At 41.1% G+C, this 137,024-nt stretch overlaps 10 protein-coding genes and 2 long non-coding RNA genes across 18 annotated transcripts; 5 read left to right on the top strand and 7 right to left on the bottom strand.

Moving 5' to 3' along the window:
• Nucleotides 1-26,355: 26,355 nt before the first annotated feature.
• LOC4344940 (aspartic proteinase CDR1) lies at nt 26,356-32,007 on the top strand. The gene is made up of 4 exons (XM_015794914.3): nt 26,356-26,486; nt 26,576-26,648; nt 26,737-26,856; nt 30,332-32,007. Exon 4 carries the CDS (start codon nt 30,360-30,362, stop codon nt 31,707-31,709), a length of 1,350 nt encoding a protein of 449 aa, XP_015650400.1. The 5' UTR covers nt 26,356-26,486; nt 26,576-26,648; nt 26,737-26,856; nt 30,332-30,359; the 3' UTR covers nt 31,710-32,007.
• A 178-nt stretch (nt 32,008-32,185) lies between these two features.
• Nucleotides 32,186-40,889, bottom strand: LOC4344938 (GTP-binding protein ERG). Its single transcript, NM_001422502.1, has 9 exons — nt 40,309-40,889; nt 38,975-39,064; nt 38,359-38,504; nt 38,069-38,227; nt 37,921-37,987; nt 37,705-37,812; nt 33,121-33,260; nt 32,818-32,924; nt 32,186-32,605 (listed from the first exon to the last, which is right to left on the bottom strand). Exons 1-8 carry the CDS (start codon nt 40,810-40,812, stop codon nt 32,825-32,827), a joined length of 1,314 nt encoding a protein of 437 aa, NP_001409431.1. The 5' UTR covers nt 40,813-40,889; the 3' UTR covers nt 32,186-32,605; nt 32,818-32,824.
• Nucleotides 36,430-36,785, top strand: LOC136351410 (uncharacterized). The gene is made up of 2 exons (XR_010734487.1): nt 36,430-36,548; nt 36,649-36,785. It is a non-coding gene; the product is annotated as an uncharacterized lncRNA (long non-coding RNA).
• A 1,308-nt stretch (nt 40,890-42,197) lies between the features above and the next one.
• Nucleotides 42,198-45,280, bottom strand: LOC4344937 (zinc transporter 4-like). The gene is made up of 3 exons (NM_001422501.1): nt 44,512-45,280; nt 43,836-43,985; nt 42,198-43,001 (listed from the first exon to the last, which is right to left on the bottom strand). Exons 1-3 carry the CDS (start codon nt 45,244-45,246, stop codon nt 42,696-42,698), a joined length of 1,191 nt encoding a protein of 396 aa, NP_001409430.1. The 5' UTR covers nt 45,247-45,280; the 3' UTR covers nt 42,198-42,695.
• Nucleotides 45,281-55,587: 10,307 nt separating this feature from the next.
• LOC107281877 (uncharacterized) lies at nt 55,588-57,269 on the bottom strand. Of its 2 annotated transcripts, none has more exons than XR_003243725.2 (4): nt 56,888-57,269; nt 56,734-56,773; nt 56,488-56,616; nt 55,588-56,081 (listed from the first exon to the last, which is right to left on the bottom strand). It is a non-coding gene; the product is annotated as an uncharacterized lncRNA (long non-coding RNA). The 2 variants fall into 2 exon arrangements; XR_001548105.3 differs by having other exon boundaries at nt 55,745-56,081; nt 56,488-56,640.
• Nucleotides 57,270-65,965: 8,696 nt separating this feature from the next.
• On the top strand, nt 65,966-69,014 carry LOC4344935 (small ribosomal subunit protein uS17). The gene is made up of 6 exons (XM_015794919.3): nt 65,966-66,071; nt 66,940-66,980; nt 67,063-67,163; nt 67,748-67,892; nt 67,979-68,068; nt 68,688-69,014. Exons 1-6 carry the CDS (start codon nt 66,060-66,062, stop codon nt 68,776-68,778), a joined length of 480 nt encoding a protein of 159 aa, XP_015650405.1. The 5' UTR covers nt 65,966-66,059; the 3' UTR covers nt 68,779-69,014.
• Nucleotides 69,015-69,247: 233 nt separating this feature from the next.
• LOC107275991 (probable pectinesterase 8) lies at nt 69,248-71,318 on the top strand. Its single transcript, XM_015794918.3, has 5 exons — nt 69,248-69,767; nt 69,872-70,043; nt 70,134-70,340; nt 70,423-70,682; nt 70,773-71,318. The coding sequence occupies exons 1-5, from the start codon at nt 69,394-69,396 to the stop codon at nt 70,942-70,944; spliced, it is 1,185 nt and encodes a 394-aa protein (XP_015650404.1). The 5' UTR covers nt 69,248-69,393; the 3' UTR covers nt 70,945-71,318.
• On the bottom strand, nt 71,008-75,620 carry LOC4344934 (UDP-N-acetylglucosamine diphosphorylase 1). Its single transcript, XM_015794916.3, has 15 exons — nt 75,371-75,620; nt 74,807-74,861; nt 74,567-74,718; nt 74,426-74,465; nt 73,964-74,053; nt 73,773-73,876; nt 73,578-73,652; nt 73,356-73,395; nt 73,184-73,266; nt 72,997-73,074; nt 72,750-72,893; nt 72,601-72,668; nt 71,816-71,930; nt 71,560-71,716; nt 71,008-71,450 (listed from the first exon to the last, which is right to left on the bottom strand). Exons 1-15 carry the CDS (start codon nt 75,539-75,541, stop codon nt 71,353-71,355), a joined length of 1,470 nt encoding a protein of 489 aa, XP_015650402.1. The 5' UTR covers nt 75,542-75,620; the 3' UTR covers nt 71,008-71,352.
• A 3,346-nt stretch (nt 75,621-78,966) lies between these two features.
• LOC4344932 (uncharacterized) lies at nt 78,967-86,831 on the bottom strand. 2 transcript variants are annotated; one of them, XM_015794800.3, is made up of 8 exons: nt 86,469-86,831; nt 84,518-85,289; nt 84,324-84,422; nt 84,145-84,240; nt 83,913-84,011; nt 83,734-83,832; nt 82,107-82,253; nt 78,967-81,588 (listed from the first exon to the last, which is right to left on the bottom strand). In XM_015794800.3, exons 2-8 carry the CDS (start codon nt 85,214-85,216, stop codon nt 79,432-79,434), a joined length of 3,396 nt encoding a protein of 1,131 aa, XP_015650286.1. In that variant the 5' UTR covers nt 85,217-85,289; nt 86,469-86,831; the 3' UTR covers nt 78,967-79,431. The 2 variants fall into 2 exon arrangements, with proteins under 2 accessions (XP_015650286.1, XP_025883303.2); XM_026027518.2 differs by having other exon boundaries at nt 82,164-82,253.
• A 2,233-nt stretch (nt 86,832-89,064) lies between these two features.
• Nucleotides 89,065-94,418, bottom strand: LOC4344931 (uncharacterized). Of its 2 annotated transcripts, none has more exons than XM_015795442.3 (12): nt 94,245-94,418; nt 93,986-94,100; nt 92,655-92,733; nt 92,167-92,263; nt 91,899-92,001; nt 91,658-91,788; nt 91,299-91,476; nt 91,046-91,203; nt 90,607-90,816; nt 90,183-90,530; nt 89,975-90,101; nt 89,065-89,457 (listed from the first exon to the last, which is right to left on the bottom strand). In XM_015795442.3, the coding sequence occupies exons 1-12, from the start codon at nt 94,350-94,352 to the stop codon at nt 89,306-89,308; spliced, it is 1,806 nt and encodes a 601-aa protein (XP_015650928.1). In that variant the 5' UTR covers nt 94,353-94,418; the 3' UTR covers nt 89,065-89,305. The 2 variants fall into 2 exon arrangements, with proteins under 2 accessions (XP_015650928.1, XP_015650929.1); XM_015795443.2 differs by having other exon boundaries at nt 92,655-92,730.
• Nucleotides 94,419-98,350: 3,932 nt separating this feature from the next.
• Nucleotides 98,351-101,281, top strand: LOC112936059 (nuclear transcription factor Y subunit C-4-like). The gene is made up of 2 exons (XM_015793971.3): nt 98,351-98,477; nt 100,245-101,281. The coding sequence occupies exon 2, from the start codon at nt 100,281-100,283 to the stop codon at nt 101,028-101,030; it is 750 nt and encodes a 249-aa protein (XP_015649457.1). The 5' UTR covers nt 98,351-98,477; nt 100,245-100,280; the 3' UTR covers nt 101,031-101,281.
• A 304-nt stretch (nt 101,282-101,585) lies between these two features.
• Nucleotides 101,586-107,064, bottom strand: LOC9270408 (putative potassium transporter 12). 4 transcript variants are annotated; one of them, XM_066312895.1, is made up of 10 exons: nt 105,970-106,075; nt 105,657-105,882; nt 105,216-105,259; nt 105,014-105,130; nt 104,893-104,943; nt 104,270-104,530; nt 104,122-104,174; nt 103,942-104,056; nt 103,522-103,776; nt 101,586-102,988 (listed from the first exon to the last, which is right to left on the bottom strand). In XM_066312895.1, the coding sequence occupies exons 5-10, from the start codon at nt 104,900-104,902 to the stop codon at nt 101,934-101,936; spliced, it is 1,749 nt and encodes a 582-aa protein (XP_066168992.1). In that variant the 5' UTR covers nt 104,903-104,943; nt 105,014-105,130; nt 105,216-105,259; nt 105,657-105,882; nt 105,970-106,075; the 3' UTR covers nt 101,586-101,933. The 4 variants fall into 4 exon arrangements, 3 of the variants coding, with proteins under 3 accessions (XP_066168992.1, XP_015650351.1, NP_001411439.1); NR_188765.1 differs by lacking the exon at nt 105,970-106,075 and adding an exon at nt 106,291-107,064 and having other exon boundaries at nt 101,686-102,988; XM_015794865.3 differs by having other exon boundaries at nt 105,014-105,259; nt 105,970-106,080.
• Nucleotides 107,065-137,024: the final 29,960 nt, after the last annotated feature.

Genomic DNA, 137,024 nt, shown 5'->3' with positions numbered 1-137,024 from the left:
TTGTGCGACCAGGTGCTTGGTCAATTCGTGGAGAGTGCTTAGGAGCAAATCAGCCGATGCATGCATTAGTTAGTTTGATCACACGTTGGCTTGGAGTTATGGCCAAGTCAAGCGAATGAGTCATGGCGAGAAGAGTGGATCAGATAGCTCATGCATGTAGTGATTGGTGGTGATCTGCATGTAGAGATAGGTGCTTTGAGTGTAGAAAAGTGAATAGTGGCCACGGGAGAATTTGGCCGAGTCGTGCAGCCAAACGTGGCAAAACCTGTGCGTGTGTGTTTATTATTTAAACGATGTAATCAGAGGTGGGATTAAGGAGTGTGGTGAAGAGGTGGGATTAAAGAGTGTGGTGAATAGAAGTGCAGCAGTGTGCGTGTGTACATTTGCTGCTGGTGTGCAGTGCCGAGACAAATACTTCCATTGTGTGTGTGTGATCTTGTGTTCGAGCTAACATAGGAGACTGCATTGTATCCTCAAACCCGTGGGATGCCGTAGGTTTGGTGTTAGATCTCGTTTTTGCCCCAGAGTCTCACGTTGAACTGTGGATCATCAATAGGGCGACGTCGAGAGGTACAGGCAGGGTTTGATCTATCGGAAAGAGGAAAATTTTAAGGGTCAGCGAAATTACGAAATTTCTAAAATTTTGGATTTTTTTTCCGGAAATTTCATACGAAATTTCAAACAAAATTTGAATTTGCACATAAAAAAAATTGGGGAAAATTGACCTACACCTCAATGGAGTAGCAGAGCGATAAAGGGAACATAGGAGAATGAAACAGCGAGATGCATGATGCGAGGTCCCGCCCAGCTTGGACTGCCGTTATCATCGATGCAATGCGCCGGAGAGTGCATCCGCCGCTGTTCAAGCCAACGGGCGGTAGAGTGCTGTTGTTGCACGTTGCCAGATCGAGAGCCGCTGCTGTCTTCGAGCCGGAGCAAGCCTGCTAATGGTCTTGAATCCACTCCATATCCAAACCTAACCATTCGAATCACAGCTGCTTCCCCAGACCAAACCAATCCACCCACCGTGTTCTGAAACCCAAACCAATTCAACCAAAATAACATTTCCCCCAAACCGAACCAACCCATTTTATATTTTTGGCTGAAACCATTTCCAAAAACCAATCCAACTATCGGAGGCGCTGCCGTCGGCGCTCGCTCATCCTATTGATGTTGATCATCAGACAAAGAAAGGAATGAAAATTGATGAATTGAGTTACATGTATGAGTTGTTTCCGGACGGCCTGAAACTCGTCGTTCCTTGATGAGCAGAGCATGGTTGAGCAACTCCTTTGCTCGCATATCATCCATCATATTATCTTTGTCTTGCTCTAGCTTCTTCTCCACATTGTCTTGGTCGAGCTGCTTCGACGTCGCGCCAAGCTCCGGCATCTTCTAAGTGGCAGCGATGGCCGAGCTCCGGCATCTTCTCGGCGGCGGTGATGGCAGCCTTGGCAGGGATGCGGCTCCTGCTCATTGGGTAGTACCAGCGGCAACGACGGCAAACTGTGTTGAGTTGTAATCCAAATTCATTTGCACTTAATAAAGACCAGCTTCTGCCGTAGTGGAGCGGAGGCCCGTCGCCGGGAGGCTTGGGCCGGAGCAAAACGGATCGTCATCCCTTTTAGGGTTCCACCATATATATACCTCTTGTAAGCCGCCGTGCGGCGTGGTAACCTCACCCCAGATATAGTGAAGATATTTTGCTGGCTGGCGTCCGTGGTTTTTTCTCTCCTACTTTGGGAGGGTTTTCCACGTTAAATCTCGTGTCTTCTGTGATTGATCTATTGTTTTCTTTATCGTTTGTTCGCTTATCGTTTCCTAACAAGTGGTATCAGAGCTTGTTCCCACATTAGGGTTTCACGATGGCATCGATGAAGTATGATCTACCGCTGCTAGACTACAAGACGAGATTCTCGCTGTGGCAAGTCAAGATGCGGGCTGTTCTGGCGCAAACTTCGGATCTTGATGAGGCGCTGGAAAGTTTCGGGAAGAAGAAATCGACTGAATGGACCGCTGAGGAGAAGCGGAAAGATCGTAAGGCTCTGTCGCTGATCCAACTTCATCTATCTAATGATATTTTGCAAGAAGTGTTGCAGGAAAAGACTGCTGCAGAACTTTGGCTCAAACTGGAATCGATCTGCATGTCTAAAGATCTAACCAGTAAGATGCATATCAAGATGAAGTTGTTCTCGCACAAGTTGCAGGAGAGTGGTTCTGTGTTGAACCACATATCGGTCTTTAAGGAGATCGTTGCCGACCTACCGTCGATGGAGGTACAGTTTGATGATGAAGATTTAGGTCTTTTACTGTTATGCTCACTGCCTAGTTCATATGCAAATTTTCGTAACACCATACTTTTAAGCCGTAATGAACTAACCCTAGCGGAAGTTGATGAGGCACTCCAAAACAGGGAGAAGATGAAAGGTATGGTTCAGTCTGATGTGTCGTCCTCTAAGGGCGAAGCATTGCAGGTCAGAGGCATATCTGAGCAGAGAACCTACAACGATAGCAATAATCATGACAAGAGCCAGAGTAGAGGCCGTTCCAAGTCCAGAGGTAAAAAGTTCTGTAAGTATTGCAAAAAGAAAAATCATTTCATTGAAGAATGTTGGAAGCTGCAGAATAAGGAGAAAAGGAAATCTGATGGTAAGGCTTCTGTTGTTACCAGTGCTGAAAACTCTGATTCAGGATATTGTCTTATCGTTTTTGCTGGTTGTGTTGCTAGTCATGATGAATGGATTCTTGATACTGCATGTTCGTTTCATATCTGCATTAACAGAGATTGGTTTAATTCTTACAAGTCTGTGCAGAATGGAGATGTTGTGCGCATGGGAGATGATAACCCACGTGAGATTGTGGGTATTGGCTCCGTACAGATCAAGACACATGATGGCATGACACGCACGCTGAAAGATGTGAGACACATACCAGGGATGGCGAGAAATCTCATCTCTCTCAGCACACTTGATGCTGGAGGATACAAATACTCCGGTTCAGGTGGAGTTGTAAAGGTATCTAAAGGTTCTCTCGTTTATATGATTGGTGATATAAATTCTGCAAACTTATATGTCCTTAGAGGAAGTACATTACATAGTTCTGTTACCGCTGCTGTTGTTTCTAAATATGAACCTAGTAAGACTAACCTGTGGCATATGCGTCTTGGACATATGAGTGAACTTGGTATGGCAGAATTGATGAAGAGGAACCTGTTGGATGGCTGCACTCAGGGTAACATGAAGTTTTGTGAGCACTGTGTTTTTAGTAAGCACAAGAGGGTAAAGTTCAATACCTCAGTTCATCGCACCAAAGGTATACTTGATTATGTACATGCTGATTTGTGGGGGCCTTCTCGTAAGCCCTCTCTTGGTGGTGCTCGTTATATGCTTACCATTATTGATGATTACTCTAGAAAAGTGTAGCCTTATTTCCTGAAACATAAAGATGATACATTTGCTGCTTTTAAAGAGTGGAAAGTCATGATAGAAAGGCAAACTGAAAAGGAGGTAAAAGTACTTCGCACTGACAATGGTGGTGAATTTTGTTCGGATGCTTTTGATGATTACTGCAAGAAGGAAGGCATCGTTAGGCATCACACCATCCCGTACACTCCACAGCAGAATAGTGTGGCTGAGCGCATGAACAGAACCATCATCTCCAAGGCTCGTTGTATGCTGTCCAATGCTCGCATGAACAAGCGATTTTGGGCAGAGGCTGCTAACACCGCCTGCTACTTGATTAACAGGTCGCCTTCTATCCCACTTAATAAGAAAACTCCCATTGAGGTATGGTCTGGTATGCCTGCTGATTATTCACAGTTGAGAGTTTTTGGATGCACTGCTTATGCTCATGTTGATAATGGAAAATTAGAGCCTAGAGCTATTAAGTGTCTGTTTCTTGGTTATGGTTCAGGAGTAAAAGGTTATAAGTTATGGAATCCTGAAACTAATAAGACATTCATGAGCAGGAGTGTTGTTTTCAATGAATCTGTTATGTTTAATGACAGCTTGCCCACAGATATCATACCAGGTGGTTCTGATAAGGAGCAGCAATATGTTAGCGTGCAGGTGGAACACGTGGATGATCAGGAAACTGAAATTGTTGGTAATGATGTTAATGATACTGTTTAGCACTCACCTCCTGTTTTGCAGCCACAAGATGAACCTATTGCACATCGCAGAACAAAGAGGAGTTGTGGAGCTCCAGTCCGCCTTATTGAGGAATGTGATATGGTTTATTATGCTTTTAGTTGTGCTGAACAGGTGGAGAATACTCTTGAGCCAGCCACATACACTGAAGCTGTTGTTTCTGGAGACCGTGAGAAGTGGATCTCAGCTATGCAGGAGGAGATGCAATCTCTTGAGAAGAATGGCACATGGGAGCTTGTGCACTTGCCAAAACAGAAGAAGCCTGTTCGTTGTAAATGGATCTTCAAGAGAAAGGAGGGTTTATCTCCTAGCGAACCTCCGAGGTTTAAGGCAAGGTTAGTAGCAAAAGGTTTCAGTCAAATTGCTGGTGTTGATTATAATGATGTGTTCTCTCTAGTTGTAAAGCATAGTTCAATTCGCACATTCTTCAGTATTGTTGCTATGCATGATCTTGAGCTTGAGCAGTTAGATGTGAAGACAGCATTTTTACATGTAGAGCTTGAGGAGGAGATATACATGGACCAGCCAGAAGGGTTCATAGTACCTGGTAAGGAGGATTATGTTTGCAAGTTGAAAAGATCTTTGTATGGGTTGAAACAATCTCCTCGTCAATGGTATAAAAGGTTTGATTCATTTATGTTGTCACATGGCTTTAAGAGGTCTGAATTTGATAGTTGTGTGTATATTAAATTTGTTAATGGATCACCTATATACTTGTTGTTATATGTTGATGATATGCTGATTGCTGCCAAGAGCAAGGAACAAATCGCTACATTGAAGAAACAGTTGAGTAGTGAGTTTGATATGAAGGATCTTGGTGCTGCTAAGAAAATTCTAGGTATGGAAATCACTAGAGACAAAAATACTGGTTTGCTATTTCTTAGTCAGCAAAGCTACATTAAGAAGGTTCTTCAGCGTTTTAACATGCATGATGCAAAGCCTGTTAGTACTCCTATTGCACCTCATTTTAAATTATCAGCTTTACAATATGCTAGTACTGATGAGGATGTAGAATACATGTCTAGAGTTCCATATTCTAGTGCTGTTGGTTCTTTGATGTATGCCATGGTTTGCTCCCGTCCAGATTTATCTCATGCTATGAGTTTGGTTAGTAAATACATGGCTAATCCTGGTAAAGAACACTAGAAAGCTGTTCAGTGGATTTTTAGGTACCTCAAAGGCACAGCCGATGCTTGCTTGAAGTTTGGCAGGACTGATAAGGGGCTTGTTGGATATGTGGATTCAGATTTTGCTGCAGATTTGGATAAGAGAAGGTCACTCATAGGTTATGTGTTTACTATTGGTAGTTGTGCTATGAGTTGGAAGGCAACGTTGCAGCCTGTTGTTGCCTAGTCTACCACTGAAGCAGAATACATGGCTATTGCTGAAGCATGTAAAGAATCAGTTTGGTTGAAAGGATTGTTCGCTGAGCTTTGTGGAGTTGATTCTTGCATTAACTTGTTTTGTGACAGTCAAAGTGCTATATGTCTCACTAAAGATCAGATGTTTCATGAGAGGACAAAGCATATTGATATCAAGTACCATTATATTCGTGATGTAGTCGCGCAAGGTAAGCTAAAGGTATGCAAGATAAGTACTCATGATAATCCTGCTGATATGATGACAAAGCCTATTCTTGTTGCTAAGTTTGAGCTTTGCTCAAGCTTAGTTGGTATAGTGGTTTAACCCAAGAGGCTATTCGGCGCCGAAAGTGTTTTTGTCTTTGTTGTATTCAGGGTGAAGGATTGTTTCATGCTACAAGAAGGAATTCGTCTCAAAGTGGAGTTTGTTGAGTTGTGATCCAAATTCATTTGCACTTAATAAAGGCCAACTTCTGCCGTAGTGGAGCGGAGGCCCGTCGCCGGGAGGCTTGGGCCGAAGCGAAACGGATCGTCATCCCTTTTAGGATTCCACCATATATATACCTCTTGTAAGCCGCCGTGCGGTGTCGACCCCCGTTTTTATAACAGGAATCAATCGTGTAAACAGTACCATTTCCCTGGATCAAGTAGTTTGGTACACACGAATTCATAGCTGGAATATCAAGTGCACATACACGAGTGTCTAATACGAATTATTACATCATAGGCCCGCAGGCATAGTCTTAAATCATCGGACCGAGAGGTCCGGAATACATCCAAAAGCAGAAATAGATAAGGCAGCGGAATTCAGGCAGCGGCATGCCATTGCCACAGGCAACGACCGTACTAAGACCTACTGGACGCCATCGTCTTCATCTCCCTCCTGATAGTAGGCATAGGGATCCTCCGAGGCTTCATCTCCCGCTTCTGATAAATTTTATATTTGCAAGGATGAGTACCAACCGTACTCAGCAAGCCACCACAACAATGATGCACATGACAGAGGAATTCAAAGGATGGCTATGGTTCTCTTGCGCAAAGCAAATTTTGTAATTCTTTTCACAGGCATAAGACCTAGCATAGACTGATCAAGTTTTAATACCAGTGTTCATATTAAACAATGACGGTTCTGTCCACTATCCATTGTGATCCCAAGGATAGCTTCCCGCCATTGAATCGTTATGGTTTTCTGAGGATGTCCACCTTCCCACCTCTTGGGAAGTGGCTCCCACAGCATAAAATTCATCATGCAATATTCCATCCCACACAAGTTAAAGAATTTAGAGTCTAGCCAAGTGTAATACATGTCTCGGTGCTCAATAACCGCGAGCACGGCTATTCGAATAGATTTGGTTCACTCACACTGCAGTGGATGTACACTTTACCCGCACTCCGCGACTGCCCAACACATAAGCCTCGTCCCAACACACGAGACGCGTCACGGCAAAGCTTTTCGATAACCCCGCATTGGCAGTACCCGCTCCATGAACTTAAATCCTCATGCACTCTAGGCGTCCATGTTTCTAGCAGTGAGAGGAGTTCTGGCGCTCCCGGGAAAGAGAAGTCTCACACACATATTAAATTATGGTTCAAGTTAAGTTCTCTCTCTCACGCACTCATGGCAGTCCTACCAATGGCAACACCGATGTAGGGCACGCCTCTCGGCCCTACCTCAACGGCTGTCCCACCATAGCGCACCTGCCTCACTCAGGGGTGAACCATCTATGCAGGGATACTGCCTCCGCTCGGCTATCTAATCCGCTAGGTCTATACCCATTCGAGAAGTACGGTTGTACGGGGGGGTCGTTTTATGCTTAACTTCATGGCTCGGTCCTTAATTGACCGGGGACGGTACTAGCCTTTCCCAGATACCACCCAAATCCTCCGTCCGCCCCAGTCGAAAACAATTGTTTAATTTTATTTATCCTTTCACAAATCATGTCATCAACGTCATGGCAATGTGGCGCTCATGTCTCCACATGCCGTATTTCAATTACCTTCCCAAAGGTAATTGCCCAAGCATATAGCATTTGATAAATATGAGTATGCATGATTCTAGAATAGCATTTCTAAGCAATTGTCATAGTTGACTAGGGACTCATGCGTAAACATGGTTACAAAGATTTAAGGGTAAACAATAATCAAGGCATGGCTTAATCACAAGTAGGATGTTCATCATTGCATGCAATTTTATTTGTAAACAAAACAATTTCGCAATTAGGATCAACATGTTCAAGGAATAGTGATGACTTGCCTTGCTCGAGGTTTTGCGGGTCTTGGCCTTCACCTGGATCCGCGGCTCCCTCGGTCTCTATAGTTACGTGCGAGAATTGATCTGAATTCGGTTAGAATTCAAATAAAAATCCAAGTAAATCCAAATGGAAGTCGAACGCGAAAGTCATTTCCTTTTTATTAATTTTACTATCCGCGAACTATGGCAAACCCCAATTTTGGTTTAAATTATTTTGCGGTTACAATATTTTGTTGTCGTATGTTTTTAATTTAATCTACCCTAGCATTATATCCATATATTAGGTTAGAAATTTCTTATCGCGAGCTAAATGTCGGACGGAATCCTAAAATTATCTTATAATATTATACGACTTAATTTAGTCTATGATTAAATATAATACACGGCTAACACCCTAGTAATTAAATCCGAATCGCTACCGTTGATCGATTATTTATAGAGATTACCCAGAAATAATCCACAATAATTTACGAGAATTCATACATTTGTTTAATTATTAATTACATCTAAATTAATACCGCGAATTGATTTCTTATGGAGAGTACTAAAAGTTATCTATAATCTATAGGAATTTATCCAATTATAATTTCCTTAATCCTACATTTAAATGCTAGTATTTTAGGTATCTAATTAGTAAGAGTTTATCTAACCATATTTTCATTAATCCTACAATTAAATTCTAGTATTTGTAAATATTTTAAATTCCCCCCTAAATTCTTCCCCTTTTCTTTTTCTCTTTTTCTCTCCCTCTATTTTATTTTCTCTCTCCCTCTATTTTCTTTTCTTTCCTCTCTTTTCTCTCTTTTCCTTTTCTTTTCTTTCTCTTCTTTTTCTCTCTCCCTCTCTTTCTTTTTCTTTTCTCCTTCTCTCTCCCTCTCTTTCTTTTTCTTTTCTCCTTCTCTCTCCCTCCCGGTTCCTCTCCTCCTCCCTTCTCTTTTCCCTCCCTCGGTTCTCCCTCTCTCTCTCGGCTCTCCCTCCTACCCGAGCGGCGCGGCGACAAAAGAAAGAGGGGGGGGGGGAAACAGCGGCTCACCGACGGCGGCGGCGGCGACGACGGCGGCGGCGACGACGGCGCACGGCGGCACGAGAACGGCGGCGCGGGGGCACGGGAATGGCGGCGCGGCGGCACGGAAACGGCGGCGCGGCGGCACTACGGCGGCGGCACGGGAACGGCGGCGCGGCGGCACTACGGCGGCGGCGCGGCGAAAAGGGAGGAGATGGAGGGGAATGGGTATGGGGGAGAAGAGATGGGTTGGGGGTTTTATAGGGTGTGAGAGGGGGAGAAAGAGGGGGCGGTGAGGGGAGGCGACGGCGGCGCGGCAGCGCGCGGGGCACGAGGCGGCGGGCACGCGGCGCGAGGTGACGAGACGGCGCGCGGCGCCGCAGCGGCGACGGGACGCGTGCGACGACGGGGCGCGGCGATGGGACAGCGGCGCGGCGCGGGGTGCGGGGCGCGGGGCGGCGACGGCGACGGCTCGGCAGCGGCGACGCGACTGCGGGCGGCAGCAGCGGCGATGGGACGGCGCGACGGGATGGCGGCGAGCGATGCGCGACGGCACGGGCGCGGGGCGCGAGGCGGCGGCATGGGGCTTCGGGATGACGTGATAGGCGGCAGCGGCGACGCGACGGCGGGCGGCACGAGGCGCGGGACGACGGCGATGGGGAACGGCTCGGCAGCGGCGGCGCGCGGCTCGGGGCGGGACGCGACGGTAGCGCGGCGCGACGGCGACAGGGCGAGTCGACGGGCGAGCGGCGATGGGACGGGCGGCTCGGGGCGCGAGGCGGCGATGGGACGCACGAGCGGCGACGGCGACAGCGGCGACGCGACGGGCGGCGACGGTGCGCGGCGGCGGCAGGGAGGAGGCGGAGCGGCGCGCGGCGCGCGGGGCGCGAGGCGGCGTGGCAGAGGAGGGGCTAGCGCTAGGGAACCACGTCGAACACCTGGCGGCCGATGAACAGTGACTTTTCCTATTTATCCCGATTTTAGTGTATTTTCCATATAAATTTGATTTCACAATTCCTAATTTTACATATATGCATTTTACTCAATATTCATGTTATCTTAACTAATGAATTCACCCTAGATTAATATTACTCATATTTTATTTTTATATAATTTTCTTGAATTTAATTAGAGTTAATTCTTATTCCTACACTTTTCGATTTAATTGATACAATTATAGTCCTAATAATATTTTACTCATTTCTATCCTCTCTAAATATTATTTTAAATTGCTCTTTAATTATTTACTTAGTCAATTTACTTTTTAGGGTTTACTCCTAACTAATTTTCCATTATTCGCGATTTATAAACTCCGAGATCAAAATTCATTAAAATAATCGAACAAAATCGGCATGATGCAACTTTATTTAAAAAGTTTTTGAAGGTCCGTATTTTTAGAGTTTAGATTTCGTCGTCGAATTTTTAGGGTGTTACATGCGGCGTGGTAACCTCACCCCAGATATAGTGAAGATATTTTGCTGGCTGGCGCCCGTGGTTTTTTCTCTCCTACTTTAGGAGGGTTTTCCACGTTAAATCTCGTGTCTTCTGTGATTGATCTATTGTTTTCTTTATCGTTTGTTAGCTTATCGTTTCCTAACAAACTGAAGAGGTCCGGCCTCTGCACCTAGATGAGCCTCTGCCAGTAAGCACCGAAAAAGCAGGCAGCATGGCCGGAACGCCTATTGGCCATTTCTGTCGTCACCTTCTCCGCGACATACTAGAGGAGGGTGGCCCAGTCGACCCGGTGAGCCGAGCCGTGCCTCACGCTTTCCGCGGCGCGGTCCACCTCCTCGATGATGGACACAGGAAGAGGAGGCGGCTCCGGCGATAGGTGCAGGGTGAGGAAGCGGCGCCGACGATGAACACGGGGTGAGGAGGTGGCGCCGGCGACGGGCGCGGGGCGAGGAGGTGGCGCCGGCGACGGGCGCGGGGCGAGGGAGCGCCGGAGCGGCGTTGGCGACGGGCGCAGGGCGTGGCCGTGATGGACGATGGCGGCGGCGGCGGCTGAAGGAGTCTCGTCCTGCTCGCCTGCTCGGTGGGGAATTTGGTGAATGGCCGAATGGGCCTTCACTGGAGTCTAACCATTTTGGACCCAATACTGTATTTTTTAACCAAAACCAGATCGGTCCGAACCAATTTGTCTAAGAAATAAGTCCACTTTGATTCCCTTAAAAGTGACCCGAATCTAATCCATGACTCTAAACCACAAAATTGGATATCTCAACCCCCGAATTATCGAAACCGGTGCAATTTGACTCCTTTATGGCTTTGGAGGGCGGTTTCGGTGACGTGGCGCTGATGTGGCAGTGTAGACCTAGTCTATAGGGTTGACGTGGCGCTTAGGTGTCATTTGAATTAAAAACGAATATGTGGGACTCGTTTGTCATTCACACATAAAAAATGTGGGGGCCCACTGACATGTGGGACCCGTTCTTCTTCCTCCCCTCTTCCTCCCTTCTCTCTTTCTTTCTCTTTCTCTCCCCTTTGGTCGGCCGAGCCGCAGAGAGAGCACGGGCTGGAGCGGCGGCGGGTGGGGGCCAAAGCGGCGGAAGCTGGAGCGGCGGTGGCGGTGGGAGCGGCGGCGGATGGCGCTCGCCCTGTAGGCCGACTGCTTCACCAGCGACCTGAGCCAGCTCATCATCGCTGACGTGATGTCCGGGTCAGTGCCGCTCGACGCAAGCACGAGTATCAGGCCCCCCCTCCCCGCCCCCCCAACCCCCCCCCCCCCCGTGTCTGCCTACTCATCCTATTCTTCAGTGGATGGTGAACGACCTGCTAACAATCAATTTTATGTCTGGTTAGTTGCTAAATGAATCAATTTTATTTCTGGATTTTGTGATGCTTGTGGCCTTAGCAGCACCAGTTGAAGGAGATGCAATGCGGGATGAGTTGGTGGTGATGATGGGGCTGGCGCGGGAGTTGACGGCCATGCAGCGAGCTCGAGCAATGACTTGATGACATCATCGTTGCAATGCTTAATAGCGTAGCTCAATGGCGGCCCTCGCTCGCCTAATATCACGCCCAGAAATTCACGAGTAATTTTCGAACTAATTTGTACATTAAATCCTTGTCCAGGAATCAGCCCAGGTACACAAACTGACAATTTAATATACAGATTCATCAAAATAACTAAAACGATAAATACTTACATAAAAGGCACTTAGTCCTCATCACGAAGAAAACTGCAACGGAAAACAAAATCTAGCGAAGCTTCAGCTCCACTCCCACAGGCAGCTCAACTGGGATCTAAGCCAAAGGTCTTCTCCTTCTGGATCCTTTTTCTTCAACTGAGATTTGATGATTATTGCAAGGTGAGTAAATGACATACTCCGCAAGCCACACAGCAAGTATGCAAGTGCATAGGAATACCAAAGGATGGCATAATATAGGGTTCATTTGCGAAAGCAGCATTTAGCAAAGATTTAAGAGTAGTAAAACTGTAGAATAATTAATCATCAATATTAATCAATCACTGAACAGCACACCCAATGCTGCACAGGCCCAACCAAACCTGAACAACCAACTCCGGTCGTACAGATCAAACCTCCAAACCAGGAATTAGCCATTCCAAACCAGGAGCCAAATTAACTTTCACATTATTATCATTGATGAGTAGTGTGGGACTAATCACGAAAAATATTGTTAGACCCGCCCATAACCACGGGCACGGCTATTCGAATAGTTTTACTCTGGCCAGAGGTGTACCACTGTACCCACAAGACATAACCTCAACATCATGTCTACCATGCGTCGCCATACTGGAAAGTACCCGAATAGAGGCTGTGACAATACTCCACACAACACAACTCACCACAGTGCACCGTTCCTGTATCATAATCACCCCCTCAATAACCAGAGGCATGGACTCCCCAGCGACCCCCACGGACTTTTCGCCGCTTCTCAGTCTGGCACCCCGTAATGAACCATGCTATACAAAAGGTAAAGCCGTTGCCCATGCTGACTTATGGTTGGCATGGTAAATGTTTCACAATAGTAGCTTGCGAACCAGTCCTTAATTGCCATGAGCACGACCATCAAAACCATGTGCTCACAACCCACCATTAAGTAGGTTTTAATTATCAATTAATTATCTTAACACGATTAACCATCGTGAGCTACCATTAAATATAACCATAAATAAATATAGTATGATTCATCCCATTAATGATCTAATGTTTCTAAGCATGGCTAAGCAATTATATATATAGCATTTAGCTGAACCAAACCAATATATAAGGTTCTAACTAATAAAATTATTACCCATAGGAAAAAAAAGTCATCTTCGGCCATAATTAAATGGGAAAGGCTCACCACCCGGTGACATTCGAAAATAATGCATAAGTTGAGATAAAACATTAGCTTTAAACGGGTTCAACATGTTCAAAGGGTTGTTTGGGATCTGTGTGACTTGCCTTGCAAACAAGCGTCTTCAATACATCTTCAGGAACTTCTCCACCGAACAAACGCTGCTTCGAAACGACAAAAACTAAACCTAAAACGCAAAACGAGAAAAAACACTAATAAAAACCAAATAAACAGTACAATTAAAGTTCATAAATGGGTAGAGCTTGAATTTAGATGAATTATGAGACTTGAACAACCTTAATCCGAGTTCGTATGAATTAGTTATGAATTAATGAAGTTTTAATCAATTAAAACCTATAAAAGAAAACAACCTAAACAATTTATGACATCATATTTAATTAATGTTGCACTGAAAAGGGTAGAAGACGACATCAGCCCTAGGATTAGAGAAAAAGAGCTGGTGATACTGATAAACGGGACCCACCTGTCATAGAGACAGGAGGTAGCTTGATCCACCATAGACTCAGTTCACAGAGAGTTCCATAAGATGGATGACTAGGATTAGATTAACCAGAGTTGACCATGATCCAACGGACGAGATCAAATCCGATCTAGGGTTTAGGATAGCGGCCACATGGCAACACGTGGCGCTGACGTGGACGCCACAAGGACAGCCACGTCGACACGGCGCCGGCGAGCACTGGATGGCGACGACCACGGCAAACAGCGGCACGACGGTGGACACTGAGGACACCAACGCGAAGAGAAGATCAGCACGGTCCTTACCGGCACTTACACGATGACGGGCGATGAAAACAGCGGCCGGCGACGAGATGGGGAGGATGGTGGCGGCGACTTTACGGCGAATACCGGCAGAGAAGGGGTGGACGGCCTTCGGCTTGGCGCTGCGATGCCCACGGAGGAAACGGCGAGGTTCGGCGACCACAGGAGAAGCGGCAAAGCTTCGCCGGAGATCAAAACATGGCGACGATTCGGCCTTCGCGGTGACGGCGACTTCCAGCGGGGTTTGGCGCAAAGGAACGGGTGGCCGGGGTAGCTCTCACCCTTGCGAAGCCGATGGAGGTGGCGGCGCAAGTCGGCGATGACCAGAGAAGTGACAGACGACGGCTGGAGCGATGGTCTGCGGCGGAGAGAGAAGCCGAACGTGGGGAGGTGGCTTGGGCTAGGGAAAAATTCGGGAAAAAGGGAAAAACGGAAGAGGAGGCCGAGGGGCTGCTATTTATAGCCGGAAGAGGAAGAGATCGACTCGGGAACAGTGGCAGAGCCAGCTGTTAAAACCTGTGGGGTCAAACTGGTAAAATTGTTTAAGTTTTCTAATATTGCAACGCAAATATCAATAATTTTTGGGCTGTTTTGTAAAAACCTGTGGGGTCAGCTGACCCCCCAGATTACACTTACCTCCGCCACTGCTCGGGAACGGATGGAATCGGCGACGGATTAGTTAGGGTTCGCCGGAAAAACGGAGCTCGAAACGGCGTCGAATTCACGCGATATATAACGGGATTCAAAGGGGTTTCTTAGGGATAAGGTAGAGGAGATCGAGGGGAATCTGTTTTTGCAACCAATTTTGAGAGGGGAGCAACGGATGCGACGGATTTTGCGGAGGAAGCGGCGGCGCACGCACACGGCTCGGGCTCTGAACAGGCTCGGCTTGGGGAGCAACAATAGACTTTCCTTTCTTTCATGGGCTGGTAGGAGGAGGGATCCAAATCGGACTTCAGCCAAGAGAAAGAGGGAGAGTGGGCTGCTGCGGGCTAAGGAAAGGAGAGAGGAGAGGGAATGGGCTGAATTCGGTCCAGACAAAGGAGAGGATTTAAATTACTTTTTAATTTAAATAAATACTGAAATGATCTCTCATTTATTAAAAATACTTTCAATGCTCAAATAAATCCAAGAAAAATACTGAAAATACTTGGACACACAAAGTACTTAATGAAATTTTATCTAGCTCAAGTTAATGTTCAAATTTTTCATAGATTTTATTCACACACTTACTTTAATCATTAAATAATTTCTAAAAATTCCATTTTAACAACGATTTATAATTTTGCGATTTTCAGGGTGTGACACCTAACCAGCTTGACAGGCTCGATGTCGGCCGTGTCGTGAGCCTGTCGCATACACCGGATGCCCGAATCTTATTGTTGCAATCGGCGGAGAGGCCAGAGCGCCGGATCTTGTTATCACGGATGGAGGGAGGCGGCGGAGGGAGCAGGGAGCTCGTTCCCCGGTGAGGGCGCGGTGCCTGTGGAGGTGAGGACTGTGGTTAGGGCGCTTAGGTGTCGTGCCGTCGACCGCCGTTCCCCCGCTCGATCTCGTCGGCGTCGGCGTCGGCGCTGCCGTCCTCTCCCGCCTCCTTGCCGGCCATTGAGCTGCCCGTTGCCGCTCTGGAACCCGCCGTCAGCTCTAGCCCGCCGCCGCGCCACTTCAGCCGTACTCCCCGCGGGCGGCCGAAGGAGAGAGAAAGAGAAAGAAAGAGAGAAGGGAGGAAGAAGAAAGAGAGAGAGGAGGACATGTGGGGCGACATGTCAGTGGGCCCCATATTTTTTATGTGTGTGAGTGACAAATGGGTCCCACGTATATGTTTTTAATTCAAATGTCACGCAAGCGCCACGTCAACCCCATAGACTAGGTCAACACCGCCATGGCAGCGCCACGTCACCAAAACCGCCCTTCAAAACCACCAAGGGAGTCAAATTGCACCGGTTTTAATAGTTCGGGGGTCGAGATATCCGGTTTTGCGGTTTAAAGTCATGGATTAGATTGGGTTCACTTTTAAGGGAGTGAAAGTGAACTTATTCCTTTGTCTAAACACCAAACCGCACCGAAATGGGCGAATTTCGGAAAAATTCCAGGGTTCTGGGATTCAATTACAGAAAAATTTCGGGCCTCACCGAAATGGGCGAATTTCGGAAATTTCGGACAAAATTTAACCGAATTTGTTGCAAAATTTAAACAAACATTTGTAAATTTGAGGCAATTTGTTAACAAACATCAGCAAATATAGGTAAAATGTTTAGGCAATCATATAAGCATCAGCACACAAGGAGAATTACAGCATTGGCACATCCCAAGCACTAGCGAAGAATACACGCGTTGCAGCTCCGGTCGGAGCATAGCATCAGCAATGCTAGGCAGTTGCATTACCCCTATTACTCACTGACGCAGTTGCCTTCACCGCCGGCGCCTGTGTTGCGCACACGGCCGCCGCCGATTTGGCCACATGAGAGCATCACCAAGAATGAGTATTGTGGACCAGGGGAGAAGATGGTGGAGGGGGGAGATAGATGCCTAGGATTCAGGTGTTGCGGAATGGAGGAGGAGGACGGCGACGCACTGCTCCGACGCTGGTGGCGGCTTGCATCTCGCAGCTCCATCTAACAGCTGCCGCCAAGGGAGGGGACAAGGAGTCAAGGAGGAGAAAAGTGAATGAATTCTAGAGTGGACTTTGAACTTTTATACCCAGGAACGATATTTGTTGGCTTGTTTGGTGTTTGGGCTGGCCTGAAAATTTAAATTAGGCCGAAATAATTTGGCCGGTTTAGTATTGTCTCGGGCTGCACCGATATGGACGAAATTCACCGAATTTCGGCCCACTCGGTCCGAATCCCAGAACCTACCAACAACCCATTTCTCCCCATCCAGACCAGCTCCATTTAAAGAACCAAACCATTTGGCACATCATCATCATCATCATCATCATCATCATCATCATCATCATCATCATTATTATTATTATTATTATCAGTAGAGTAAATTTCACAAAACTACAAGTATTTTGTATAATCTATCACAAAACAACATATTTAGAAACTTGTTTCACAGAACTATAGATTTAATATATTAGTTTATCACAGAACTACACATTTAGTGTCTTCATTTATCACAAAACTATAAATTTAGTGTCTCCATTATCACAAAACTACAGGTTTTAATAATGCTGAAACCTGTAGTTTTATGATAAAACCTATAGTTCTATGATAATGGAGACTCTAAACATGTACTTTTGTGATAAATGAAGATATTAAATATGTAGTTCTGTGAAACAAGTTCTTAAATCTATAGTTTTGTGATATATTGTGCAAAGTACCTATAGTTTTGTGATAAACGAAGATATTGAATCTGTAGTTTTATGAAATAAGTTCTTAAATCTGTAGTTTTGTGATAGATCATGCAAAGTATATGTAGTTTTATGAAATTTACTCTTATTATTATTATTATTATTATTATTATTATTATTATTATTATTATTATTATTATTATTATTATTATTATTATTATTATTATTATTATTATTATTATTATTATTATTATTATTATTATTAATGAATAGTGTGGAGCTAATCAGGAAAAACATTGTTAGTCTTGTTCATAACCGCGCACACGGCTATTAGAATATTTTTAGTCTAGCGAGAGGTGTACAAATTTACCCACAAGATTTAGCCTCAACATCATATTGACCATGCATAGCGATACTGGAAAAGTACCCGAATGGAGACTGTGACAAGACACTTCGCATAACACAATTCAAAGCATTGCACCTTCCCGAATCATAGTCGCCCCACTTTAAACCAATGTATAGACTCCCAGCGACCCCGTGGGCTTATCTCCGTCACTTCTCAGTCTAGCAGTCCACAATGAACCATGCTATACAATGCATCCGGTTGTTGTCCACGCTAGCTCATAGTTATTATGGTTAACGTTTCAGAACAGTAGCTCGTGAACCGGTTCTTAATTGTCATGAGCACGACTATCAAAACCATGTGCTCATAACCCACCATAATCAAGTTTTAGTTGGCAAATTTATTATTTAAGCAAACATGACTGACCATCGTGAGCTCCTATTAATTAGATGACAATAAGTGATAGTGAAGCATAAGTTATCCCCTTAATGAGCTAATGTTTCTAAGCATGACTAAGCATCATGATAGCTTTAGCTAAAATCATATAATGTTCTAGCTAATCATATTATTAACCTATTTACAAAGGACAAGTAATCAATGTCAAAGGGGCATAACAAAGCATATAGGTCAACCCTCCGGTGACACTCGAAAATAATTCAACAGTTGAATAGAAACAATAGCTTTAAACAAGTTCAACATGCTGAAAGGGGTGTTTTAGAATCTGTGACTTTCCTTGCTGTTCTTCATAGGCTTCCAAACCTTCTTCATCATAAACGGTCTCTTCGGAACGTCGGAAGCTAAAGCAAATGAACAAAATCAACAAAACAGTACCAAGCATAAACAATACATATGGATATTTTTAACAAATAGATCTTGATTTTATATGAATTTAGAGACTGAACCACCTAAATCCATGTTACGGTGAATTAGTTATGAATTTTCTAAGTTTAATAGGATTTAATCCATTAACAGACAATGTTTAAGATTTATGAAGAATTATTTTTAAAAAGGAAAAGGGAATTATTGTGTCATCATGGATCGGGTCCACATTAGACCGGGTGCACAGAAGCGGTCCACGAACAGCTCAGATTAGATCGGCTTGCCACGCAAGCAGACGATGAGGTGAACTGGTTGGGCGACGTGGCGCTGACATCATCGATGACATCATCGCCTGCGGCGACTACTCGGGACCCTGTGGTCACCGGCAATCTAGGGCACGGCGTTGAAAACGGAAGGCGCCGACATGACAAGCGTGACGGGGAACCCACCGGTGTGCGGCGCGACGGCAAATGGCGACAGACAGCGACGGCGACAAGGTTGGAGCGACGGCTTGGCTCGGATCATCGGTGGCGGCGGCGTTCCAGCGGTAGTCAATGGCGTCGGGCCGGTGTATGGGGTGCGTCTCCTCCTTGCAATCCCAAAGAAGGCAACGGGAAGCGGAGGCGGCGGCGCGGTGACGGCGGCGCTAGGGTTTGCAGTGGCGGCGGCGCTAGGAGCGACGGCGACGGACGGGGCTTGGGAGGATCGGTAGAGTGCGATTAGGGCTACCTATTTATAGGCACAGAGGGAGAGATTGAGCCCAACACGATCGCGGTGGCGCCGGGAAAACCTAGGGTTCGGTTTGGAGAGATAAGGTTGAATCCGAGCTCGATTCCACGTCGGATTCAAAGGGATAAGAGCCGATTCTTGGGGTAAACGGGAGAGGAGGATAAGGGGAAGATTTCCCCTCACCGAATCGGACTCGGGGCAAAAGGTGACGGCAGATTTAAGAGAAAATCGACGGTGAGATTAGACGGTGCCATGTGGCAGCCAAGGAGCGTTTGTAGGAATACCACATGACAGCTTAAAAGCGTTTATAGAAAGTTTAATGAATTTTAGTATATAGTAGATAGTGTGCTAAAGTTAGTGTAGAGACGATATATTATACACATTAACCCTTAGCTTATATGGATAAAATATAAAAATTGAACATGTTTTTGCCGGTATTTTGGTACGTTGTCCATGTATGAGTCGATTTTTAAGTTCGTTTGTTTTTTTAAAATACATATTCGTATTTGAGTCGGTTTTTAAGTTTGTTCGCTTTTGGTGCTTTTGGTAATACAGAAGGAATCGTATAAGAAATCTCACAGTGAATTTCATCTTAACTAAACTATATAACAATAATAAGATTAAAATAAACTTCACCCGTTGTAAAGTACGGGTATTTTTTCTAGTATGGATAAAATTAAAGGTGGTAATTACCTCTTCTATAAAATTTGCTCCAAGTCCTCTAGTAAGCCGGCCGGGCTGCAGGACTGTAGTTAGCCTTGATATGCCATAATTGTGTTTTACGAATTGTTACAAGCTTTGGCTGTTTGCGTGAATATGTTTCTTTCAACGGGTTCACGTTCCAATCTTATCTAATAAACCGATTTCAGGGTTAGAACTCTAGTTCTTGATTGGGACAGGTGGCACCAATCTTAGAACACCGATCGAATTCTTGGCTGGAGAAGCGCACCACGTATCCCACCCCTCCAGCAGCGGTACGATAGCATATCGACGGTGAAAAAGACGTCTTGCGGACTTAAATGTATATTGAAACTTTTAAGAGGTCTTTTTTACAAAATGCGTGATCTCATCTAGAACAGCCCGGAAGTAGACCAAAATATCCTCTGAGAAAAAAAAGAATCTAATAAAAAAATCAACAAGCGGTTAGCCCCATCACGTGGCCTAATTCCATATATAGTTTTGTCACTACGCATAGCCATTTGATTAAAAATCTGGCAAAAAAAAAAAAACTGCCCCCATTGCAATCTTTGAGTCTTTGTTCGAATTGAAGATAAATCTGGAATTAATACAAATGAAAAGATCCGAAAATGTGGTGCGGATTGTAAAGAAAATAAGGATAAAAATAAAAAAGCCAATCCTGCCCACGAGCCGCTGCCATCTCCCCTCCCACAAGACGCTATCGTCAACCACCGGATTCGTCCGTCACTCACCGTGAGATGGTGCTGTCCTGCTGAGCCGTCAAATCCGAGGAAGTCGACGCGGAGCTTCGCTGCAGGAGGTGAAGGTGGAGAATATTAGAGAGAAATGAGCAGCTCAACATCTGCCTGCATGCCTGTGGGCAGCGGGGAGAAAAGAAGCAAAGGAAAGGAAGAAGAAAGGTAGAAGAATGACAGCGTCTTCTCTCTGTCCGCCCGTGAGGCCGTGACGACAGAAAAAAAAAGAGGAAATTAGGAAGAGCGGTGAAAAATGCATCAGGAGGACTGAGTAGAGGTGGCCAAACGGGCCGGGCCAAAACGGGCGGCCCGAGGCACGGCGGAACCTGTAGCCGGCACGGCCCGGCACGGCCTGCTACAGTAACGGGCCGTGCCGGCACAGCACGAGTAGCCGTGCCGTGCTTGGGCCGCCGGCCGAGCCCGCGGGCCGGCACGGCACGGCACGGCTACTGTAGTAAGTCCGCATCTCATCCTTCCGCAAGTCCGTATCTCATCCCTCCCAACTGACGGCCCAGCCCGCTAGCCGCCTCCGCAAGTCCGTTGAGCACCCCTCCTAGCTGATGGCCCAGCCCGCCAGCCACCTCCGCAAGTCCGCATCGCATCCCTCCGCGCCATTTCGGTTCCTGGGCCAACCGTGCCCCGTCCACGGCCCATTTTTCATTCACGGGCCCGTACTGACACGGCGGGCCACACGCATGCCGTGCCGGCACGGGCACGGCCCGGCCATCCACGGGCCGTGCTTGGGCCGGCGGCTCGGCACGTGGGTCGGGACGGCACGGCCCGTTTCATGAGCCATGCCTAACGGGCCGTGCCGAAACGGGCCGTGCCGGACCCGTGCCCGTGCCGTGCCGGGCCGGGCCGCCCGTTTGGCCACCTCTAGGACTGAGGGGAGCACAGCTGTCCACTGGATTGCTCGATGCACTGGTCACTGGGCAGAGGATAAGACTATACTGTTGATGAGTATCAATAAATACATAAATAGTAAAGAAAGTTAGTACTAATAAATTACTCATTGCTGGTTTAGATTGGTACCATCTTAAAGCATATTATTTTGTGCCAAAATTTATAAATATGTGGATGCATTTAGTTTTGTTACTAAATATTAGTGATGCATAGGGAATTTTGGTTACAACACATTTAGCCTATCCTACTAAAACTTAAAATTATTGCCAATTTATCAAATTATTAACATTACAAAATTTTTGACAGGTTCGTTTGGGCACTAATCTAAACATGCCTTTAACTTTTAAATTACAATGTTTTAATGGATGCAAAATAGTTATAATTAGCGTAAAAAATATTTTACAATATTTATATAACTTAAGCAAATTGCGGTTAAAGTTTATACCTAAACAACAAAAGGTAGTATCAAATAAAAAAGAAACAGTGGAGTAGTAGGGTTGATTGTTACATCCAATTTGGCCACATCATCTGCTTATTAGTTTATACAATGTATTGCATCTAAAACATTATCTCCAATACATTATAATTATTTAATTAGCTTATTCATTTTTATCCTATACATATTACTCTCCAATTTGCTACCTTGAAGTTTGTAAAGAGGTTTCTCCTTGTATAAAGGCCTGAAGGGTGACTCTTTCTCTTTCTCTTTCTCCTCTCCTCTCCCTCCCACCTCACCCATTTTCTTAAAACACACACAGTACATGTATGCACTCACAAAGTGCACACAATCATCTCTATGAACCTCTATGAATACACACAAGCACACCACAATCCTATGAATACCTCTTTGTTGATGGATATATCGCTATCACTGAAAAATAATTAGCTAAACCCAGTGGACTGGTTCTACCACAAGGAACTTGCCAAGTTGAGCTACGCTCACCTCGCCTCCACCTCACCAATTAATCTTACGTGGCACCTTGCAGCTTATGCTTGGATGTTTTATAGTACTTGCTCTAAAAGGTTTGTTACGTACTCCCTCTGCCGCAGAAGAACATCACCTTTTGACCAATCAAACTAAGGTATACACATTTAATTGGAATTTTAGAAAAAAAAAGGAATCGATAAGGACGTCAGTGGTATTTCTCCTCACTACTAATTTGTAGGAGAATCGTTATAAATAAATTTGTCTGGGGTGGAAGGAATAGAACAATAGGGATTTTGTTTTAGTTGGTGAGAAAAGCTCTGTCATTATAAGGTGGCATAGGCATTAAGAGACTATGTGACTAAGTGGACAAATTAAATAAGATATATTATGATTGTTTGAGATAAGAGAGTAGGTACTCAATTGCTATATTTTGCTATATTGTAAGACAACTTTTAAATGTTAGAAATTGCTATATTTGAAATGAAGGGAGAATGTTTTTTTATTAACGATCTTTTTTACGTAAAAAACACTACGGTCGTTATTTAAAAATATCTATTTTGCAAAACCTATTTACAAATGGACCATGGTTTATTTAGCTGAAGATGAGGCTTGATAATTAATGCTTTAAAAATAAGTATATTTCAAACAAAGTACACTTACATAAAAACTCCTTTTAATAACTCCAGCATAAATAGATGAAAATATGATAATTTTAAATTAAATAACTCCACATATTGAATTAAGAATGTAATGGAATCGAGCTAATCCTACTCAAAATCTCTCGAAATTTCTAAGTTGATATATTTATAAGGATGGGTTAAAAAGGACGCGCCAAATGGCGCGCTAATTTTCTAGTGCTTTCTGTTTGGAAATAGTATTTCTTCTTAGCTGTCAGTTGACGGTTACTACGTCCATGTGCTATGATAATCACAGAGTATGTATTATTAATTTGGTTGCTACTAGCAGAATAGAAGGATTGCTAGGTAAAAAAAAAGTAAAGTGCACGGACGGTCCCTAAACTTACGTGGGTGTGTTACTTAGGTCCCTAAACTCTCAAAATGAATTTTTGGGTCCCTCAACTTGTCTCGGGTGTCATATAAGTCTAAACGGGTTCAACCCACTCTGTGTGTTGATGTGGCATGTCATGATGGCGCCTACGTGTTAGCAGAAACTATATGTCAGCCACATATAGAAAAAAAAATTAAGAACATGTTTTTTCCCTCCTCTTTTTTCATTTATTTTTCAAAATTAAAAATATCATTTTCTCCTCTCTCTCTCTCTCCTCTTTTCTTAAATTTTATTTTCTTCATATGAGTGACATGTGGATCCCACTGACATGTAATCGTCACCGTGGCATGTCACGTCATCTCACAGAGCGGGTTGAAGCTCGTTTGGACCTATATGACACTCATGATAAGTTTGGAGACTCAAAAATACATTTCGAAAGTTTAGGGATCTAGATGACACATCCGTACAAGTTTAAGAACCGCCCGTGCAATTCACTCAAAAAAAAAGAATAGAAGGATTGGTTCTCTTTATTTTGTTAGGTGCCATTGGAATTAAGTTTCCTGATATCACTGTTAATCCCGTTCTTATCAGATGATATGTCAGGATGACGAGAATTCCTGTATATAGCAATGGTTGATGAGCAATGATTACGTTCAAACTATTTCAGAATTGATTTTGTGGTAATTTGAGGTTTGTAGAAATCATACAAGTAAAGCAAAAAGTTCTATCTGTTGTTCCTCCTGGTTGAACAGAGATTATGGAATACTTGGTTTCCCTTTCAATGATCAACCCACTTAACCATGAATAGTTGGCAGTAGTCTGATTGTTCAATCTCGAAAAAGTGTTCTTCTATCTGATTTAAAATTCTGAGCAAATGGTGAGGAAAAAAATGTTTTTTCTCAAAGGGTTAATATAACAAAAAAAATGAATTTCTATATTCTTGTCACAACGTACGGATAATTTGCTAGCATATACTCCCTCTGTTTTCAAATATTTGACGCCGTTGAATTTTTTAAACATGTCTGACCGATCATCTTTTTTCCTATCATTTGATTCATTGTTAAATATACTTTTATGTATATATATAGTTTTACATATTTCACGAAAGATTTTAAATAAGACGAACAGTTCATGTACTAAAAAATCAACGGTATCAAATATTTAGAAACGGAGGGAGTACATAATAATAACCCAAGTCACTTTGCACCAAACCTGACTTTTTTGGTAACTGGGAGTTTAGATATGGTAAGATTAAGTGGCAATTTGATTTTTAGTCTTGTTTGGTAAGGGTATGTACAACCGTCTTTATTAGTGGCTTTCTCTATTAACATGCAAATAAACTTGGTGATGTGCAAGAAAGGGAAAAAAGAGAAAAATAGTTGTTACGCACGATAACGGCTCAGAGTCGACTCTTAGTATTTATTAGAAAATATTTTGTTGCATGGGGTTGAAAGAAAGGAAAGAATTGGGAAAAAATATTTTTTTCGTAAAATATATATCGAGAGGCCTCTCGATCTGGTCCTATCGCGTGACGTATCCAGGGACATCATGCACGGGAGAAGTCTACTACATGCATGTTTTTTAATAGATATGTATGTCTTTTTTCTCTTCAAACAAAGTTTTCTCTCAAATTACTTATCCGATCTACAATCCGATTATACCATTGTGTTCGTTATAATTAAATCTTCAGAACAAGATCTGACATGATTACATTACGATGAAAAAAAATTATAGTTGTAAATTACTTTTATTACATATATAAGTTACTGTTATCATATACATAAAAGTATACTTTTAGATTTGACTAAATTACTTCTTAGATATATAAAAGTAAATTTTATAAAGTCTAAAAGTAATTTACATATATTATAAAAATAACTTAAAACAAAACGGAAGTAACTTTGTCACGGCATTAAAAGTAAATTCGTTGTAGGAATAAAAATATGACTTTATCTAGAAATTAAATTTAATCAGCATAAATCAACACACGTAAGTTTAACAATTTTTAAAAGTAACTTCAATGTTAATTGGAAGTAACTTTTGTATGGTTAAGAAGTAACTCTCTATAAATCTGTTTAATCACCGATTGTTTTTTTCCTTTCATTTTTGCTTTTCATGTAGAATGAGAAAAGAAGATAAAACCTTCGATGGATTGTAAATAACATTGATGGAATAACTAATGAGAATTAGTTAGGTATAAGATGTAATAGTTACTTCCTGATAACCTTTCTAATATGTAATAAATTACTTTTAAATTAATAAAATATTTGAATATATTCAATATGAATCTTGATTTGTTACATATTTTGAGTGGAGTACAATGATGCAAATAGATCTTAAAAATGATATGTGATTTAAAAGATATAAGTTATTAAAGAGATTAAAAATATATATACTATTGTATTTTTCAAGTTGAAAGGAGACACTAGATGGATCACAAACCAGCTACCCGTCACGTCCAACGAAAAAAAGGCATGTATTAGAGTTACTTTCATTTTATTATAAGTTATTTTATAATATATGTAAATTACTTTTAGGCTTTGTTGAATTTACTTTTATATGTCTAAGAAGTAATTTAGTGAAATATAAAAGTAATTTAGATATATTATAAAAGTAATTTATAATTTTTCATCAAAATATAATTATGTGAGATCTTGTTATAAAGATTTAATTGTTACAAACACAACGGTGTAATCGGATAGTAGATCGGATGAGTAGTGTAAGAGAAAATTTTATTTGAAGTATAGATGGATAGGGTCTCTCATAGATGGAGTGATACCTAGTTTAGACAAACCAGCTATCATTAGCTGTCTAGTCACGTCCTATTTTTTTATATTAATGGTTAGAGACCATATTGACTTTTAAATGGTACAGTTTTGTACATACGCTAAACGCTAAAGGTAGTGGGAACTGAAAGTAGATGTTAAATGAAAATACATCCGTTTCCGTTTCGTTCTGTTCTGTTCTGTTGTTTCTGCCCGAGGTCGGCGAGGCAGGCAGAACACGCAAGACGCAAGACGCCGATCCATGGGGGCAGAGAACACGCAAGACGCAACGCCTAACCGCATCCTTTAACCATGTATAGTACTAGTTGCGCTTAAGAGGGTAGACGTACGATCGACTGCGTCTCGTTCGATCGCTCACCGGCCGCGCGTCGACTTGGGCTTCGCTCCGGTAATTAGTTGAAAAACCATTCGGCCGGCTGGTCACCGTACTTAATTTGCTGATCCATTAATTCTTTTTTACCTTTAATTTGGACGCAGATCGATGATGCCGGCCGTCGACTAGCCGCGCGCGGCCGGCCAGAAACCACCAGGCGCCAGCCAATTAACCCTGGTGAGGCTGGCTTCTCCCTCGAAACCATTGCATATTCATCGATCGCTAGCTCTTCTGTTCACCACAATAACGTATATTCCTCTTCAAGCCTAAACGCCGCCCGCCAAAAGCCCCTGTGCTGCTGCTGTGCCGCCATCTCACCGGATCTCGACGCCGTTGCTGGAGCTCCACGTACGAGCCTGGCTTCTCCGCCGAACCACGTGACGGGGTAAGCAGCAGGCTCATCCACCCTACTCCTCCCTCCCTTCCTTCCTTCCTTCTTACCCAGTTCGCGAGCTACCAAGAGGTAAAAGGTAAAACAATGTGAACGAAACCGTTGATATATCATAACTGATGGTATTGGAGTAATTATCTAATAAAACATGGGTATTTTGGGTTAATCAAATACCGAATTGTTCAGCATTATCTGGTAGAAAAAATTGTCAATCTTCCGAGGCTGTCTCCAATACATTTTTTATCGTTCGGTGGAGAAAAATGTAAATCTTCCCGTACATTTTGTTTCCCAAATAAATTTTATCATTTTCTAACATTTGAATGTATTTTTGTGTAGTTTTCATGCATCACAATTTTATCATTTTGTAATATTTGAATGTATTTTTTGGGTAGTTTTCATGCATCACAAGTCTAAAATTAAGTGGAAATGCGTGTTTGTATATATAAAGTAGCATATATACATGGCAGCTAAATTAGCCCCTAAATTTTAGCATGCGTACATGCATGCATGATGATTAAGTTAGAAACCATAATGGCCAAATTAGCCCCTAACTTTTAGCATGCTTAACTCCAGTCAACGCAAGTTAATTATTAGCTAGCAAGTTCAAATCTTTGGAACGAAGATGGGAGAATAGGATCTAACATTGTTTTTTCTTTTTATTACTGTAGAATTAAAGAGAAAACATCTTTTTAAAAAGAATTTCCTCAATAGTAGCGATTGCACTTTGATCAACACAATAATAAAAAAAGACACTTTTTTTTTGCGCCAAACAACATGGCTGCATGATAAAAACACAAATCCATTCCTTCTTCACTTACCATCGTATGTTGTACTTTGATCTTTATAAGACTTTGTATCTATGTTCATGTTCATTGGGGGGAGAATATGTAAATATAGCGTATTGACGATGAATTACATTTTAACCTGCAAACCAGTGATTTACCGAGGTTACATGTTCTTTGTGATAAAATATAAATCTTAAAATAACCGCGCAAACATTCAGACATATTTTATCCTATGGTATCATTAGGAACATAATATCAACCTTAAAAAAACTACAATCAAGTTCTTAGGGAGAAAATGTAAATCTAAAAGAATACGTAAATATCGTAACGGAGGATTACCGGCGATCATGTTCTTAGGAAAAGAGTGTAAATCTAAAAAGAGAACACGTAAATAAAGTATGGAAAATCATCGAACATATTGGAGATGAGGTACCCTTCTCTATCGCTTAGAAAAATTATTTTTTTACCCTTATTACCTAATTACATGTGTCGATATTAAATATCTTTTGAGTGATACTTTTATTATGTACAGTTAGATTTTAATTTTGATTTTAATTTTTTTAATGCAAACACCGTAAAATCTCTCTTATACCTAGTGTTTAAGCCTCTGTTAGCACAGTCGTTGTCGCTATGGCCGCCACCGTGCTCATCTGCCACTAGTACAATAATGATTTTTCCGTGTGGTCAGAATCGGTTTTCGCGTGCGGATCTTTCACATGTCTGGAACAAGGTGTCTGCGAAAATCCAATTTTTTCGTGCGAGTGATGCACCCGCACGGGAAAATAAAAAATCGAAACAAAATAAATCAAAAGCCGCTCTCGAACCCTAATCTAGCCTCTGTCACCACCGTCATCATCCTCGCGGTCGCCGGCGACGAATCCGGCCTCCTCGCGGTGGCAGGCGACGGATCCGGTCTCCCCGTGGTGGCTGGCGAGGCGGCGATGGTTCTGGCTTCCCCGCAGTCACCGGCGACGGATCCGGCCTCCCTGCGGTGGCAGGCGACGGATCCGGCCTCCCTGCGGTGGTTGGAGATGGATCCGCTCCGCCGCCACCACCCTAGCCACACTCGCTGATGTCGCCGCTGCCTCCGCCGCTCTAACCGATGCCGCCGCCTCCGCCGCCCTAGCCGAAGCCGCCGCCGTCGCCGGGATTGGGAGATTGGAGGAGGGGGAGGAGGAGGGGAGAGGGAGAGGGAGAGGGAGATGGGAGTGCGGGAGTGACGGATCTGAGAGGGAGAGTGTGTGGGACAGTGGGAGTGGGCGTCGCCGTCGATTAAAAGGGGGTGGGCTATTTTTGTGTGCGGGTCACTTAACAGGTCAGCACGCGCTGATCTTTCCGTGTGGTCATTTTAAAGAGCCGCACGTGAAAATGGAGCACGATTTTTGCAGACGCGAACACTTACGATCCGTCTGCAATCTAAAATTAGTCAGTGTGCTCTGCATTTCACCGGGGCAAATATCCTTTGCTCCGCTCAACGCTGGCGACCTCAAACCGCTGCCCCTCCACGTGTCTATAGAGGTCTTTTTTTTTATAGAGGATGTCTTTAGAGGTCTTAAACAAATGTCTTTTTATTTTTGTCTGAAAGGAATTAAAATGTTCGTTTACGCTTTCAGCCGTTATATAGGAAGCCGTCGTTTAGCTTATTTTAAGCATAAGCGAAACAGCATATTTTAAAAAAAATAATTTATGAATAAAATTTTTATATATGTGTTCTTAGCGATCTAAAAGCAAAGGCTGAAAAATAAACTTTGATGAAAAAACCTCAAAATCAACTTCAAATTTAAGGTTGAAAATTTAAATTTTGGCTGATAAGCATAAGCATAAACGAAAAGACGAGACTGATAGGGTTAACCTCCAAATGCATTAATAGGTTCCGCTTTCACTTGGGAGGACACGTAAATCATCTAGTATATGCCAACAGGGTTAAAGCCCTGTTTCTTGCAGCTTGGAATTATTATAATCCAGATTATTGGGAGTAAGCTGAAAGAAACAGACAACTTATTGAAGTAGCTTATTATAATCTGGAGCCCAGCTTATTATAATCTGATAAGCTTATTTAGGTAAGCTTTTTCCAGATTATTGGGTGAAAAATTACCCACCATGCCACCCCACTCCCTCTTTAGACTTTGCCCCAATAATCTAGGCTCTAATAATCTAGGAAAGAAACAACTAACCGCTTATTATACTACAGATTATAACAATCTAGTTTATAATAATCTGACTCAATAATTTAGATTATAATAATCCCAAACTGAAAGAAATAGGGCCTAAATAAACGTAAAATCTAATCGGCGCATGCGCGGCTGCTTTCACTGTAACTGTTACGAGGAAACCTACATGTAATAATTTTTCTATTTTTTAATTCATAAAAAATGATACTATTATTGAAGCTCACCAATCATTTTAAATTTCATGTTCTATGTGCTCATGTGTGGTGGCATTTTTATTTGGGTGCAAGACGGGACCATCACATAGGAAAAATGCGCCCTAACTGTTGCTAGTTAAAACTAATTAGTATACGCACGCGTCGGCCTATATAGTCGTGTCCTTAAATAAATCATAACCCAGTACACAGCTGAAAAATGAAGATCTCTTTTCCAAACGATATTTCTTAAAAATAATAAGCTTACCTCCTCTATACTCTAGTGGTGATACTAATCAATTTGCTCTTTTGCACTTTACAGCAAGGCAAACAGGTAGCTACTATTCAAGATGGCTGCCCAGCATGATATGGTGTCAAAGTTTGGTGCTGCTGCCATTGTGGTTATGCTCATGCTTGTCGTCCCTAACAGCGGCAGCGGCGAAGATGCAGGGCATGACAAGGATCAATTGGCTCCTATGTCAAGCGAAGCAGAATTTGGATTTTCTCTCCCAATTGTTCACGGGCGTCCACCGGCACCCGGTATGGATGACGAGAAGTTTGTGACTCCATTTAGAATTTATGAGGATGTTGTCTATCTTGCTGAAATGGAGATTGGTGAGCGGCAACAGAAGCAATACCTCCTGATCGACACAGGCAGCTCTTTGGTCTGGACACAGTGCGACGAATGCCCGCATTGTCACATTGGCGATGTGCCACCATATGGAAGATCCCAATCTCGAACATTCCAGGAAGTGAGCTGTGGTGATGATGATGACAATGATAAAGAAGAAGCAATTGCTAGTTACTGTCCAGCAAAACCGCCGGGATATATCACTTTGTGCGTCAATGGGAGGTGTATGTTCAAGGCGCTATATAATTTGACCGGGCAAGGCGAGACTGTTCAAGGATACATGTCAATGGATACATTTCACTTCATTGATGACAGGAGATTTGACTACCAAGCTAAGTTCCGGATGGTTTTTGGGTGTGCACACCAAGAGAATATCGTTCTTACAGCTGTCAAGGAATGCACTGGCATATTGGGATTAGGTATGGGCGATGCATCGTTTTTGAGGCAGACCGGAATAACTAAGTTCTCGTACTGTGTTCCACCTCGGATGCCAGGTTACTCATATAGGAGACACAGTTGGCTCCGTTTTGGCTCACATGCACAGATTTCGGGGAAGAAGGTTCCACTGGTGATGCGGTGGGGTAAGTACTATTTGCCGCTAACAGCCATCACTTACACATACAATGAGCTTATGTCTCCTGTGCCTATTATTGCCTATAAGAGCCAAGAAGACTATCTACACATGATGGTAGATACAGGAACCTCCTTGCTAAGTCTCCCGACCTCTTTGCACGATGATCTGATCAAAGAAATGGAGGCAATAATTAAGTCAGAAAATATTATGGAAGGGGCCACTAGATGGCCCAAGCACTGTTATAAACGCACCATGGATGAAGTCAAGGACATTACCGTCACACTTAGTTTTGATGGAGGTTTGGATATAGAACTCTTCACATCCGCACTCTTCATAAAAACAGAAACTACAAAAGGACCTGCTGTCTGCTTAGCGGTGAATCGTGTTGACGATTCGTCTAAGGCAATCCTAGGTATGTTTGCCCAGACCAACATCAATGTTGGGTATGACTTGCTAAGTCGTGAGATAGCCATGGATCCGATTCGTTGTGCCTGATAAAGTACGCAGCTTGTTAAATTGATTAGGAGCATGGCGTTATTGGACGCATTGATTCATGCGTGGTTGTTTTAGTTTATTGGTTATGTTACCAATTTGCATCTTCACGGCTGTCTTAGTTTACTATTGATGACTGCTGAAATGGACCTGCTACTTCGTTGAGTTCGTTTACTATTGGTAACTGTTGTAATGAACCTGCTATTTCATTTGAGTTAGTTTACTATTGGTAACTGTTGTAATGAACCTGCTACCTCATTTGAGTGCTGTAATGGACATGCTACTTCATTAAGTACTACAATATTATTTTTTATCTGTCTAGACTTGTCTACATTTATGTTCCACTCTACCGTAATTAACAATCACCACTTCTCCTTCGTCGTTTGTTTACATGCAGCAAGTAAATAAAATTCTGATTGTCTGCTACTCCTTCAATGAAAAATCTCAAAAATTTTGTGATTCTCTCAGGGCGACATTTTGGAAAAGACAATCCTTATAAACCCATTTCTTTGTAAGTACGTTGCTGTCAGATTACAATAGTGCATAAACCACCTTTCAGGATACAGGCTAAGGGAAAACTTATTTGAACCAAAAAAATCGAATGGCCTCAGTAGCCTAGTACAAATATATCTATATCACGCACACAACATACACATACTCGGGCTGTGCAGCCCACAGCATCTGAGAAGGAAATCCTTACAACTGCAACATTGGAAAAATTTTACTACGCATCCTTCGAATGCTTGGGCATATGTTCTTGATTCGGCAAAGGCGCTGTCAATTCAAAATAGTCATCAAACACGCTGTATCCAGACACGCTGTTGGAGCATGCTGCATGCGCTGAATGCTTGCAGTTGAGTTCCCAAATTGGGAAAAGGTTGTCTATACAAGAGCTTTAACTGCATCACAAAATATATGGTTTATTAAGCAAGTCGATAAGAACCCAAACTATCAGAATGGTCACAATCTAAGCTGTAAGTTCAGTAACCACGTTCCAACAAAAGATAGCTGGCAAATATTAGTTTTCTAGCCTTTCAAGCAAAGCTGACATCTTAACAGCTGACAGAATATGAGATTGTACTAGATGCAATGAAAAGTGAGAGATACTCACAATCTGTTCATGCACTCCTCTTTTTAGCAACTCTAACTTGGAGGATCAGATGGACATCTCGCTTGAATATGGACCTCAATTCTTCATTGGCTTCAATACCAATTCTCCTGAAACAGTTGTCACAAATGAGATAACGCATTAATAGTTTACCAATCATGCACAAGAATAACTGTCGGAACGAGATTGATTGGAGAAGTGAACTGCAAATGCACTCCATAAAAGGAACCACCATCTGCCAGGGTGACCAGTTTTTTCTTTTTTTAAGATGGTGGAGAGCAGTTTCTTCATAAGAGAATGTGTTACCCGATTTTGGAGCCATTTTTCCCAACAAGAATCTGTCGTTGGCTTTGCTTTGGTGCAATGAAGTGTTGTTCCACCCTAAGAGAACCATCTTTTAGCTCCTTCCAGTCCATCAGACGATGGTCAATTACATAAGGAATTTCCTGCATACATTTACCCGAACATACCATAGCAGACAATTCCATCAGAATCAAGAGAAAATTAACAATATGCCACTCCATAGAGGTGGCTTTAACAATATGCCACCCAATAGGATGTCCTTATAAAGATGCCACTCCATAGAGCATACCCCTAAATAAAATGCCACTTTTGGCTGTTTAGAGGTTTTGATTACTTTGTTTATATTATTTTATCAGACTCCTCACGCGAAATGACCGAAATGCCCCTTTCATATCGTTTAGATCCAGAGTCAGATTCTTTCTCTTCTCTCTCTCGATACTTCTCTCTCGGCCGGCCCGGGCATGCGGGGTTGTCGCCGCCGGTTCCACGCCGCCCCTCCGGTCACCCCCTCCCTGTTATGGTCACCCGTCCGTGCCCCCCACCAGGCGTCGGCGTGCACCCGGCCCAGCGTCGCCTCCCCGCCGCCCCCCTCTGCTAGGTACAAGTCGCTGCCCCCCCCCCCCTCTCACCACCTCGCCGCCCTCCCTTCCCCCACTCCCGCCGCCCCGCCGCTCCCCCTGGTAGGTAGAAGTCGCCGCCCTCCCTTCCCCCACTCCCGCCGCTCCTCTGCCTCCAATGTAACCTCGGCCTCTTTCTCCTCTCAGACAGTAAATAGAAGGTTGACAACATGAGCTCGAAGGATTTGTCCTCGAGGTAAAATCTTTCATATCGCTGTACATTTTATATTTTCATCGAGTTAGATTTCTAACTCGCTTTTTTCTCTTGTCGATTCAAATCGTTTAGGTTGGATTCAGAACTGTCTAGAGTAGAGATGCAGTTGGTTGAATATGGGACAAGTTCCATTTCAGCAGTTTCAGTTCTAGCTTCAGAATGTCTAGATAGTTGTACAAGTGTGCCTTTATGCCTTGAGTATGGGGTGATTTCAGAACCAGCAGCTCCAACTGTTGGTGTAGAACAGCAACCTTTTCAGTATGTTGATTGGGATAACTTGGAGATAGATGAAACGTTAGATGATGAGGGAAGGATTCAGGTCATGAATGATGACCAATTATACGTACTCCTAGGCTTGAGGGATGAGGAAAGGGCAAAAAAATCGGCGCATGCTGCTGGAGCGAATGGTTCAAGTAATGCTGCTGGAGCTGATGATTCAAGTAATGCTGCTGAAGCTGCTGGAGTCACTGACGGCATCGAGGGTGCAGCAATTCCTGTTGATGATTCAGTACCGGGTGAGCTTGTTATAAGCTATGACAAGAATAACCCTTGTATGGATCGATACACTAAGTACCCCTCAATGAAGGAATTCAGATTGGCTGTAAGACAGTTTGCTATCAAGAAGGAATTTGAGCTAGGCAAAGTGAAAACTGACCCGGAGAGGTATAGGGTAAAATGCGCTATTGAAGGATGTGCATGGAGTCTTGTTGGGCGTAGGCAGAATGATAAAACTATAATGGTACTAACCCAAAACATAATTTTTTTGACATTACTTCTAGCGTGCCTAGAATTGTTTGCATGGTTTTAATGGATTACCTTTCATTGCTATTGCAGGTCACAGTTCATAACAAAGACCATACTTGTACATCTAGCATGAGGATAAGAACTACTACACCGTCACAAGGTTGGGTTGCTGATAGGGCTGTTGATATCCTTAAGACTACACCAAACATGTCTTGCATAGACTTGATGAAAAGGTTGCAGGATGATCACAAGGTAACTCTCTCTTACCATACAGTTTGGCATGGAATGGAGAAAGCAAAGAAAGAATTGTATGGATGTTGGGAGGAAAGTTTTCAATTGTTGTATAGTTGGAAGGAAGAGGTCCTTAAGAGATCACCTGGAAGTGTTATAGAAATTGACATCAAGATAGTTGATGGGAGGGCATACTTTCATAGGTTTTTTGCTGCATTTAGTCCTTGCATCAAGGGGTTTGTGGCTGGTTGTAGACCATACCTTAGTGTAGATGCTACCCATTTAAATGGCAAGTGGCATGGTTTTTTGCCATCAGCTACAGCAATAGATGGGCATAATTGAATGTATCCAGTTGCATTTGGGTTTATAGACTCCGAGACCGAGGACAACTGGGTTTGGTTCATGACTCAGCTTCATAGGGCAATAGGAGACCTAGAACCTCTTGCTATTTGTTCAGATGCATGTAAGGGGTTAGAGAATGCAGTCAATAAGGTGTTCCCTGCTGCTGAACGAAGGGAATGTTTTTGGCATCTTACGCAAAAATTTTCTAAGAAGTTCCATGGTGAGACTTTTGGTAATATGTACCCTGCAGCAAGAGCCTATAGGGAAGAGGTGTTCCAGAAGCACATGTTCCCTATTATTAATGGAACTCCTGAAGTTTGGAAATATTTGACAATATATCATAACCTAAAGTGGATGAGGTGTGGCTTCAACCCCGCAATTAAGTGTGATTATATTACAAATAATATTGCAGAGGTTTTCAATGCATGGATTTCTGATATCAAGGATTTGCCAATTGTTGACCTAGTTGACAAGCTTAGAGAGAAGGTGATGGTTCTATGGGATAAGAGAAGGAGAATTGGAGAAAGGCTTAATGGTAAGATTCTACCAGCTGTAATGCACCAATTGAAGGCAAGAACAAGAGGATTAGGCCACTTGAAAGTTATCACAGCTAGCTTACATACTGCAGAGGTGCATGACTATGTCAAAGAATTTGGAAGACACGTTGTTTCAATAGTGGCAAACACATGCACATGTGAGGAGTGGCAACACACCGGGCAGCCCTGTGGGCATCCATTGGCCTTTTTAACAACTCAGAGAAATGTTGACTTGGAAGGGTATGTTGATATGGTTTACTCAGTGGAGAAATTCAGGGCTGCATATGAGAGAGATACCGGCAATGCCAGACAAGTCACATTGGCCAAAGGTGAAAATGCCTTTCGATTTGGGCGCACCACTAGAGAAGAGGAGTGTTGGGAGACAGGAAATTGAGGATCAAAGGATGCCTTGAGACTGGTAGCAAGAGTAGTGCAAAGAGTGATGGCAAGAACAAGAAAATCATAAGAGGTCCAGTTACATGCAAAAGATGTGGTGAGAAAGGTCATAGGCAAGCTAGCTATAAGTGCCCACTGAATGGTACAAAAAAAAGGTATTAATATTTCTGTTTTTTTCACTTTACATCCTTTTAAATTTGTGGTACTTCATCCTATATGTATAAATATATGCAGGAAAAGGAAGCCTAGGAAAAACAACAAAAAGAACCTTCCACCTGAACCTTCCACACCACAAAGAACAACCAATGAAGCTACAATAATGCAAGAAAGCCCGGGAATGGTTACAAGGAGGTAAGTTGATGGTCAAATGACAAGTTAGAATTATTCTCCTTGCTGTGCATGCTTCAAATCAATTGTGTGTGTAACTTGGCTTTTGGGTATACATGCATAGGCGACTTGCAATGCTTTTGGGAGTGACCAGTACTTCTGGAGTGGAAGGGGCTAGAGAGCCGAGAGAGATGGCTAGTACTTCTGCAGGACCATCCAAGAAAAAATGACTCCCAAGAAAATGAAGTCAACCTAATGTATTTTAGTTGTCAAATGTGAACTACTGTAATGTATTTGTCAAGCTACTGAACTACTGAATTTGTTAGGCTTGTGAACTGTATTTCTTTTGGGTCTCTTTGATGCTTCATGTAACCAATATGCTATGTGCTATGTGCTGGAATGCTATGTGCTATGTGCTGCAATACTATGCCTATATGTGCTGCTGGAGACCTCTGTGCTGCTGTGTGCTTGCTGCAATTTATTTGTTTATGTGCTGCAAATGCTTCACTGTTGTGTGCGCTGCAATTTGAGGGAGCACAGATCGTGCTATGGTGTATGGGCTGCAAATGCTATACTGATGTGTGCTGCAAATGCTTTACTATTGTGTGCTAAATGCACAATTTATTTGTATGGTGGACTTCTGTGTGCTAAACGAGGTGGTAACTGATTTGCAATTTATGCTGTGTGGTAGTAACTGATTTGTATTTGATGCTGCTGTAATTTGAGGGAGAAATCTGACCCGAACATTGCAAAAAGGAGCTAGGGGTACTTTTGTCATTTCGCGTGTCATTTCTGTCAAAAAACCTCTAAACAGATTAAGGGGTATGCTCTATGGAGTGGCATCTTTATAAGGACATCCAATAGGGTGGCATATTGTTAATTTTCTCTCAGAATCAAATAGTACCAATTACACAGTAGCAATATGTCCAAGAATTAGGCCCTGTTCTATACTCCAACTATAAACTTCAACTTCCTCATTTTCCGTTAGCACGCTTCCCAAACTACTAAACGGTGTATTTCTTACAAAAAATTTCTATATAGAAGTTGTTTAAAAAATCAAATAAATCAATTTTTCAAGTTTACAATAATTAATATTTAATTAATCATGTGCTAATGAGTTTTCTCGTTTTGCGTGCACTGGAAATATTTTTCCCTGGGCATGAAACAAACGAAGCCTTACTTGGTGGATGTGATCCAGCATCTTCTCCCGCACAACCTCCAATGAGATGGTTTTCATGACCTCTTCAGTCATTGTAGTTGGTTCCTCATCCCAAGGTCTTCTCACTGCCTACATAGCACATAGACGTGATTTAAATATTGATCAAAAGAAACCAAGTTCGACGTCACAGCACGCAACAGAGATAACATCCATTGAATAGTTTATAAACTAAAATACCTGTTCCATCAAGAACTGTACAAGGTCTTTGACCCCTTTGCCTTTTAGTCCAGATACCATGAAGTACCTAACATTCCAAGAAATTGTTTTATGAGGCAGATGAAATGGTAGGAAGGCAATGCAAGTACACCTGCAGACTAAGGGGAACCTTTCATATGCAGGAAGATCTTCAAATTCCTTTGCAACTTTAAGCAAGTCTTTTTTGTCTTCCACAAGGTCGACCTTATTCATGCATAATATACGCTTCTGATTTGGGTTTACCTCAGCACCCAACCGTTTGATTAACTTGACAACTCGCGTGTCAGGGCTGCATACACGAAGAAATTGATTAGAGGTGTGCTTATCATGGTCTCTACATAAAATAAGAACTGCATTTCATTGATTGACAGACAATACTGAGGAAAGGAAGGATAAAAATAAATATTTGCCAAGGCTTACGTTTTAAGATGCCTGTTGACATCAAACAAGACTATTAATAAATCATAAAGGTTAATTGAGCTCCAGGCACTCTCTACACGAACAGTGACATCCCTATGAGGTAATCCATGGTGGCCTAACATGAGCCCTGGGGTGTCAAAAAAGCACTGCAGTGCAGAGAATATTATCAGTGAAAACAACTAAAAGTTAATTAAAGAAAAAATTGTAGATGACACCCATAGGCACCAATTTTTGTAGCAGCTCCTTAATTACGAGCTATGCATTTGACATTTTTTACAGACAAACCCAATCAGCACAGTTTTTTAATACGAAGTCCATTACTTTGAATTATATATCTATGAGATAGATACAATCAGGCCATGGGGCACAATGTGCTTGCACTGACTGATTTGAACATCTCTCTTAATGTAATCAGTAATGGTAGAAATAAATCACAATGTACTCTGTTTTATGATATGTAATATATTCATCATTGTCCAGAATTCAGTATTTGCAAATGAAATACAGACAAGCATCGTTAGACAGGATTTTTAGAAATCCATAACGGTACCATCAAAAATTGAAAATATGAATTCACTTCATACTAGCACAAGCAGATATTGGTAACAGAACATACTATTTGAGTTATCCCTTTTGTCAGCACGCCCAAAATTTCATGAGTTGTAGTATTTGTCTTGCGGGACACTGCAGCCACTTTTGTTCCAACCTGTAGCAAAAATATAAATATGGAACATTAGGCTCCACTACAACCAGTTCTCCTCCCTTTTTTTGTTAAGAAATGGCAGGGTTGCCATTTGATTTAGTTAATGAGGAAAGGTTCCAAAATTATAAGGAAAAAGACCAGGGCCTAAACAAAAGGCATAGTTTACATTTGTCGTCTTTGCCACTATTAACTATTTAGTCTCTACAAATGATGCTAAGCCAGACGCATACAACAGCCAGCTGGTAAGTCTACCTGCTTACTAAACTATACTTAACCCAAAGAAGCCATTATATCAACAGAATTCCAAAAAATGAACTCCAATCAGACCCAGAAAATGGTATACTCTATATTTATTGATGTTTAGGTATTGTAGTAATAAAAACCCAAATCTGCAATTGGGCAACTGCACAATTCTGTTAAATTTTTCATACAGAACAGGATACCATTGAGGCAACGATTTGCAACAACTCATGGCCATGCCCAGACCTTCTGAAATAATTCAACATCAAGCTAGAGGAACATTGGTGGTCTCAGGGAACATAATCGAAATTCCTTATTATTTAAGCCTCACTGGAAACAGTCCCAAAAAAATGGTTCAGGATGTAATAACTAGCGTAGGTAATCTTAACCTAGGCAGGCTAGCTTACACAGTTATTTCTGTCTCTGACAACACACAGGTTAGCTTTTCCAGTTTTTTTTGTCTCTGACAACACAACTAGTTGACCTAAACTACAGCTTGATTAGATCAGGAGCATCTGTATTTGTAGTGCAGAATGGTCGTTCCTGTTGTATGTTGATTAATCTAAACATAAGTTTAGCAAAGTTAGAATTTTTCACCTGGATAAATTAGCCAAATAACCATGGTTGCAGAGATCAGTGAGAGAATGTGAGTTTAAGAAGGATGTCTAGAAATTAACAACACTAAGTTACAAAAGCAACACAATTTCTGTAAGCATTTTAGCAAACATCCATGATACAAACAAATATAGGGTGCTCTAAGGAATGCTACAACAAAATAACCATTTCCATGTCACAAAATTTTCAATGCTGTGACATGAAAATACGTACCATGGTGTTTGTTAAACCTACAAAGAAATATAGGATTATACTATGATCACTGTAAAGTGTCAAAACACACAACTGCACTTCAAACTCCTAATGCTCCTCTAAGAAATGTTACAACGAGCTAAACCAAACCATTTCCATGTCACAAGATTTTTGTTCTTTCAATGCGTGAACACACGTACCATGGTGTTTGTGAGCGAGGACTTGCCGGCGTTGGGGGCGCCGACGATGCCGACGGACAGCGACATCTGGTCCTCCTCCCTGACCTCGCCAGGGCCCAAGTCGTCGTCGGGCGGCTCGAGCGCGGCCTCGAGCAGGGCCAGCGCAACCTCCCGCGACCGCTCCTCCTCCACCGCATCGTCCACCCCACCCCTCTCCTTCCCGAACAGCGCCTCGTCGGCGCGCGCGCGGAGGGAGGGGTCGAACCGGAGCTTCCGGAGCGCGGAGACCGGGTTGCGCGCCTGCTGCGGCGGCGGCGGCGGCGTCGGCCCCGAGGGCGGCAGCGCGAACTCCGAGCTGTCGAAGTCGGCGTCCGGGGCGGCGGCGGAGTCGGAGTCCGATGAGGAGGCGGCGGCGGAGGCGGAGGAAGAGGAGGCCGAGGCGGTGGAGAGGACGCGGAGCGCCGTCGGGATGGGGCTGAGGGTTAGGGTGCGGAGCGGGCGGAGGGCCCCGACGAAGCGGCGCATGGCGGCGACAAGCCGCGGCCGGCGGCGGCGGCGGCGGAGGGTTTAAGGCGGGGGGGGGGTATTTTGGGGAGAGAAATGCGGAGAGGGAGGAAGCGAGGAGGTTTGCAGGCGTGTGAAAGGGGGAGGAGGCCTTTTTGGGCCGTCCGGCCCTCCAAGTTGGCCCGGTTGGTCTGTTGACTAGTATGGGCCCATGAATGGTTGCCTCTACATGTACATGTACTAGTAGCTTGTTGGTTTTCAAGAACACAAAAGGCACACCCTATTTCGTGGATGTGACTCCTTTGTAATAACGAACAAATTTGACATATATTTTTGGATGGATAAATTGAAGTCATTTATATGAAAATCATACAAATTATTGCGTTCCATATCTGGAGTAGTCATTTATATTTGTCGACAAATTTTCTCCTAGAAATTTGACAGATGTAATTATAGTACAAGCGTGATGTAATTTATATATAACTTGTATGTAACTTTCAAAAATCTCTAACTAAGATGCTATTTCGGTGAAATGGAGGTCGTGGGAACGAATCATCTCATATATGTGCGCGAAATGACTTTTTTCCTTCACTTGCACAAATATTGAAACAATTTAATGGTTCAAAATTATGGGCAAGTTACATTGTAGTTACATTCAAGTTACAGTGTAATTACACTACGATTGTACTATAATTACATTTGTTAAATTTTTAGAAGAAAATTTGTCGACAAATATATAGCAAAATTGTTTAGTCCCAACAAAATTATATCAGTTTTAGATTTGGAGCCCTGCCAAAAACCTCCTAAATGTCCATAAGTTAGTATCCGTGTTCACCAATTGTAGGAGTACACTGTGAAAAAACCGCGTGAACGATTTTTCCTTGTATCTTTCAGTAGATCATGTTCATGCACCGCCGAGGATACCTATGCGTGTGTGGTAGTGTGTGTTCGTTTCCGCATCCTCCTGTACAAGAGAGGAAAAGAAAACAGAGAAGCATCCTGTTCTGTCCTGCAACCCATTGGACGGTGCAGGGCCGCAGGGGCCTCATGCCATGGTTGCGTTCTCCTCATGCTTTCGTTCTCTGCATCTTTGCCTTTTGATCTCAGCATGGTCCAGTTTAATCCCTTTTGCATATATTCTCTGCCAGTTAAACAATTCTGCAGGGAAGAACAACGCGGCAAATCAAAAGAATGTTTCTGTTACTTCAGCATTGTTCTGTTTAAAACAGAGAATCAAATCAAACCATACATTCAGTGGCAACAGTTTAAACTATCAGTGTCAGGTTTCAGAGGTTTCTGGAATAAAATTCAGGTTTCAGGTGAGCCACACAAGCGGTATATATTTCTGAAACAAATTGCAGATTTCATCAGGAATAAGAAGCTACAGTTTTGCATTTCTGAAAGACTAGAGAAAAAGGAGACAACGCTGGGGATTATTTGATTCTTCACTGAACAAGTGAACAAACTTCACAGAGCTCTTGTCATACAAAAAGGATTTACCCTAGCTGAGAATCTGTACATTGACATTGACTCCAAAAGGAGGTCATCATTTTTATACAAAGCTTTTGGACTTGAAGAGAAAATCTGTTCAAGGACCACTACCTCGACTAACCCATTTGATTCTTGTTCACTTCATTTGGTGCTATACTGGTGGAAGCACACCATTTGCCCAAGAATCAGATTTGTCCTGAACTTTTGACTTGTGTACTCATGTCAGTAAACTCTAAACTTTCGGTCGTATTCAGGCCATCTTTTTCTCCAATTCTGGTTGATGGAGATTCTACAAAAGCTGGTTGCAGTAATGCTATGACAACATCAAACCCTGTCAGCTACAAACTAAGCTCAGGGTGTCTTTTTCAGAGACAATATTCAAAAATTTGCAGCTCTTGGTTGCTCTGAAGATCTCATGCCCATATGGCAAGCAGAGACATCATCCCAGCGCCGAGGAAGAGGGCGAGGTATACTGCCAGCTGAAGCTTTGTGTTTGTTTGAAGCTTCGGATTGTTGAAATCTGCAGCGAGGAGATCGACCAGGGACATGTAGATCAGTATCCCTGCTGCAGCAGAGTTGAAGACTCCCTCGACGACAAGTGCGGTCGAGCTGTGCTTGCTATAGCTGGATGAGATTGCGATCCCCAGTGCAATGCCCACCGGAGCAGTGAGGGAGAAGAAAGTCGCCATGATCACTGTTGCTTTCGCCTTAAAATTTGCCTGTGTAAGAAAATGTGACACAAAGTATGTCAAATTATTGTCTCATACGAGAAACTTTAAAGTCTGTCCCTTTTTCATTTTTATGGAAAGTAGCTTATGGTGGAATGGATTTTCACCTAATTGAATGAACTAAAGTAAACTGCTGAAATTGTGGTTCTTCTCAGACATAGTAATATCTGCGTGGATATTGATCAGCACTGGATAGTGGATACAGTATACTGATAACAATTGAAAATGGTTGAGAATCCTGGCCAGTGTTACATGACAAACCAGTCTCAACCCATTTCTGAAAACGCGGTATTTTTAGGTATATGCTAAATCTGAAGTCCAGTTTTAAAAGCATCTGGGAAAACAGAAGGGCAAAAAATGACGCAGCAATTCCTGTTTGTGTATCCTGAAAAAAAAAACTGGCATTGAGAAGCTGGGAGCTTGTTTGAGCTTGTCAGTTAGTGAAGGATTTCTGAACCATAGTGGAACGGAATCAATTATTGATGGTCCTACTTCAAGTTTGCTTTGTACAGTATAGTCGTGTAGCTAGTGATAAGTTCTATCATTTGAGCTATAAATATCTCTGTCTATACTCTATATGTCGTTTTTCGCACGCTTTTGCTAATGGAGCATGCCCTTCTGTTTCTGTCATGAGCCCAGGTGCCTTTTACCTGATTTTCACGTGTAGATATTTTATCAATTTGCCATGTAACAATGTAGGTAAACAAGCGCACAGCTATAGTTTCAACCCTTCTATGTCGAATTGTCGATTATCTTATACCGCGGTATGAATGTAATGTGAGATGTTCATGTTAATCATGGCTGTAAAATGTTATTGTGATATACCTGAACAATGCAGCCACCAAGGCCAATGCCTTCAAAGAACTGGTGGAAGCTGAGGGCTCCGACGAGTGGCCTGATTGACGACGGCCTCAGTGATGCGCCTAGCGAAACCCCGATGATCACCGAGTGCACCAGGATTCCCAGCTCCAGAACCTGCACAATCACAATTCTTTTGTCAGTTATTCTTCGAAAAGTAGCACCAAAGCTTGGTTCATTCAGACATTACAACATTTGCAATGTTGGGTGCAGAATCTGCAAAGGGGGTTCAGTTGTGAGGCTGAGCAGAGAAGATTTATCCCCAATTGCAGAGTGGGCAGACACCTCAGATAGTTACAATACAAAGGATTGATCTTCTTGTCAGTATTTGAATTATCTCTTACAAAAGAGAAAGAGACATGCCTTTCTCCCATCAAAATCAGCTAATTTGTGTAGTGTAGAATACCACTATGCATCTCTATCTATGTTCCCTTGTGATTGTTGCATAAAGGAGAGGGACATTTGAAATGGATGGTGGCAAAGTAAAGCAATTGGTAGTACACTAGTACCAGTCATCTTTATAAAGTATCCCAAATTGGAACTTTCATTTGAACCGCCCAAATTTTTTATTTTTGATTTTTACTGTATTTTGTTTTGTGATGTGCGTAACGAGATTGAGCTTGACGGTTGGTGATGAGCTCACCTGGGAGACAACCCTGTGCCGGATTGTTTCGGCGACGGAGGCATCCTCCGGCGAGGTGGCGGCCGCCGGCGCGCTGCCGTGGCTGTGGCCGTGGCCGTGGCCGTGCGAGTGCACGTGGCCATGGGCGTGGCCGTGCGTGGCGTGCGTGTGCACGTGGACGTGGCCGGCGTGCTCGGCGCCGCCCTCCTCGACCCCGGCGGCGCGCGCGGCGTCGGCGGGGTCGTCGACGGGGCGCGGCTTCTTGAAGTGGGACCGGCGGTAGTACCCGGCGGCGACGGAGTCGATCATCATGGTGGCCATGGCCGCGGCCATGGCGACGAGCCCGGCGAACGGGAACCCGCCTCCGCCGCCCCTGCCTCCGCCGCACGGCGAAGCGAGCGCGTCGAACGCGGCGGGGAGGATGTGCACCATGCCGGTGGCGAGGATGACGCCCGCCGCGAACGCCTTGACGGCGAAGAACACGTCGCCGTCGGGCCGGAGCGCGGCGAACGACCTCCCCAGCACGGGCACCAGCACCCCCGCCGCGCCCGCCGCCAGGATGGACGCGATGGCGACGAGCTTGAGCCGCAACGCCCCGCGCGCGTCCTCCCCCGCCACCGCCGCCGCCGCCGCATTACCGCACTCGCACCCGGCCACCGCCGCCGCCGTCGCCGCGCCCGGCGGCGCCACGGCCAGCATCAGCACGGCGCACAGGAGCAGCATGGCCCGCGGCGTGCTCTGCCTCATGGCGTCCATGGCGCGCGTGCGGGTGGCGTGTGGGGAGGAGGGGGAGGGAGGCGGCGCGGGGCGCGCGGGCGTTTTATAGGTGGCGCGCGCGCGCGCGGCATCGCGGGTGTGCCATCGTGTGCTCATCTTTTTGTCGCCTCCACTGCTTCGCTGCTTTAAATTTGGGGGAATTTAACTATTTGCCACTTTTAGATTTGGCAATTATTCAAATACCTCTCTTAAGTTTGCGCTTAATAATTTACCATTGGAAAGAGATGATTTCTTAACTATTTGCCATTTTTACCTACGTGGCGTGCCATCGTGGCATGCCTAAGAGGAAAACAACATGGACCCCACCCGTCAGCCCCTCCCCTCTCCTTCTCCTTCTTCGGCCATCACAGCCTCCTCCTCCAGATCTTGGCGGTGGAATCAGGCCAGCGACGCGGCGGCATCGGGGCATCGGAGACGGACCTCGCGTAGGGATTAAAAAAAAAGAAAAGGAGAAAAAGGTGAGACCAACCCGACGATGGCCACGGCTTCGGCAAGACCACCCTGCGTCAGTGTTGAGGTTCAGCTGGTGGTGTTGAGGTCGACGGCGGTGTCGATGTTAACCTCTCCTGTGCCTTCGCTGGCGCTGAGCTAACGCGAGGCCGCCCTGCGCGCCGCCGCAACAAGGGAGGACGCGGCGACAAGGACAAACACTAGGACAACGCAGCGCACCGTCGCCGCCATGGATCGGGTCCTTGCTCACCTCGCCAAAAGTTGCTCTTCCTCGTGCACCTCCTCGCCGTCGAGAGCTATGCGAGATCCACCTCCGACAGCGCCGATGCCAGCCTGCTTCCGCTGCCAAGATCTGGAGGAGGATGAGGCTTGATGGCCAGAGGAGTAGCAGAATGAGGGGGAAGGGGCTAACGGGTGGGGTCAACGTTGTTTTCCACGTGGGCACGCCACGATGGCATGTCACGTAGACAAAAGTGACAAATAGTTAAGAAATCATCTCTTGCCAGTGGTAAATTATTAAGCGTGAATCAAATAGGGGCATTTGGATAATTACAAAATCTAAAAGTGGCAAATAGTTAAATTCCCCTTAAATTTGGGCTTCTGCTGCTTGCATCCTCTGCCGCTAGTGGTGCAACTGGACCGTATGCGGTGGTGGATCTCAGCCGTCAGATGCTGCATTGACGGTTGGATTGAGCAGCGGCGGAGCCACTCCCCTTGCGGGTCGGGCTCCGCCTCTACCGTTTCCTCCATCCATCAACAATTTATAAAAATTAGTTGATCATCTGAAAATGCTAGTAGTGGCTCGGGCTTAACAATGTTGCTCGCTTCGCTGCTGCTAGGATTGAGTGACAAAGTGGATGTTCCGTCCTCCTGTGGTCACTGGTCACGAACGGTGAGAAGTTCAGTGTGTGGTTACTCATAGTACTGAGTTGTTGTATACATGCACTGGCTAGTTTTAAAAATATTTAAACTGAAATTTATTCGGTTATTATGATACATAAGTTACATGCACGAGCTAATTCGCTTGAAGATATTGAGTTACGGAGAAAAATAAAATCTATTACTCTTACTAGCTCTGCCAAACAGGCTTTTAGTAGGAAGTACAGTGGCATCGTGTTTGATGCAGAGCAGCAGAGGTCGAGCTTCCAAAAGACAGAAAAAAATTCAAGTGAATAAAATTGAAATTTCTGATTTGATCTATAAAATGTGGAGTAGTAGATACGACCTTTCAATTCGGGAAACATCAAATTAAAATTGCTAAGTTTGGAGCATTCGCATCTACAATCTTTTTACCTTTCATCATTGAGACACGAATCAACTATAGCAATTCCGATGTAGACGGCCAAGCCACAACAAACAAGAACACGCTCTAATTCATTGGGGGCGATAGTGATTAGTCAAGGTTGTTTCAACGATTACGATGTGAAACTTTGAAAGAGAAACCCCATTTGTTATCGCACACACCATACTCAAAATAGTACTCTCTCCATATTTTAATGTATGACGCCGTTGACTTTTTTACAACGTTTGACCATTCGTCTTATTAAAAAAAATTATGCAATTATCACTTTATTTTATTGTGACTTGATTCATTATCAAATGTTTTTTAAACATGACATAAATATTTTCATATTTTACAAAAATTTTGAATAAAACGAATGGTCAAACGTTGATCAAAAAGTCAACAGCGTCATACATTAAAATACGGAAAGAGTACAAGGTTTGTTTCAACGATTACGATGGACTACGGATGCAGTGCCATGATCGATAAGACCACTATATAAGAGAAAAAAATAGACGATTAACGATTAAAATGTAAGAGAAAAAAATAGAATACCATCCTATAATAGACGATTAACGATACGATAAGACCACTATATATAATTAGGCCCATATCGATCGAATAAAGCCGAAAACAAAAGTTATTGATCACACGAAGCCGAAAACAAGATGTCAACCAAATGAATCCGAAAACAAGAGTAACACAAAGATACCTTCCTGGTGATCAGGAGAACGACAAAGAGATACCTTGAGAATGAGAAAGACCAAAAGGATAAACTGAAATGTTGCCAAAGCAGCAAATCCTACCTAGCAATTAGCAAGATCGGTTGGGTTTTGCCAGATGTGCATTGGCCAGAAGGGAACGGAATGGCTTTGCTGGCTAGTAGTGAACTCCTACGCCGGAAGATATAAACCGAGTATATATTTGCTACCTCTATCTTAAAATATAAACACTTTTAAAGTTAGACACATGTATTAAGAAAACAGATTTAATTAAATAGATAAATAGGGTGTGTGGTTATAATTTGTTAAGAAGATAATATAGAAAATAATTTATATGAATTGAATGTAATTTAACTGGTTAGGTTTCTTATGGTGGAATCAGTGTACTTGGGTTTAATTTCTAGATTTAACACGGTGTTTATATTTACGACTAATTTTTCTTTCAGTGGTAGGTTTCAAATTCTATATTTGGTACGGGTGCTCGCATTTACGGCTAATTATTCTTTTAGTGATGAGCGACGTATCCATCGACAGCGAAATACCCGTGATGATTTTATCAATCTCAAAAAAAATATCGGCTCGGTCTTCGACCCTTTTTACCGAAGGTGTTTATAGGCCCTGTTTAGATCCTCCAAAACGTTTTGCCATTTTGTAGCACTTTTTGCCATTTTGGATCTAAACACTAGTAGCAAAAGTTGGCAATTTGGCATTTGACATTTGCTAGTCCATAGTAGCAAATTGTGCCAAAAAATGTTTTGGGACCACTACCTCTCTCTTTCTCTCTGTCACTTTAGTGCTAGAATGGCAAAACTTTAACATACATCTAAATACCAACTAGTACTTTTGCAATGCCAAAACTTTTACCACCAAAACTTTTGCCATTTGCTATTTGCCATTTCAAATAGATCTAAACAGACCCATAGTTGTAAGGCGTGCGTGTGTACGTTTCTACAGTTTATCATATTGTAAACACGGAAAACTAGTGACATATGCCGTCACCTTTTTTTTTTTTGGGCTGAGCTAGAGAGAGCTCTGTCGAGTAGGCGTGTTGACACCATGTTGCCATCCTCTCCTGCACCATGATGTGGTCATCATTGCCGCTCGTGGCTCGCTGACGCCCCGGGCCCACGTCTGGGTTCGCCTTTCTGCCTGCCTGTTGGCTGTTGCGACCGGCCACCTGGGGCTCTTCCCTCTTCAGTTTGGGCAGCCAGTGACGCGTGTAACTGCCTGCTGGTTTTAGTGAGAGTTAGGTACACCAACGTGGTGGTTGTTGGCTACTGCTGCTGCCAGAGGCAAGGGAGCATGCATGTCATGTTTGGCCTAAGCTCTTTAGCTTCCAATGGTCAATGATGTGTTTGTATTTATATATAGTGAATATTTGGTCTGGCTATAGGGCCCTGTTTTTGAGTCATTTCTGTTCTTTTTTCTGAATTAATTTAATTAGAGGCTTCTTTTCAATTTGTTACAGGTCTTGACTTTTAGGCTGCTAACAGCAAAATTGTAGAAGTCTTATTCAAAAAATCGCCACCTCCTTCTCTAAATGTTGACACTAGTTAATTCAAATTTAAGCTAACCAATGTTAAAAAAAATAGAGATAATGGAGGGAGTACCTTTATTATGTCAGTTATGTGTCTTTGGCTTTTAAGCCGTCGAAAAAATTTTCTTCTAAACGTGTTCTTAATTTATGTATGCATGTGCAGCTAATAATCGGTACAACCTATACGGTAAGTTATTGGAAAAGCATGCACCAAAACTATTAAGTACACGCATAACTTAATTTATGAGAGCTTAGATATTAGTGTCTAACTACATGCACATTTTTATAGAAACTATTTATTTTCTGAGTTTATCCTTTGGGGTTTCTTTGACATTGGACGTACACGTATTCACAATTATATGCGTGTCGTGTACATATATATATAAGTAATGAGATATATGTCTATGTAAGAAAAATGAGCATTAATTCCTGCAAATATTTTTGATCGCGTTATATATCCAATAATATTGACTGAAAGTAGTGAAAAATAAACAAGATGGCGTTGGGACTTCGCTTGCATCGTAAGTGCTTGGCTGACTAACAACAACTAATTAAACTCTACGAGCTGACATGGTTTGTCCTCGCTGAAGAGGTTTTACCTAATTAATCAGCTGTTGTTTTTGGAACAACATGACCCTTGTTTGCAACAATAATTGCCATGGCGCTACTATATATATGTCATCTTCCAACTTGTTTGGAAGTTGGGATGGTACAGTACTAAAATAACTAATATGATTTCACCTATCCACTGAAATTAAAATATATATGTGGGTGGATAATTTCAAGACCTTTAATTTGTTTGGATTTGGATTCCCCTAATATCGATTAATTTCAATCCATACGTACCGTGCTATACTAGCTGTGCTTAACTAGGAGTATAATATTAATATTCTCTCAACTTGGTTGGACCAAATGGCAACCATCCGAAATAGAATATGCATAAAGGTATTATGACGACATCCGACAAAGTTATTTTCAACTAGCTGAATGAGCAAGACACGCTTTCGTGAACTTAAAGATATTTATTACCCGGGTAAATTAACTTGTTTGGATTACTAACAAATAATCGAAACTTTGTATATATCATAGAAAAATATGGAAAAAAATTATATTAGGGGAAGCTAAATTGAACAGGGTTTTGCCTCTCCTAAATTCATCATTGTCCGCACGTTTGTCAAATGCTAGATGGGAAAAAGGCACGCCCATCTCCTCTCTCAATTAAAGTAAGTTTAATTAGTTCTAAAAAAATTAAAGTAATTAAGTTTGAGACAGTGATGAATCCCGTATGTAAATTGAGCGAGTGCTCTAGACTAAACAAAATAGAGATATATCACCTTAATATTTTTATATGAGACCTAAATACACATACGATCAAAAGAAAATACATTGCTTTCTCTATTTTGATTTTCAACTATATTAATATATCTACACAAATCTATAGGAACAAATTCCCAAATGGGTATGATCTACCCAGAGAGTAGATTGGATACTTGCAGCTTTGAGCGCCCAGCACTTCACGTAGCATGTGGCATCCTTGCCGTATGCATGGCCAGTAGAGTCACTAGTACTCGCTCCATTTCGTGTTATAAGTCGTTTATTTTTTCTTCTAATCAAACTTCTTTAAGTTTACTAAATTTATAGAAAAATACAGTAGTATTTTCAGCACAAAACAAACATATATATATTATCAAACTATATTCAATGCTAGATTTAATGAAACTAATTTTATATTTTAGATATTGTTAAACTTTTTTATAAACTTGATCAAATTTAACAAAGTTTGACTAGAAAAAAAAGTTAAATGGTTCAAAATATGAAAAAAAGAGAGTAGAGAGTAGTGAATTATAAGCTGAGGTTGAAGGTTGGGCTTGCGCACCAACAAACCCCACCGATGGATCTGTCACTGGTTTGAGACAAGTTAAAACTAACTCTTTAAAGCAGGCTTGTTACTCCTTCCATTTCTTCCTTTTAGCATTTAATTTTTTTCTCAAAATATTTTCTTTACGTAAAACAGTAGGAGAGGCTCCTACTGCGCTACATTAAATAATATAATATAGAAGATTTACAAGGTTACGAGAATTTACAAAAGACAAATTAATTAAAAATGTCTAACCATGATTGTCACCTAGGTTTGTCCATCTCTTTTGCTCTATGCATATGCAAGGCAAACTCCCTCAGAAAATCAGCCTTCCATTTATCAAAACTGAGAGCAACATTGTTAAAAATGAGGTCACTCCTTCTGCACCAGATGTGCCAGCAGCCGATTGTCAAAACTTCAAAGAAGAAAGTGTGCTGAAAAGAGATCTGAGCTGAAGTGATCATGTTCATAAATTCCAAGGCCAAATTCCAGTGAATACCAATGTGTTGCCAGACATTGTTGTGCTAATGGACAGGAGAAAAACAAATGTGCCATGCTTTCTGTGGTCATGGAGGTTCACATCAAACAGTTTGTGCCATCTTATATGTTGAATTGCTTTTTATGTAACATTTCCTTTGTGTTGAGTCGATTCATTAGCATGAGCCAAAGAAAAACTTTAAGCTTCATTGTGCATTTGCTTTTCCAGAGTATTGATAGATGCCTGGCAACTTGAAGATGTTCAAAAAACATTGAGTAAACTTTCTTGGGTTGGTATTGATCTGAGTTCCATAAACATGACCATTTGTCAGGCTAATTGTTAATCTGTAAGCTTTGCAATCTGTCATTTAAATAATGTCATTAGTATATTCCAAAGCATTTATAGATATATCTTTCCCTTCCTCTATTATGGGAATTTGAATGCTTGTTTTGTGAAAAAGATAATCAGGACTTAATTAATGAGAGTAGCAATATAATTTGTCACACTTTCTAGTTTAGTGTGAAATTTACTGTAATGAAAAGTTAATTTGAAATGGTACCTATAATTTAATTTTATTTATATCCTCTAGTCATCAATTAGGAACTTAACTAACATATATATACTCCGTACATAACATTAACTTTTAGTGCCTTGGGCCAAAATAAACTACAACAATATTTTTTTTTATTTGTATTACCCTATATTTCCTCTCTTTTTTGAACCAGTACACATTGCTGCCTCTTACAGTATATGAGGAACACTCCTCTTTGAGTCTCTAGCTCCTCAGCCTCATTGTCTAGCACTTGAGATATCACTAGTTCTTACTGAAAAGCTGAGCCAAACCAAACCAGGGAAATCAATTCATTTTTATTCAAACTGAATAATTTTAATTCTAAAATAATAAAATGGGAATGCCAGACAATTTCGATATATCCAAGACATCCTAAAAGCGTCTTTTTTTCACACTTCATATATTTTTCGACTTGGTTTTTATTTTTTTTAAGAACTTTGGGCTTGTATTCTAGAGGATGATTTATGTCCTAGGGATGGAAAAGGAACCCATGCATCCTGACCCTTGTCACTACATCCAAACGACACACTGATATTTGTGTAGACTTTATGGATCTCTAGCAAGATGCGACGTGTATGTTATAGAAATACTATACATGAATAATGTGGGGAGGTTTAAATATATGTGAATTTATTATTTGCAAACCGCTAGTGGTGCAATCTCATAAAACCTTTGGGAATAAATTTAGCTCTATTTGTATCTGGGGACTAGTCCCTGTCACATCGGATATTTGAATACTAATTAGAAGTATTAAACGTAGGCTAATGACAAAACTCATTCCATAACATGGACTAATTCGCAAGATGAATCTATTGAGCCTAATTAATCTATGATTAGCATATGTGATGCTATAGTAAACATGTACTAATTATGGATTAATTATGTTTAAAATTTTTCTCACAAATTAGCTCTCATTTATGTAATTAGTTTTATTATTAGTATATGCTTAATACTTCTAATTAGTGTCTAAATATCCGATGTGATAGGGATTAAAATTTAATCCCTGTATCCAAACACCACCTAAGACTTATCAACAGGGTGTCCAACGACTCTCCGTAACTGTTTGGCACGTACTTCGGATTCGTTTTTTTCTTGCTTAAATTATAGCCATTTAAAACTTCACATATCATCCTCCATCGTTTTAAAGCTTCTATGCAAAATTATATAGTACTCTAAAATGCACGGTACTTACTAGTTTTTTTTTTTTGCTAGGCCATCGAAGAGAAGCTGGCCAAGAATTGTTAATATTGTGCAAAAAATTGTATTATACACTACTGCTGAACCAGCTATCACTGGCGGTTAAAAACCACACTACCGCTATCACCACATAATTAACTCAGCAACAAGGTCACCAGTATTAGTTTCAAACTCTCAATCTTGATTTTTTTTTTCAAATTGAAATTTCACTCAACAAAACCGAACCATTCTGGCCGGTGTTGAAAGCCGGCCAATGTTCAGGCGAAATTCCTGATCCTTACAAGCAAATGAAATATCAATATGGCACCGACGTTTCTGGTGCTTCAATCAACAACGTGCTTGTGTGGTGATGAATGCTCAAGAAGCTATCAATCATCAGTGATCACTAAATTGTCCACGTTTATGTCCTCTTTCTGTTGTCTTTACTTTGGTCACATCACCATTTTGCAAACAGTAGATACTGCTCTTCCATATATAAGCTTGTCAGTTGTCACACACGCACAATAAGAAAGCTGACATGAGAGAAAGCAAATTAGGAAGGAATTAAGACACATGTGAAGAGGCTTATATATGAGATTAACTGAATTCTAATTTGAAAAGAGATATGCTGCGCTAACTGTTACTCTATGCATTCATCAATATAACGAATTTTGGGTTTCAATTTTATCCACAAATTATAAGAAATTCGAAAATACTATTTTACTTAAATTTCACATGAGCTTATCTCCAACCACCTCCCATTTGATGAGGGGGTATCCTATTTTTTTCCCTTCAATATTAATCCTCAAAAAATCTAGAATAGATTATATTTATGAACTGAGAGAGTATATGGTATTTTACTTGCTGTACTAATATAATTTTTTATAAAATATAAGTGAATCATCTTATCAATTTATATGCACCACTTTTTTTTAAGATAGTGGATTTAAAACCGGGCCTCTAAGTCTAAGCACGGATTTTCACGGTCAGTGTACCACAATCTTATATATGTACTCCCTCCGTTTTTTAATAGATGACACCGTTGACTTTTTCTCACATGTTTGACCATTCGTCTTATTCAAAAAATTTTATTCAAATGTATAAGATATAAATCACACTTAAAGTACCATGAGTGATAAACAACTCATAACAAAATAAATTATAATTACGTAAATTTTTTAATAAGACGAACGGTCAAATATGTGAGAAAAAATCAACGGCGTCATCTATTGAAAAATGGAGGTAGTATTAATTTATACGTACCACTTCATATGTTCATGAGTGCATATTTTCATGGGATACTGTATATAGCAGCATGTCTTTTTTTTTTACTGGCAAGTGCAGACTTTCATCTGTAGCCAGTGAAAAGGATCACCGACATCAACACATGCATACAACCATATATTGATATATACAATTGAGATCCTCTGCAGTACTGCATGCTCTGCTCAATGCCTGAATGCAACTTTCATTTATAGCCAGTGAATAAGGATGATGTTGCCATCTTCCACTTGAACTCCATCTAGTCTAGGACGTCTAGGAGTATATAAACTAGCTAGGTGATGACTAATCCAATCAAGGATTCTGCAGCTTCCACATACATCAGTTCAGATATATAGCATCAACCAAGTGTATCCTTGGAGCGTCTTAGCCATCCATTTTTTATTTTCCATATGAATTGAACTTTTTGCATTGGTGTTCATCATGGGCTCTGAAGATTTCTGCCGTGTTTTTAGCATTATAAAAGTGAAATGGACATGATCGGAATACTGCAGCCTTATCTTTCTTTTTGTTCTGTGATGAAGTCTGCAGCTACAACGATGTAATATCAGAATATATAGATCTTCAGATATTAGTGTATCTTTATATGATTGACCCCTGACAAAGATGGCACCTGAATGCATGGCGTGCTTTTCTCCCTGTTTCAAACAGATTTTTGCGTTCTAAAAAAAAGATTTTTGCATCAATTATTGAGGCAAATTGTTTACTCGATTAGCACGATAAAATATAAGTAAACTTTACATCTGGCTTACAATAAGTGGTAAATTAATAATGCAGTAGATGATATTGATTTTTAGAAATCGTATTTTTAAAAGCGTGGAGCAAGTAATCTATGGCAAAAATCTGAAAATGATAAAAGCTAAAAGGAAGAGGGCAATATATACGATGTCTGAACTCTGAAGGGTTCATTATTAGAAGGATCATGTTCATGGTCCTGGAGTCCTGGACTCTTGTACTACCAGTGATGAATAGAAAGGTTGACAATGATCTCCTGTATTTCCTCTGTTGTCAACACTCTATTGTATTATTAGACTCTTGATTGGCATAAACGGCGATATTTCAAGGTTAGCTGCAATGCGTTCATACTATAAATAGTGGCTTGCTATTGGCATTCATTACGCGTGTGCAACACTCAAATTATTGGTCTTGTATTCATGCAGACAATAATCTGTCTGGTACTATACAGGAATTGGGATGTTTTCGTTGATTGAACACCGAAATCTTATCTACAATAAAACACGGCTTCGCATTCTTAATAATATTTATCTCACTACTAAAAATCCCCATGTTCCCTACCGTTTAATATTTTCCTACTAGTGTGTGTGGAGACAAGGAAAATAAAAATACCCATATCGTACCATTCTAGGAACATAGGGAAATTTTTTGTTTCATACAGTTTTACAGTATTAAGAGGGAACAAACAACTGAAACGTTCACCATGCTGGCCGGTCATGTTTCCCTGCGATATGATTAAAAACAAGGTGATTCCCCGCGCTTTAATGCGAGAATTACTAAGTAATTATTAATTTTTTTGACAGCAAGTTAGGAGTAAAAAGAAAAAAATAATAATGAAACATCAGGGTTTATCAATCAAATAATACCATGCTTCAATGTGAAACATATTGATAAGTATATGTTAAATATTGTAAAAGTGATAGATAGATTTGTTAAAATATCGTGCAAATGATACGAGGGGTGATGATTCAAGGTTTCAAACATGCTGAACATGCTGCTACCCAGTCAAGTGAAATGTCCATGCATGTTTGGTTTTCACCTTAATATTGCTATGTTGTAGGAAGCAAACTTATTTAGCAAACTGTAAGTTTTTATTATACTATGCAACAGGTAGGAAATAATAAGAATACCTGGTGATCAGAGATCTTGACAGGCACCAGGAAGAAGTCATTGTCCACCTCCATAGCATCCTTTCCCCCAGCCACCACCTCTTTCCGCATCTTGGACAGGCGGGGATCGTCTTTGTCCCTAATCTTCGTCTGCAGCACACCATCCTTGAATAGCTTCACACAAAGTAGCGAAAGAGAGAGATAATGCCAGAATAGATTGCTAGTGTTGCCCAGCAGAAAAAGGAAAGTCTGTAAATTCATTCTCACCTAAGATGAACAACAGAGGTCTGCCCCCAATTCTGTGTGTCTGCAAAAATCAACCAAGAAACAATGAGGATAATGAGCAGCACAACCGAATTAGCCAAGGAGGAAGATTTCCTCTTGTTGGCTAAACGAAAGAAAAAAAAGGGCACCAATTAACCTGCAGCAGTAGAGTGGGCGAGCTTCCAAGAGAGAGGAACCGATGATAGCAGCACGAGCAACAGAAGCAAAGGTGCTGCTGCCCTTGTCCGTGGCCGCCGTCGTCGTCACTACCGCCGCCCTCGACCGCTGCCACCGCCCTCATCCGTGTCCGCCGCCGCCACCGTCGAGTACAGCCGCCTCGTCCTCGTCCACTGCCGCCCTCGACCGCTGCCGCCTCCCTCTTCCGCGTCCGCCGCAGCCGCCCTCGTCCGCGTCCAATTCCGCCGCGCTCGTCCCCGACCGCCGCCACCGTCGCTGTCACCATCGACAGAGTCTGTCACCGCCGTAGTCGCTGTTGCTGGGGGAGGCGATACGGTACAGGAGGCGATGCGGTGGGGAGCGAAGGGACCGAGGGCATGCTCCAAAACGCAATGAGGACCACTGAGATGTAATCCAACGGTCGATAATTAAATGATGACGTGGCTTCACCAAATCTCAGCTTTGGGTCTTAACTTTATGAAAGAAGGGATTATATGGGACTAACTCTAAAGAATTTAGCTCCAGAAAAATTTGCCTGTCCTCATTTTCTTTAAAAAAAATTGCCTGTCCCTGCTAGTTTTATAGTTTCCCTCCAGTCCATACATCTCTGTCCCACCTCGTCCACATAGAAAAGCCCTAGCCGCCTCCACCAAAATATTTCCCTTCTTCGGTGAAATCAGCGGCCATGCTCTAGTGTCATGCCATTATCTAAGGTCATTCTTGCTTCCCGCAACTCTCCTGCATCGAATCCCTAAACTTTCCACCCAAAAAACACGCTTTGTGGCCCTAAATCCTCTATTCGTCATCCCCCATTACCTTTCCATCCATTAAATGCGCATGACCACCTTTTAAAAAACTGACACCTTTTAAAAACTGAGCAGTGAGCTTATGAGCGGATAAGGGGAGGAGAGTGCGCGGTGACAAGCGGATAAGACCGAGAGTCTCTCTCTCTCTCTCTCGGCCTCCCCTCCGCCAGATTCGGTGGGAGGAGAGGCATCGATGATGGTGGTGGCAGGCTCCGGATCTCACGGGCGGTGGGCTCCAGATCTCACGGGCAAGGGCGTCCATGGGCGACGGCGGCCTCTCCGTCCGTCTCCCCTCCCCTGGCCTGCCTTGGCCTCTCCTCTCCATCCGGCCAGCAACGGTGGCCAACGGTGTCCTGCTACTTCCGGCTCCAATGAGCACCCATGTCGACTTGAATCCTCTTTCTCTCTCCATCCATCTCTTCAGCCTTCGGTGAGCACCACCATTTCTCTTTGCCTTAACCCTATCTTCATTTCTAGATCTAGAGCAAGCTTTTCTCCGGTGGATGCAGCCAACAGCGACTTTTTATGATGCTTGATTCTATGATGTGAACTTATCGATGAACATTTGATCGTGTGATCCATGAACTTGTTGATTGTCTGATGTGTACTTTTATATATATATATTTGGATTTATTTTTGGTGACTTTGAAGCACTAGCTTAGCTCAAATTGAGCTAAGCTGGAGTTTTTTTTTTTTTGCAAATCGTATACCTCTAATAGACTTCGTGGTGTCAGTTGGGAAATCCGGCACCTATGAAAGTTTCCCAACCAACACCAATAGCCTTTTCTATAATAGTGATATAGGGTATGTTCAGCAGTCAGTCACATGCTACCACAACCACTTTGGTTGAACCTTTCTAAGGTTTGGTGGTTAAAATCTTTGCTACGGCTTAGGAGCTGTTTGGATGGGGGGATTGATTTTTAGCCTCTGTCACATCGGATGTTTGGACACTAATTAGAAGTATTAAACGTAAACTAATGACAAAACCCATTCCATAACCCTGGACTAATTCGCGAAATGAATCTATTAAGCCTAATTAATCCATGATTAGCCTATGTGATGCTACAGTAAACATGTGCTAATTATAGATTAATTAGGCTTAAAAACTTTGTCTCGCGAATTAGCTCTCATTTATACAATTAGTTTTGTAAGTAGTCTATGTTTAATACTTCATATTAATGTCCAAACATCCGATGTGACAGAGACTATACAAAGTTAGTAACTGAATTCAAACACTACCTTAGTAACGGGATCCAAACACCACCTTAGTAAGCTTAAGAGAGAATCGTGTCATATTTTTCTTAATCACTTACACCCGAGCCCTAGTTTTTTAGAAGTACTAATCTTGCTACAACTGTCTAAATAGTTGATCAAATTTATCTAATCTATGATAAGTTATGGCCGACAACTAAACGGGGCTTATAATATCTTCCGTTATATTTGAAGAAAACACGACCCAGTTAGCTCAGTACTAATACTTATGTGCAAACAGTACGTTACACAGTACAATGTCGGTCTTTTGTAGTACTACCTCCGTTTCAATATAAATATAAATATAGTTGTGGTTTTCCATATCTAACGTTTGACCATCATTCTTATTTAAAAATTTTATGATTTTTTTTAAAAATAGTTACACATAAAATATTATTCATGTTTTATCATATAATAATAATAAAAATACTAATTATATTTTTTTAAATAAGGCAGATAGTTAAATGTTGGACATGAAAACTCACACTTGTACTGATGTAGATAGTAATTAGGGTGTGTTTAGTTCACGCTAAAATTAGAAGTTTGATTGAAATTATAACGATGTGATGGAAAGGTTGGAAGTTTGTGTGTAGGAAAGTTTTGATGTGATGGAAAAGTTAGAAATTTGAAGAAAAAGTTAGGAAGTAAACCAGAACTTAATTTTTTTGTCTATGAAAAAGAGGGAGAGGGAGGTACGTACGAGCTAGAAACTGCAGAGTGTGAATGCATTCCCAATCAATCAGTCACTGTAATCTCAAACACCATGGACAGATATGATATGGAGTAGATAGGAGTGAAAAGGGTCGGAAACGATCGGAATTGATATCATCTCTTTAAAAACGGTGCTCGATCAGCCAATAATTGACCATATTTATCATTTAAACTACTCAGTATCGATATTAATACGATGCAGAAAAAATTATGAAAAAAATTTAAAATAGCAAAAAAACGATACGGTCGGAAACGGTACCCTTTATACGGAAACGACACTCGGTTGATCGGGAATTTCCGTGACCATCTTCACCCCTATGAGTAGATATGTGATCAATCCTGCAGTCTGCGCTGCGTTGTTTGGTTACATGTTTTCCGAACTACTGAACGGTAATATTTTTTCTAAAAACCTTTATATATAAAAGTCGCTTTAAAAACCATACAAATCTATTTATTTTAAATTTAAAATAAATAATACTCAACTAATTATATATTAATAGCTCATCTCGTTTTACATATCTTCCCAATTTACTTCTTTTCTCTTCTCTCGAACTCCCAGCTAGCTCAAAAGCAAACCCCAGAAAAATCCACCGGCTGCCACAAGCAGCCACCGTCAGACCATCACATATACACATCGCCATTAGCAGTCGAGCTGTCGAGGTCAGGGAGCCGGCTAATTTAGCCCATGCATGATAGCTCCAATTCCTCCATCCTATAAAATAATTTCGTATCTTTTACCTCTACCATTCTTTTCAAAATGACATCACTTCTTTCACTTTATTTATATCTAATCCATAAATTAATTAGTTTTATTTTGTTGATATTTCTTATCCACTTAGAACAAGTTTTATAGTAAAGATGATGATCACCTCTAATTTATCTTCATATTACTTGCCTTAGATATACACCCGTGCTAATATACCATAATAATATATTTTACTATATTACTATATTAGTTTCTTTCTCTCCTCCCCGTAGAAGTTTGTGTAGAGATTGCTTCTTTCATGACATGAGAGGTGGTTTCTCCTCTCTCTCCTTTGTTTTCCTTTTCCATCTCATCATGTGATCCTATTATCCTACAAATACGAGCGTTTGGATGTCCGTAGTACTTGCTCTCATAAATATATAATATTATTTTTTCTTTTAAGGAGAGACACTTTGGTAGTATATTTTTACTTCATATCAATTTGTGTTATGATGATAAAAGATGAAGTTATTTTTGGAACGCATGTAGTACTATAGCTGGTGCATGAGGCTGCGGTGCAGTGCCACCAGCAGCTAGAGATGAATTGATCGGCTGCACAAGAGGAGGGCGGCTAAGGCCTCTCAGAGCGCAAGCACCGGTTGCCGGATCCTAGCCCAAAAATTGTCCCAAAGACACTCCTCCCCACAGTACAAGAATCCTATTCTGTGTAGCTTAATTGAATGAAGGTACTATGGAAGGAAACTGAGCCCACAGTGGGCGGAACCCCAAGCGCATGGACACGGGTAGTGCGGAACAAATTTATTCCTCACTTACCCTCGAGCGGTCCGTCCGCTGACTTATCTACTTTTCCTCATCCTCCTCTTCTTCTGCCTCACTTCTCGAATGCGGCCGCCGCTCCTGATCCTCCCCTCCGCCGCCGAGCCATCACAGCGGCGGCGGTGGCGGCGAGGTGGAAGCGCGACGCTGGCCTCGTGCAGCGGCGGAGGAGGAGGGGAAAGGCTCGAGCGGGGCACGCCTCCACCGCGGCGACCTTGCCGAGGGGGGCCTCGAGCAGCGCCGCCGGACCCCGGGGAGTGGCGGAGCCGCACGGCACAGGCCGCCGCCGCGAGGAGGAGGAGCAGAAGCAGGAGCCGCCGTTTTTTTCTTGCACTGTCTAGATCTGTTGGTTCGGGGTGATTTGAGTTGACTTGAGTTGATTTCAGCGGTTTGGTCCGCATCTGTGGTGGTTTGGGGTGGAATTCGCTGTGCGTTTGGGTTGATTTCATCAGTTCAGCGATGATTCCGTTGGAGGGCGATTTGGGGTTTTCTGCAGGCTTGTTCGGCGCGAGGGCACGGGACCATATATGAATATTCAGTATGAGCTTCTGCTAGCTGCCTCCACGCGCTCCAAGGAACTGATGAATCTCCATTCTCCAAATAATCCTCCGGCTGCTTGCCCATGCAAACGGCATAGGATATAGGATATTGATAGTCATAGCTAGGGATCACATGCAGGGGTATCCTTTTTTAAAAAAAATTTAACTTTATTAACTTTAGAAGCATAGTAACTATGTTACCCTGATACGGAGATACGGATACGGATACGCGTTACGGGGATACGAGGATACGTCACTTTTAAAAAAACACCGATACGGGGATACGTCTATATATACTTATTAATTAAAAAAATTACTAAATCCCTGTAAAAAAACAATAACACTTTCTTGTAGCTAAAGAGATTAGCCTGAAATAATGAACTTTCTGATTGGATTATATTATCTCCACCAAAGCCCAGATAACAGAGGACCAAGAATAATGTATAAATTAGTGTAAGACTGTAAGCAGTGCCAAAATAAAAACAAGTTGATGTTTTTTCCTTGCTGGTGGTCCAGTCAGCCTTGATGAAACTCCAGCCGAACTAGGCACTAGGAACGATAGATGCAGTACTCTGAACTTGCAAATCCAAAACCCATCAGACATATGAAACAAGATGCATTAGTTCTTAGAAAAAAATAAGGGGGGAAGAACGTACACAAAACAGATCCATCAACGGTTCCTTCAGTGGGAACGAAGGACCCATATTGCTCAGTGCGGTGGCTCTGTGCCCGGCGATGGCGGCCATCGGCGGCGCTGCGCCCCGGCAGTGAAGGTGGTACACGTCTGGCACGGCGGTGGTCCGTTCGACTTATGGCCGCCGCGGCTCTCCTTTTGCCGTCGTTGGCGGCAGCGGCTTTGCGGAGGCGGCGCAGCCGCGCGCCCACGCGTAGATGCGGCGATTGACAGTACTCCCTCCGTTTCAGATTGTAAGACTTTCTAGCATTTCTCATATTCATTTAAAAGTTAATGAATCTAGATACATATATATGCCTAGATTCATTAACATCTATATGAATGTCGGTAATGCTAGAAAGTCTTACATTGTGAAACGGAGGAAGTATTTGTTAGGGTTGGGACTTGGGACTATCCAGGATGCGCAGAGCCGTATCCAAGAAGTATCCGAATTATCTTTATTTATTTGAAAATCAGAAAAATTGAGGATACGTATGGGATATGTATCGGAGCGTATCCGATGGAGTATCCGATACGGATACGCTGACTGTTAGCCGTATCAGTGCTTCGTAGCATAGTACATCAACCAATGATACATTCTCCATAAGAGGAGAGGATTCCAAAGCTTCCTTAGGCCTTTAAGGGTGCTCCACCCTGGACCGGTGCTATGGGGCGCCATGGAGGATTTTGTTCGACATGGAACGAGCGCCCGTGACCAAGTTAGGCTCCTCACGTCCATCCATACTGAGCGACGTAGAACCTTGTTTGCTCGAGTCTACGCGCGGCCAAAAAAACGAAAGGAGCCTGCGCTGTGGGCTTCGGTTCTTCGCCACACCGTGACCTCGCGCCGCATCCAGTGAAGAAATTCCCGATTCGCCCACGAAAAACCCCATCCCGCCCAGCGATTTCCCCTCCCACCACATCCATTTTTCCTCCCACCATCGAGTCAAGAAAAGGCAAGAAAATCGAAGAACCGAAGATAAGAGCATGACAAGCAAGTATAGATAGGAGTAGGATCCCTCTGGGTCTTAAAACACCACAGGAACAAACATCACAAGAACTGAATATAAGAACATAACAAGCAAAGATAAAAACAGGAGAGCAGTTCTTGATTTTTCTCATCAAGAACTGGAGAACAGAACATGCAAAGATATTAAGAACAATGATTCGCTTCTTGATTTCTTGACAGAGCTGACCGCGGCGGCGCCGGCAGGGTCAGGATTGGCGGTGGGCAGCGGTGAGGCTGGTGGTGGTGGCCGACCGCCGGATCTACTCCCCCACCTCCTACTCCTCCTCCACCTCACCGCCACCGCGTGCAGTGGGTGGCGACGCCTTCTTGCTCCCTCCTCCCCGCGGCGTGAGAGGCGAGTAGGCACGGCGGACCGGGAGGAGGAGCGGCGGCGCGGGCGGTGATGGCCGACGCCGCCGCGGTAGCCGGGACACCTCCCGCCGCCAAGAACTGGTGGCCGCTTGCGCGACCAACAAGAACCGCCGGCCCTCCACCTCGCCGCCCGCCGGATCTACTCCCCCACCACCTCCTCCTCCTCCTCCCCCTCGCCCTTGCTGGTTGGCGAGGCGGCGCGATCGACGGGAGACGAGGCGGCGTGGCCGACCAGGACGAGGCGGCACGGCCTACCGGGACGAGGCGGCGCCGTTGACGGGAGAAGAGGCGGCGGGGTTGACGGCGAGGCGAGGCTGCCGGAGTGGAGCGCCGGTGGACGAGGAGGAGAAGCGGCGGGTGCAGCGGATTGGGAGGAGGCGAAGGGCTGGGAGAGGAGTCGCTGGAAGGGTAGGTTAGGAAAATTAATTCGTTCCGCTCCCTGTGACCACGCGACTCGGGTAACGCCCACTGTGGGCTGGGTTTCTTTCCATAGTACCTTCATCCTATTTAGCCACACATATATGGGTGCTTGCACTGTGGGGTAGATGTCTTTGAGCTATAACTTTGGGCTAGGGGTATGGGCCCCATAGCTTGCACTGCTATTGCCCTTAGTGTGTGTTCGTCACCCCCTTTTCCCAACCCATCTCCCTCGTTTTTCACGTGCACGCTTTTCAAACTGCTAAACAGTGTGTTTTTTGCAAAAAGTTTCTATACGAAAGTTGCTTAAAAAAAATCAAATTAATCCATTTTTTTAAAAAAATAGCTAATACTTAATTAATCACGCGCTAATGGACCACTCCGTTTTCCATGCGTACTACTCCGATTGGGAACCGGGAATGGCGAACACAGCCTTAGTAGTTAGTAGGGCAGCTGGAATGAGAACATAAGCCCTTGTTTAGTTCCCAACTTTTTCTTCAAACTTCTAACTTTTTCATCACATCAAAACTTTCCTACACACATAAACTTCCAACATTTTTCTTTAAACTTCCAATTTTAGTCAAAATTCCAATTTTGGTGTGGAACTAAACACACCCTAAGTGGGAAATGTTCTGACAAACTATTTGATTTTGTGTTTGACCAATTTTTCCCCTAGCTTGCTTGGCAAGGAAGTTGCAGGGGTATCCTCAAAGATATATATGGATATGAGGACGTACGTACGGTATGGCTAAGATATATCTGATCGAATATTGATTTCGGTATCAGTCTTCGGTCTGGTCATCAAATACTTAGTTATAGTATAAAATAGTCGAGATCAATCAATTCAATCTCAATCGTCATAAACCAATTGTATGCTACGCAAATGGTAAGTCTGTTGGTCAATGTCCTCCTAAAGTCCTGGCCCTCGACCTCAGCCTCACGTTGAGATATCTAAATCAACCAAATGTATTGTCATTGTGCGCTGGATTTAGATCAAAGGACTAGATTAGAGTATAGGCATAGGCGCTTGCAATGAATTTACAGTTGTAGTTGCCGTCAAGTCTCTAGGGCTTACTTAAATTGATGTTCTTCAACATTTACTTATTGAGTTTATTGGGCCAATTTTCAGCCAATATGGTTAACCGAAGGTGGTGGTCGAATTGACCAAAAAATTAAATTTAGTCATTTAGCAGTTGATCTCTTACCTAGAGAAGACATATTAATTCGTGAGATTATGAGAGAATTGGACTCGAAAACCAAACAACAAATGGGGACTAAAAATGTAACTCCCATAACCAATTCCACCATCAACTTCCTCCTTCAAACTCCCATTCCTCTTCCCTTCTCTTGCCAAACATGCCATTAATATTATGGGACAGGAGTAGTCGGTGAGGCTGTGTTCTTTCTCATGGGTTCCCAACCCATCTCCCTTGTTTTCTGTATGCACGTTTGTCAAACCGCTAAACGATACACGCTTTGCAAAAAGTTGATATAGGAAAGTTACCTATTTTTCAAGTTCTTTATAGATAATACTTAATTAATCACGTATTAATGTATCGCTCCGTTTTCCATGCGGAGGAGAGGGTTCCCAACCCCTCCAAAAGAACACAGCCTTTAGGGTCCTTTCAGCAAAATCTCATTTTCATTTCACAATGTGACTACTAAGCACAAATTCCAAAAAAATCAGGGTCCTTTCAGCAAAACCTCCACATTGAATGAGCTCCTAAAAAACCCCCTCCCCATTCTGTATATAAGATCATCACACCTTTCTCGTTAGGGTTTCCGCCGCCCGCCGCCGCATCGCCGCTGCAGCCTCCTTCCCCCTTCGCCGCCGTACACCCTCCAGCCAGCCATGGCGGAGCAGGTAAGCGCCCGCGCCACCCACCCCGCGTGATCTCTCTCTCCGTCGATGCGCTGTTTCTCGCATCCCCTCCCATTCCTCTCGTTTAGGATTTAGGACCAGTTATTAATTGGCGCGTCTAGGGTGTTCGAGCCATCTACTGGTCTGATCTGATCTGATCCAGTGTAGTGTGATGACCGATGCGAAGTTTGAATCTTACGGTAGTGAGGCTTTGATCTGTGGGCATCTCCTGAGGATATAATTAGGAAATGGCGGCATATTTTCGTTGAATTTTTTTAAAGATTCTGTTTAAGAATCCACGATGTACTATGGTTTTGCGATGGGGATGTGAATTCAGAGCTCGCAAGCTGAGACACAAATGCTTTGTACATTTTGAGACTCGATGACATTAATGTAGTTTGGGTTGTCGCATTGGCGCTCCCCAAGACTCCACCTGTTTATTTATTTCAACCCAAGGTTCATTGGTTATCTCTGTATACTGTGATTTTCATTGACAAAAAATCGATGATGTGTTTGGGGGTGGGAATGATGGTTAGATTGGGTTCAGATATGTGAAGGAAGCTGTATAGTGTATAGTACAAAGTAAAGTTGCATAAAGGGTAAAGGAAATGTCTTCTCTATTAAGTAAAAACTAACTAGAGTTGTCATGATGGCTAGATGCTTATAAAATGTTTTATTTGGGTGATGCTCAATTGTTTGTGTTCTGATAAAACCTTTGTCATGTTTCACCATAGCAGAGTTATGTTGCATTTACCGTGGTACATGTCGATGTCGTGCTTACAATTTGTTGACTATTCTATTGCACACTTTAGAATGTAGTCATTATACGGTGCCAGTAGTTTTGACGTATGTCATTCTTTGTATTGTTCAGACTGAGAGAGCTTTCCTGAAGCAGCCCAAGGTCTTCCTTTGGTGAGGGTTCTGCTTCTACCTGTAATTTTTGCGGTTCATTAAATACATCATTTGTATCTAATAATTAGGTGCTTGATTTCAGCCCAAAGAAATCTGGCAAAGGGAAGAAGCCTGGCAAGGGAGGTAACCGCTTCTGGAAGAATATTGGCCTTGGCTTCAAGACACCCCGGGAAGCAATTGAAGGTAATAAATAAATTCTTCCCTGTAACTATGCAAATCATGCACCCTGTAATTTGGCATATAATTTAGTTTCTGAAGTGTGCACTGCCATTTCTTTATACTTTGGTATTCTTTCTTTTACATCCTACATCATGAACTACATTTGCCCTATGTCGAAACAGGTTATCTCTTTGTGAATACCTAGATAAGTAATTGGTTCCAACATAGTCTTGATGGTATTACATTCCCTGCTCAAAGTAATTTAACTTGGCAGTGATTCTTTTTAGATAAAAGTTTTTAGTTATCAAATTTATTCCTCAGTTTTTTTTAGTGATCAGTGATTTCTTAGTGATACCATTTCTTTTAAAAAAGAGCTTGATGAAAGCAAACATTGTTCCTTGGTTCCTTACCAGATACCAATTTGTATGCGCTGTTCGTTGGGCTACAGGAAGAAAAATGCTTACCTTGAATTTTTCTTTTTGCTACAGTTGGTATTTATTTTGCAATGCATGTAACAATTGTTCTGTTGATGATATACTTAGGAATACCTAGGGAAACTTGCTACTTTCATCATAATGTAATCAAATTGTTAACTAATTCTGTTTCAGGGACCTACATCGATAAGAAATGCCCATTCACTGGAACTGTTTCTATCAGAGGTAGAATTATTGCTGGAACATGCCACAGTGCCAAGATGAATAGGACAATCATCGTACGCAGAAACTACCTCCATTTTGTGAAGAAATATCAGCGGTAAGTAAAGCAATGGAGGACTATGAACTTACATTTCTTATCTGTGATGGCATCTTATTTAGAAGGTGAACTTGTTCATCTTGTAGATATGAAAAGAGGCACTCCAACATTCCAGCTCACATTTCTCCATGCTTCCGTGTTAAGGAAGGTGACCATGTCATCATTGGCCAGTGCAGGTAATGTTCTCTAGCTGATGCTGTACTTAGTACATGTTTTCTGTTTTGTTCTGCATACCTGAATATTGGGATTACATGACTTGAAAGTTCCACTGAATTATCTGTTTTCTTTAAAATGTTCTTGAAAATTAAGAAACTAATTTATATTTTCATCTGCTCTGTCATTCCTCTTGTATTACATTGTTGATGCCATAACTCAGAACCAAGCATCATATTGTTTTGGATGAGGCTGTTCTATTGTCTTAACCAGGTTAAGGTCCTGTTTGGCACAGCTCCAGCTCCAGCTCCACCCCTCCTGGAGCTTGAGCTCAGCCAAATAGTTTCAGCTCCACCAAAACTGGGAGTGGAGTTGGGTGGAGCTCTCTCACAAAATATACTAGAGTTGTGGAGCTGGGTTTAGGTAGCTCCACAACTCCACTCCAGACTCAACTCCTGGAGCAATATTTAGAAGTTGGAGCTGTACCAAACAGGCCCTAAATTGCAAAAATGTTTAGTTCATGTGATTATTATTTTTTTGTTCTGTCATGAAATTTATTCTGGTTATGAACAAAAATGCATTTCCAGCCCCTGAGTTTATATTTACTTCTGAATTTTCTTTGCCCTGTGTGTGGTTGTGCAGGCCTTTATCAAAAACTGTGAGGTTCAACGTTATTAAAGTCATCCCAGCTGGTTCCACAGGTGGTGGGAAGAAAGCATTCATTGCAGCTTGAGCTTATCGAAAATGCCTAATCAATCACTAGTTAAATATACAAGTGTTCACTTAGAATTCTTCTAGCTTGCTGTTTTGACCTTCTGTCTAGGTCCCTGGAGCATTTGCCACTCATCTGAAATGTATCCGTGCAAGTTTTGTTTAGATCTCTGGTCATGCAAATTGTGGTTGCTGTTGCCCTGTCGTTGGGCCATGTTCCTTCTTTGAAGCAATAGCATCAACAGCCTGTTTGTTTCAGTCTTATGATGGTGATGTGCGTTATCGTTGTTTTTTTTAAGCTGGAAATTGTTCACCATGTCACTGACATTTCAAAAGATGTCTATTTCACATGAACTAAAAGATCTTGTGATGTTTGCTATTGTGAAATTGTTGCTGCCTGATAAGATCATCTCTAAGATTCTGACGGTGACTTGATAATTTTTGCACGCATTAAATAAACATCTTAGCCTCCTAGTAGCTGTTGTAGTTGTAGGCTGCGTCTCAAGCTTGAAGAAAGGAGATCGGTTGTTTGCAAGGCATGCAATTTAAGCTTCTTCTTAAAGTGCATTTCAGCATGTTAAAACCCCAAATCCATCCCAGATTCTCCAAGAAATAGTGAATCAATTCAGTCATACAAATGAGCACCAAATTTATCGTTCCTCTCTCTTGCTGCATATCTGCACTTGTGCTGCTCTCATCACATCTCCATAGTCCAGCCATTTCTTCATTCCTTGGAATCCTTCTTGATCTTGCAGCACCTTCCCTTCCATTCTATCTGCTAACATCTGGCACTACAAATTCTACTGGAAATCATCGGTATCGCGACGAATATAATCCGTTATGCGATGATTTCCCACCGGAATTTCCACCGCCAGATACCGCGGCAATTTCAATCTTCTGTGTCGATCCCAATGGCTGCTGCAACTTCACAACGGTGCAGGCAGCGGTCAATGCTGTTCCAAGCTTCAGCAAGAAGAGGAATGTTGTATGGATCAACAAGGGAATCTACTAGTAAGCATCAGTGTTTCTTACCTTCTTCAGATTTGTAGTGCTCTTTCCAAAGTGCACTGTTGGCTGTTGCGAAGTGTGCTGTTACCGAAGCTGAATTGTTGCAGTGAGAAGGTGACAGTCCCAGCAACCAAGCCCAACATCACATTTCAGGGCCAGGGATTCGATCTGACGGCAATTTCTTGGAACGACACTGCCAACTCATCGCATGGAACGTTCTACAGCGGTTCAGTGTCCGTTTTCGCAACAGGCTTTGTTGCGAAAAACATCAGCTTCATTGTAAACACAGAGTACACAGCAATTTCAGCTTAAGTCACAGACTGCACCTTAGGTAGCAATCCTTGCTAACTCTGAATTATTTGAAACCAGAATGTGGCACCAATCCCAAGACCCGGTGATGTCGGTGCTCAGGCGGTAGCACTGAGGATCGGCGGTGACCAGGCAGCATTCTGGGGTTGCGGCTTCTTTGGTGCGCAAGATACGCTTCACGATGATCGTGGCCGGCATTACTTCAAGGAATGCTTCATCCAGGGTTCCATTGACTTTATCTTTGGAGATGCCAGGTCACTCTATGAAGTGAGTAAAACCATAATCCAAAGATTGGAAGACAACAAAAATACACTTTGTCACTGACTGCTTCCACCTGTGCACTTCCCAGAATTGCAGGGTGATTTCCATAGCAGATCCTGTTCCTGCAGGGGTGAGAACCATCACAGGTTCAGTCACTGCGCATGCCCGGGAATCTGTAGACGACAACACTGGCTACTCTTTTGTCAATTGCAGCATTGGCGGCACCGGCAGGATATGGCTGGGGAGAGCATGGAGACCATATTCCACAGTCGTCTTCGCCTACACTTCAATGTCAGACATCATTGCCTCTGAAGGATGGAATGATTGGAATGATCCTTCAAGAGACCAGTATGCATCCTCTCTCTATTCAGTGTCAATTGTTACCTGCATGACAAAAAGGTAAATTAGCATTAATATTTGTAATGTTTGAATTGTCAGGACTGTGTTCTATGGAGAGTACAGGTGCACGGGTGATGGTGCAAACTTATCAGATAGAGTGCCATATGCTCAGAAGCTTAGTGATGTGCAGGTTTTGCCTTACCTGAACACTTCTTTTATTGACGGAGACAGATGGCTAAAGCCATACTGTGATTCACTGATATCTGCTTGAAGCAACCAAACATAGGCATTAATTGTATTGCAAACTTGAAAAAGGAAAATGTGTACTCCATTCTTTGTTTTCTTTTTCTTCTCACTTTAGAGCACGTTGAATTAACAATTGTGCATAGACCAGTCTTACAGAGATGTATTATTTTTTACAGAAGATTTAGCCATTGTTTGATCATCTACATTTGAGCAGCACAAAAATGGTACATGGAAAGGGAGCCAACTCCAATTGTTGAATTACAATTACTGGCATTACAACAAGCTGACTAATATCAACATTCTAACTGCAAGAGCTCAAGTCCAACTATCTCATCTCATGTCCCAATGAAAATTGAGGGATCCTGCCATTCTCTTCTTGAGACAGATGCTTTTTAGCTGGGTCTGAGACTGTTGCTTTCGACAGACACTATTCCTAAAATGAAATCTCACTCGGTGCATGGAATGTCCGTCCACGGCATATGGCTTCCAGGTTCTCTCCCGCATAAGAGCTAAGTGGAGAAACTTCAACACCTGAAGTACAAGTAAAGTTATGCGATAATCAATTCACAAATTTCCATCTAAAAAAATTTCAGCTAGTGACGGTCTTCAAAAGTTTCTAGATATACATACAAAACGTTACCTGTCATATACAAGGGCACGGAATGAGTCAAAAAGCCACCTGCAGCTACCACCCATCGGCTGTGAAGGCGGAGCAGCATTAATCTGGCACTATCAGGAGTATCATAAGTTGCACCATTAGCATTCTTTACTGGTGCAAATTCCTCCTCCCTCAAAATCTGAAACATTAGGTGCCAACAATACCAATGAGATCTTTCCAATAAATGTTTGCTTTCAGTAATTAAATAGAACTAGTAATAGTGAATTTGAAGTCAAACCTCAAAAAGAGCTGTTGATGGAGAATAGGTGAACACGTCAAATATAAACTGTTCAAGCTTTAAGCCTGCCGTGTACCCATGGATTGAAGGAATCTTCTTCTCTGCTAAATGGTAACTGGGCACAGGATTTTAAAATTAAGCACAAAATATGGAAAGAGTAAGTTGACACTGAAGTGGTATTGCTGTATAATATCCAACAATCACATTGCAGGAAGAAGAAAAATTAAAAAAAAAAGAGGTTGTATAACGAAAAACTAGTCACAAGTGATTTATTATATTAATTGATATAATAATGTCTGTTCTATTATTAAAACAAGGTTAAAAGAAGCCTCTTAATTCACTCTCAAGGGCTAGAAATTACCACATAAATTAGTAAAAGAGACAATTATCAGGTCGATTGTGGTGGTACAGATTATAACTGTGTTGATCGATCTGAAAGAGTTATATAAGAATATTTTATATTTACCACTAGGCAAAACAGTTATATGCAAAATAAAACTTCTAAAATAAAAATGCATTGAAATACAGCCACACAATTGTCCTTTTCTTTAAAGTTTAGTAAGTTAGCTATATAGTACTAAATAAGTAATAAAATAATTGGGCGAAGTCATTTACAAGAAGTTTTCTATTATTCGAGCCTACAATAAGAACATAGCTCTAAATACTATGGCAATTACCTATGCTTAAACCACAACTTTTGATACGGAAATAAATGTTGGAACGAAATGAAACATCATGAATCATAATGCTCAAGAACAAAATAGTTCTTCAGTAACAATACTTACATGCTGTCCTTTTCAAGACTATTTGTTACTTGATTAAGAAAATCCAAAGTAAACATATGCAGGCATACCTGACAGAAAGATAGTAAAATGATTATCAACACTTATAAAGGATGGACAGTGGAGGGGAAAGGGAATAAGAAGAGACATACATTGCTCCAACAATAACGAAGGCGCCCTGTGCCTTGATTTATTTCAGTAGTCATAGCTGCATCCATTTCACTGTACTCAACTACAGAAAGAGGCCCACCCCTGCCACGCTGAACAAACACTCCAACTTTCTCCTGTGGATATGCCTTTAACAGCAAAGCATAATAATGAAAAACAAAAATGAGGTGCATAATTGAAGTTGAAGAATACTTCTCATTCTGCTAGGGATTGGATAATGCACTGGCATACCTTCCTTACGACCTTTGCAGCAGCAGACACGCCCTTGTCAATGAAATATCCTAGGAATGTTGGATCAGCAACACGGACCTGTATCAAAGAGATTGATTATTCTGGTAAAAAAGGAGATCAATTAAACAGATGGGGAGAGAGAGGCCCCATTACAATATATATTTTTTTAAAAAAAAAGTGTACTCACCAATACATTGTCAACTCCATAGCAATCTACATATTTCACACCTCTTCCAGCCATATCGTCCAGCAACCTTTGAGATTTTAGAGCTGTGGCACAGTAAAAAGAGGAAATAAACAACATAATTGTGGCTAACATCGATAATATATAATTGTTGTATTCTGATACAAGGAATTACCAGCATACACTCCACCATTGCCATCAGGAGCCCTTGCTACCTAGTTTTCAACAGAATGTTGCAAAAGATGTCATTAACCCCAGAAGGCAAGCACCATTCAAGCAAGTTTATTATCACAATACTTGTATTTTGATTAGATAGTCCAATGCTGGTTCACTTGCAACGGAATGATGGAAGAATGGGAGATGAAATAAAAAAATATAAATAAAGCAAGGTAAAAACCTTGTATGGTGTTTCCATAATAAACCTTCCATCAGCTGAGACACATGGGATAGTACCTTGCTGGAAAAATGTTACCTACGAATAAAGAATCAAGTCAAACATAATTCTTAGAAGTTTCATAGGGCAATAGGAGGTCACATGTTGAACTTCACTGGAATTTCCGTTCATAATAAAGAATAAAGTAGTGATCCTTACTTGGTCAGGCTCTAAGCCAAAATATCTGTGGCTTTCAAAAAATTTTCGAGTCGCTTCATCAGTAAAGGGGCTAGTCATTATATACCAGTGTATTTGTGGAGTACCTGGGGTTGCACAAAGTTAACATGTTGAACATGTGATTTTTTAAGAAAGAGTAAAGAAACCATTAATGGCATGCTTGACTAAATTACCATCAGTGGACTGAGCAGCCAGCTTCTGTATGCACAAAATTCGTTCAGCTTGAAGTTGGAAAAGTGACTTTCCAGATGGAAGCCCGATGCCTGAGCAGAAATCAGAGGAAAAGAACACCATGAATCTTAAGATCACTGAAGACTGAAAGCAGACTAAAACGTAGGATATTACTCCAAAAATACTCTATAATCATCAACACAACAGAATGAAAAACAATTGCAGTATAGAATACCAGCAAAGGTTTTTCTCATGAGTAAAAAAGTTTATTTTTATATTGACCATAGGACAATAAGGAGAACATGGAAAAGTTAACACTGAAACTTCCTGTTGAAATATACAATGAGAAAATAATTCTAAAAAATAGTAGGGTACCAAAAAGAGCATTTATCTGTAGTTAAAAATAAATAACATTAATGGCACAGTGGAAGTAGCATGCAACAAGATAAAGTATGACAACTTACTGAAGCATCCCTTAGGATCAGAACTGCCAAGCCTTGTTCCCTGTCCGAAATTGGAGAGAAAGAGGATATGTGAGATTTCATTTCCTGCTATGCGATTCATAGATCTTTTCCAATCATACTTTTCAGGAGTTTTGAGAGTACCTGACCACCAGCCAAAAGGACAACAGCCAATTTCCCCTCTGAAATGGCTTTCAAGCCCCTCTTCCACCACCTCTGCTTGTCCTCAGGAGTTCTATCTTCGACGGTCGAGACACTCGACTCCGGCACAGGCTCGACGGCTGGCAAAGGAACACCTGTGCTCCCGAGCACCATCACATGATCAGAATTCAGAAAATTGCACACGTTACATGGGAAAATGCCTATGGATGGATGATCTCACACCTTGTGATCTGAGCGAGCATCGGACGATCCGGTCAATCCTAGCAAGATCTAGGCTCTGAAATGCAGTTCACGAAGTTGAGTAAGCCAAGGTCAATATCTCACGATACACAAAAATGCATTGCTGTCAATTCACCTTGTGCATGAGATCACAATTAAGCTCAATGTACAAAGGCAGCAACAGTGGGCTGTGTACATCCATTGTGGATGTAGAGGCCGGATTTTAATCCATTTTCTAAAAAAAAAAAACAAAGGCAGCAACAGATGATGAACTACGAATACATACAAGGATCAAGCTAAAGCTAACCAGTAACTATTTCAACTAGGAATTTCTCCATCTCCATGAGATCAGCTGCGCATCTGAATTGCGCCACAATCGCAACGCAAAAAAAAACAAAAAAGAAATCTTTACCAAACATTCGATCAACAAACAGACTAGTGTCCACTCAAAACGGAATCTTTACGCAGAAGTCTCAACTGAGCAACCGAATCTAAAACTCTAAAAAAGAAAACATCAAAACGCGAGGAGAAGCAGCAGCAGCAGCAGCAGGAGCAAGGGATCTCGACCTCGATGTCCCGGACGAGGAAGTCGCGCTCCTCGGGGGCGAGCTCGTCCCAGAGCGCGAAGGCGCCCTCCTGGCCGTAGTCCTTGAGCCTCTCGACCAGCTCCTGCGGCGGCGCGGCGCCCCACCTCCCCGCCGGCGCCGGCGCCCGCGGCGCCACCACGATCTCCGCCATCTCCTCCTCGAGCGAGAGCTAGAGCGAGAGCGAGAGAGATCTGCGAGCGATGGCGGATGGGCGGAGACTATGATGAGATGAGAGTATGATCCAATCTTGGGGAGATTATTAGTAGGAGAGAGGCTGCTGCTGCTGATTGGGTCGTCATTAGCGTTTGTGCGTGCGTGTCAGCGTGAGATGAGGAGAGGAGCCCCACATGGCAATATTAGGGCCTGCTCACTTTGATACCAAAAAAAACTTACTAAGTTTTGTCATTATTAAAATTTTAGCAAGTTGCCAAAAATTTACATAGTTGTTTGGCAACTTGCCAAAATTTTGGTAGGATTTCTTATATAGTTACCAAAATTTGACAGCAAACTAAATGTAATCACTTTTTGGCAACTTTACCAAAATTTGGTAAGGTTGAAAATGGCATCAAATCGAACAGACCCTTATTTCTCAGTTATTATTATTTTTTTATTAAACACAGTACAAACGCAGGAGCTCACAACGCGCACCCCATCCATAAATGACTGGGCCGGCATATCTTGAGATTGACGAAGTCACTAATAATTAGCCCTTTGAGAGCAAGTTTAATAGTATAGCCAACTAGTAACTCTAAATCACTTATAGTCAACTTAATAGTCAATTCATACAATGGTTACTTATAAACTGGGCATTTGTAAATTTGCCACCAGTTTTTTTAAATATTGAAGGATGTCGAATAACAGTTCTAGTGGTATTTTTGTAATTTTCTAGTGGTAATTTTGCAATAACGATTCAAAGTAGTGGTAAATTTGCAATTGCCCTTGTAAACATATATTGCACTATTAATACATGGTCCCACCTTTTATACACATATTGTGTCTAGGAATCCGTGCTGCAGTTGGTTATAAATTGTAGTCCATTGTTCTTCTCTCTCCTCGATATGTGTTTATAGATGGGTTATAGTCTACTATTGTACCTGCACTGAGCATATTTGGAAGACTGGGCTGGTATATCTTGATATTTACGAAGTCACCAATAATTGGCTCAAAATATGAGCATCAGTATCAAATTTAGGATTTGAACCCGGATGGACTGATTCTACTAGTGCAACCTACCCCTAGAAGACTGTCGGCATATCTTAAGATTGATGAAATTACACTAATTAGTCAAAAAATACGAGCATTCGTGTCAAATTTAGGATTTGAACCCGGTGGATTGGTTCAACAACAAAAAAACTTAATTAGCTGAAAATACAAGCATCCGTGTCAAATCTAAAATTTGAATCCGGGTGGACTGGTTCAACCACAAGAAATTTAACCAGCTCATGTGGTGGACTAGTTCAACCACCCGTGTCAAATCAACCACGAGGAACTTAATTAGGGTGTGTTTAGTTCCTGAAAAAAGTTGAAAGTTTGAAGAAAGTTGGGAGTTTGGAAAAAAAGTTGGAAGTTTATATGTGTAGGAAAATTTTTGATGTGATATGATGTGATGGAAAGTTGGGAATAGGGGGAAACTAAACACGGCCTTAGTTGAGCTATGCTTACTTCGTCAATTATTTAATACTCTCTCCATTTCATGTTATAAGACGTTCTAGCATCGCCTATATTCATATAGATGTTAATGAATCTAGGCACACATATATGTCTAGATTCATTAATATATATATAAATGTGGGCAATGTTAGAAAGTCTTATAAGACTGTGTTTAAATCCAGAGGTGTAAAGTTTTGGCATATCACATCAAATATATGGACACACATTTGAAGTATTAAATGTAGTCTAATAACAAAACAAATTACAGAATCCGTCTGTAAACCGCGAGATGAATTTATTAAGCCTAATTAATCCGTCATTAGCAAATATTTACTGTAACACCACATTGTCAAATCATGTCGCAATTAGGCTTAAAAGATTTGTCTCGCAATTTACACACAATTTGTGTAATTAGTTATTTTTTCGTCTATATTTAATACTCTATTCATGTATCCAAATGTTCGATGTAACAGGATGTAAAATTTTGCCAGGATATAAACAGGGCCTAATATGAAATGGAGGAAGTATTTAGGGCCTGTTTTGTTCAAGAAAATTTTCCCCAAAAACATCACATTAAATGTTTAGACATATGCATGAAACATCAAATGTGGACAAAAAAGAAAAACTAATTGCACAGACCGACTGTAAATCGCGAGACGAATCTTTTGAGCCTAATTAGTCAATGATTAGCCATAAGTGCTACGGTAACCCACATGTGCTAATGACGGATTGATTAGGCTCAAAAGATTCGTCTCGTGGTTTCCAGGCGAGTTATGAAGTTAATTTTCTCATTCGTATCTGAAAACCCCTTCCGACATCTGGTCAAACGTCCGATGTGACACCCAAAAAAATTTTTTCCCCAACTATACAGGCCCTTATTATCCCTGATTCTACTTGTGCAGTCAGTAGTGATTCTACTAGTGTCAGTGTTTCATCTGAAAAAATGTCACTGCTTTCTCAGAGCAGGTACAATAGCAGGGTGTAAGCTAGCTATAACCATATTTTAAAGAGATAAAGGAAGAGAGAAGAGCAGCGGGCTACAGATCTGTAGCCAGCTACAGCACAGACTTCAAGATATAACGTGTGTATGACAGATGTGACCAAATATTAATAGTATAGTAAGCAACTATTGTATGAATTGGTTATTACATTAGCTATAGATGATTTAGAGCTAGCAGTGGACTATACTATTAAACTTGCTCAGTGCAGGCAGTAGTGTCAGTGTTCCTCTGAAAAATATGTCAGTGGCTTCTTTCTTTTCACTGGTTAGTGTCAGTGTTTACTGTTTACTGGTGGTGGTTTCGTTTCATGTTGCAAATGCAGTGTTTGACTTGGCGAAAGTTCTAGGAACTTAAAATGAACTTTCACCAGAGTGGATGGTAAACTTATCCCAAGGATTAAAATCCTACTCTACTCCTATAAAAATATAAAGCGTATTTGAATTGCTTTCTACTATTTGTATACATAAATAGTGTGACACTAAAGTACAATAATAAGAAAATGTTTTTGAATATGAATCTAATAACATCAATTTTACAAAATAAAAAAATATGTTCTATAGATTAATTGCTAATGAAAGTATTGTCCTAAAGAAATAAAATATCTTATATTTTTATTCGTAGCTGTCATTTATAAGTCTTTAACAATTTTTTTCGTAGAAGCGTCGCAAGATTTTCAACAAGGTAGTTTCACTATAACTTTCAGCTCAGAGAAAGAGGAAAAACAACTGAGGGGGCAATCGTTATCTTTTCCATCTACATTAGATAATAATAAAGAAATATATTTAGACATACCCTTCTTCAGGTATATAACCAAAAGTTGTTATATTTTGATAAGAGGAAGTAATAAAATAACTCTATACTATTGCAATCGCACCATTAATACATAATACAAGCTGCGAATCAGAATTGCATCAAAGATTCAGCATTGTTGCACTTGAATGCACTGGCACTTTTACTATCCCATCGAAACACAATTCAATACATGTTGGCCTTAAAAGCAAAATTAAAGGGCTCATCATCCGCATGGAAGAATTTATCTCAAATAATTAAGACACTCCATGTGATGGCACATCAGTGAGCTAGCTCTGACAGTATATGGTATGAATATCCCAGCAACTGCACGCAACCAAAAAAAGACAGAAACAACATTGATCCCTCTACTCGACATTCTGTTCTTGAAGCTATGTTAACCCTACAAGGTAACTCTAGTCGGATGTACATTTTGTCTACAAGTTAGAGCAAGATACAATCATACAACAGTTTTACAGCATATACCAGATTAGATCATGAATTACAACATAGTTCTAACAATAAGTACCAGACTTGGGCTTTCCTCTTTAGCATCTTAGCAGGTACATCGTAGTGCTGCACTTTTTTCCTTCTAGGGAAGTCACTTGGGAGGGAACCAACCACCATTGTATAGTTTATCTGACGGATTCGGTGCTGGGAGGCTGGCATGGTCGACTTGTGTAAAGTTTCTAGTATTGTCAAAAGAGGAACTAAAACAACTTGGTGAAGCAGAATAATCTGGTGATGGAGGTTTATTCAAGTCATGTTGAGGGAAGTATTGTTCAACAGCTGAAGTATCATCCAGAACAGGAATGTCACCTCTAAGGGTCTTGAAGGCAAACTCAATGCATGGATCTGACCAGGAATTCCCAAATAGAGATGGCACAGCCAGCCCAGACGGATAGGAGGCTGCTTCAGGATGTGGAGCTCGCGTTGGCTGAGCGGGTGCTGTGGCTGGCACATTTTGGTATTCAACATTTAACGCAGAGCTCACAACAGGTTTTCCATCTGTTTGCATGGAAACCGGTAACTCCTGATTTGCAACATTTCTCCAAAAGCTTGTGGCAGGTGCTTCTTCCGGCTCAGGAGTTAAAGAGAAACCAACTTGCATGATATTATTTTCAGCATAATTTGGCTGTAAGTAATTTGCAGTATTTTCCCCATTGGCCTGTATTTGATTCACAGTTAATGCTTGGATGAACCGTGGCTGATCAGTGGTGCTATCCTGCATAGTTTGTATTTTGTTGACTGTGTCAGCTCGTCTAAACTGGAACTGATTGGCAGTGTTATCCTGAATAACCTGTATATGATTCACAGTATCTGCTTGCCTTGACTGGAAGTGATTGACAACGTTTTCCCTATTGGCATGTATTTGATCCACAGTTAAAGCTTGGATGAGATGTGGCTGATCAGCGGTGCTATCCTGCATAGTTTGTATTCTGTTGACTGTGTCAGCTCGTCTCAACTGGAACTGATTGACAGTGTTATCCTGATTAAGCTGTATATGATTCACAGTATCTGCTTGCCTTGACTGGACGTGATTGGCAGTGTTTTCCCCATTGACCTGTATTTGATTCACAGTTAAAGCTTGGATGAGCTGTGGCTGATCAGTGGTGCTCTCCTGCATAGTTTGTATTCTGTTGACTGTGTCAGCTTGTCTCAAATGGAACTGATTAGCAGTGTTATCCTGATTAACCTGCATATGATCCACAATATCTGCTTGTCTTGACTGAGACTGGTTGGTAATGTATTCTTGTGTAGTCTCCATTTGAAATATGGCGTCTGCTTGGCTCGACGGCAACAGATCGACAGTGTTTCCTAGATCAATCTGTATTTGATTTGCATGGCTTACTTGTGACTCTGACTGTTCAGTAATGTATTCTTGTATAGTATGTATTTCATTGAAAGAGTCTGCTTGGCTTGACTGTAACCGACTGGCAGAACTTTCCTGCTCTGTCTGTATTTGATCCAGAGAATCTGCTTGGCTAGACTGCAACTGACCTGACATGTTCCTTTGATTAGTCTCTATTTGATTCACAGTGGCAGCACGGCTCAACTGTGATTGTGAGTAATTGGTAACGTATTCTTGTCTAGGTCGTATTTGAACAAAATAATCTGTGTGGCTCGACTGTAATTGACTGACAGCATTTTCCTGATCTGTGAGTATTTGGTTCACAGTGTCAGCTTGTCTCAGCTGTGACGAATCTGTAGTGTCCCCCTCCATAACACGTATGTGATTCCCGGTGTCTGCTTGGCTTGACAGCAACTGATTGTCAGCCCTTTCCTGAACAGACGTCATTTCAGTGGAAATGCCTGCTTGGTTCAATCGTGACTTATCAGTAGGATTTTCTTTAGTAGACTGTACCTCATTGACAAGATTTACACCGATAAGTTCATCTTCAGGCTCAGTATTTAAATCATGAGTGATCTTCAGTGAAGCTAAGCGAGGTGATGCTCGGACAGGCATGGCAACCATTTTTGCAGGGACGATTTTATGCTTCTTGGGCTTCCCTCCTGCACTTGGCTGTTTTCTTTTTCTCGGAAAAGATTTCTTTTCCCTTGGAGCATCAACTTTGTAGGCATGTTTTTGAGATGCTATCATGCCCTCCAACTCGGGCATCTTTTTTGGGTTGTTGAGTTCTCTATATGGACTGAGCTGTTCCTCCCACGGCAGCATGAGACCTTCTGAAGTTAGCAATTCACATTGAATGGCCTTGTCGGCGGTACCTGGCCTTGTATGTTGCAACAATGTTGCTGTCTGATTTTCACAAAATGATCTAATAAGTACAAATTGTTGTGAAAAGGGGACATACAAAAGGAAATTTTTGCCATCTTCAAAACACAACTTTGGCCACAAATTTCTATTTAAATATTTTGTTAGTAATTTTTAGGCAGATCTGCACACATGATTTCCATGTATCTAAACGACAATTATTCAAGACTGGAGGGAGTAGAGTCTATAGTAAAATTGAATTCAGAAGGAATCAGAGTTCTTTATCTGATGTAATAGTGCATGAAAACTCTGATTCTTTACGCACGCAAAGAGGGGCAACCAGGACAAGGAGCAGTTGACACTTCACATGTGGCTGATGTCTGAGCTACAAGAAACATATAATTACTAGGGCTGGACTCTATAAATTTTAACCAAAGCAAATATGTTCAATTTGAGGTGTGCATGGTAATTAAGATACCTAGTATTTTTGTTTATTTAATGTCCTGATAGAAGAAGCAAAATGCCCCAGTAACTCAAACCAAGAAGAACTGCAAGGAACTCACATGAGATTGGTTTTCAATAGTACAAGGATCTTGGATAGTTCTCTTTCTTGGCCTTACAATGCATTTATAGATGTCCCCTGATTTAAGAAAACGGTGCACATCCTTCAGAGAGCGAAATTCATATCCACTGACTGGATCAATGTAGTACTGCAGAGATTAAAACAAGGCAAAAATAAGTTTAAGACACAACATTCCTGGAATGCCCTGAAGGCTTTCATTATTAAAGGATCACAAGAGCTAGCAATGCAACATGCATTATAAAGTCAACAAGGGGAACAGTGCCCGCCTAGGCTGACAAACTGATTTTTCCTGCTTAGGCAGTCAGTAACTCGCCTTGGTGGCTGTTGGCGCTAGGTGCTGGCCTGCCATCATACCCGCACCTAGCACCAAAGGTAACACTGGGCACGCTAAAATGTAGGTTCAACTGACAGGAGCACAGGATATGCTCATATAAAAATGTTCACGCTATGAAATCATAATTGACATTTCAAACAAAGACATGCTTCAAATAATATCACAAGTAACACCAGCACCCACATGTGCCACGGAAGAGGATGACTAACAAATTTGGCCTCCTTGGAAATGTGGCGGTTCAGAACAAATGAGCTTATTGTAAAGATGGTAAGTTAACCTATGGATACGACAAAAGGGAACTTTTGCAAGAAACACACAGGCCCTATATTGCTTTTAACTGCTTTTCTTATTGAGATGGTCGCATACGACAGCATACATGCAGCACCTGTAGAATATATTTCTTGGGTGGCTACTCTACCTCAAAATAGAACCAAGATGCAAGTGGAACAATATTGCTGGTTGCAATTATATTAGGCATAGGGTATTGTTGCTGCACAATATTGAGATGAATATGGAGAGTTGAAACTCAGCTTAGAGTTCTTGAGATATTAAGTGCAAGTATCCATAGACATGCTAATGACTTTGGACCGATGCGGTGATTGTGCTGCAGTATGGAATCTGGTTCTTTACTGATTCTAGTAAGATTTAGTTGTCACGGCTCCAAAGAAATGAGTGTTTCAAACAACAATTACTCCCACCGTTCAAAAATATAGTGTGTATTAGGTTTCATTAGGACAAGGCTTTGACCAAAAATTACTCTGTTAGGATCTCATTTTTGTGATAAAAGGCATAATCATAATTCATAAGTACTTTTGAATACAAATCTAATAACATCATTTTTTTTCATATAAATTATACTCCCTCCAGTTTGCACATACTTGCCGTTTCGGACAAGACAGATGTCAAACTTCTAAACATTGACTATGCCCTTCTAAAATATTTACTTCAAAAATATGGACACCATATATATAAGATTAATCTTGAAAATTACCTCAATAAAATCATATATTGTTGATATTTGTACTTTTGTACATATATTGTAATAGAAAACAGAGGTCAAAATTGTTATTTGGAGACCATGTCCATGTGCAAAACAACAAGTATTTGCAAACTGGACATGTCAAAGCCTTGTCCTAACGAAACCTAAACACCTTATATTTTTTAACCGAGGGAGTAGTTCACAGTTAGAATCAAATAAGCACTTTGAACCGAGCCTTAGATGTATTGTTTTAGGCAGAAATTAGCAAGAAAAAAGTAACACATTGCAGCATACCGGATCAGTCTTCAGATTTGATCCATTCTTCCTTGGTCTGTCCTCTTTCCACCATCCATCAGGAAGCCCATCAACAATTAGATCATCCTTTCTTTGAACCTAGCAATGAAATAATTAGAGCTAGTTAGATATATCTTTTTCAGATAAGGAGTAAGAGAAAATGGATCATTACAGCATACCAGCTCATTCTTGTGATTTGATACATTCTTTTCCGCACTGTTTTCTTTCCATTGTCCACCGGGAAGCCCATTGATGCATGCTTCACCCTTGGTTTGAACCTATAATGAAATAACAAGTATATTGGTTTAGACAGAAAGGCGCAAGAGAAAAAGGGTCATGATAGCATGTTGTTTACTCGGTTTAGATAGAACTCAGCAAGAGAAAAAAGGGTCATGAATCATGACAGCATACCGGGTCACTCATGTACTTTGACCCATTCTTTGTTAGCATGCCTTCTTTCCACCATCCATCAGGCCCCTTCATGACTGGTTTATCACTATTTTCAACCTAAGAATAAAATAATTATAATGACAAAGTGAAGTGTTTTAGATAGAAAAGGCAAGACAAAAACAAGGATCGTTACAGCATACCAGATTACTCTTGTGATTTGGTTCATTCTTTCCTGGACTGTCCTCTTTCAAACAGTCATCAGACAGCCCATTCATGGCAGCTTCATCCTTGACTTGAACCTAGCAACGAATATAGAGTGGTCATCATTGACATATATGTCATGTTGCACTTGGAACAAATGAAAAGGGGTAGATGAAGTTAGAAATCTGCATACCATAAAGGGCTTTCTTCTGACAAGCCCACTTCGAGTTCTAGAGCATGAACTGTCACTGTAATCCATCTGGATGCTTTCTCTGACAAGCCCACTTCTTGTTCTTGAACATGACCCCTCTTTGGAACCCACAATGATGTTTCCTCTAACAAACCTGCTTGGAGTTGCAGAATATGAACCATTACTGGCAGCCACAGTAGTGTTTCCCCTAACAAGCCCACTTCGTGTTTTAGAGGATGAACCTTCACTGAAATTCATAATGTCACCTCCCCTAACAAGCCCACTTCTTGTTTTAGAGGATGAACCTTGATTTAAACCCACAATGCCATCTCCCCTAGCAAGCCCACTTCGTGTTTTAGAACATGATCCCTCATTGGAATCCAAAGTGGCATTTCTTCTAACAAGCCCACTTCGTGTTTTAGAACATAAATCTCCCACGTTGGAATCCACAACGCCATTTGCCCCAGCAAGCTCACTTCGTGTTGTAGAATATGAACCTTCATTGGATCTCACATTGGTGTTTCCCCTAATAAGCCCACTTCTTGTTTTAGAAAGCGAAACCTCATTGGACTCTACAGTGCTGTTTATCCTAACAAGCCCACTTCTTGTTTTAGAAAACAGAACCTCATTGGACTCTATAGTGTTGTTTAACCTAACAAGCCCACTGCATGTTCTAGAACATGAACTGTTGCTGTAATCCATAATGTTTTTCCCCTGACACTTGGTGTTCTAGAACATGTGAACTCCTGTGGAGGTTACTTCAGTTCACAAGGACCTGTTCAATCACAACAAAATATAAATAAATAAAATTTCCTGAAGCCACAGAAGAGAACAATAAATTCATTCCATAAAATCAAAATAGTCTGATGATGACGATGATGCCCGATTATTTGTCAGGCCCAATGTTTTCAATTTGTCCGACTAATCGCGATTAGTGTCCTGGCCGGTACTAAGGTGGCTTGATTCTAACCACGATTAGTTGGAAAGTCACTCGATTAGTTGTTATTAGTCACTATTAGTCATCCTAGTCAGTATTGAGGCGACTAGACTGTCTTTCCAATTTAAACACATTGCTCAGAACTAATATTTGAAAAAAAAAAGCTAAAGAGGTACTGTTACGAAAATACTTTGTTCATTAAGATTTGCAGAGATTAACGATGATGATAATGTTTCTGGATTACCACTCAAGTAGAGAGAAAATTAGACAAGCTATATGGTGCACAAATCATAATTTAGTACGACAGATAAGTAATTGAGGTGGTCGCATGTCTTAGCCTTCATAAGGACATTCTTTCCATCTTTCTGTGCCCAAATAAGGAAAACAGGCTTCCAAGAAATTGCAACCTTCTGCAGCCCCACTTAGCCTTATCTATCAAAAAAGGGAAGCCATACTATTAAAGAAACAAGTTATTCTCCTCGATCTCCCATAAGGTTAGAAATCCAGTGCCACTAGTCACTTAAAACTAGTAGTCCGCAATTCTTTTTTTTTCCTGATGGGCGCATAAATCCCTACCTATTTTCCATTGGTTCATAGGAAAAAACTGTTCATAGCTTAAGAACGAGCCTCAACTCAAAAACCGTGTGGCACAAACTATTAAAAATAACAAAAATATAGCTAGTGGCGGACATAACGTGGGGATATTGGGTGGTGTGGGGCAAAGAGGGGAAGGCAATCGGATCCCCAATTTCTCTCTTTTCTTTTCTTGAGATGCCATGGAGGGTTAACACTATCACACTACGGCATAAGCTTGACAAATCCGCAATCAGGTTAAATGATTCACCGATTCAGTGGAGTAGAAAGCCTCTCAGCGTGCCACAACACAATTTCCCCCAAAATAAATTCAAACGAGCTAGGGATAATCACCATAAGAAAATCACAGAAATCAACAACGTCCGGGTGGATTCCCCCAACTTTACCCGCGACGACTACTCCGAGGCGGTCGAGAGGATATACCTTCGAGGAGGAGGAGTCCGCGGAAGAAGCAGGAGGAGGAGCACCCGCACAGGCACGCCCAGCGGAGGAACGGATCGACCCTCCCTCGCAGCAGCAGCGGGAGAGGAAAACCCTCGGAAGCAAACCGAGCGGCAGTCAACGAAGGGACGGACCGGAGAGAAGCGGATGAGGAGGAGGAGGAGGACGGGGTGGGGGGGCCTCGCCGTCGCTGGCCGCCGCGGCTAGTGGTCGGATGGTGGTGCGGCCATGGCTAGGGTTAGCGAGCGCGCGGGGGGGAGCGCGTGCGTGGAGAGGGGGTTGAAGAGAAGAAAAAGGAGGGAGACCTTTTTTTTTTTTCTTTTTAGGCTTAGCGAAGAAGAAGACGAGGTGGGTGGTGGTGAGGTGAGGTGGTGACTTGGGTGAGTGAAGTGAACCAGTGAGGTGGTGTGGTGGGGCGCCACGTATGCAACGTTGAAGTGTATGCAGGCTCACTGTTACTCTGATGAACCCACTTACTGACAGTGTGCTTACCAGAAGTTTCACAAACCACCGGGGCCGAGGTTATCGCGCTCGGCCCTAGCGGTAAGCATGGTTACCGTGTTAACCATGAAAAACTGTATGAAACCGTGCAAAATTTATCAAAAATTCAAATCATTTTTTAAATTTATTTGAATTTAAGGAGGTTATCGCGGTTTTTCTATTACCGTACCCACGCGGTAAGGCCGGTAACCGCATGCTTGCCGACAATAATGTAAACCCTGGTGCTTACTGGCTGACACGCCATGTTTAGTCGTCGTAGCAATACTTAGGCTTCCTTCGCCCAAGCAAAGTTCGAAACTTTCTTTCCTCTACGTTTACTACTGCGTTCGATTGTTGCTTTTTAGGCTGTGTTATTCTCCCTTTTTTAAACTCACCCCTCTTTTTTCCGCGCGTATGTTTTTTCAAACTGCTAACTAATATGTTTTATGTAAAAGTTTTCTATAGAAAATTTACTTTACAAAATCATATTAAACTATTTTTAAAGCTCTTTTAGGCTAATACTTAATTAATCACAAGTTAATAGGTAACCCGTTTTCCGTTCGGGAAGACTAAGCCATAGATGAGGTACAATAGCATACTATAAACCAGCTATAAACGCATATCGAGGAGATAAAAGAGGAAAGAAGAAGAGCGGTGTGTTACAGATTTGTAACTAGCTGCAGCACGGGTTGCATGAAGCAATGTGTGTATGGGTGGGACCAAATATCAATAGTGTAGTACCCCTCCGTCCCATAATATAACAACCGTGTTCGCTAGAGGCTGTTCCCAACTAGAACAGTGCGCACGAAAAACGGAACGGTCCATTAGCGCGTGATTAATTAAGTATTGGCTTTTTTTTCAAAAATGGATAAATGTGATTTTGTTAAGCAATTTTAGTATAGAAACTTTTTGCAAAAAAAAAACACCGTTTAGCATTTTAAAAAGCGTGCGCGTGGAAAACAAGAGAGATGAGTTGGAAAACCTGAGATAAGAACACAACCTAAGATTGGATGGGATATTTCATAGTGCAATAAATCTAGACAGGAGGCATGTCTAGATTCGTTGTACTATAAAACATCCAATCATGTTCTAGGTTACTAAATTATGGAACGGAGGAAGTATATGTTTATAGATAAGTATTGTATGTATTGGCTATTAAATTAATTATAGATGATTTAGAGCTAATAATTGGTTGTACTATTAAACTTCTCTTAGAGGTCAGTTTTGCTGTCACGCGAAACAAGATAGACCATTATTAGCGTATGATTGATCAAGTATTGATTATTACGAACTTAAAAATGGACTTGTTTAACTTTTTTAAAGAACTTTTATATAGACAACTTTTGTAAAAAACACATTGTTCAGTAGTTTAGGAAACGTGTAAAAAAAACGAGGAAGTTGTAGCTTAGATTTGGAGCTTTAGAGCAGGGAAAAATGATGCACTCGTTATCTTATACTCCCTCCGTCCTACTACAAGTATAATATAATACATACATGACATATATACTACGAATTTAGACAGGCAATTGCCATATTCAAATTACTTTGTGTTTTACTCTATTCTAGGCGGTGCTCTTTTGGAGGGGTTCGCAATTAAGTAGTAGCTACAAAATTTTTTTGAAAAATGGATTAATATGATTTTTTAAAGCAACTTTCCAATATAAACTTTTTATAAAACATGTACCGTTTAGTAGTTTGAAAAGTGTACACGCGAAAAACGAGGAAGATGGGTTGGGAACCCATGGGAAAGAACACAGCCTAACCCAAACACCTATATATCTCACCATTATAATTTCTAAAAACTTATATATCTCTAACCATTAATTTCTAAAATTTTATATAGTTTTAACATCGGTGCTCCAAGGACAGTGGATGCACCAACGGCACCTGCCTGCTAGCCACCGCCGGCGCTGCCGGAGGCGAGGTCCCTCCGGCGAGCCGGCCGGCGATGGCACCGCCGATGCATGCTCAAGCCACCTACATGTACAAGATGCTTCTGTATGTGTAGCTAGCAGCCTAGCACACTGGGCTGACAAATAAAAAAGATGGGTACCTGTGCTGCTGTGCGGCTTGCAAACTCGCATAGAGAATTTTAGAATGAGTACGAGACATCCTAATCTTATTATCACCATGAATCTTATTGCAAAATGTCAAGCTGATCAAATTCTGTCACACCAGTGGCAGGCAGCCTAGTACAAGCCGTCAAGAGTTTTTCTCAAGGTGATCAAACGCTGGTCGATCTGCATGCTCTTGTGATACAGAAAGAGCGATCGATCTGACATGCCCATGTTTTTTTTCCTTTTTTTGCAGGAAGATCAAGGTTCATGAGGCTAGCTAGCTCAGTGCCTGAAGTGCCTGACGCCGGTGAAGAGGAGGGAGACGCCGTACTTGTTGCAGCAGTCGACGGCGTCGCCGTCCCTCATGCTGCCGCTCGGCTCCGCGATCACGCCGATGCCGTTCTGGCACGCCTCCTCCACGGCGTCGTTCCAAGCTGTCGTTGCATTGTAAGGAAGGCATCAACGAACACGAAAAATGTGATTCTTACAAAATGTGACAACATTGCAAAGCTGTTCTTGTAGTGTGTGTGACAGAACGTGCAAGGAAGTAATCGTTGAACATGGTAATGGTGGTTGCAATGGTAAAATGTAATTCTTAAAAAGAAAAGAGAAGTATTTCATGATTCAGAACCTACGGATGCTGGTGGCTTGGTCATAAATCAAACATAAATTCAACTACTACTGATCAGCAAATGAATGTTTCAGAACCTACATATGCTGGTAGCTTGGTCATAAATCAAACATAAATTGAACTACTACTGATCAGCAAATGAATTGGCTCAGAACCTACAGATGCTGGTTGCCTGGGTCATAACTCAAACATAAATCCAACTATTAATGAAGTTTGCATTATCATTTTGTTTTGATTGCCACTATGTTAATGTTGTGTGCAAACAAATTCAGGAAATTATCAGAGTCCAGATTTTCCAGTAATGCAACATTTGTTCTTACCGAATGGGAAGAATGCATCACTGGCCAAAGCAGCTCCTTTGGCCTCCTCTCCTGCTTTCCTGAAAGCAATTCTCAGACTCTCCAGTCTGTTTGGCTGGCCACTTCCCATGCCTAACATGCAGTTATTCTGAGGATAATCCACAGCATCATGTTAGTCCACCAAATCAACAAATTATTTTGTTCATGTAGCAGAGGCAAATATACTGACCTTGGCTATCACAATGGCGTTACTCTTTACGTGCTTTACACAAAGCCAGGCAAATTTGGCATCAGAGAGCTCACTGTCTTGAGGAGCTCTCTCGGACACTGTTGTGAAGGTGATATCTTCAGGGGTTAGATCATCAGACTCTTGAGCCAACCAGCCACCACTGACTTGCCTGAGTGATAGCATCCCTTTTCCACTTCTCTTCGCCTCCAGTATCCTCAATGTCTTTGATTTCCCTTTGAGGATCTCAAGACCCTTTTCTGTATAGCCGGGTGCAACAACAATCTCGTAGAACATTCGCGTCTGTCCATCTGTAGGGCTCCTGAATTCACGGATTTCTTTTGCAAGATCCTGAAACATGATATAGTGTGAATAATGGTCATGCCCAACAACACAAGTGTTTAGAGGCAAGAAGTCTACTGGATACCTCATCAATTGTCGTATTGAAAGCAACTATCCCACCAAATGCACTAACAGGATCTCCCTTTACAGCCAACCTGTATGCTTCAAGAATATCCTGTCGGGATGCTACTCCACATGGATTTGTGTGCTTAACCACAACACACGTAGGACTCTCAAACTCTGATACACAGTTCCATGCAGCATCCGCATCTAAGTAGTTGTTGTAAGACATTTCCTGTAACAGAAAATGTCATATGTAAACACAAGAAACGTCACATTACTGGTACAACATGAGTTCGCAAAGAGTGGAAATGGCCAGAAACAGGTTATATGTACTGAAAAAAACAAATACTAAAGTCAGATAAACATGCAAGTAGTAAAAATCAAGTTGAAAGAGATATTTTTTTGTAAGTTACTATCCGTGTTTCATTTTAGTTGAATGAAAGGAGGCATGATTTTCTCACCTTCCCATGGTGCTGAATTGCTGTTGCAATACCACCAGCATTAACTACAGAAAGACTCTTGTCCCCATAGAAGGCAGCTTTTTGATGAGGATTTTCACCATAACGAAGTGTAGATTTCAGGGACAGGGGCACGGTGAAGTTCGGGGGGAATACATCTCCTACATGAGAACATGATAGTGTAATGATATCTGAGGAAATGTTGACAAAACCATCATATATAAACTAGATCATTACAAAAAGTTAGTGTTAATACCTTTGTTCGATTGCTTCCACAACCATTCTGAGACAGCTGAATCATAAGAAGCGACATGTTGGAAAGCTTTCCATGCTAGCATCTTGCGGAATTGCTGGTCATCTTGTTTTCCTTGCAGATACTCTAATAGAGCAGGGTAATCTTCATGATCCACCATAACAAGAACATCCTTATGATTCTGTCAGGCACAGGAACACATCACAATTGAGCAACAATAGAACTGTTCCTATCAATGAACAACAAATACCATCTGTATAAATAGATGGGAAATCCATTTACATATGTCAACATGATATCAAATTTGTATGAAGATATCAATCCCCAAGCTAACTAAAAAGTCTCAAGAACCAATAAATCACCTTAGCTGCTGCTCGGATCATCGTAGGTCCACCGATATCAATGTTTTCAATGCCATCCTCGAAAGAAATTACACCAGAGGTGACCTTGTTATAGAATGGATACAAGTTCACCACAACCACATCAAATGTCCCTGTGCCCAAAGGAAAAGGTCCTAGTTAACTGACAATACTTCATCACATTAACTCTTTACAATGTTCGAGAGAAGATAAGTCAGTAACACAAATGAACTAACAATCTCACCAATGCCATGCTCATTCAATGCCTTAAGATGATGCTCCTGGTCTCTTCTTGCAAGAATACCACCATGTACACTGGGGTGCAATGTTTTAACTCTACCATCAAGCTGAATTTACCAAATGTGAACCATTGGATAAAATGAAATTTATTTGCAGTCAGTGCAAACATATCTAATTAAGGGACAAAACTGAGTAACCAACAATGATAAACGATGCTAGGAAGCAACATATATTTCAAGAAATGTAGGAGTAAAATAAAAATTAGGTTATACCATTTCAGGAAAATTTGTAATTTGTTCAACTTTTGTAACATTAACTCCAGCTGCTTCCAGGCTTGATGCTGTGCCACCAGTCGAAATAATAGAAAACCTACAGTAGCAAAATGTCCATAAGATGATCATATACTAGATTGAAAAAGAATCAACAGTAGAAATCTAATCATGGTTCATCCTTTATAAAATCATGTTTCGTTATCCTGATCCAAATTGTCAGCCTTAAAATTATGCAGCTGGGGAAGATAAACTGCAAGAAGCTTATTATGGCGAATAAAGCCTAACTTTACAAAAGGGCAAATATGATAATTTACTACTGGTCTACTGCTTGATATAGGAATTTGATATACAACAAATAGTTCCATGGTGATGATGAGAGAAGCTTTAAAGCACAAAATTCAAATATTCTAAAGTGAACTTGACAGCAAAACCACAACTGTTAAATATAAAACCGAAAAGGGGAGCATCCCACAAGATGAAAGGTTTACCCCAAGGCTTGAAGGCCATTCCCAAGATAGGCCAAGTCTGTTTTATCCGACAATGATATCAGTGCTTGTTTGACTCCTGCTGTGTTAGGAACTTATTATTAGCTCACACATTGAAATATATCTTTATGTCAAGAATGAGAAAACACAAAAATCAATGGGCGTATAGAAATCAACAGGAGTACAGGGCCAAAATTGATTTGTTCAAAATAAATCTAATCATGGTTCAAAATAAACTATAATAAGAAGCTTATTACAGAGAATAAAGCCTAACTTTGCCAAACAGCAAATGATAAGTTCACTGTTCGATATAGGAACTTGTTATTAGCTCACACATTGAAATACATCTTTGAGCATGCTGCATGAATCTACTCTTTGAGAGAACATAGAAAATAATGGGAATAGAAAAAACAACGGCACCAAATTTATCTGTTCAAAACATTCAACCAATATAAACAGCGCAACAAATCAAACATATCTACATGGATTTCTGGATGGAACTAAAATAAACCAGTACAAAAGGATCTCAACGGAACATAGTCATCAACTAGAATATGGCGTGCAAAGTGCTAAATTTTAAAATTCACACGTATGAATTTTATATCGAATGGTATTATACAAGAATATAGGCATTGAAACACCAAAGCCAACTAACTGTTGTTAAGCATGCTGCATGCATTTAAGCATTTAGAACACACATATTTGCCCCCCTTAAAAAAATTATACTCCCTCCGTTTCAAAATGTTTGACACCGTTGACTTTTTAGCACATGTTTGACCGTTCGTCTTATTCAAAAAAATTTGTGAAATATGTAAAACTATATGTGTACATGAAAGTATATTTAACAATGAATCAAATGATATAAAAAGAATAAATAATTACTTAAATTTTTTGAATAAGACGAATGGTCAAACACGTACTAAAAAGTCAACGGTGTCAAACATTTTGAAACGGAGGGAGTATATCCTTGCAACAATTGGACACTACAGCTTTTCTGTCAGTGCAGTTTTGCAACAAAAATGCAACTTATTCTTTCCGCGTTAGGGTTTTGTTGGGGTTTAAGTGATTTAAAACACATAGCTCCTGGTCGAACAAATCCCCCAATACTAGCCAATGTGCATCTATCCATCCGTACATTGCACTACAACCAGCAAAGTAAAAATTCACTCTAATCACACACACACACACAAATCAATCAATCTTATGGCATGGAAAATATTATCGGACACCCTTGCATAACCTCCAGCATTTCATGAAAAAAGAAATCAATAATTTGCACTTTGGCCCGAAAACCAAACCAAGAAAAGAGAACAAGCAGAGGCGTATACACCCACCGCTCGACTTAGCCTGTGTCGCCGTCGACGCACCGGCCTCCGCCGCGGCCATGGCCCGCACACCCGCCGCACGCCCCGCCGACGACGAGGACGACAAGCTGAGGACGCGGCGGCTCTGCACACAAGAAAGGGGTAAAATACCAAACCAGACCAGCCACTGAGCTTGCGGAAGCAACGAGCAAAAGGAGAAGAGAGAAAAAAGCAGCAGCAGCTCCAGAGCCAGGACGAGCTGGGGGAGGAGGAGGAAAGGAGGGAGAACCTGGTGGTCAAGAGCGCGGGGGAGGAGGTGGCGCGGGGACGCGCGCACGCCGGCGCAGACCTTGGCGGCGGCGGCGGCGGCGGGAGAGGAGGCGAGGTTGAGTGGCATTCTCGTAATTTCGTGGCCTCCTTTTCTCGGGGGCGGATTTGTTTTGTCGCGTATCTCTCTCCCTCTGCTCTGTGAGTGCGTGCGTGGGAGATAAAAAGGGTCGCGATGCGGTTTGATGGGCTTTCTTTTCGTAGATGGGCCAAACACATGGTCCCAAGATGGACCGGGCCGATTTATGAGCGCACAAAGGAATAAGTCCACTTTGACTCCCTTAAAAGTGACCCGAATCTAATCCGTGACTCTCAACCGTAAAACCGGATAGGACGACTCCCCGAATTATTGAAACCAGTACAATTTGACTCCCTCAGCGGTTTTGGAGTGTGGTTTTGCTGATGTGGCGCTGACGTGGCGATATTGACCTAGTCTACGTCTCACGTAGCGCTTACGTGGCAATAGAATAAAAAAAATCTATGGGACTCATATGATATTCACACATAAAAAATATTATGGGTCCCACTGATTATGTGGGACCCACATGTTATCCTCTATGTTCCTCTTCCTCCTCCCTCTCTCCCTTCTCTCTTTCTCTCTCTTGGGCAATCTGTGGGCAGGGGCGGCGACGTCGGCGGGCGAGGGCTGGAGCAGCGTCGGGCTGCGGCTCATGCTACTAGGTACGAAACTGGTCAGATTTTAGCGTCGCAACGAACCAGCGTTCCAATTAGCAAGGGAGTAGCTATATTTATGGCGCCATATTTTTCATAAAAAATAGTCGGCATGCATTTACATTGTAAGTCCCTAAATTACATATGTAATTTTAGTGTATTTACAATGTAAGTTCTAAAATTACATATGTAAGTTATAAAATTACATATGTAGTTTTAGTGTATTTACCATGTGAATTGCAAATTACATATGTAAGTAGATATAAATAGAAGAGATGCTAGTGCAAATTCAATGGGAAACTAATGTATAACAGGAGCAACATGTTCGTAGTACAGAGAGATCAAATAACTACAGACTTAGCAAATCAAACGTTCGTTAAGTCAATCATTAACAGTGCAACATGAATCTACATGATATCCAAGGGTCAGATTAACCGACTGTGATCAAGCTAATTTTATGTCGCCATAAATATAGCATGTCCGAATTAGCAATCATTTGATTTGATTGGTCAGGAGGTGCTACTCCATTTTTCTACATTAACATCGAGACGGTGATCATCACCAACATGAACTACTACCCGGTTGGCTGTTGCCAGCTACCACTTCGACCTGAGCGGCACGGCGTTCGGCGCCATGGCCAAGCCGGGGCTCAACGACAAGCTCCGCCACTCCGGCATCATCGACATCCACTTTAGGCGTGTGCCGTGCAACTACCCGGGGCTCAAGATAAACTTCCACATTTAGGAGGGGTCCAACCCGGTGTACTTCGCCGTGCTCGTCAAGTACGAGGACCTCGACGGCGACGTCGTGCAGGTCGACCTCATGGAGTCCAAGTCGGCGTACGGCGGCGCCATCGGAGTGTGGACACCGATGAGGGAGTCATGGGGCTCCGCATCGGCAGTGACATCGGCAAGACCCTTTGTCACCAACAACGTCATCCCAGCCATCTGGTCTCGAATCGCGCCATCACTGCCTCCGTCACCCCTTCCGCGCCGACCTCGTTCCGCGCTCGCCCACTGCCGCGCCTCTCCCGCCTCGGTCTCTCCCTCTGCCCGCGCCTCCCCGACGCCACCCTCGCCGCGCTCACCGCCGCACCGTCCATCTCGCAGTCGACATCTCCTGCTCTCGGGGATTCCTGCTGCTGCGCTTGTCGTTGCATGCCCGAATCTGAATGATCTCGACTTCTCCAATGACCACTATGGCTCGACCTCAGGAATGCGGCGGCGGCGGAGGTGGCCAAGGTGCGTCGCCTGCAGAGGGAGAGACCGAGGATGACATGTGGGCCCCCACATGTCAGTAGGACCCACAATATTTTTTTCGTGAATAATAGATGGGTCATACAGATTTTTTTTTTTAATTCTAATGCAACGTAAGCGCCACATGGGACCTGGACTAGGTCAACGTCGCCACGTCAGCGCCACATCAGCAAAATCACCCTCCAAAACCGCTGAGGGAGTCAAATTGCACTGGTTTCAATAGTTCGGGGAGTCGTCCTATCCGGTTTTACGGTTAAGGGTCAAGGATTAAATTCGGATCACTTTTAAGGGAGTCAATGTGGACTTGTTCCGCTCACAAAATGCTAAAAAATTCACAAATATTTATCCCTTCAAAAACCAAATTGGCTGTGTTCGGCTGGGCTAGCTGCTGCTACAATTGTTGTGACTTGCTGGAGCCTGCTAATGGCCTAAGACCCGCTCCATTCCCAATCCACACCACAACAGTCAGATCAAATAGTTCAAACCAACCCAACCCGCAAATCTCCTTTCAGAACCCAAACCAATCCAATCCATTTCTCACCTCAGCCCAAACCGCACCAATCCAATCCCTTCCTATGGATTCAATCCACCTTGTCAAACCATTCTAGACCATTTAGAATCCACCTTGACTACAAATCCATTTGATTCACCATCAACTAGAACATGCAGCGTGCTCGGCGAGGAGCCCTGCTCCGTGGCATGATCGTCTGGATGGGCTCGGCGGTGTGATGGTGCCGGCGTGCTCGACAACGACGGGGAAGGAGCGTGGAGCCGGTGGAATCGAGCAAGACGAGGTCTCCGGCGCGGCGAGAGCAGCAGCTACATGTTTCCCTATGTAGAAGCAGTCAGCGCACGACGGCGAGCCTGGCATTCATGGTGCCGCCGCCATGGTTTGCGTCGACCTCGCCGGCCATCACGGCGTCGCGCGCAGCCTGAACGGCAACAGCAAGCCGAGCACGCGGTGGCCGCGATGCAGCTTGTTAATCGACCAGGAACATGCACCGTCTGTCGCCGTACTTCCGGGCGAGGCCTGCGCGCGGCGGCATGAACGCTCGTAAGCGTGAAGCGTGGGTGTACGTCGCCACCGTCGCCGCCACCAAAGCTGCTGGAGTGGGTCGTCCACGACTATGAGACCTGATCTAGTCTGTTTAGTTGAAACCATTCACAATCCATGGGTTCAATCTATGGACTGAATCCATGTTGTACTCAGAAAATCGTAACCATCACCAAACCACCCCAAACCTCTTTTCTGGTGGATCCAAACCAATCTTCAGTCCAACCAAAGCACACCCAGATACAAAACCAATCCATTCAACCCATTACTTGCTGCAGTTGGCTGCCGGTTTGAACAGCCGCAGCCGCAGCTAGTGCCTCCGAACAAGTCCATTATAAGCAAAATTAATTTTTCACATTTTCATGCAACTTTCCTCGAATCTCTGCCATGATTTGCATGATTTTCACGTCGACTAGAAAAACAAAATAATGAGCCCATACACTCAAGGGTTCACCTTTCTGATTGAGCGTAGGATCTTTGATCCAAGCGATATGATAATTTTCGTCAAACTTCAAGAAACTTCTACTCTCTCCGTCCGTGAATATAAGAGATTTTGATATTTTGTTTGCACCGTTTGACCATTCATCTTTTTTTTGGAGGTTATTCAAAAATTTTTGAAATTATTATTTATTTTATTTGTAACTTACTTTATTATCCAAAGTAATTTAAGCATAATTTTTCATTTTTTATATTTATACAAATTTTTTTAATAAGACAAGTGGTCAAACGTTATATTAGAATAGTGAATATCCCTTATACTCACGGATGGAGGGAGTATATAATCTATGTCGAATTTGTTATTTCAAAATTATATTCTCGAAAACCATTCGAAATTTCCCTCCGAATCTTCTCCCGTTCCAGGTCGAAACCTCTAAATTCGATCCAATTTTGTTAAAATTTTCACGGTTTCGAATCGGTTCTCGCCCAAACAAAAACCTTCACATCCACATCCGCATCCACTCCCAGCCTGGCCGAGGAGGCACTGCGCGGTGGGCCCCACATGGCAGCGACGCCCCCCTGACCCCACTCCGCAAGACACGCGTCCGCTCCACGAGTCATAGGCGAGGTCTCCTCCCTTCTTCCGCCGCGCGTCGCCTTCTCCTCCTTCCTAACCTAGGGCTCCGATTTCGCCAGGTGTTGCCCATCGCGACCGCGCCACCGCCGCCGCCGCCGCCACCGCCACCGCCGCCGCCACCGCCACCGCCACCTGCCGGTAAGCGAGCGGCGCCACCCTAACCCTGACCCCGTCGTCCGTCCGGGGTCGTCGGGTTCGTTGTTGATTCTATTTTATTTATTTTTTTATCTCTTCTCTTGCAGTTGTGTGGGGTTTTGGGGGGGTTTTGGCGATGGAGATGGTGATCGGTGCGGTTTTGCTTTCCTCGTGGGGGAGGGTTTTTTTCTTTTTTTTTATTCTGTGGTTTGCGATGGATTGGTGGTGATGTTGATGTTGGAAGGACGATTTTTTGCTCGTTGATCGCGATTCCCCGCGCACTTTGTGTTTGGATCAAACAGAGGCGGGTCTTTGCCCTCGTACTGTTCGTTCACCATTCGCTCGATCGACAGAAGAAGAAAAAAAGAAGTGCAGAAAGCGATGGATGGAGGAGGGGACAAGGCAGAGACAGAGATAGTTCTCATGTTTCACTTTTAAAAAAAAAGTATTTTCTTTTCCTCTAGTGGTGGGAATCCAATTAATTTCAATTTCGATCGAAAGTACACAAGGATGATATGATCGGTCTTTGTCAATCACTAATCCTGAACTTAGTCGTAAAAGTATCTGTTTCGAGAAATAGAAAAAAAAAGGGACTTTCTTTCGTTTGTTCGTTCAAAAATAAGATTTCCTTTTTCCTGGATTACCGTTCGTAAATTCACATCGCTTTTGCTTTATTCGAACACCAAACTTTCTTAGGTTGAACAGTTATTCCATCACCTTCTCTGCATATATTGTAGTGTTAAGAACTCAAGAGGCATATGTGCAGGTTATTAAATATGCCTGTTGAATTACAATTGCACAGAACAAAGCATATCTGATAAATCTGTTAACCAGAATGAGACTATGAGTGATTTTGTCACGTAGGCTAATGCAAAGGTCATGGATTGTGCATGGTTCTCATAGTAGCTAGTCAATCCACTAGTTTGTTGGACCAGATAATTTATTTATATCATGATGTGGTGCCCTGTGCCCACACCACATGGCTACATGTGATTCTGCACTTCTTCATGCTCCACAATGCTGTATGAGCACCTGAATAGCTCTGCTCTGCGCCGCTGCACGCCATCTGGGAGGCCTACTTTTCATGCTTTTCACTCCGCAAAAACTGGCAGATATGAGTGATATGCTGAATTGGTCTTGGGCTGTACACTTTCTCTGACAGTACAGGTAGAGTTTCATTTGTTTGTGGATTGCTTGATGATAACCAATGGAGGGCTCCTGTTGATCCATGGCAGCTGCTATCTTTCTTTCATTGATTTCTGCCGGATAGGACTGAGCCTTTTCTCTGTGTGCATTACTGTAGTATTAGTGTGGCATAGACTGTTATTTTACTTATTTGGAAAAAAATGGAGGATGGAACAATGAAATATATTCAGAAATATCACTATTTTTGTATACCGTACATTTAATGCTGTAGCATCGTTCTGCCTTCATATTATATATCGTAGTTTTTGCTCATTTGGTTTCTTGACTTCATTTATCACTATATATCGAATTATCACTATCCTGTTGCTCTCGTAGCTGGAAGTTGTAAGCTTGGAGTAGTTTTATATAGTAATTCATGCAATACATTGTTGGTTAGTCTGTTTACACATTTTCCCTCAATTTCTGGAGGTGCAACATTTTTCATTCTGGATTTGTGAAGAAACTGGACTTTAGTCGTTTTCACTCACCTGTTATCATCCTTACTGTATTGTAGTTCTAATGTTTAAATTTGGACATTGCTGTATTGTTGAACTGACTAGTTTGTTTTCCTTCTGTAAATGACAGATCCTACAGCAGTTGCATAGGAGTACATCTTTAGAAATGGACCCACATTCACACAAGAAGGCACATGAAGGTCTGATTGGTGACAACCCTGACGCGTATGCCGTGACGACATACCAACCTGTGCTGATGGTAGAACCATCAGCCGCTGCTGCCTTCCCTCCAGCTCCCCAGGTTGCTCCAGCCTATCCAGTGAACCCAATGCAGCTTCCAGAGCATCAGCAGCACGCAATCCAGCAAGTTCAGCAGCTCCAGCAGCAGCAGAAGGAGCAGCTCCAGGCGTTCTGGGCCGACCAGATGGCCGAGGTTGAACAGATGACTGAGTTCAAGCTCCCCAACCTCCCGCTTGCAAGGATCAAGAAGATCATGAAGGCCGATGAGGACGTCAAGATGATCGCGGGCGAGGCACCGGCGCTCTTCGCCAAGGCCTGCGAGATGTTCATCCTGGACATGACGCTGCGGTCCTGGCAGCACACCGAGGAGGGCAGGAGGAGGACGCTGCAGAGGAGCGACGTCGAGGCGGTGATCAAGAAGACCGACATCTTCGATTTCTTGGTGGATATCATCACTGATGATAAGATGAAGGATGATGGCATGGGCTCTCAGGCTGCATCCATGGTTTCGCCATATACCTCAGGAGGAATGGGATTTTCCTTTGATCTGTACCCGAACCAGCATCACCTCGCATATATGTGGCCTCCACAAGAGCAGCAGGAGCAGTGGCCTCCACAGGAGCAGCAGGAGCAGAAGCAGAAGCAGGATTCTGATGGTGGTGGACAAGATGAATGAGATAAATCACATTCTGTGATTACTTATTGTCGTAGTGTGGTTTGGTTAGCTTGAGTTTGGTTGGAAAAACTTTTTTTTTCCGTAGACTGTTTTTATGTTTGTTTTGCTGCCTTCTGGTAGCGATAGGAGGGCGATCCGGTCTGAAACTGTTGGTAGCATTCATGATGAATTTCTCAGTGGTTATAATTTATGAATCTTAGTAACAGCTGTTGCAAGAACAAATATTTCCTCTGGTTAGAATTGTTTTTTAATTTCCTTTTCTTCTTTGGTCCGGATTAACTGTATCGACGAACCATTGAATTATCATCGGCGATATCTTCCTAATAACGCTGGTTTCGTTTAATTCCGATTAATGGTTTAGGAAAAACAACAGAAAAGATTAATGGTTTAAGAAAAACAACAAAAACAATAGTGCTGACCAGGTTCAAAAACGGGGACAGCATTCGTTTTCGATTTATCAAGACAGCGTTTGCTTTGCTTTAAAAATGTTGGTTTGCATACATAGGATTCAACACAATATCAAAATAACCAAAGCATCAAGGTCAATCGGCACCATATCAGAAGCATTCTACTATTTGAAACCCAACAGTTTACAAGTTCATACTGATAGGTTAAGCTGACAGAGGACATGGATTCTACAGCATCATTTCAGTATGAACTTGAAATAAGCATTTGAATTATGCAGTCCTTTTCTCTTCTCCTTTACTGGTTAGGCTGACAGAGGACATGGCATCTACAGCATCATTTCATACTGACAGGGGAAAAAAATGATGAATGAACCTTACTCTAGAACTGATCATTTACAAGTTCATCTAGGCCTACACACAGCAGAATGTCACACCTGCTCACTCTCTTGTCACACCTGCTCACTCTCTGAATCAGAAACCAAAGAACAAAAAATGTTCATATATAGTATATCTGGCCTACATTGAGAAGACTTTCATGGGGAACATTGAATATCACACTGTTCTCCCTGCAGATCTTCCTGAGGAATGCAAACACATAATTCACAGCAACCTTCTTGATGATCCCTGAATCAGGGCGCGCGTGAACCACAGTGTTCCCCAGGATGTGCACGACACCAGCGTCCTTGCACCGGTTCAGGAACTCCAGGTTCAGGAACTCCAGTTCATCGCCGAACGTCTGGCTCGAGTACCTTGTCAGGCTGTTCCCTCTTATGGGTGACTTGGCTGGAACAATGGAGTCCTGTGATGAGTAGCTCAGGTCACCAGTGGAGCACATTGTGTTGCTCCCAGCCTTTCCAGTTAGCAGCAGCGCATTGCTTGATCCCTGGGTCTTCTCCTCCATCATGGTGAAGTCTTCGGAGTCCGAATAGTCATCCATCATGCTCTCCAGCCTGACGAAGAGCAAGAGCCTGTCAAGGAGCATCTTCTCGAAGTCGTCATCTCTCTTGTGGATGTCCTTGTACCCGTACCTCGCGACACAACGGAACATGTGGAAGTTCTTTGGCCCGATCCTCTTCACGATGAACCTTTCTTCGGTTGGGACTGTATATACTGGGAGGTACTTGACACAAACGAAGACGACGACCGAGTGGATGGCAGGGAGGTTGGTGATGAAATGGGAGAAGATATGAGGCACTCCACTTGCCAGCTCGGTGTACACGAAGCCTATCCCAGGCACCCTGACGAGGCCGAGGCTTGGTCCGAGTCCTAAAATCCAGGCCATGGAAACCTTGCTGTGCATCTCAAATTCATACCGCTTCACGGTGCAGAAATGCCACACATACATGATGATGAAGCAGGTAGTTGCAACAACAAGTGGAACCCAACCACCTTGGTCAACCTTGTTAATGCAGGCTGTGAAGTATGGGAGCTCCACCATCAACGAGAGCACGATAAAAATGACAACAAGGATCCAGTGGCTTTTCCATACTAACAGCATTATTGGGACCATGAGAAATGTCGTGACCAGCATAACTATCACCACTGCAGTTCCTGTTCAACGACATCATAAGAAAACAATTAGGGTGACATCTATGGAATGCAAAATGCAACATTAATGTTCGGTTTGCAGTTATATTTTGAGAACATCAGTTGTCAATTTGCAGTGTCCTAAAAAAATTGCATCGCGCTGTTTTGATAATGTTCTCTATCAGATAATGCTGACCCACTTTACTTCTTATAGAAAGATAAGCTCATTTAAAACCTGAAGCATCATGCAGTGTGGTAAGAAAGTTTATTTAGGATTTAATTATTATCCAGCTATCAGTTCTCAATTATATTGCTTCTTTTGTACCATAGCACCAGTCTTTTAGAACCTAGACTTGGTAGCTGACAACACACCGCGCACATATCGTGACATAAAGCTAGAAAATACTTATGGAACAATGCCAATTTTGTTCGGCTTAAAATGAAAACTATCTGAAGCTATCCCCTATTCAGCAGCAGCGTAAAAAACTGTTGATTGTCTACTTTAAGTGCATTGAAAGTATCAGTTACATGTTTGGAGATGGAAAAGAAAAGCTTACCATATGCATTTCCTATCTGACTTTGGTTTTTGAATCCAGCTGTTACTGCAATGCAAAGAATCATAAGTACCCAGTTGATGTCAGGGATGTAAATCTGCCCGAGAAATTTCTTTGAGGTGTGGACGACACTGACTCGAGGAAAACAGCCCAGTGCGAGAGCTTGCTTTATTATCGAGTATGTAGCAGATATAGTGGCTTGACTTGCAACTATTGCTGCAAGAGTTGCAATGATGAATACTGGCCAGTATATGGTATCTGCAGCAATCAGGCATCACACCATGAGTACATAAATACATATAGTGCATACAGCACTGGTAAACAATAAGAATGGTGGGATATGCACTTTGCCAAGTTGCACATGGGATGCATTTGCATTTTACTTTATGACAGCCAAATTTGTTAGTTCAGAGGGGCAGGGACCTGGAATGGAGCGATAAAAGGCATCAACTACATGGTCCTTGTTGCTAATAATGTACGCAGCCTGTCCGGTGTATGCTAGGAGAAGGCAAGGGAACACCACTAACGTGAAAGCAATCTGCACAGACATTATTAGTTTACCGACACAATTTATCATGACTGATTTGTTTGAAGTGTTTATACCTGAATGGCCAAGACAGGGAAATGACATAAGTCAGCATATAATGCTTCAGTCCCTGAAGAGAGAAAATATATAAGTAATTCTGCTGTATCTTGTGATTTATGAATAATGCAATTAATCAATGAAAGGTACATGAGAATTGTGAGTAACCTGTGATGCTAAGCATGATTCCTCCAAGGGAGGTCCAGCTCTCAGACTTCCCTCGTCGGAAATACCGATAGATATAGACTGGATTATATGCTTTTAGGACTGAACTGTTGTACTTGTGTATGTTCAGTGCCCCAATAGTCCCAATTAGGATAAACCAAAGGAGCACTATAGGTGCAAAGAGCCATCCAACTTTATCTGTACCATAGTGTTGCATGCTGAATAAGCCAATTAGTATGATCACAGCAACGACTACAACCACATCTGCCAGGTATTGAAGCAATAAACATCAAATGATTTTACAACAATGGGAGATAACACTACATAGGGAAGAAAGCTTCTCAGTAAATCAAAGGAAGTGAACAATGCAACATAGTGGCCCAAGATCACAATATTTGCGCACACAATATTTAAGATACCGTTGCTGGTTTCTTTCATTCACTTTGGTTAAGTTCACATCCCTGTATACTAGTTACACTATGTTAAGTTCAGTTAAGAATTGACCAGATTTGGCCGTGTACATCCTTTTGGGTGTAGAGGCCAGATTTTAATCCATTTTTTTTAAAAAAAGAGATAATTGACCAGATTTGACAACACCAATATAAAAATACAAAGAGCAGAATTACCTGTACTCATCTTCTGATTCTGAACTCTTATTCCACCTGATGCAGAGAGAACTGCAGAGCAAACAAGTGTCACAATCCAAGTTCCAATCGGTTTTACCAATGAAACTACTATGCTGAATACCTGATATAGCAGGAGTAAGGATCCCATCTCCAATGGCTGTGCAGGTACCAATGAGAACTAGAATAAGAAGACAGTTCTTTTTATACACATGTCCCTCTAGCCATCTCTTTATTTTTGCTGCAAGTGAATTCTCTTCATAAGTTTGCCGACTATATGTTGTTAATTCTTCATCTGTCTTATGTTGGTTGGGAATAGTGCTGACCTTTGCATGCCGGCAAAGTAAAGAATAGAGAGCGAATGTGCCACCTGTGAAAAAAGTCTAAAATTTATTATCTAAAAAAATGTGCAAAATGCAAACAAACTACTCCTATGTCAATTTATTGCCAAGTGACTGTCAGTAACTGTTCTCTGAGCACAAAACGGAATGAACTCAGGACATCACCTTCTACAGATTTCATGACTAGTTCAGTGCTATCTACCAATCATTCTGGCATCACTACGACAATGTTCTGTTATTTATGTGCCAACCTATCGAAATGGTAAAATTGCATAATATTTCTATATTCTCATCTCATACCAAAATCTTGTTATATTTGACTAACATGAGATATTTCCTAACTGCATTTTTCTATTTTTTTTCAGATGATAAGTAAATAAAGAAGCAGCATATTTGGTTAAACATTGGCAGAATGTGATATCTCACCTTGGCCATTATCATTTGCCCGCAAGACAACAAAAACATACTTCATCAGAGGAATGAGGGTGAGGGTGTAAATGATCAAGGAAAGAGCCCCAATAACATCCTCATCATCATCGACCCCATGAGGGAATATATTGTAGAAGACATATAATGGAGATGTACCTAAGTCACCGAAGACAACACCAAGGCTCTGAAACGCGAGCCGTAATAACAAAATCGACGAGAACTTCTGCATGAACAAAAACAAAGCACATTTTAGCTCCCCATGAGCTAAGAATATGATATTTACGCATTGCCAAAATGACATAGGGAGTACATTATCTTTCCACACCAACATCACTTATGCTGCCAGTGCCTAACAATTTGAGGTGAAACGAATAAAGATACTATAAAATCCGTATACAGTTCCTGCATTTGGAAACCTACAGTAACAGCACATCCATCATACAGTTTCAAATCCTTTTTATATTGAAATGGTCCCCAAAACCATGAGGTCATACAGAATCATCCATGTCAAAGAAACAATGTTTTTTTTTCTTGTTCCAAATACAAGCAGACACTAAGCTGGAAGCACGATTGTTACCCAGAAAAATATCTAGAAAAAAAATATCCCCATGAGCAAGGATCAATCTCTGACCTTCTCTGTGTACATGTTCTTGAGCCGGCTAGCCTCCTCATCCATGGGCTGATCAAGGTTCTGATCCAAATCCCATATGCTCCCATGGTTCGTCGTCTCGCTATCCGAAATAGACGCCATGGGTGGGTCTCCTTCAACCTCGAATCCTCACACGAGGGAACTCTCCAAGTGGCTGAAAGCGACCTTTGCTCGAACCAGAAATGGAAGCTTCCAGCTTCCCAAATGGAACTCCAGAGCTTCTCCACCGAAGCAAAGATCAACCACAACTCGTAGAACTCTCTCTCACCGGAAAATTCCAACCCGAATCCTCAAATCCACCACCAAAACCTCTTGTCACTTTGGTCTACGCAAAGGCTAATCTTCGAAGAGATAATCCAAGAACATGAGCTTGCATAATCCAAATCAGAATGCCACTTCGAATCTTGACACTTAAACTCTTTCCAAGATCGAACTCCCTCCCTCTTTGATCCCCACAAGAACCAAAAACGGGAGCTTTGGTACAGGAGCGAAGAACCAATAATCACAGCTAAAGAAAAATAATCTCCAAATCAGAGCCCAGAAAATCGGATTTGGGACTGATTGGGCGAGCTACCCGGAAATATCAACCAAGAAAACCTCCTCTAGAACCAAGAAAACCAACCAAAATCTCAATCTTTCCTCCCCAAAGCCTCCCCAAGATCAAGCTTTGATGCCACAGTCGCCACCAACAGCACAGCCGCCGAGGTGGGCCGCCGTCCAATTGGCAAAAGCGCAGAAATCTTGACAGAAGAGAGTGGGAGGATGGGGAAAAAAATGAGAAATGATTTATGGTGCGGAGAGAGAGAGAGAGAGAGAGAGAGAGAGGGGGGAAGAGAAGGCAATATGCAGAGTCATAAAAGAAGTTGCAGGAAGAGCATATGCCTGGACTGGATGGTAGTAGGTGGAGGAGCACACAAATTGGAATTGGAATTGAAATTAGGCCATCTGAATTGAAAATTCAAACAAAAAAAAGAGTACCTTTTTCCAACCGAATTTCTTCTGAAATCAAAAGCGGCAGTCAAGTTTTGGTGCTATGGAAATGAGAAGTAAACGTTTCTCTTTGGATTCTTGCCCATGAGTGTGTACTGTCTTTCCTCAGCTGGCAAGTCCCTGGTCCTGCCACTGCTACTATTGTACTAGTAGGAGTAATCATTTTATTATGTTGGTGATTGTACTGTTGCTAAATTTGTTTATTCCTTCATCTCAGAAGAAAAATGCCTTTGTTTATTGATGAGATCTAGATTTTGTTCTTGACTTTGTTTGAGTTATTCTGTTTGTTCCACACAGAACTATCTAGGAGTAGTCCCTAACAGTAGTACTAAGGTTTAGAGCAGCATATGTGCTATATTATGGCCCTGTTTAGTTCTAAAGTTTTTTTTCCAAACTTCCAACTTTCCATCATATCAAATCTTTCATACACACACAACTTTTCTATCACATCGTACCAATTTCAACCAAACTTCCAAACTTCAGTGTGAACTAAACACAACCAATATCATTTCCTTACAGATAAAAATGTTCAGTAAAAATTAGATACGAGATCATATCGGTAATAAAAGGACAATAGGAGTAAGAATTTATACATTAGAGATTTTATCTCAAATCATATTGGATAATTAAAACTAGATGCTGGAGGCCAAGAGTTGATTTTCCCCATTATTAGGCTATAATCTTTAACTCAAGATTCCTAACCTCTACTCCCTTGTTACCAATGCACACGTTATAGAAAAGTTATTGTAAAAGATCATATTAATCTATTTTTAAAATTTTTCTAATCTAATACTTAATTAATCATGTATGAATCCGTTGCTCCGTTTTACGTGTGAATGGAAGAGGTTCCTAACCCCTTCAAAAGAATACAGCCAAAGAAAACTCTCTCTGACTAATTAAACATATTTCATTATTATCTTGGATGGAAATAAAATATACAGCCGTATTAGAAATTTTCTGGAATTATCTCGTTGCAAATATTGACTAGATACAAACCAATACGCAAGCATGCAACCTATGCAAAACCGTCTTCTTGGCACAAATGGTAAGCCGATTTTGTCTTTGGGTGCATACAAGAAAAAGTAAAGTACAAAACAGAAATGAAGCATTCATTTGCTCAACTACAAAATTCAAGCCAGGGGGTACACAACCTCAAGACACGTACGGTTGAGAACTTGAGACAAAGGCAGAACAACCACCTCATTGGCATCATCGATGATCGATCGATAGCGTGCGACACAAACTCATGAAATGCAGAAATGTGTGTGTTGTATTGTTAGAAAATGACATCTCCACCATCGATTTTAATTTATTAGAAAGATATACACGCCATATACTCTTATTAAGTGGTTTTACGAGTGCCGATATTAACTACAACAGTATATATATAGATCACAAGACTCATGAAAAGCATCATAAAATAGGGTTAATATGTTTTTCTGAAATTAACACTTATATATAGCAATTGATAACTCGGGCATCCGTTGTTATATCGGAGTTTTCCTTAATTTACATGAGAATTAAACCGCTTCTAATTTATTAATATTAATTATAAAGATGCATATAAATAATTTGTTAATCGCGAATTTGAAGATGATTCTGGCGTTGTTCGCGGCGCCTGTGTACCACGCAGCCGTCGTGTCACAGCCAGCTGCTTCTTTACGCAAATGTGACAGCCGCAGCAGCTGCCTAGTGCAGCCAAACGGCCAAACACATGCCGTATGTGCAATTTTATTTTACTTGATCAATCAGAGGCATGCAAAGCATGTGTGGTATATATATTTGAGTAAATTAACCAGCTAACAAAGAAATTTTCTTACCGTATAGTCATTATCCTCCTCTGATATATTGTTAACTCTAGCTATAGGTTTCTAGGCTTCTAGCTAAACTTGTCATATTCTTTGTTTCTTGCTAGTAATGGATATGCTATTTAGATCCTGTCCACAATGCTTGCTGCTGACTTGTTGAGAGTTGATTATGGAACTATATATATATAATCTTATACCACACTACATTACTACTAACATTTAGTAACATATTTAACTGAGTGACAACTTTTGATGATAGTCAAATCGCATTAGAAGAAGAAAGAGATGCCATAAATTAATTGCCACTAGTGTAGACAAGGTACAGCGTCTCTATCCAAGCTGCCAATTAATTTTAAGAGAAAACCGAACGCATGCAGGTGTGTGATCACGTTTTACTCGATCGGATTTATAATTTTCTATTCTATTACTTTAACCCTCTACATATGGATTGGTTAACCAACCGAAGATCTCGATTAATTAATAGCATCCATAAAGACAAAATCTAAATAGTATACATAAGCACTATTTAATCTTAACGGGTGCACACTTTGCTACGTAAGAAAGTGCCACTTATTATACAAGTACATCAAGATAAATACTCTCTCCGACCGTTTAACGAGTGCACATTGTTCTAATTTATGATCCGATTACACCATTATATTCGTTGTAATAAAACATTTATAATAAGATCTCACATAATTATGTTCTAATGAGAAAATATATATGCTATAAATTATTTTTATCATATATATAAATTACTCTTAGATTTGATTAAATTACTTCTGAGATAGTTATGAAAGTAACTTCAATAAAACCTAAAAGTAATCTACATAAATCATAAAAGTAACTCAATACATAATAAAAGTAAGCTGTCACGTCACTAAAAGTAAATCCATTGTGGAGGAAAAACACAAGTCTATCAAAAAACTAAATTTAATCATCATAGATTATAGAGCTAACTAAAACAACAATAAAAGTAAAAACTCACAATATTATGAATATCTAAGGAGTAATTTAATTAAATCTAAAAGTAATTTATATATATGATAAAAGTAATATATATATATATATATATATATATAATATGTAATTTATTATAAATACTTAATTACAATAAATAAAATGGTATAATCGGGTTGTAGATCCGATAAATAATTTAAATTAAAATTGTATATGAAGCTTATAGTTATTAGGAATCTTTTCTAGTCTTTACTATTATATGGATACTTTCACATAGGAAAGTGATGCATGTTATATTTTGGTAACTAATTAAGACTAACTAGTGTACATGCACTTCTTAGTGGCGTCCATCTATAAAGCTGTATGGAAAGGAGGATAAAATTGGAGATGAAAAAAGGGGGCAAATAGTACTTAAACTGAAAGGTATTGTCTTTTTTTTCCCCTAAAAATACTATTTTTAGCTTCACTATTCAGTATCATAGCTAGGAAGATAGTCTTTTTAAGAATGAAGATAATACAAGCTAGACAGCGAAATGTAAAAAAATAAGTTCCAACCTAATTCGGCAACATATGGACTTAGAATATATATATATATATATATATATATATATATATATATATATATATATATATATATATATATATATATATATATATATATATATATATATATATATATATATATATATATATATATATATATATATATATATATATATATATATATATATATATATATATATATATATATATATATATATATATATATATATATATATATATATATATATATATATATATATATATATATATATATAACGAGTTTAATGCTCTAAGCATGATGCTAATTAAGGTAGCAACTTAGTTCAATCCGATCCGGGTAACTTTACATTCAATAAATGTGTAGTGTGTAGATATTTATCTTGCTCCCCAACATATAATCTTTATTATTGTGTTGTTACTTTTGTATGGATATATTAGTTGTTTAATAACACATTGATGTTTGAATCCTATTGTATCTGTCACTGCTGATGTGCGTGTTTCGGATAAAATGTAATGCCAAGTCATCAACGGCGACATGTTGCGGAAAAAGGTTAACTTGTTTGACTAAACTAAGATAAAGTGAGAGCTCATATGAAGCACTATAGACAAAAAAGAAGTTTCAACATCTTGTGGATATTTGCATGATTGAGCGAAAAAAATTTCTTAAAAATCATGGTGTAGTCTTGAGGCTGTATCTTGGGAAGTTCATGAAGACATGCAACCAGAAGTAAAATCAGGGGGGCAAGGATATGTATATAATATTGCAACGAGAAAAACAATAATATAAACATGATTAATTAAGAATGAGAAGTTATGCAGGGGAGTGCCTATCTCACCTTAAGGAAGTGGCTCTTCGAGCATCCAATAGACCTTTTTTTTTGGTTCTCAAAAAAAAAATAGACCCTTTTTTTTTTTTTTTGCTATGGATAGAGATCAAATTTGTGGGGGCTATTTGAGATTTATAATAGCACAGCTTGCAGATAAACTCCAAGAAACAGCAAGTCCATGAAGAGTTGTTCTGATGCATATCTCATGAAATATATATAGCTACTTCTGCGTGCAATTTATTCACCTATTTTTTTATTTCAATCAATTACAACCTTCGTTCATTTAATTTTACCCCGCTAGCTACTCCCTCATTCCCAAAATAAGTACTCTCTCCATTTCAATTTATAAGACGTTTTGACTTTGGTTAAAGTCAAACTACTTCGAGTTTGACTAAGTTTGTAGAAGAAAATAATAATATTTTCAACCCAATATAAATTTATTATGAAAATATATTCAATTACTGATTTAATGAAATGAATTTGGCATTATAAATATTACTATATTTGTCTATAAACTTAGTCAAACTTGAAGTAGTTTGACTTTGACCTCAAAACGTCTTATGACCTGAAACGGAGGGAATATTTCTAGAAACTCAAATTTTGTATACATTTATAAGCATTTCTTAGACATTAATTTAAATGCATATTCCTAATTTCTATTTCCTCGTTTTCTGTGCGCACGCTCCTCAAATCGCTAAATGGTACATTTTTTAAAAAAAATACATAGGAAAGTTGCTTTAAAAATCATATTAATCTTTTTTAAGTTTGTCAAGGTTACGGATAAGGTATACCCTCTATCCTTGGATATACGGTGGGTACCGATACAGTATACCCGCGCGTGTACGAATAGTTTCCGTATACATTAAAGAAATCTATCCCGTGATAGAAACGGAATCTACGGATGGAAGGACTCCTACTCGGACGAGACTGGGTCTTTACCATATCGTGAGGAGTCCGATATCTCCAAGTCCTACTTGGAGATCAACTGACCCGCGGTATAAAAGGGACCCCCTGGGTAGGACCTAAGACATCGAATCTCACCGCCAACACACCCACTACAGCCTGCGAAGTCGGAGCTTACAGGAGCCAAGTCGCCGGGAGATCTAGTCGGACCAACTCGACTATGGTCTCGTCGGTATTATCGAGTTCTTCTATTCCCTTTGTAATATGTGGTTTCCATCATATAATCACATATCAACTGGATTAGGGCTATTACCTGTTAAGGGGCCTGAACCAGTATAATCCTTGTCTTTTGTCTGTTTGATGTCGTACTACGTAAATCCTCGTATCAACGGACCCCAGTACCCTCTATATCCGGTCTACGGGTATCCACCGTCGACAAAGTTTTTATAGCTAATAATTAATTAATTATGCACTAATAATCCATCCCGTTTTGCATGCATGGGAGAGAAGTTCGCAACTTTCTCTGCTAAACAAACCCTTAAATCTTTTTTAGGGAAATTAAGAAGCCTAATTCTTGTACTATGTATTAGACAAAAAAAAACTTTATTCCACTATCTAATTAAGAAGTCAGCGGTCTTGTGCCCATGTATAGAATAAATTTCACAAAATATCTATATTTTGACAAATAAATTAGAAAATTACAAATTTAAGTCACACCATAATAAAACTACAAAATCAACACTAAATTTATCATAAACTTCATTTTAGTTAATGAATGTATCTAAAAACTACTTATTTTAAGTTTAGCATTCGAGGATAAATCTTAGAAAAAAATAATTATGGCAATACATTAACCAATCTTGGTTAACTAGGATGATTAACCAAAATAAATCTAAAAAATATTGTTATGACATTCGAATGCATGATTAACTGTAGAAAAACTGTTGCATAGGCAGTTAATCAACTAGAATTCTTATTATTACGACCATCAATTTGACTAGAACTATGTAATAGTCCGTACATAATCATGGCAGACACATAAATATATCCGTGAAAGATTTGTTGGTAGACGAAACATCATCAATGGAATACCCTTCAAATTAGCACAGGTATTGTGATATAAAGTTTAAAATTTGTAGTTTAGCAATAATCTATAGTTTTGCGATACACTGCTTCACTATGTTGTTTTGAGATATTTTCTATGTTTAATCTGTTCTTTTTTGCAATTTAGTGACTTAAATTTACAGTTTTATGATCATTGTCAAAAGGCCGTATTTAGTTCCCCCTCTAATTTTTTTTTCGTATACGGACACACATTTCAAGTATTAAGCGTAGACTAATAACAAAATAAATTACAGATTCCGCCTGCAAACTGCGAGACGAATTTATTAAGCCTAATTAATCCGTCGTTAGCAAATGTGTTTACTGTAACATCACATTGTCAAATCATAGCGTAATTAGGCTCAAAAGATTCGTCTCGCAATTTACATGCAAAATGTGCAATTGGTTTTTTCATCTATATTTAATACTTAATGCATGTGTCTAAATATTTAATGTGACGGAATTTTTGAAAGTTTGAAGGGAACTAAACACAACCAAAATCTCTATGCAATTGCTATCAAGTAGTTGGGAACTAAACACAACCAAAATCTCTATGCAATTGCTATCAAGTAGTTGGGGTGTAAAGGACGGTCCTGTCTCTGAAAATTTGCTTCCTGACAATAAGACAGTTGGGCCCTCCCCCCACCCCCACACATCCCCACTAACATATTCTTATAGTTTGTTATTTCGTAAAGAAAAATTGATGATAGACAAACCAGTCTTTCTCTGCCCTCATTGACTGCTAAACCAACAAGGATGACAGGATATGGAAGTACTCCCTAGCATCCCAGAAAATTGTAAACCCTAGTATCCCAAGAAAATTTTAAAGAGAGAAACAAAATACCACAATACCTTTAATTAATGTGAAAGTTGTGTATTGATGGGTAGATGAGAGGTATTGAAGTAATGAAGTTCCTCATTTTATGAATTGGTGGTAGATAAGAATATAGAAGTTGATTTATTTTGGAACAAATTTTAAACTCTAGAAGTTGGTTTATTTTGGCACGGAGGGAGTAATTTTGTAAGGGATGGTGAAGAGATAGGGTACACATGATTTCCTTCAGTCGGGTGTACTCTATCTGTCTCAGAATTTGTACGTGAATTTGGATATTACCTATAGCCTATGTTTAGATTCATATATGAAGTTGATTTCTTCTGAGACAGATGGAGTATATCATATATAGAGTAATAAAAAACAAGAATTTTTAAAACATATACCTGCACAATAATATTGGACCCGGCTAACCTTGTTGCCTTGTTGGTCCATCTCTGCGGTGTTTCAATTATCTTCTTGGTCTGGACCAGGATTTGGCCAGTATGACGATGATATTTAAATAAAAGTTTAATATATCCTAGATACGGTAGCGCTAAATCATATACAACAGCACGCTACGATATATCACGCGCCCTAGACAAAAAATATGTGTAGCCATCGTATTATAAAAATTCGTACTGCAGTAAGCAATGAGATTTTCAGAAGACTAGCTTGGTTAATTGAGAAATTTATCAATCTTTTCACCAGGTATCTATATTGTCTACTTATTTATCATTGAGACCAGATCGAGGGTGGATATGCCACCGGTGCATCACTACTTTGCTCCTATCATAATTCATGCATGCTTCAAACATTATTGAAATGAGATCATCAATAGTTTTTTTTAAGTTAATGCTTAACTAATCATGTGCTAATCCATAATTTTGTTTTGCGGGTTGAAGGAAGGGTTCCTAAGGGTGTGTTCGGGAGGAGGACCTCTCCTCTCCGGCACATATTAGCGTATGATTAATTAATAATTAGCTTAAAGACTTTAAAAACATATTAAAATGATTTTAAAAATAATTTCTATATATATTTTTTTGTGAAAAGTACATCGTTTTAGCAGTTTAAAATACGTACACGTGAAAAACGAGAGAGTTGAAGTTGGGAACACAACCTCCCCCCAAACGGACCCAGGGTACAATTAGTCTGGCTATTAGGGCCTCGAATGCATGGTACAATTAGTCGCTCTCCCATTGTTTTATTTTCTTTAGCAAATATTTGTTGAGCCGTGTTATATTTATTTATCACTACCATTTTTTTTTAATTTTTCCTTTTCATTGTAACTCAACAACTTTATTTTTTGTCTTGTATGGGAGGATCGGATGGCCACATTTTTTTTAAAAAAAAGAAAGAAAGAAAGAAAGAGCCAAAGAGGTGTGTACCATATGCAGGATCAAGTAGTGCATATTGGTCATTGTCTATAATAAGTACGCAATTAGAGTTGTTGCTTACATATAATAATTAAGAAACAAAGCAGTTGTTGCTTACATACGATTAGTAGATCACTCCATTTGAATTAGAGTATGTGCAATTTGGTATGCAAGAGTATACCCCACAACAATCTTTGACTAGCTAGCTAATAGTACAACACAAAACATCAATCGTTGATCCCGGCATATGTAAAACAAAACGATGAACAGGTGTTGATCAATTATGCAAAAATCATGATTAATTTGAGCAACAATCCTTTCTCAAAATAAGATAAACAAATGTATGCTTATGCTACGAATCTGTCCGGATATTTTTGACCGACAACTGATGCCACAAGACTCCAAAATGTGTACAAAAATAAAAAGATATGATGTATAGTATAAATATATCAAATGAAGCAAGAGTGAGAGCTGGGAGAATGATAATCAGAATTACACACCCATATATGGGTCCCAATATTCAGATGGCCTTTTGTTTTCCTTGTCTGGACAGTAGGCACCAGTTTGCTTTGCAGTAGCATCCTTGTACTGTATACCTACTATTTCCGTTTTAATGTAATAAGCTTGTGCACAAATTTTTTTAAGATGTTTTATTTTTGGTCTTGAAGACTAATTGATTTTTATTTCGGTGTAGTGCATGGGTGGACGAGGTTGTCCAATTTGTCGGTATTCCTCTGCATATTCTTTCGGTTACAACCTTGACTATCTATTTAACATGTGAGAATGGTGTGAAGCTATCATGCATCTTCCCCAGTCCCCACGTTTAATTTCTTTTTTTTTTCTTTTGCGATAGGGCTGATTATCAAGTTAAGGCTCCTCTGAAATGCAGACCTGAGAAAATAGAAAAATCATAGGATTTTAATATAAATATTAGTGCAGAATAGATGATTAATTTCTAAAACAGAAGAAAAAATATAAAATATAGGAATAACCGTTTGATTAGACTATAAAAAATGCATGAAATTGAGAATTGATAAATACTTAAAGCAAACTTTCCATAGGGTTGGATCTCATGTTAAATTTTCTCCAAAACTTACATGGATTGAGACATTCCATAGGAATTTTATATGATTTAATAGTGTCCAATCCTTTGTTTCAAAGGTCCATATTTCAGGGGAATTATTATGTTTTTCATTCAAATCAAAGTGGGCCTTAACATCAACATTCTATTTTTGGGCTCATTTGGAACACACTAGACACTACTTTTGTACGGACCTTTTTTTTTTTAACAGAAGTTCATCGAGAATTAATCTGTTTATACACGATCAGGTCTTAGTATTGTAACAGAGCTCTCTTGTATTTGGTGCATGCATCAGGTTAGTCACTTGTCATTTCCTATGGATTCTAGTTTATTTTCAGTTCCGTTCTTATACATAATCCTCCTATGTATTCGTGAGAAAAGCTATGTAACATAGATGAGAATTGTCACACGAAATTACCATCTTGGTGAATTTTGTTATTTGTTCTCTGGAGGCAGGTTCCTATGTTCCTGCTTTTCAGTCCCCTGCTTCCCAGAATTTGCTAAAATGCTAAATGCATGAGCCATGGAAACTCGATTCGCATTTCGCCAGCACAGTTCTTGTGGTGAAGTCTGATCCTACTTAACACGCATTCGACCATGCTCATTATAAAATTATAAATAAGTAACTCAAGATTTATAGGATGCAACAAGAAACTACTGTCGATATCAATGGTAGGTCTTAGCTACTCTCATTTCAAAATGTTGGAGGAAACTGAGACAATATTGGATACATGTAAAAGCTATCAACTCTTTTTCAAACTTGAAATGATTAAAAGAAGTCTATGTCCTGATACGGATTCTACCCATTTTAACTCTCCTAGTGGTACGGATTCTACCCATTTTAACTCTCCTAGTGGAAATCGTAGTAGAAGTAATCGTAATTGTTTTTAACTCTCCTAGTGGGAATCATAGTAGAAGTAATCGTAATTGTTTGTGTTTTCAGATAAACAATGTGTTGGTACAACAAAGGATTGTTCTTCAATATGCTGGTCCTCCAGGACTGCTTTAAGAGCATAATGAACTAAGGTTGTCATCGTGAGGATATTCCTTATTTAGTACAGACTGTCTATATTAGTCCTATCAATTTAATTAAGAGATGTTTGAGGAACTGAATAACACGTATTACTTACCATAATATGGTGATAACAAGATGAAGGAAGATTTTAGAGAAAGTAGGAGCATATGGTAGATAACGATCTAGAGATCGATCAAGCAAACTTGCCGGTCCAACAGTTTTGAACGGATAAGTGTAAGTATAACATTAATATTGAACACTACTCTATATACACACACACAGAGACTCTATGACTTCTGGGATGTTTTTTTTTCTCTTACGATGAAGCATATGAAACATATTTAGAAAAGGATAAAAAAAATCATGGATCTACTAGATATATTGAATGCTTACGCATTGTTGCAGTTGCTCCGCGTAACAAAAAGGCACACAATTACCACATGTTAAAATATATTGAACACATTCAAAGAAATCCTCTGATGGCTTTGATACAGGAAACTTGTTTTACAAAATTGCAAAAATATATCCTTTTAATTGGCGGCTATCAAATAGATCAGAAAATGTTACGAGATTTAGATTAATTGAATTTAGTATAAGTTCAAGGCATATTAGAGCTCTAACTAATATTGCTGTGATTGGTTTAATAGGTGTTTTCTTTTACGGTTCATATTCTGGATTGGGTTCATCTCTATAGTAATTGGAGGGACCAGATTGTACATATGAAAAAATATGAACTTAGCGGGTCCTTACCCCTTTTATCGGATTAGAGCGGAAAGGACCCGCGGAATTCTTACTCTTATAACCCTATGAATCTTTTTTTTTGACCGGACCTATGAATCTTTTTTCTTCCTATTAACATTGATTTGGGATTGGACGGTTTAGAAAACAAACTATGTTTTGATACAGGAAATCTTGTTTTTACAGTAGAACATTGATTTGGGATTGGACGGTTTGGAAAACAAACTATGTACGCAGCATTTTCCAGCTATGTATAGTTGATTAATTGGGTGAGGTGGTTAAATCCACCTTCACAAGTTTTACTCAATTGTATAAATTTTCTCGGCTATTACCATCCTCACAAACAATTATCAATTCAAGTAGCATCCATTTTGGAATGGTGTGCACAAATAATGTTTAGAATTTTTAATGGCATATCAAAATAATATGCAGGGCCACAAATTGTATACATAAATTAAGTTGCTCTTTTGCAGTTTGTTACATGTTGGGAGCACCAACCGTAGTTCACGGCATGGTTACCATGATTAATTCCAGGACTATTATAAAAAAATTCTCTAAGATACAAAGTGGCCAGCAAGCTTTATAAAATGAGAAATTCTCAGATGATGTGAATGTAATCTACAGGTTTGTAAACAAAAGTTAAATGGAACATTTTTTGTTTTTTGGTATCTCTGGTCGTGCTATTGGGCTGAAAAGTCAAGATGGCCAGCAAAAGAAAAGAACAGTCGTCCAGGCCCCATGGGCTATATATATTGGGCCGAAATGGAAAGGAGGTTTGTTGGGCTGAAAAATCGTAGGAGTTTTGGGCCAAAAAGTGGAAAGAGTTTTGGCCCCCAAAAAGAAGATGATGGATTAGCACACAATACCATTCGGATGAGATAGTTTGTGTAGGCTGACGTCATCCTACATATATGTTTCCTCCTCGTAAGTGTAGCATCACCCTGCCCCTACTCCACGAGGTCGTGCCTTCGCGCCTCGAGCGACGATGTAGGCAGCGACACTAGTTGGGACAGCAGCAGCAAGGAACGAGGGTCTCGAGCCGAGAGAAAGGGAGAAGAGAAGAGGAGAGGAGGCGCTGGTGCGGTTTGCTGGTGAGCTAAGCGGCGGGTGCCTCCCATCCTCACAACAAACTTGATACTACTTGATATCTAGTAGGTACCACGTTTGGTATCTATAGGTACTAGGTTTGATATCTAAGTATTATTTATGATACCATAGCTACCAGCCATAGAATCTACGGGTACCACCTACAGATGATATATGGTGCAGTGTACCTACACACCCCAGCAAGGAACATGATTGCTCTAGATCCAAAAGATCCATTGGCCGCACCCCTCTAGCACCATCGACACAAAACCTACACAAATATTTTAATTAAGTAGTTGAATTAAACCTCCCTAACCGTATATGTATTGGAGCAGTGTATTACTAGAAATGCAAAATGGTGTTCACTATTATAAATTTCAGAGGTCTATGTGACTTGGCTAAATTTAGATTTATTTCGGAGACTTCGAAAGAGCAAAAGCTACACTTTATCGCTCTTTTGGAAACAGGCAAAAATGATTTTTCAAACGCGTGTTTAAAAAACTTATGTGGAGGAGGTGAATTCTTTTAGGAGTGAATTTGGAGGTTCTTGACATTTCGAGTATTGTTGAGGGAGAGTTCTATGTTAAGTTTCATGTCTGGAACAAGTCAGATGGCTTCCAATGGATTCTTGTGGCAGTCTATGCGGCTGCTCAAGAGGAATTCAAGGAAGCTTTTCTTGTTGGGTTGGTGAATGCTTGTAGCAAGATGTCATTACCTATTCTTATTGGAAGGGATTTTAATATAATAAGAAAACCTAATGAGAAGAACAATGATAGGTATAATGACAAGTGGCCCTTCTTGTTTAATGCTGTCATAGATAACTTAAACTTGAGAGAAATTGAACTTTCTGGGCATAAGTTCACTTGGGCAAATGGGTTACCAGTACCGACTTACGAGAAGTTGGATAGAATTTTGATGAGCAAGAATTGGGAACAGAAATATCCTTTGGTTACAGCAAGAGCTCTGAACAGAGAATTGTCTGACCATACACCGTTATTACTAGATTCGGGTACTAAGGCCCAAAATAAGCAACCTCTATTCAAGTTCGAGCTTGGATGGATGCTAAGAGACGGTTTTTATGATCTAGTAGCGGAAGTTTGGAAAAAAGAAGATAGAGGGTTGACTAGTATTGTGAGGTGGCAAAACAAAATCCGTAGGGTACGTCAGTTTTTGAGAGGTTGGGCAAAAAATGAGAGTGGCAAGTATAAAAAAGAAAAAGCTAGGCTGTTAGAAAGGGTGGAGGAACTTGATAAGAAAGCAGAAGTGCAGGTGCTCTCAAGTCAGGAGTTAGACATTAAGAATTATGTGAAAAATAGGCTGGCAACCTTGCTAAGAGAAGAGGAAATCAAGTGGTATCAAAGAGCAAAAACTAAACGGATCGTGGAAGGAGATAGAAATACAAAGTACTACCACATGATTGCTAATGGAAAGCATAGAAAAACAAAAATTTTCCAATTGGAACAAGAAGAAGGAATAATTAAGGGTGATGAGCAGTTAAAACAGTATATCGCTAATTATTATAGGAAGCTCTTTGGACCATCTGAGGAAAATAATTTCTCCCTCAGTGAGTCCTAGATTGAGGATATTCCTGAAGTCACGCTCTTGGAAAATGAAGTCCTGACCAAGGATTTCTTCGAGGAGGAAGTGAAACAAAGCCATCCATCAGATGGAGCATAACAAGGCTCCAGGGCCGGATGGTTTCCCGGCAGAATTCTTTCAGGTGTTCTGGGAGGTTATAAAAGATGATCTAATGGCCATGTTTAGAGACTTCCATAAAGGAGAACTACCGTTACATAGTCTAAATTTTGATATAATCACCCTTTTACCTAAACAAAATGAAGCGCGAATGATTCAACAGTATAGACCAATTTGCTTACTAAATGTAAGTTTTAAAGTCTTTACAAAGGTCATGGCCAACAGAGTAGCTCTAGTAGCTCAAAAGGTCGTGAGGCCTTCGCAATCTGCGTTTCTACCAGGGAGGAACATTATGGAAGGAATAGTAATCTTGCATGAAACGCTACATGAAATGCATAGGAAAAGGATGAGTGGGGCCGTGCTAAAACTGGATTTCGAAAAGGCATACGACAAAGTAGATTGGAAGTTTTTGCAACAAGCTTTAAGAATGAAAGGTTTTGCGCCTCAATGGTGTAGCTGGATTGATTTGATTGTGAGAGGAGGAAGTGTAGCAGTTAAGGTCAATGATGACGTTGGGAACTTCTTTCAAACAAAAAAAGGCTTGAGAAAGGGGACCCGTTGTCACCAATTCTTTTTAATTTAGTCGCTGATATGCTAGCCATTTTGATTCAGAGATCAAATGAACAAGGAAACTTCCATGGAGTAATTCCACATCTAATTGATAATGGGCTCTCAATTTTGCAATACGCTGATGACACAATCCTTTTCATGGAACATAATCTAGAAGAAGCCAAAAACCTGAAATTAGTGCTAAGTGCCTTCGAAAGGTTGTCAGGTTTGAAGATTAATTTTCATAAAAGTGAGTTGTTCTGTTGAGGCAAGGCAAAAGAGGTTGAAAAGGAATATTGTTTGTTATTTGGATGTGAAACCGGAGTATATCCTTTCAAATATCTAGGGATTCCCATGCACCATAGAAAGATATCCAATAAGGATTGGTTGTTTTTAGAGGAAAAAATCCAGAAGAAGCTAAGTAGTTGGAAAGGGAAACATCTTTCAGTTGGAGGGAGACTGGTTTTAATCAATTCCGTTTTAAGTGGCATAGCCATGTTCCTGTTATCCTTTTTCGAGATTCCTAAAGGTATTCTCAAGAAATTGGACTATTATAGATCCAGATTTTTCTGGCAATTTGACGAACATAAGAAAAAATATAGGTTGGCTAAGTGGAACATATTATGCAAACCTAAAGAGTGTGGAGGCTTGGGGATACAAAATTTGGAATTACAAAACAAATGTCTTCTTAGTAAATGGCTTTATAGGCTTCTAAATGAGGATGGGGTTTGGCAGAAACTTTTGAGAAGGAAATACTTGGCAAAAAAACATTCACTCAAGTGTAGAAGCAACCTGGGGATTCCCAATTTTTGTCAGGGCTCATGGTGTCTAAGAACGCCTTTGTGTCATGTGGATCTTTAAAGGTTCATAATGGGACCCAAGTGACATTTTGGGAGGATCGTTGGTGTGGAAACAATTCCTTGGCAAATGATTCTCCTAGGTTGTATAACCTGGTGAGAAATAAAAATGCTTCTGTGGCAACAGTCCTGGGGAAAATACCACTTAATGTATCTTTTAGAAGGGCTATTTGGGGGATAACTTAAAAGCTTGTTTGGAGGTAGTAGCAAGAGTAATACCGGTTAATCTCACAGAACAAAATGATTCTTTTGTTTGGGAAGTGCATAAAAAAGGTTTTTTTCTCTGTTAGCTCGATGTACAAGGCTATTATATATCGTGACATTGTGCCAAGGAAAGAGGCGTTTTGGAAGTTAAGAGTACCGTTGAAGATCAAAATCTTTCTATGGTACCTAAGAAAGGGGGTCATTCTAACCAAGGATAATTTGGCTAAGAGAGGATGGGTTGGTAACACTACGTGTTGCTTTTGTAATTCTAGTGAAACAATACAACATCTTTTCTTTGATTGTCCCCTAGCTAGATTTGTGTGGAATGCGTTGTTTATAACTTTTGGAATCCAGCCGCCTACTAATGTCGCTAGTTGTTGGGTAATTGGCCTTATGGTGTTCATCCTAGGCTTAGAGCTCACTTTCCTTTTGGTGTTGCGGCTTTATGTTGGGCAATGTGGCTTTGCAGAAATGATGTGGTCTTCAATGGATCCAAAGCTAACTCTTTTGTGCAGGTAATTTTCAGGGGGACTTTCTGGGCGTTGGAATGGTCCTTGCTTCTTAAAGAGGAAGAGGGCCAACATGTGAAAGATGGGTGCAAAAAGCTGGAAACGACAATGTTGGACTTCTTTTCAAAGTTTGGTTGGAACCAAAGGAGAAGATTGGAAGCTTGAGGCATTGCTTTGATCTATTTCGTTCCCCGTGTTTTTGTCTTGTTGTTTTTGCTCTGAGCAAGTTGAATTTGGGTTGTTTGGAAATTTGGAGTCTAAGTACTCTTTTATTTGAACCGTTGGTTTTTCTCTCGCCGTGTGTAAGGAGATGAATGTTGAGTCTAAGAACTCTTGTAAGTTTGGTTGGCTGTGTACATCCGTTTGGATGTAGAGCCCGGTTTAATCCATTATCTAAAAAAAATTATAAATTTCAAAATTGTGTTTATTTGATTTTTTTTAAAAAAATCATCTAATATATTTTTTCTACGTAATGTTTAGTAGTTTTTGAAGCCTATCGATATTCTAGATCGATAATAATAATAAAAAATAACATACGAGATATAAAAGTGAATGAGTAAGGGGATAAGAGTTTAGATAGGTTCAGGCCTTCTCGATGATATGTAATTCTCTACTTATTTGAGGGATCGTATCCGTCGGATGTTGTATTGATATAACAATCGAGTTGTGCTTTGGATGGTTTCTTGCCCACCTTATACAAGTTGTGGGGGCATGATTACACAGAGGAAAACCTAGCTATGCATGATATCAGTTTTCTAATCCATTACATGATAGAATCAAACCAAAACTATGGGCTATGCCGTAGGATACAAGGTAACATTATGCCCAAGTCCTAGTTTATTACATAATTACGTATCTAGGCCACCTCCGATCTCTAATTGGATATGCAGGCCGAGTGGGTATGGGGTACTCATGATTTCTAATCAACTCGAGAAATAAATCGCTGCAAAAACGATAAACATACCTTTGCTCTCAACGATGAAGCCACCGACGCAAAGATGAGCCACAACCAACGCTCCCAAGCACTGCCGCCGAAGGTTTTGGCTCTCCCAAGCACCACCGCTGCCCTCCCTCCTTCGGCTAGATCTAGGAGGGAAAGGGTGGGAGGGAGGAGAGGGCCACCCATCTTCCGCCGTCGTCATATCCTTCCCCCTCCTGTCGGATCTGGGAGGGAGAGAGATAGGAGGGGAGAAGCTAGCGGTCGTGGAGGGGAGGTGCAGTCAGGGAGGAGCTGACCTGCCGCCTCCCCTCCTCATCGCTACCGCCGACACCCTCCCCCACCGCTGGGCTCGTGTGCTCTGAGAGGAGAGGGAGACGGGTGCTCTGAGGAGAGGGGTGGGGGGGGGGAGGGAGAGGATAAGTATTGGAGTTGTTGTGGTAGAATTATACGGGGAAGAATAGACTTGGGGACTTAGATTTTTTTAGTGAGTTGTTTGGCTCTTTTTCAGGCAGCGCTTCTAGTGGTTCGCCCGCGAAAATCCAATTTTTGCAAGTGGACGACTTAAGAGATATATCCACTTGCAAAAATAAGAACATTATCGCAGGTGATCGTTTTAAGTCATCCATCTGTGAAAATTGATCTTCGCAGGCGGCCTAACCGTTAATCCTCCATCCAACGGCTGCAAGAGGGGGGCGGATGCTGTAATCTTGCCACGTGGAGGGGCTATTTGCATGGAAATCCACCCAAATTTCGATATTTAGAGATTGCACGGAGTACCTATCGCTGTCAGATTCATTGATGCAACTCGATACGCATGTTCATTTTTTGTGTTCAAAGATGAACGGATTAATCACTTCTGTAGCTTCTGTGTTGATGTGCTAGGACTAATTATGTGGAGATGATAGGGCTGTAATAATTCTGTTTTAGTAGTGATTTAGTTGGATTGAGAAATTATGCTATATATCACGAAGGTTCATTTTTCGGCTGGTCAGTTTCTTGTTAATTGCGAGTATAAACTTCCTTTTCAGATTGACCTACTCCCACTACGCCAGATCCTCACACCTTTGACGACATATCTGTGACGGGCATAAGTGCTGGTCAGTGATGAAGGTCACCTTTGATGGGTCCTACCGGATGCCGTCATCTGGCCCGTCACAGGTGACTAGTTACCTATGACGGATCACAACCGGATGGCCCGTCAGAGGTGAGGTTTACTCACCTCAAACGGGTTTAAGCCCTAACCCGTTTGAGGTGAGTTGTGCCACTATATATACCCGAAGCCAAGCCGGATCTGATATTTCTTCTCCCAGGAGATAAGGCCGGCTTCTCCACTTCTCTCGATTCTTCTCCACTTCTCCATTCTCTCTTCCTCTCTTTCTCTCCACTAACATCTCTCGATACTCCTCTCCACTAACTTCACTACAGCTGCCGGGGAAGGAGGGGAGGCGCGACGGCCCGGTGGCATGCTGGTCCGGCAAGGGCGGCGGCGGCCTCGCCTCCTTCCGATACGGCAGGGGCGGGAGGGGAGGCGTGGCGGTCCAGTGGCGGCGAGGCGAGTAGAGGGCAGGAGGGTAGGCCGCCGCCTCCAACCGCGGGCCAGCCGCCGCCTTTGCCACTGCCCGCGGGTCGGCCGCCGCCTACGCCTCCATCTCTGCCCGCACCTCCGCCTACAACTCCACCGGCCCAAGCAAGCCGAAGGCTTCTCCACCACGAGCCGTTCTTCTCGAGGGCCGGCCTTCGCCATATCCGTTCTGGAGCTTGCAGGCGCCGTTCGGATCTAGAGCTCGTGGGCGGATCCGAGCCCCAACCGCTGGATCTGGCGGTGATGAATTCCAGATCCACTCGAGCTCCGCCGCCAGATCCCTTCCCCTTCAGATCCATTGCCTCCCGATGGAGTTTATCCTTTCTGTTCTCTGCCTAGATGAATATGATTGTGATTATTTTTGTGATTTTTTTTGTGCCCAAATGATTGAAAATGTGAAGTGATTTTGTTCTTTGGCCACATAAATGTGATTGTGATGATTTTTGTGATTCTATTTTGTGTCCAAATGATTGTGAATGTGATTATTTTTGTGATTTGTGAATGCCTAATGAAGGCTTGCGTCTAGCTATGCTTATAATATTTTATTTTTTTGACGCATTTTTTTAGGTTTGTGACGGATCTCAATTGAGACCCCTCATAGATAAGGATCACCATCAACGAGTTAATATTTTTACCCGTCACAGGTGAAGGTTAAATGTGACGGATTTTACTTGCTGTCCTTCAAAGGTATCTTTTACCATTGACGGGTTACCCCGTCACAGATGACTCAATATCATCAGTGACCACTGATATGTGACCAGCGCTTAATCCGTCACAGGTAAGGGTATGAGCCCATCAGAGGTGACCTGATTGAGCGTAGTGTCTGATAACACACTAGTAAATACTAGTACATTGTTATCAAGTTTGTGATCAAAACAGATCAGGTTAAATGATGCTCTGCGTCTGAGTTTGTGAGTTTTGCATGATATCGCCCAAGGATCTGAATTCTGAAGGGTGAACCGATCTTTACTAATCTCATCGCATCTCATCTCAATAATTAAATTAAATGAACGATAAATGTTTATTCTTTCTCTTATTAAGCCACGTATATGCTAGATAGATTAGGTGAACCGTTAGATTTATTGCCTCATCAGATGGCAAATGCTTTGGCTGATCAGCCATTTAAGCAAAATAAGCTAACTTGCATTGAAGTTTGGCTGAATTGGAGATAGCTGTGGCTAATCAGCCAAAGTATTTGGCCAACCGATGAGGCTGTTAATAAGAACGGTTGGATATATGCAGAGAAAAATGCATATTGGAAGATTCAGGAGACTTCCTTGAGAGAAGGTCTGGGACTGTGAGTAAAAAAATATCATGAGTAACTTTGATCAGATTAAAAGGAAATGGCCAGAAGATGACCCTTAAACAGTCTCGATGTTCATGAAAGCGAGAAAAAGAAAAATGGAGCAGATGTAAAAAGAGTAACATTGGCATAGATACCCTAGGTAAATTAGAATAATACAAACAATTCTAATAAATACCATCATTCTCAAATGGTTCAGAAATTTACTTTTTTAAAAAATAGGATGTTCAAAACTTACCACAAAAGAAAATCAAGCATGTTTATAAAATTTGATCCCAAGTGAGTTAGATTTAAAACAAATCCCACTAACACAATAAATTCTACATTTTTTTCTTTAACATGCTAATATAAGATTTACAATAAATTTCACACGCTAGGCATAATTATGGTCAATTATTTGTTATCACAGTAATATTTTCCAATATATAGCTAAAAAGATTGTAACTAAACTTCTGGTCAAAATTCGTTCAACAAATTGCTTTTAGAATATTTGTATACTTTACATATCATAACATTTAATAGGGAGGGATGTCATTGTCGCGCGAAAGCGCGAATCTACTGGCTAGTATTTTGTGAAGGGAGTAATTCCTTCTGTGATTCACAGTAAAATTGTGGAGAAATATTCTTTCCCGTGCAATCACATATTTCATCTACATGTTTGTTTCATACTTTCAGTTAGGATGCAACAAGAATTACATGGCTATGTGGCCAAATGCATGAATCATGAATCCAATTCACATCTCATTGTACAGTTGTCATGATCAACTCTAGGACTACATATCTTATGAACAACACATCTTAGATCATACATAGTAACCAAGCTTATAAAATGCATGGGTACATAGATACATGCGTGTAGGATATGTAACACACTAGTTATGATATTTAGTAATTTTTATTATATGTTAATATTTATATGATAGCTAGTTAGTAATTTTTATTATATGTTAATATTTATATGATGTTAGAGGAAACTGAACATGAACTCCTAGAGGATGGTTGATTAACTTTACTTGTATCAACTCGAATTATTGAGAGCTTACCCAAATTCATCCATGCAAACTAGATACGTTAGGATAGGAGGAGGTTTTATATTCATATTGCGGATTAGATAAATAATTTATGAAATAAGATTACTCAAAGTTATACATTAAGGGGTATTTACTAGTAGAAGCATATGAAAGAGAATTAAAAAAAGAAGCATATGAAAGAGAATAAAAAAAAGGAGGGTGTGATCTGCTTTATATCAGAGTAGTGCATGTTGCATGGAGAAGTCAAAGTGAGAGGGCTTTGCGCTCGAGCATAACCCACCGCGTATAGCTGCCCGCCGTTGGTCACCGATAGACCAGAACCAGAGGGTGGTGGTGTCGTTGCCATCAACGTCGCCGGCAAGTAAATCGATCGCGCGGTCGATCTAATAATTAGTTGCTTTCTGGTGGGCTCCAGTCAACGGAGTTATATAAAAATTGGTAACCGACGCGGAACAGTTTTCTGTTGAGATAACAAGGTATAAATATTTTCAAGAACCGTCACTTTTAACGTTGTAGAGATCCCATCGCGTCAAAAAAAATGCAAAACAGTACCCGATTTTACCGTTAATTTTGCCGATTATTTTGTGTGGGCTCTGGAGGATTTTTTTTTTTCTTTTTGTTACCCAATCCCCAATGGATTAATCCGATCCAAGCAAATATTTAGATCTCGAATTTGCTATATATCTATCGTGCGATTTAAACAAGGGTATAAATATTTCTAGAACTGTCACGTAAGACGAGGGAACGTCTTCTCGTCCCTGAACGAAATAACTTAACAAATCAACCCTTATTTTCTTATTTTCCTTCAAATAGGAAAATCCGGCGCCCCATCCCCTAGCATGCATGTCACTTTCCGATGTGCATACAACCTCCCCCATCATTTTCTCTCTCTTACTTTATACTCAATTAGCAAGTTATAAACTACTTTTTGTCATAAATTATATGTCTAATTCGTAATCTGATTGCACTATTGAATTCGTAACAATTAAATCTTTACGAAGAGATCTCACAAGACTATATTTTTTTAAAAAAAATAATGTATTATAACTGAAACATTTTTATATTATGTATGAAACATTAAGTTATAACCACTTAAACATTAAGCTATAACCACTGAAACATCACAAAATAATCGATGAAACAACCTAGAACACCATATGCAACATTCCAAATGACCTAGTGAAACATCAGTTGAACATCATAAATATACATGTCGAATAACATCACGTGCAACAATCCCTAGTACAACATCACAAAAGACCTACTGAAACATCACAAATTAAGTACATGGTAAAACATCAAAATAATACCATGTGCAACATTTCAAAATGACCTAGTGAAACATTAGCCGAAACATCACAAAATACCTCTAAAAAAACACTCAACATTTCAAAATGACCTAGTGTAACATCATTAAATACCTATTGCAACAAAAAAAAACTTTCTAAAAAAGTTACCAAAATATAGTCAAGTGACGCCTTGTTACGATGATTTAATTGCGATACAATGGCATATTCAGATTACGAATTAGATAAATAATTCAAGTGGGATCTTGTTTGAAGTTTTACATTAAGAGTATAAGCATGTACTAGTAGAAGCATATGAGATAGAATAAAGAATGAGAGTATGAGCTCCTTTATGTCAGAGCAGCGCATGTTGCATGGAGAAGTTTGGCCCTGTATATATCACACCCTAAAATTTTTCACCCTGTCACATCACATCGAACATTTGAACACCTGCATAAAGTATTAAATTTATGCTAAAAAAATAACTAATTGCACAGATTGCAAATAATTTGTGAGACGAATATTTTAAGCCTAATTGCTCCATGATTTGACAATGTGGTGCTACAGCAAAGATTTGCTAATGACGGATTAATTAGGCTTAATAAATTTGTTTTGCGGTTTACTAACGGATTCTATAATTATATTACACGCAAAAACTTTACATTCCTGGATCTAAACACCCCCTTATGTGACGGATACTGTGATTATTCTTAGTAGTAGGATAAAAAAAACAGACATTAGACAGTTTGAAGAGAGGCGTGTGAACATCTTTTTTTTCCGTTTGATCGGGCGCCCTGATAAAAGCATTTTCGAATATATAAAGGTAAAAAAATACTACTTTATCCTTAAGGTTAGTTTTCATGCATACTGAGGTTGCCCTTATATCAAGGCCGATAACATAATTTTCAAATTTTCATATTAAATATATGTGCGGCATATGGTCTCCTCGTCTTTGATTTTTCTCGTGTCGTGTCATCATATATACCACTACCACTAGTCCACTACGGAATCATTCCAAATAAAAAGAAAAATGCAAGTTTCTTTTACTATTTAGGAGTAGGACAGAAAATGCTACAATCACTTTGTCTGTCGCATCCGGCATCCCTCGTCACCAACAATAGGTTGATGTTGTCTGAGTCATTTCAGGTCTCCTTTGTTTGTCGTGTCCTCAGACACGCTGAGGTGGACATGCTCAGTGGAGTACATGGATGATAAAATGCTTAAGTCCACACAATCGTTGTAACCAAAAAAAATTCGTGTAATCTCTTGAGCAAAAAACAACTAAAGCATGGAGTGGTATACTCATCGATGATAAGTGCCTTTTTCTTGGATATTTATATAGTCACACCAATTTCATATGTAGAACTTCAAAAGACTGATAAACAAGTACCTCAAAAGACGGTGGAGGGTTTTTTTTTTCTGCTTTGCGTTGAACTCGGTAAGGAGGAGAATTTAATTTGTTATAAGCTTATTTTCCTTCTTACAAGAATAAATTAGTATGTGTTTTTTCAAAAGATATACACCATTCTAAATGGATTATTTGTAGATTATTCATGTCACGCTTCTAAACATATGATGTTTTTTCCAAAAAAAATTTTCTACATCACCTATAAACATAAGGCAATTGTTCTAATTTATTTGTTAGGTTCATAAATATAAAATATTTAAGGAAAAAGTATGAATTACCCCCTAAACTATCGTGGTCGGTCGAATTACCCCCTAAACTCGAAAGCCAGACATTCTATGCCCTCAACTCTTCAACGCGGACAAATTACCCCCTGAACACTGTTTTGGATGGTTTTGGGATAGACTGGCTAACGTGGCATTACAACATGGAAAAAAGTATTTTAGAAAATAATGGGCCCACCTGTCACTCTCCATAACTCCTCTCTCTCTTCACCTTAGTCCCCCTCCATTCGCTCCATCTCTCTTTATCCCTAACTGAAAAGAGAGGAGATGGTGACGGAAAAAGCTAGGGTGACGATGGAGAGTGGTCCCCTGGGGGCACTGGTGACTGAGCGCGGTCGGCGATGGAGGCGAAGACTAGTCGCCCAGGGCACCAATGGTGGAGCATGGTCGGCCAGAGACTGTCCTTGACGGGGGCGCTGTTGGGCATACCGCCGGGGTGTGGCTGCGCGATGGTGGAGGAGAAGGCCATTCGCCACATTACCGGGCGCCGTGGAAGGGGGATGCGGCGGCGACGGCAGCATAAGGGGGAAGCCACCGCCTCGCCTGACGCTTTGTGCGCTAACCCCTCGGTCCTACTTGAGGTGCGACCCTGTTGGATCGACGACCGGCAGCGTCAGATCGAGGAGAGGCCACCATCGTGGAGATTCTTCCCGCCCCGCATCCACCACCCCCATCGGTTACAGCTTCTCCCCTACCGTCGCCGAGAAGCTCGCGGTGGAGGAAGGGGCGTCATCGAGCTCGTTGTTATCGCACAATCCATGCGGCGGCAGAGATGGACAAGGCAGGGGAAATACGGTGGCGGGAGAGATGGGGCGACACGGTGGGGTGCCTGTAGAGGCCGGCGGTGTGGAGACGAAGCTCCTTGGCAGATGGTTGGCGGTGACAAGCCTTGGACAACATCGGCGAGCTGTGGAACGTCGACCTCGAGGTTGTTTCCCTGAGGCTCGAGCTCCGCCCCCAGCGGCCAGCTCCAAAGTCCTCCACTACCCACGAATCGACGCCGCCTGGTGTTGGATCCGAACCTCCTCGTCCCTGCCGGCTCCTGGTCCTAGATCGATGCAGGCCATGGCCACCTCCACCGCTGCACCTTTGTGTTCGACCATGTCGCCCACGCCTCCGCCTCCATGCCGCCGGCCTCTGCAGGTGCCCCGATGTGTCGCCTCCTCTCACCGCCGCCATATGGCCCACATTGCCGGACCCTTGCCTTGCCTGCTGGGATTGAGCCGAAGGAGAGGAGAGGAAGATGCCCTGACAACTGGGCCCACTGATTTTTGTTTTTGTTTTTGCTGATTAGGCTGCCACGTGTATGGCTGTATGCCATGTAGGCTGAAAACCTCTCCAGATTGAGTTAGGGGGATGATTCATCCGGATTGAAGAGTTTAGGCTGTCTAATATCCGGTATTGGAGTTTAGAGGGTAATTCGAACGACCGTAACAGTTAAGGAGGGTAATTCGTACTTTTTCAAATATTTAATTCATCCCTGTAAACAGAATCATCATCCATCAACCTCCGTCCGCATTTCATCCGAGAAGATTGAGCATTCTTCTTCTGATGCAACAACATTGGAGATATAAACAGTGCTTTGTAGTCGTTTCTGCCCCCACAAATATCAGTGTATTCATAATACTCCGGTACTCCCTTTGAAGATTTCGTTCTAAGTTAAACGTATTTGAATTTGACTTAATTTATCAAAAAAATATTTAGCCATATTTTCTAATACCAAACAAATATATTATAAAAAAATTCGATTGTAGATTTAATTAAATTAGTTTGGTGTTGTAGATATTGATATATTCTTTATATAAACTAGGAAGGTAGCCCGCGCATTCGCACGGGCATGCTTGTTATTTCTTTTCGAAAACAGGTCTAACAAAATGAATTTAAATTAAAGTTATGTATTTCCCTTCTTAATTGAATGCTCATTGTTTATTTTTTCTTAAAAAATCTTAAGAAACTTTAATTTCTCATAAATATAGTTTTCTACCATCCTGCTGTCTTTAATTTATTGATTTTGTATTGATACCTTAGAAGCTTATACATGCAAGTTGTGGAATTTAGTAAATTCGTTTAATTATCAGTGACATTCATTTATTGATGTGTCAAAGCGAAATATGGCTTGTATGTAGAGAAGCATAAAAAAATTAAAAAAGAATAAAATATCGTTAGGACATAAAATGAGTTTTTTCCCCTATAGCCAAGGGAGTAGATTGATTCAATACTACCTTTGCGGATTAAGTGCTTCACTAAAATAGTTCTCTCTATAAAAGTTTCAATGCTATCTTGTGGGTTAAGTACTCCACTAAAATAGTTGTGTAAAAACATTACAAAAGTTGTTTCTAAAGGTGACCCATGAGTCTGAGCCAAGCTCGTCACATAGGAGGGTGCACATTTGAGGAACATGTGAAAAGAATGCCCATGGAGATCATTTGTTTATGAGTGCGATGAATACAATTGTTCATTCAATTAAAAAGTTGGATAAGTGGCTTAAAGTTGACATTTTACATTGATTGATTATGAAAGTAATGGTACATACAAATCTTTGTGCCCGTATAACTATTTGCCAACGATCAATAGAACTTGATAGTTACTTTCGGTGTTCCTTTTAGTATGTAGCAAATTGGCTACATATTTTACAACTTACTGTATCTTTGGTGAGATGCACCTGCTATTTTTTTCTATATGTTGGCTAGATTGTTTCATTGTTATTAATCGATACCTTGGGTGCATGTGACACTATATATATTTCAAACAAAAAAGCCTTCTCGGGTCTAAATTGATTTTGCAGTGTGGGAGACAATTCATTTGTTCCGTGCACTGTGGTATGATTGTTGTCATGATTTAAATATTTTTGCTCTAAAATTTATGATTAAACATTAGAAATTTACGTGATCCAAACGATCACTGTTTGTGATTTTATGTTAGCTAACGTGCATTGGGCATTTAGTGACAATATTTATATTGCATAATCTTAAATGTGAAGCCTACCATGCTTACCCTATTTTATCTTTTTTGTTTGAAAGAATTAGCCATTTATACAATCATGGTAGTTTGAATACTAAATAGTTTTTATCTTTTAAGTTTCTAAAATAATTGGTAGATAAAGCTCTTAGCTCGGTCATCTGTGATATACACCTGTACTCCCAAGCTAATTTGGCCCCTATCACACATGTAGTCACAAGCTAATTTGGCCCCCATGCTGATGGTGTTCCCATTAATGTCGATGGGGGCAAAACTGTGACCGATAAGGAGTCTTAAGCGTTTCTAGGATGTTCACGTGGTGGCTTGAGAGTTCTTTTAGGAGGTTTAATGGACTTTTAGTATATAATAGATAAATATAATTATATTATTTTGACTTACCATAGTTTTAGAATGCGGGGAATAATTTTTTTTAACACCACTCATAGTTAAGTTTATTTTACTTTTACCGTTGTTGATCTAATTTAATTATTGTGAATACGTTGATAAAAATATATATGGTTATTTTTTCATATTTTTTATATTTATCTAAATGACACATATAAAAGTCAGAAATTATAACCAAAATGTGACTTTTTTGAAAGTTGAAATATAATGAATATGATCTTTAACCATATATTTAGTCATAAATTATCTAACGATATAAACAGATAAAAAATATCAATTTAGATTTGTGGTTTCTAACCAACATTGCATAAAAATAGGAATAAGAGAGGGAACAGATAAAGAGAAAAAGAGGGACCGCGGATAACATACCGTACTTACGACTCCATGCGCACTAAAATTTTTAATTACATGAAAAGATATGTACTTATTATGAGTATTGTGCATATCTAATGTGATGAAAAGATATGTTCGAGAGCGATGAATTCTAGACTACCAAGAGCGATGAATTCTACCACCATGCAGAAAGATGCGGTGTTTTTTTTTTCTTTTTCATGGAGATAATTACAAATAATCCACAACTTTGCACGACAAAGGCGCATGCACATTATTCTGGTGCTCATAACAATCATATGCGTATACTGATAGAATATGCAACAACAGTAGAGCTAATTAAGTCGTTTTACCGGACAGGGAGTCAGCAATGCCTTTGGCAACGCAATACGCCACGGACTGTACGGTGATCATGGGGTTGATGCCCACTGCGGTGGGCAGCACGCTGTCATTGCACACATACAGCTGCTCCGCCTCCCAGCTCTCGCCATGGGCGTCGACGGTGCCGTTGCCCACCGTGGTGCCCATCCGGCAGCAACCCATGTGGTGCATCGAGCAGAAGAGGCCCCACGTCTCTTTTAGAGATTGATCTAATGGTTAAAAATATTGGGTCCACTGGATTAAATGAAATTCAATAGTTTTTGCCTTTTTCTAAGAGATTTTAAGAATTTCTCTAATTTATCAGAGTGCCACGTGGTGGCTTAGGAGCATTTATAGGGTATACGTGGCAGCTTAGAAGCGTTTCTAGAAAGTTTCATGGACTTTTAATGTATAATATTATGTACCAAAACATGGTCAATATGGATCAAACAAAAAAAATCAAATATGTTAAAAAATATTTAGCCATCTAATTATTGATTTTTTTTAACTTTTTAGCTAGAAAACTGAGAGAGGAAGTGAGGAAAGCGGAGACTTATCATCTGTTAGGTCATATGCGTAATTCATCAAAACTACACTTGTCATAGATGATCTTACTTCTTTGATGGATTATCCCTACAGACATATCTCAAACATTCTACGTTTTGATCCGTTCATTAGTATGAGAGCTATCATAAATGATTTGTCATGGATGGCTTCGCTTAAGCGTGTCATAAATTGAATGTGTAGATTGGCTTAAAAAAGTAATTATTTATTTATGTCACCAAGATCATTCATATATAAATTAAAGTTCCACGTAAAAATAGATCTAATAATTTTTATAGTAACAAATTATGGTGCATAACCTTAATAAAAAAAATAAAAAAGAAAGAGAATACTGAGTGGGAGGAGCAGATGTGGTGGTTCGTACGTTTTATACGTACCTGTAGCTCTAAGATAAAAGGGTGATCGGATCGGTGGATTTAATATAATGGTTAGTATTACCGGGTCAACTGTTTTAACTTAAAAATAAACGGTTAGATATTTTTCTTTTTTTCTCAGAAATTATTAGAGCGTCACGTGGCGGTTTAGAAGCTTTTGTAGGAATCCCACGTGGCGGTTTGAGAGTGTTTGTAGAAAGTTTAATCGACCTTTAGTATATAATATATAATAATATATTTATTTTTTGGCTAGACGATTCCTCAAATTTACATTGCACGGGCTATAATATTGATACTATAGGATTCCTCGACTTATGAGTGTTTATAGAGTGCCATGCTAAATCATATTGGTTGCTTGCGTTGTGAACAAAAGTTACTCGATCTACCTTGGTGCAAGTGAACTTAGGGGTCATCCGATGGCTTAGCTGAGCCCTTAATTAGTTGATGTCGTTTCATATCAGAAACGAAACAACTTGGAAGTTTGAACGGGATTTTTCTTAAATAAAAAACAGCAAAAGTAGTTTGCAGATCAAAGTTTGAACCAAATCTTAATTGATAAATTGCACCGGAGCAGTATATGTTTGGGGACTCAAGAGTTTGGATGGATCCACATCGATGGACTCATGGCACTCACGGCTGTTTTTGTGGCGCAGATCTTCTGGTGCAGGGCGATCACCAGTGAAAGAGGTCGACGTATATGTAGTCGTTGTTTCGTCGCGCGTGCAGAACGTAAGGCTCACGTAGCACGTTCTTTTTTCTATATATAAATCTAAGCGATTATCAGGGACAACAGATCACGGAGGGATTACTGTTTCTTTTTCATAAATATGATCCAACGGTG

The sequence above is a fragment of the Oryza sativa genome, chromosome 8 (genome assembly GCF_034140825.1).
Source record: "Oryza sativa Japonica Group chromosome 8, ASM3414082v1".
NCBI lineage: Eukaryota > Viridiplantae > Streptophyta > Magnoliopsida > Poales > Poaceae > Oryza > Oryza sativa.
This window is presented reverse-complemented; position numbering and strand designations above follow the sequence as displayed.

Excerpts from the sequence above, each read along its gene's own strand:
- LOC4344940 (XM_015794914.3), top strand. The coding sequence starts at position 30,360 with ATGGCTGCCCAGCATGATATGGTGTCAAAGTTTGGTGCTGCTGCCATT.
- LOC4344938 (NM_001422502.1), bottom strand. The coding sequence starts at position 40,812 with ATGCGCCGCTTCGTCGGGGCCCTCCGCCCGCTCCGCACCCTAACCCTC. Across the intron at positions 37,988-38,068 it reads GATCTTCCTGCATATGAAAG|GTACTTCATGGTATCTGGAC; the intron begins GTTCCCCTTAGT and ends TTGGAATGTTAG. Across the intron at positions 33,261-37,704 it reads TGCTGGATCACATCCACCAA|GAAATTCCTTATGTAATTGA; the intron begins GTAAGGCTTCGT and ends AAATGTATGCAG.
- LOC4344937 (NM_001422501.1), bottom strand. The coding sequence starts at position 45,246 with ATGGACGCCATGAGGCAGAGCACGCCGCGGGCCATGCTGCTCCTGTGC. Across the intron at positions 43,986-44,511 it reads GGCACAGGGTTGTCTCCCAG|GTTCTGGAGCTGGGAATCCT; the intron begins GTGAGCTCATCA and ends GTGATTGTGCAG. Across the intron at positions 43,002-43,835 it reads TTGGTGGCTGCATTGTTCAG|GCAAATTTTAAGGCGAAAGC; the intron begins GTATATCACAAT and ends TTTCTTACACAG.
- LOC4344935 (XM_015794919.3), top strand. Across the intron at positions 66,981-67,062 it reads CAGCCCAAGGTCTTCCTTTG|CCCAAAGAAATCTGGCAAAG; the intron begins GTGAGGGTTCTG and ends GCTTGATTTCAG. Across the intron at positions 67,164-67,747 it reads ACCCCGGGAAGCAATTGAAG|GGACCTACATCGATAAGAAA; the intron begins GTAATAAATAAA and ends ATTCTGTTTCAG.
- LOC107275991 (XM_015794918.3), top strand. The coding sequence starts at position 69,394 with ATGAGCACCAAATTTATCGTTCCTCTCTCTTGCTGCATATCTGCACTT. Across the intron at positions 70,341-70,422 it reads ATGCCAGGTCACTCTATGAA|AATTGCAGGGTGATTTCCAT; the intron begins GTGAGTAAAACC and ends TGCACTTCCCAG. Across the intron at positions 70,683-70,772 it reads AATGATCCTTCAAGAGACCA|GACTGTGTTCTATGGAGAGT; the intron begins GTATGCATCCTC and ends TTGAATTGTCAG.
- LOC4344934 (XM_015794916.3), bottom strand. The coding sequence starts at position 75,541 with ATGGCGGAGATCGTGGTGGCGCCGCGGGCGCCGGCGCCGGCGGGGAGG. Across the intron at positions 74,719-74,806 it reads ATGCTCGCTCAGATCACAAG|GTGTTCCTTTGCCAGCCGTC; the intron begins GTGTGAGATCAT and ends TCGGGAGCACAG. Across the intron at positions 74,466-74,566 it reads TCCTTTTGGCTGGTGGTCAG|GGAACAAGGCTTGGCAGTTC; the intron begins GTACTCTCAAAA and ends AATTTCGGACAG.
- LOC4344932 (XM_015794800.3), bottom strand. The coding sequence starts at position 85,216 with ATGGATTACAGCAACAGTTCATGTTCTAGAACATGCAGTGGGCTTGTT. Across the intron at positions 84,241-84,323 it reads CAAATCACAAGAGTAATCTG|GTTGAAAATAGTGATAAACC; the intron begins GTATGCTGTAAC and ends TTTTATTCTTAG. Across the intron at positions 84,012-84,144 it reads CAAAGTACATGAGTGACCCG|GTTCAAACCAAGGGTGAAGC; the intron begins GTATGCTGTCAT and ends ATTTCATTATAG.
- LOC4344931 (XM_015795442.3), bottom strand. The coding sequence starts at position 94,352 with ATGCCACTCAACCTCGCCTCCTCTCCCGCCGCCGCCGCCGCCGCCAAG. Across the intron at positions 92,734-93,985 it reads GACACAGGCTAAGTCGAGCG|CAGGAGTCAAACAAGCACTG; the intron begins GTGGGTGTATAC and ends TTCCTAACACAG. Across the intron at positions 91,477-91,657 it reads TGATCCGAGCAGCAGCTAAG|AATCATAAGGATGTTCTTGT; the intron begins GTGATTTATTGG and ends TGTGCCTGACAG.
- LOC112936059 (XM_015793971.3), top strand. The coding sequence starts at position 100,281 with ATGGACCCACATTCACACAAGAAGGCACATGAAGGTCTGATTGGTGAC.
- LOC9270408 (NM_001424510.1), bottom strand. The coding sequence starts at position 106,410 with ATGGCGTCTATTTCGGATAGCGAGACGACGAACCATGGGAGCATATGG. Across the intron at positions 104,531-104,892 it reads GAATCAGAAGATGAGTACAG|ATGTGGTTGTAGTCGTTGCT; the intron begins GTAATTCTGCTC and ends AATACCTGGCAG. Across the intron at positions 104,057-104,121 it reads TCCCTGTCTTGGCCATTCAG|ATTGCTTTCACGTTAGTGGT; the intron begins GTATAAACACTT and ends ATGTCTGTGCAG.